This window comes from Sphaerodactylus townsendi, linkage group LG08, assembly GCF_021028975.2.
Source record: "Sphaerodactylus townsendi isolate TG3544 linkage group LG08, MPM_Stown_v2.3, whole genome shotgun sequence".
Taxonomy (NCBI): Eukaryota; Metazoa; Chordata; class Lepidosauria; order Squamata; family Sphaerodactylidae; genus Sphaerodactylus; species Sphaerodactylus townsendi.
Window position 1 is genome coordinate 108660144 of NC_059432.1, and position 137662 is coordinate 108797805.

Here is a 137662-nt window from a genome sequence, read left to right on the forward strand (position 1 = left end):
GGGAGCCAGTGCCCAGCCATTCCCCAAATTAAAAGCTGGCTCTCATTACACAGAGGCCATTGAAAGTACCCAAAAACTACCCCATCTGGGGAGAGGCAATGATGTTATAACATGATGATGTTATAACATGATGTTCTATATCATGATGTTAATAACATGACGTCATGATGTTCATGATAATGCCGACCCCTCCCTTGCAGCCTCGGTAAGTGACGCGCTGGTGAACTAAGAACTAAGAAGAGCGCGCTGAACTGAGGGGAGAGGTGGCGGCGGCGGCAACTGATAGATGTGTAGGGTTGTTTTCTCACCACCATGGTCATCATTGGAAGATGATCACCCCCCCCCCCGCCGGTTGGAGAAATGGTATGATCCTGAGTTAAGTCGGAGGAGGAGTCTGTGGCAGAGACTTTGTATAACAATTAACCATTGGATAAGAACTGTGGAATTGGGAAAACAACGGATTATAGCCTTGGACAGTGTACAAAAACATTTGCAGACTGTGCCTGAATTACATCAACAGACCTTTGGCTATTGGTTGAGACGGCAGTGGCGATATAGGAAGACGAAAGGAAGAAAAGCTGGCCGCCAATTAGATTTTCATGGCAGTGAGAGAGCCATGGCAATCTCTATCAACATTAGAAATTGGTGCTGCTGTGGCTATTGACTGTTGGTTCTCTAGGTGGCAGCAGAGGATCAGAGATTTTGTAGAACTAGAGTGTAGTCTTCCTATTGACAACCCTGCAAGTGTTTGTATAGTGGATAAATTAAAGGAGCTAGTGTAGTATTAGTTAGGTTAGCCAGGGCTTATAGAATAAATTAAATAAATTAGTTTGCTTAGCTGTGGGGGCTTAGGTATAGTTAGCAATAGTTTTTGTAGGAGTAGATTTTAAGCTAAATTAACTGTTGGACTAGACCATTGTATTGTATTAGTCAGCTAGGTTTACAATATCCCGGGGGGATATTGTATTGTTCCAGGTAGGAATACCCCCTTCTGGTAGTACCCACATGGAGGCCCTGGATGGGGCAGGGATCCCAGTGATACAAGGGCGTGGGAGGTATGGCGGTAGGCCTAGACCACATGCGAGACGTAGGACGAGATATGGTGAAGCTCACTCTCTGTCTGATCTACGGCCTATCCCAAGAGATGCTGGTTGTGGGGTAAGGGCTATCTACTCTGCTCCTAGGCTGCTGTTGATGAACGCAAGGTCGATTAATAACAAATATGCTACCCTCCGGGAGTATCTCAGAGGGCAAGCTGCCGACCTTGTGTGTGTCACGGAAACCTGGGTGAGGGAGGGTGAGATGGTCGCTCTCAATAACCTTGCCCCAGATGGTTCCGTGGCAGTCCAGCAGCCTCGGACACAGGGCCGGGGGGGTGGCGTGGCAATGCTCGTCCGAGATTCCATTCCTTTCAGGACGTCCCCTGTCCCAGTGATTGCTGGCATAGAGTGTTTAGGCCTCCATTGGGACCACCTAGAGAGGCTGGCTGTTCTGCTTGTGTACCGGTCGCCTAGCGCACCGGCAGACAGCCTATCACGGCTCTTGGAGGTCGTTTCTGAGTGGGCGCTGGAGCACCCGCGCTTGATTGTGTTGGGTGACTTCAACGTCCATGTGGATTCAGCCTCCTCCTTGGTAGCCGTTGATCTAGTGTCATCCATGGCGACGCTAGGTCTCTCTCTTGTAAACACCGGTGTTCCTACCCATCATGGAGGCCACACTCTGGACCTAATCTTTGTGGCAGGTGTGCATGTGGCCTTATCCTCTGTAGAAAGAGTGCCGTGGTCTGACCACTATGTCCTGAAGGCTCGGACTAAAGCTCCCATGCCCCCCCCGTCTAGGTGACGGGCACATTTTAGCCCGCCCGCGGAGACTAATGGAACCAGAACGATTCCAGGATGCTCTATGGGAGACCCTTCCCACTGGTGATACGCTAGATGAGCTGGTAGAGAGCTGAGATGCCAGGCTCTCTGAAGCCATTGAATGTATCGCCCCAAGGCGCCCTCTCTGCACCCGCACCAACCCGGCTCCTTGGTATACCGAGGAGCTGAGGGAGATGAAACGGGAACTGAGACGGCTTGAGCAGGTGTGGTGGCGGGCATTTGACGAGGGGTCAAGACACTCATATCGATCGTTTATGAGGTCCTACGAGAGTGCTGTGAAGGAGACAAAGCGGGCATTTTTTGCGTCCGCTATTGAAAAGGCTAGTTCGCGCCCGGCTCAACTGTTCCGAGTTATCCGGACATTGACGACCTCTTCGATAGGTCCCAAAGATAATAAATTGGCATTAGGCTGTGAGGCATTTGCGGACTACTTCACGCACAAAGTCTTGTCCCTCCGCCAATCCCTGCCAGCCACAGTTGATACAGTATGTGAACTAGAGACCCCTGGGCCGTCTTTGGGTCCTTTCTTGGACCACTTCAGCTTACTCGACCCAACGAATGTGGACAGGACCCTGGATGCTGTACGATCTACCACTTGTCCTTTTGACCCGTGCCCTTCCTGGTTGGTGAAAGCCAGCAGGGAGGAGCTTCGAAGCCACCTGTTGGATAAAGTCAACAGCTCCCTTGAGCAAGGAGTTTTCCCTGGTCGGCTTAAAGAGGCAGTGGTCTGCCCGCTCCTAAAAAGACCGTCTTTGGATCCAAGGGATCTGGCCAATTACTGCCCAGTTTCAAATTTACCATTCTTGGGTAAGGTAATTGAGCGAGCGGTGGCGGATCAGCTCCAAGGGTTCCTGGATGATGCAAATGTACAGGATCCCTTTCAGTCCGGCTTCCGCGCTGGTCATGGAACCGAGACGGTGTTGGTTGCCGTTGTGGACGATCTCCAGCTGCACTTGGATAGAGGTGGGTCGGCGCTGCTGGTGTTGTTAGATCTCACCGCAGCGTTGGACGTAGTAGATCATGACCTTCTGGTCCACCGCCTCACTGGTATTGGGATTCGGGGTTCAGCCTTGAATTGGCTGTCCTCATTTCTCCAAGACCGGGGACAGCAGGTAGCATCGGGGGGGGGTGTGAGATCTCTGGACGATGCCCCATCATGTGTGGGGTGCCACAAGGAGCGATACTCTCTCCGATGCTCTTTAACATCTATATGCACCCCCTGGCAAGTTTAGTCCAGAGTTTTGGGCTGCGGTGTCACCAATATGCTGATGACACCCAGCTCTTGTTCACAATGGAGGGCCACCCGACCTCGGCTCCTGATGCTTTCCAGCGTTGTTTAGATGCCGTGGCTCGTTGGTTGAGTGCGAGTCGGCTGAAGTTGAACCCTACAAAGACGGAGGTCATGTGGCTAGGTTGAGGGGAGTGCCCGGCGGCCTTTAGTCTGCCTACGCTGCACGGCGAGGCATTAACATTAGCCTCGTCCGCCAAAAACCTCGGGGTGATACTGGACCCATCACTATCGTTGGTTGCCCAGGTCACCCAGTCGGCTAAGGCAGTGTTCTACCATCTGCGGCAGGCTAGACAACTGGCCCCCTACCTCTCCCGCTCAGATCTGGCCACAGTGATCCATGCCACGGTCACCTCTAGGTTGGACTACTGTAACTCACTCTACGCGGGCTTACCTTTAGCCATGATCCGGAAATTGAAGCTCGTACAAAATGCGGCAGCCAGGTTGCTGGCGGGAACATCTATTAGGGACCGGATTACTCCGGTCCTGTACCAACTACACTGGCTGCCGATCGAGTACCGGGTCATGTTTAAAGTTCTGGTTTTGACCTTTAAAGCTATTCACGGCCTTGGACCAGCATACCTACGGGACCGTCTCTCCCTATATCGCCCTGCTAGGCCCCTCCGCTCCTCGGAGGTGGACCTCCTGGTGATCCCTGGCCCCAAAGTGATCCGGCTGGCCTCTACAAGGGCCAGGGCTTTTACAGCCCTGGCCCCTACCTGGTGGAACAGGCTCCCAAGTGAGATCAGGGCCCCGCAGGACATACAGAGTTTCCGCAGGGCCTGTAAAACGGACCTGTTCCGACAGGCATTTGGCCAGCCGGAATAACATCTCACTTCTGTGGAAAAATCTGGCCTCCTGTGGGGGGGGCAGGAAGGGGGAAGGGGAAATAATTTTAATCGCCATTGGGACTTTGAATTTTATAATTTGTATATGGTTTTAACTGGGATTGGGGTGAAATGGTTTTTAACTGTTATTTGAATGATGGACACCGCCCTGAGCCCTTCGGGGAAGGGCGGTATAGAAATTTAATAAAATAAAAATAAATAAATAAATAATGCTGTTATAATGCCATGATGTTATAACATCAGATCATGATATTCTAACATCAGGTCATGATGTTATAACATCACGTCATGGTGTTATAACATCACGTCATGGTGTTATAAAATCAAATGATGGTGTTATAACATCATATTTTTCTCTCTTTCTCACAATACTAGAACCAGGAGGCATACATTGAAAATGCTGGGGGGAAGAATTAGGACTAATAAAAGGAAACACTTCTTCACGCAACGTGTGATTGGTGTTTGGAATATGCTGCCACAGGAGGTGGTGATGGCCACTAACCTGGATAGCTTTAAAAAGGGCCTGGACAGATTTATGGAGGAGAAGTCGATTTATGGCTACCAATCTTAATCCTCTTTGATCTGAGGTTGCAAATGCCTTAACAGACCAGGTGCTCAGGAGCAACAGCTGCAGAAGGCCATTGCTTTCACATCCTGCATGTGAGCTCCCAAAGGCACCTGGTGGGCCACTGCAAGTAGCAGAGAGCTGGACTAGATGGACTCTGGTCTGATCCAGCTAGCTTGTTCTTATGTTCTTAAGAGAAATGAAAAATGGTGGGCCTGGCTTCGATGGGGAAGTGGAGCAAAGACTCCGGGCTTGAGAAATGGGCTGGAAATGGCAGGGAATGTAAAAGGTTTCAAGAAGAAGAGTTTGGATTTACATCCCCCCTTTCTCTCCTGCAGGAGACTCAAAGGGGCTTGCAATCTCCTTGCCCTTCCCCCTCACAACAAACATCCTGTGAGGTAGGTGGGGCTGAGAGAGCTCCGAGAAGCTGTGACTAGCCCAAGGTCACCCAGCTGGCATGTGTGGGAGTGCACAGGCTAATCTGAATTCCCCAGATAAGCCTCCACAGCTCAGGCGGCAGAGCTGGGAATCAAACCCGGTTCCTCCAGATTAGATACACGACCTCTTAACCTCCTACTGCAAGAGAAGCCAGTTTGGAAACATTGTAAAAAGTGTTTCAGATAAGCAGATGGCTATAAAAACCCATAAAAGACACCAATGGCAATAAAAACCGATAAAAACCGTTAAAAGGTGTGTGTGCCGAAAGGGCCACTGCTCTCTTAGACACTGCCTGGACATTTCATAGATATCTCAGTGCGTGAGGAAGGAATCAAAGTAAAAAGAGCATACTGTATAGAACACCAATGTAATGCATATTTCATAAGCAGGTGGTACTCTGAGCTTCTGGAAAATACGTGAAACCAGAAGGGGGATTTACAGGTCCCGGTTGGTTAACTCAGAATGTTGCTACTGGCAGTGATTCTGCACAGTGAATTGCATAACCGTATCAGAATTAAACATACTAATAATTACTACTTGCCTGGCATCGTTTCAAAACTAGCTGGCAATGTGTCAAAAGACCTTCTTGGTATTTACCTTTAAGAGTGGAGTATATAAAATGGTATCACTAGAAGCTGAAACAAGTGACAACCATCTGGAAGGAAAGAGAAGTCACCAGAGGAGGAACATTCAGCCCATCCATGGCCATTTCCGCACGGGCATTTAATGGCGGCCTGGAGACGGCAAAAACGCCATCTCCAGGCCACCGTGTGGACAGTTCCAACCCTGCCTCTTCCGCATTCGTGCGGAAACGGCCCAAGCGAAAGATGCCAACAAAAAGAACAAGAAGCAAGAAAAATGTTGGAAATGTTGGTTGCCTTCCTCTTGTCTCTGGGGCCAGCCAAGGAGAGAAATTCTTGATACCCACATATCTAGGACAGTCAAGTATAATGTTAGCAAGAGTCCCCTCTTGATTTTTGACGTGTGGACAAATCCGATCCTGGAGAAGGATAGATAAATAGCAACCCTTCGTAATGGCAGATGGGAAAGCATTGCATCTGACCCTTGTGATAATTCATCTCTGTTGGGGCTCAGTTAATAGTTCGAGATATTTGGCTATGTGCCCCTGTTCAGGTAGTATTCCAAAAGAAAGGGGAGAGCATGATTTATTTGCTTGACCCAATAAGAGATGGTATTTCTGCTCTACAAGTCTGCTTTTTAAGGTTCAGAATATCTCGCTAGGTGACAACATACAGAGATCTTCAAAAAATAAACCTAGAGAGCAAATTTTTGATGCAAATAGGTCTGGGAGTTCATAAAAGTACGCTCATCCCAGCTGAAACATAATTTGATCCAATACTAGAATGTATTTAACTATGCTCTACTTTTAAGTAGGTTCTGGCCAGTTTCTAAGCAGAGTACAGTGTATGGTACAGAGTGCAGTAACCCAAGAATTTTGTAGAGGAAGCCAGATTGTATTGGTGATTTACAGTTCTTCGTTGGCTAACTCAGAATGTTCATACTGGGAGTTATTCTGCACAGTGAATTGCATAACCATATCAGAATTAAACATACCAATAATTACTACTTGCCTGGCATAGTTTCAAAACTAGCTGGCAATGTGTCTTGGTATTTACCTTTAAGAGTGGAGTATATAAAATGAAATCACTAGAAGCTGAAACAAATGACAACCATCTGGAAGGAAAGAGAAGTCACCAGAGGAAGAACATTCAGCCCATCCAAGTGAAAGATACCAACAAAGGGAACAAGAAGCAAGAAAAATGTTGGAAGTGTTGGTTGCCTTCCTGGTGTGTCTGCTGATTCTTCGCTTTCTGAAACAACCCGGGTCAAACAGGTCATACCCTCCTGGGCCTCTTCGACTACCCATCATTGGAAGTTTGTGGCGATTAGGGATCAAGCTTCGTAAAGATACATCTATTAAGGTATGTCATTCCCAATAATTAAGCCATGTAGTGAATAAAGTGAGAATTATTTTCAATCATTTTCTTTGTAGGTTTACACTGTTTCTTGACATTCTTTGGCAGCCATCGATGTAACCTCAAATAGGATGTCTGCACCTGCACAGAATTCACTTAAGGAATTTTTTGAGCTCTCAAGAGGATTTATACAAATTTCCTCTATGTAGTTGCTTCATGAAAGGCACTTGCAAGGATGGATGGTCGCTCGTCTTGACCATTCACCTGAACACTAAAAGATCATTACTGATTCCACTGAAGCACCCTGTTTTCTGCTTTGGTTCTTTTTTTTTCCTGCTGACAAGTCACAGCTGAATTATGGCAACCCGATAGGGTTTTCAAGGCTAGAGATGTTCAGAGGTGGTTTGCCACTTTCTGCCTCTGCATCACGCCCCTTGTTATCCTGATAGTTGGAGGAAGAGTGTTCCACTAGACAGGGGCCGGGGAGTGAGGGGTGGCATGGAAGGGAGAGAAGGCAGGTGGAGGGGGCCCTGCAACTGGACATGGCCCATCGACCCTAGTGAAGGGAGGGGGAGTTGAGGGAAGGGGGCAGGGTGCCATGCAAGGGAAGGGGAGGGAGGGAGGGGAGGGGAGGGAGGGAGGGGTGGCATGCAAGGGAGGGGAGGAAGGGGGAGGGGACACTGCATCTGGACATGGCCCACTCACGCTAGGGTTTTGAAGGCAAGAGATTAGGCTTGAGCAATACCGAAAATATTTGGTAAAATTCAGATTTGGGTTTATTCGGGGGTAAAATTGTCTATGTATCCAAATAAGCCAAATCTTATATTCAGCCTACATGAATATTTTCAGGATTCCCGAATAATTTGGGTCCCTCTGATTTTTTAAAATTTTCTGTTGTTGGCCGGTAGGGGGTGCATTTTTAAAGCTAGCTGCACCAAAATTGCAGGGTATCTTCCAGAGACTTCCCTGATGATACTGCCTATGCTTTGTGAAGTTTGGTTTAGGGGGACCAAAGTTATGAAACCCCGAAAAGGTGTGCTCTATCTCCCATTGTTTTCAATGGGAGCTAACAGGAGATGGGGGCTACACTTTGGATAGTCCATAACTTTGGACCCCTGAAACAAATGTCACCAGACCTGGGTAGTATCATCAGGAAAGTCCCTGAAAGATACCTTGATATTTTGGTGCTGCTAGCTTTACGAATGCGTTTCTGACAGGCACCCCAATATAGTTCGGCCGATTGTCTGCTCTGAACTGCCCTGGCTCCTTTGCAGCCAATGGGGAACTTCTGGATGTGTTAGCAGGGTGCACATTTTTCAAGTAGAGGCACCAAACTTTCCGGGTATCTTCAGGATACTCTCCTGATGAACAATTTGCACCCCACAGACACCCCCGGAACTCCTCATTGGCTGCAATGGAGCCATGTCAGGGCAGAGAATCTGCCAGGCTCCTCCTCAACACGTTCTATGGGGGGGGGGGAGCAATTGTTTTCCCCCATCATAGACTTCAATGGGGCTTGCTGTGATGCCCAACTGGATCTTTGCTGGATATTTTATTGGGGGCTCTGGGGAGGGTCTTGCTCTGGGGAGGGGCACCTATTTCCCGCAGGGCTGCTGATTTGTCTCCTGAAAGGAACCAGCCAACTTTGCTGAAGTTTGGATGGGAAGGGCAAATGCTGTGGGCATCAGGCTCACTTTCCATTGGATGCCCACAGCATTTGCCCCTCCCATGCAAACTTCAGCAAAGTTGGCTGGTTCCTTTCAGGAGACGCAGCAGCAGACCTGCAAGAAATAAGTGCCTTTACCTAGAGCAGTGATGGCGAACCTACAGCACGGGTGCCAGAGGTGGCACTCAGAGTCCTTTCTGTGGGCACGAGCAAACAGAGTGCCCCCCCCACATCTAGGCTGGCCTGGGCTGCTGGGCTCAATTATTAGCATTAAACCTAAGACCTAGTTTTGGGGAGGCAGTGTAGGTAACCCTGTTAAGCGCTGTTAAACCCCACTGATTTTCATGCAAAGAACTAAAGCGCAATCCTGTACCTGGGAGTAAGCTCGGTTGCTGAAAATTGGGCTTGCTTCTGAGTAAACCCTCCTAGGGTCGTGATTCACCCGTTGCACAGTTGCTTCAAAGCAAAGCCACTGACTACCACCAAGCTTACTCCCGAGTAATGCATGCCTCGGAGCCAAACTAAAACCTCAGTATTCAGGTTAAATTGCCGTGTTGGCACTTTGCGATAAATAAGTGGGTTTGGGGTTGCAATTTGGGCACTCGGTCTCGAAAAGGTTCGCCATCACTGACCTAGAGCAAGACCCCCCCTAGAGCCCCTTCCATTGAAATCTCTACCGCAGAGCCAGCTGGGGATATCAGCAAGCCTCACCCCATTCCACATCTTCCACTGCTTCAAATGAAGGGGGGGGGGGGAAGTGATATTTTCCCACCAGAAGAACCTACGTGGCATGCTCTGCCTTCCATACTTTCAGCAACACTGTAGGCACATATCAGAAAAATAGATTTTTCCTTTTTCCTTTTTCCAGCCTGGGCCCGGATGGCAGCAGCCATAATCTGCTGAGCGTGGGGCCACGTTGGCTCTCTGACCTAGTCTATTAGCATTTGGCCTTGTGGAATGCATAGTGTCATCAGAAGACCCCTTTTGTTCTAAATCATGCCCAGGAATTCAGGCATCTCAATGATAAAGAGAAAAACTTCCGTCTCTGCCTGGAAACAAACCCTCCCTGGCACCAGGATTCTGAGATTCTCCAGAGAAGTGGGACTCTTTAGTTTGGAGAGGAGACGTCTGAGGGGGGATATGATTGAAGTCTATAAAATTATGCATGGAGTAGAAAATGTTGACAGAGAGACATTTTTCTCTCTTTCCCACAATACTAGAACCAGGGGGCATCCATTGAAAATGCTGGGGGGAAGAATTAGGACTAATAAAAGGAAACACTTCTTCACGCAATGAGTGATTGGTGTTTGGAATATGCTGCCACAGGAGGTGGTGATAGCCACTAACCTGGATAGCTTTAAAAAGGGTTTGGACAGATTTATGGAGGAGAAGTCGATCTATGGCTACCAATCTTGATCCTCCTTGATCTCAGATTGCAGATGCCTTAGCAGACCAGGTGCTCAGGAGCAGCAGCAGCAGCAGAAGGCCATTGCTTTCACCTCCTGCATGTGAGCTCCCAAAGGCACCTGGTGGGCCACTGCGAGTAGCAGAGTGCTGGACTAGATGGACTCTGGTCTGATCCAGCAGGCTAGTTCTTATGTTCTTATGTTCTTAATAGTTAGCTCCTTTTGTTTAGTTTAAGTCAGGGCCATAAAAGGCACATTTAGATAAGAGAATAGAAACATCCGAGGAACAGGATGTCAAGAGTGTGAAATATGCTAAACCAGGTCAAACTACGGATCTAAATCTCTGCATGTTTTGGGAACATGAAGAACATCTCCTGGCATATTGGCATATTTGGCTCAATCCGCACATGCAGAATAATGCACTTTCAAACTGCTTTCCGTGCTCTTTGAAGCTGTGCGGAATAGCAAAATCCACTTGCAAACAGTTGTGAAAGTGGTTTGAAAACGCATTATTTTGCGTGTGTGGAAGGGGCCACACACACACACACACACACACACACAAACCCAGGAAGCCTCTCTGAGAGCAGCCGGGTGGGACAGCCAGAACTGGTCACATGGTTGCTTACAGGGTGCTGCCAACATATTACATAAATAAATAATGCTTTAGTTTATCGATTTTTCAAGGACTTGACTTGGACACCTGACAGGGTTTACAGGTAAAGGGAGCCTATGAAGCAATACTGGGAATGCCCCAAGGAAAGGAGGTAGAAACAATGTGGAGAAAAACAGGAATCTGAGAGGAAGGATCTAGGCAGAGAAGAGAGTGTCATATGGCCAGGAGATGAAGAGGGAAAGACAAGGGGACACCTTACAGTCAAACAAACTAGCTGAATAATATATTTTTTTGCTTTTCTCGTTCAATGCAAATGACAGCTTGCAAAACAATATGGAAATGTTTACATGCTATGGCTGGGACCTATTCCTGTAGTTGTCCTGTCGGGATATGAAGCAGTGAAAGAAGCGCTGATAAACCGTTCAGAAGACTTTGCTGATCGACCAGTGACCCCTTTCCTGAAAATCATAGGAAAGGAAATGGGTAAGCTGTTTAGAAGAGTAAAAACGTGGGAAAGCAAAAGATTGTCCTCATCCTTCGTGCAGGAACAAGACACAAGAGAGAGCAGAGGAAGCTTCTGAGTGTTGCAGCCACTTTTAGATCTCTCTGTATGATGGAAATCAGAAACTGGAATTGTCCAGTATTTGTCATTCAGCACTAGCACATAACTGGCTGTTACTTGTTTACATAAACTTCACAATCAACACGGAGGACATGAGGTGACTGTAATCTACAGGGAATGTTAAATGAATCTGTCAGATCACTTTGTTGCAGTGTCAGATTCTGAGGATTCAGCACCATTCATGTCCCCCCTTTTCCCCTGGTGGGCTTTGAGAAGGCCTCAGTTACCACGAGGAGGGTTCACACCCTGTTCCCTATCACCATTCCTCCCATTCTGGGGATACTTCTGGGGATGCACCTAGCTCATCCTCCGCACCCCTTCTAGGCCCTGCCTTCTGAAGGACTCCCTAGGACAGTGGTGGCGAACCTTTGGCACTCCAGATGTTACGGACTACAATTCCCATCAGCCCCTGCCAGCATGGTGGGGGGGGGGGGGGGTGGGGGGGGGGGGGGGTGGGGGGGGGGGGGGGTGGGGGGGGGGGGGGGTGGGGGGGGGGGGGGGTGGGGGGGGGGGGGGGTGGGGGGGGGGGGGGGTGGGGGGGGGGGGGGGTGGGGGGGGGGGGGGGTGGGGGGGGGGGGGGGTGGGGGGGGGGGGGGGTGGGGGGGGGGGGGGGTGGGGGGGGGGGGGGGTGGGGGGGGGGGGGGGTGGGGGGGGGGGGGGGTGGGGGGGGGGGGGGGTGGGGGGGGGGGGGGGTGGGGGGGGGGGGGGGTGGGGGGGGGGGGGGGTGGGGGGGGGGGGGGGTGGGGGGGGGGGGGGGTGGGGGGGGGGGGGGGTGGGGGGGGGGGGGGGTGGGGGGGGGGGGGGGTGGGGGGGGGGGGGGGTGGGGGGGGGGGGGGGTGGGGGGGGGGGGGGGTGGGGGGGGGGGGGGGTGGGGGGGGGGGGGGGTGGGGGGGGGGGGGGGTGGGGGGGGGGGGGGGTGGGGGGGGGGGGGGGTGGGGGGGGGGGGGGGTGGGGGGGGGGGGGGGTGGGGGGGGGGGGGGGTGGGGGGGGGGGGGGGTGGGGGGGGGGGGGGGTGGGGGGGGGGGGGGGTGGGGGGGGGGGGGGGTGGGGGGGGGGGGGGGTGGGGGGGGGGGGGGGTGGGGGGGGGGGGGGGTGGGGGGGGGGGGGGGTGGGGGGGGGGGGGGGTGGGGGGGGGGGGGGGTGGGGGGGGGGGGGGGTGGGGGGGGGGGGGGGTGGGGGGGGGGGGGGGTGGGGGGGGGGGGGGGTGGGGGGGGGGGGGGGTGGGGGGGGGGGGGGGTGGGGGGGGGGGGGGGTGGGGGGGGGGGGGGGTGGGGGGGGGGGGGGGTGGGGGGGGGGGGGGGTGGGGGGGGGGGGGGGTGGGGGGGGGGGGGGGTGGGGGGGGGGGGGGGTGGGGGGGGGGGGGGGTGGGGGGGGGGGGGGGTGGGGGGGGGGGGGGGTGGGGGGGGGGGGGGGTGGGGGGGGGGGGGGGTGGGGGGGGGGGGGGGTGGGGGGGGGGGGGGGTGGGGGGGGGGGGGGGTGGGGGGGGGGGGGGGTGGGGGGGGGGGGGGGTGGGGGGGGGGGGGGGTGGGGGGGGGGGGGGGTGGGGGGGGGGGGGGGTGGGGGGGGGGGGGGGTGGGGGGGGGGGGGGGTGGGGGGGGGGGGGGGTGGGGGGGGGGGGGGGTGGGGGGGGGGGGGGGTGGGGGGGGGGGGGGGTGGGGGGGGGGGGGGGTGGGGGGGGGGGGGGGTGGGGGGGGGGGGGGGTGGGGGGGGGGGGGGGTGGGGGGGGGGGGGGGTGGGGGGGGGGGGGGGTGGGGGGGGGGGGGGGTGGGGGGGGGGGGGGGTGGGGGGGGGGGGGGGTGGGGGGGGGGGGGGGTGGGGGGGGGGGGGGGTGGGGGGGGGGGGGGGTGGGGGGGGGGGGGGGTGGGGGGGGGGGGGGGTGGGGGGGGGGGGGGGTGGGGGGGGGGGGGGGTGGGGGGGGGGGGGGGTGGGGGGGGGGGGGGGTGGGGGGGGGGGGGGGTGGGGGGGGGGGGGGGTGGGGGGGGGGGGGGGTGGGGGGGGGGGGGGGTGGGGGGGGGGGGGGGTGGGGGGGGGGGGGGGTGGGGGGGGGGGGGGGTGGGGGGGGGGGGGGGTGGGGGGGGGGGGGGGTGGGGGGGGGGGGGGGTGGGGGGGGGGGGGGGTGGGGGGGGGGGGGGGTGGGGGGGGGGGGGGGTGGGGGGGGGGGGGGGTGGGGGGGGGGGGGGGTGGGGGGGGGGGGGGGTGGGGGGGGGGGGGGGTGGGGGGGGGGGGGGGTGGGGGGGGGGGGGGGTGGGGGGGGGGGGGGGTGGGGGGGGGGGGGGGTGGGGGGGGGGGGGGGTGGGGGGGGGGGGGGGTGGGGGGGGGGGGGGGTGGGGGGGGGGGGGGGTGGGGGGGGGGGGGGGTGGGGGGGGGGGGGGGTGGGGGGGGGGGGGGGTGGGGGGGGGGGGGGGTGGGGGGGGGGGGGGGTGGGGGGGGGGGGGGGTGGGGGGGGGGGGGGGTGGGGGGGGGGGGGGGTGGGGGGGGGGGGGGGTGGGGGGGGGGGGGGGTGGGGGGGGGGGGGGGTGGGGGGGGGGGGGGGTGGGGGGGGGGGGGGGTGGGGGGGGGGGGGGGTGGGGGGGGGGGGGGGTGGGGGGGGGGGGGGGTGGGGGGGGGGGGGGGTGGGGGGGGGGGGGGGTGGGGGGGGGGGGGGGTGGGGGGGGGGGGGGGTGGGGGGGGGGGGGGGTGGGGGGGGGGGGGGGTGGGGGGGGGGGGGGGTGGGGGGGGGGGGGGGTGGGGGGGGGGGGGGGTGGGGGGGGGGGGGGGTGGGGGGGGGGGGGGGTGGGGGGGGGGGGGGGTGGGGGGGGGGGGGGGTGGGGGGGGGGGGGGGTGGGGGGGGGGGGGGGTGGGGGGGGGGGGGGGTGGGGGGGGGGGGGGGTGGGGGGGGGGGGGGGTGGGGGGGGGGGGGGGTGGGGGGGGGGGGGGGTGGGGGGGGGGGGGGGTGGGGGGGGGGGGGGGTGGGGGGGGGGGGGGGTGGGGGGGGGGGGGGGTGGGGGGGGGGGGGGGTGGGGGGGGGGGGGGGTGGGGGGGGGGGGGGGTGGGGGGGGGGGGGGGTGGGGGGGGGGGGGGGTGGGGGGGGGGGGGGGTGGGGGGGGGGGGGGGTGGGGGGGGGGGGGGGTGGGGGGGGGGGGGGGTGGGGGGGGGGGGGGGTGGGGGGGGGGGGGGGTGGGGGGGGGGGGGGGTGGGGGGGGGGGGGGGTGGGGGGGGGGGGGGGTGGGGGGGGGGGGGGGTGGGGGGGGGGGGGGGTGGGGGGGGGGGGGGGTGGGGGGGGGGGGGGGTGGGGGGGGGGGGGGGTGGGGGGGGGGGGGGGTGGGGGGGGGGGGGGGTGGGGGGGGGGGGGGGTGGGGGGGGGGGGGGGTGGGGGGGGGGGGGGGTGGGGGGGGGGGGGGGTGGGGGGGGGGGGGGGTGGGGGGGGGGGGGGGTGGGGGGGGGGGGGGGTGGGGGGGGGGGGGGGTGGGGGGGGGGGGGGGTGGGGGGGGGGGGGGGTGGGGGGGGGGGGGGGTGGGGGGGGGGGGGGGTGGGGGGGGGGGGGGGTGGGGGGGGGGGGGGGTGGGGGGGGGGGGGGGTGGGGGGGGGGGGGGGTGGGGGGGGGGGGGGGTGGGGGGGGGGGGGGGTGGGGGGGGGGGGGGGTGGGGGGGGGGGGGGGTGGGGGGGGGGGGGGGTGGGGGGGGGGGGGGGTGGGGGGGGGGGGGGGTGGGGGGGGGGGGGGGTGGGGGGGGGGGGGGGTGGGGGGGGGGGGGGGTGGGGGGGGGGGGGGGTGGGGGGGGGGGGGGGTGGGGGGGGGGGGGGGTGGGGGGGGGGGGGGGTGGGGGGGGGGGGGGGTGGGGGGGGGGGGGGGTGGGGGGGGGGGGGGGTGGGGGGGGGGGGGGGTGGGGGGGGGGGGGGGTGGGGGGGGGGGGGGGTGGGGGGGGGGGGGGGTGGGGGGGGGGGGGGGTGGGGGGGGGGGGGGGTGGGGGGGGGGGGGGGTGGGGGGGGGGGGGGGTGGGGGGGGGGGGGGGTGGGGGGGGGGGGGGGTGGGGGGGGGGGGGGGTGGGGGGGGGGGGGGGTGGGGGGGGGGGGGGGTGGGGGGGGGGGGGGGTGGGGGGGGGGGGGGGTGGGGGGGGGGGGGGGTGGGGGGGGGGGGGGGTGGGGGGGGGGGGGGGTGGGGGGGGGGGGGGGTGGGGGGGGGGGGGGGTGGGGGGGGGGGGGGGTGGGGGGGGGGGGGGGTGGGGGGGGGGGGGGGTGGGGGGGGGGGGGGGTGGGGGGGGGGGGGGGTGGGGGGGGGGGGGGGTGGGGGGGGGGGGGGGTGGGGGGGGGGGGGGGTGGGGGGGGGGGGGGGTGGGGGGGGGGGGGGGTGGGGGGGGGGGGGGGTGGGGGGGGGGGGGGGTGGGGGGGGGGGGGGGTGGGGGGGGGGGGGGGTGGGGGGGGGGGGGGGTGGGGGGGGGGGGGGGTGGGGGGGGGGGGGGGTGGGGGGGGGGGGGGGTGGGGGGGGGGGGGGGTGGGGGGGGGGGGGGGTGGGGGGGGGGGGGGGTGGGGGGGGGGGGGGGTGGGGGGGGGGGGGGGTGGGGGGGGGGGGGGGTGGGGGGGGGGGGGGGTGGGGGGGGGGGGGGGTGGGGGGGGGGGGGGGTGGGGGGGGGGGGGGGTGGGGGGGGGGGGGGGTGGGGGGGGGGGGGGGTGGGGGGGGGGGGGGGTGGGGGGGGGGGGGGGTGGGGGGGGGGGGGGGTGGGGGGGGGGGGGGGTGGGGGGGGGGGGGGGTGGGGGGGGGGGGGGGTGGGGGGGGGGGGGGGTGGGGGGGGGGGGGGGTGGGGGGGGGGGGGGGTGGGGGGGGGGGGGGGTGGGGGGGGGGGGGGGTGGGGGGGGGGGGGGGTGGGGGGGGGGGGGGGTGGGGGGGGGGGGGGGTGGGGGGGGGGGGGGGTGGGGGGGGGGGGGGGTGGGGGGGGGGGGGGGTGGGGGGGGGGGGGGGTGGGGGGGGGGGGGGGTGGGGGGGGGGGGGGGTGGGGGGGGGGGGGGGTGGGGGGGGGGGGGGGTGGGGGGGGGGGGGGGTGGGGGGGGGGGGGGGTGGGGGGGGGGGGGGGTGGGGGGGGGGGGGGGTGGGGGGGGGGGGGGGTGGGGGGGGGGGGGGGTGGGGGGGGGGGGGGGTGGGGGGGGGGGGGGGTGGGGGGGGGGGGGGGTGGGGGGGGGGGGGGGTGGGGGGGGGGGGGGGTGGGGGGGGGGGGGGGTGGGGGGGGGGGGGGGTGGGGGGGGGGGGGGGTGGGGGGGGGGGGGGGTGGGGGGGGGGGGGGGTGGGGGGGGGGGGGGGTGGGGGGGGGGGGGGGTGGGGGGGGGGGGGGGTGGGGGGGGGGGGGGGTGGGGGGGGGGGGGGGTGGGGGGGGGGGGGGGTGGGGGGGGGGGGGGGTGGGGGGGGGGGGGGGTGGGGGGGGGGGGGGGTGGGGGGGGGGGGGGGTGGGGGGGGGGGGGGGTGGGGGGGGGGGGGGGTGGGGGGGGGGGGGGGTGGGGGGGGGGGGGGGTGGGGGGGGGGGGGGGTGGGGGGGGGGGGGGGTGGGGGGGGGGGGGGGTGGGGGGGGGGGGGGGTGGGGGGGGGGGGGGGTGGGGGGGGGGGGGGGTGGGGGGGGGGGGGGGTGGGGGGGGGGGGGGGTGGGGGGGGGGGGGGGTGGGGGGGGGGGGGGGTGGGGGGGGGGGGGGGTGGGGGGGGGGGGGGGTGGGGGGGGGGGGGGGTGGGGGGGGGGGGGGGTGGGGGGGGGGGGGGGTGGGGGGGGGGGGGGGTGGGGGGGGGGGGGGGTGGGGGGGGGGGGGGGTGGGGGGGGGGGGGGGTGGGGGGGGGGGGGGGTGGGGGGGGGGGGGGGTGGGGGGGGGGGGGGGTGGGGGGGGGGGGGGGTGGGGGGGGGGGGGGGTGGGGGGGGGGGGGGGTGGGGGGGGGGGGGGGTGGGGGGGGGGGGGGGTGGGGGGGGGGGGGGGTGGGGGGGGGGGGGGGTGGGGGGGGGGGGGGGTGGGGGGGGGGGGGGGTGGGGGGGGGGGGGGGTGGGGGGGGGGGGGGGTGGGGGGGGGGGGGGGTGGGGGGGGGGGGGGGTGGGGGGGGGGGGGGGTGGGGGGGGGGGGGGGTGGGGGGGGGGGGGGGTGGGGGGGGGGGGGGGTGGGGGGGGGGGGGGGTGGGGGGGGGGGGGGGTGGGGGGGGGGGGGGGTGGGGGGGGGGGGGGGTGGGGGGGGGGGGGGGTGGGGGGGGGGGGGGGTGGGGGGGGGGGGGGGTGGGGGGGGGGGGGGGTGGGGGGGGGGGGGGGTGGGGGGGGGGGGGGGTGGGGGGGGGGGGGGGTGGGGGGGGGGGGGGGTGGGGGGGGGGGGGGGTGGGGGGGGGGGGGGGTGGGGGGGGGGGGGGGTGGGGGGGGGGGGGGGTGGGGGGGGGGGGGGGTGGGGGGGGGGGGGGGTGGGGGGGGGGGGGGGTGGGGGGGGGGGGGGGTGGGGGGGGGGGGGGGTGGGGGGGGGGGGGGGTGGGGGGGGGGGGGGGTGGGGGGGGGGGGGGGTGGGGGGGGGGGGGGGTGGGGGGGGGGGGGGGTGGGGGGGGGGGGGGGTGGGGGGGGGGGGGGGTGGGGGGGGGGGGGGGTGGGGGGGGGGGGGGGTGGGGGGGGGGGGGGGTGGGGGGGGGGGGGGGTGGGGGGGGGGGGGGGTGGGGGGGGGGGGGGGTGGGGGGGGGGGGGGGTGGGGGGGGGGGGGGGTGGGGGGGGGGGGGGGTGGGGGGGGGGGGGGGTGGGGGGGGGGGGGGGTGGGGGGGGGGGGGGGTGGGGGGGGGGGGGGGTGGGGGGGGGGGGGGGTGGGGGGGGGGGGGGGTGGGGGGGGGGGGGGGTGGGGGGGGGGGGGGGTGGGGGGGGGGGGGGGTGGGGGGGGGGGGGGGTGGGGGGGGGGGGGGGTGGGGGGGGGGGGGGGTGGGGGGGGGGGGGGGTGGGGGGGGGGGGGGGTGGGGGGGGGGGGGGGTGGGGGGGGGGGGGGGTGGGGGGGGGGGGGGGTGGGGGGGGGGGGGGGTGGGGGGGGGGGGGGGTGGGGGGGGGGGGGGGTGGGGGGGGGGGGGGGTGGGGGGGGGGGGGGGTGGGGGGGGGGGGGGGTGGGGGGGGGGGGGGGTGGGGGGGGGGGGGGGTGGGGGGGGGGGGGGGTGGGGGGGGGGGGGGGTGGGGGGGGGGGGGGGTGGGGGGGGGGGGGGGTGGGGGGGGGGGGGGGTGGGGGGGGGGGGGGGTGGGGGGGGGGGGGGGTGGGGGGGGGGGGGGGTGGGGGGGGGGGGGGGTGGGGGGGGGGGGGGGTGGGGGGGGGGGGGGGTGGGGGGGGGGGGGGGTGGGGGGGGGGGGGGGTGGGGGGGGGGGGGGGTGGGGGGGGGGGGGGGTGGGGGGGGGGGGGGGTGGGGGGGGGGGGGGGTGGGGGGGGGGGGGGGTGGGGGGGGGGGGGGGTGGGGGGGGGGGGGGGTGGGGGGGGGGGGGGGTGGGGGGGGGGGGGGGTGGGGGGGGGGGGGGGTGGGGGGGGGGGGGGGTGGGGGGGGGGGGGGGTGGGGGGGGGGGGGGGTGGGGGGGGGGGGGGGTGGGGGGGGGGGGGGGTGGGGGGGGGGGGGGGTGGGGGGGGGGGGGGGTGGGGGGGGGGGGGGGTGGGGGGGGGGGGGGGTGGGGGGGGGGGGGGGTGGGGGGGGGGGGGGGTGGGGGGGGGGGGGGGTGGGGGGGGGGGGGGGTGGGGGGGGGGGGGGGTGGGGGGGGGGGGGGGTGGGGGGGGGGGGGGGTGGGGGGGGGGGGGGGTGGGGGGGGGGGGGGGTGGGGGGGGGGGGGGGTGGGGGGGGGGGGGGGTGGGGGGGGGGGGGGGTGGGGGGGGGGGGGGGTGGGGGGGGGGGGGGGTGGGGGGGGGGGGGGGTGGGGGGGGGGGGGGGTGGGGGGGGGGGGGGGTGGGGGGGGGGGGGGGTGGGGGGGGGGGGGGGTGGGGGGGGGGGGGGGTGGGGGGGGGGGGGGGTGGGGGGGGGGGGGGGTGGGGGGGGGGGGGGGTGGGGGGGGGGGGGGGTGGGGGGGGGGGGGGGTGGGGGGGGGGGGGGGTGGGGGGGGGGGGGGGTGGGGGGGGGGGGGGGTGGGGGGGGGGGGGGGTGGGGGGGGGGGGGGGTGGGGGGGGGGGGGGGTGGGGGGGGGGGGGGGTGGGGGGGGGGGGGGGTGGGGGGGGGGGGGGGTGGGGGGGGGGGGGGGTGGGGGGGGGGGGGGGTGGGGGGGGGGGGGGGTGGGGGGGGGGGGGGGTGGGGGGGGGGGGGGGTGGGGGGGGGGGGGGGTGGGGGGGGGGGGGGGTGGGGGGGGGGGGGGGTGGGGGGGGGGGGGGGTGGGGGGGGGGGGGGGTGGGGGGGGGGGGGGGTGGGGGGGGGGGGGGGTGGGGGGGGGGGGGGGTGGGGGGGGGGGGGGGTGGGGGGGGGGGGGGGTGGGGGGGGGGGGGGGTGGGGGGGGGGGGGGGTGGGGGGGGGGGGGGGTGGGGGGGGGGGGGGGTGGGGGGGGGGGGGGGTGGGGGGGGGGGGGGGTGGGGGGGGGGGGGGGTGGGGGGGGGGGGGGGTGGGGGGGGGGGGGGGTGGGGGGGGGGGGGGGTGGGGGGGGGGGGGGGTGGGGGGGGGGGGGGGTGGGGGGGGGGGGGGGTGGGGGGGGGGGGGGGTGGGGGGGGGGGGGGGTGGGGGGGGGGGGGGGTGGGGGGGGGGGGGGGTGGGGGGGGGGGGGGGTGGGGGGGGGGGGGGGTGGGGGGGGGGGGGGGTGGGGGGGGGGGGGGGTGGGGGGGGGGGGGGGTGGGGGGGGGGGGGGGTGGGGGGGGGGGGGGGTGGGGGGGGGGGGGGGTGGGGGGGGGGGGGGGTGGGGGGGGGGGGGGGTGGGGGGGGGGGGGGGTGGGGGGGGGGGGGGGTGGGGGGGGGGGGGGGTGGGGGGGGGGGGGGGTGGGGGGGGGGGGGGGTGGGGGGGGGGGGGGGTGGGGGGGGGGGGGGGTGGGGGGGGGGGGGGGTGGGGGGGGGGGGGGGTGGGGGGGGGGGGGGGTGGGGGGGGGGGGGGGTGGGGGGGGGGGGGGGTGGGGGGGGGGGGGGGTGGGGGGGGGGGGGGGTGGGGGGGGGGGGGGGTGGGGGGGGGGGGGGGTGGGGGGGGGGGGGGGTGGGGGGGGGGGGGGGTGGGGGGGGGGGGGGGTGGGGGGGGGGGGGGGTGGGGGGGGGGGGGGGTGGGGGGGGGGGGGGGTGGGGGGGGGGGGGGGTGGGGGGGGGGGGGGGTGGGGGGGGGGGGGGGTGGGGGGGGGGGGGGGTGGGGGGGGGGGGGGGTGGGGGGGGGGGGGGGTGGGGGGGGGGGGGGGTGGGGGGGGGGGGGGGTGGGGGGGGGGGGGGGTGGGGGGGGGGGGGGGTGGGGGGGGGGGGGGGTGGGGGGGGGGGGGGGTGGGGGGGGGGGGGGGTGGGGGGGGGGGGGGGTGGGGGGGGGGGGGGGTGGGGGGGGGGGGGGGTGGGGGGGGGGGGGGGTGGGGGGGGGGGGGGGTGGGGGGGGGGGGGGGTGGGGGGGGGGGGGGGTGGGGGGGGGGGGGGGTGGGGGGGGGGGGGGGTGGGGGGGGGGGGGGGTGGGGGGGGGGGGGGGTGGGGGGGGGGGGGGGTGGGGGGGGGGGGGGGTGGGGGGGGGGGGGGGTGGGGGGGGGGGGGGGTGGGGGGGGGGGGGGGTGGGGGGGGGGGGGGGTGGGGGGGGGGGGGGGTGGGGGGGGGGGGGGGTGGGGGGGGGGGGGGGTGGGGGGGGGGGGGGGTGGGGGGGGGGGGGGGTGGGGGGGGGGGGGGGTGGGGGGGGGGGGGGGTGGGGGGGGGGGGGGGTGGGGGGGGGGGGGGGTGGGGGGGGGGGGGGGTGGGGGGGGGGGGGGGTGGGGGGGGGGGGGGGTGGGGGGGGGGGGGGGTGGGGGGGGGGGGGGGTGGGGGGGGGGGGGGGTGGGGGGGGGGGGGGGTGGGGGGGGGGGGGGGTGGGGGGGGGGGGGGGTGGGGGGGGGGGGGGGTGGGGGGGGGGGGGGGTGGGGGGGGGGGGGGGTGGGGGGGGGGGGGGGTGGGGGGGGGGGGGGGTGGGGGGGGGGGGGGGTGGGGGGGGGGGGGGGTGGGGGGGGGGGGGGGTGGGGGGGGGGGGGGGTGGGGGGGGGGGGGGGTGGGGGGGGGGGGGGGTGGGGGGGGGGGGGGGTGGGGGGGGGGGGGGGTGGGGGGGGGGGGGGGTGGGGGGGGGGGGGGGTGGGGGGGGGGGGGGGTGGGGGGGGGGGGGGGTGGGGGGGGGGGGGGGTGGGGGGGGGGGGGGGTGGGGGGGGGGGGGGGTGGGGGGGGGGGGGGGTGGGGGGGGGGGGGGGTGGGGGGGGGGGGGGGTGGGGGGGGGGGGGGGTGGGGGGGGGGGGGGGTGGGGGGGGGGGGGGGTGGGGGGGGGGGGGGGTGGGGGGGGGGGGGGGTGGGGGGGGGGGGGGGTGGGGGGGGGGGGGGGTGGGGGGGGGGGGGGGTGGGGGGGGGGGGGGGTGGGGGGGGGGGGGGGTGGGGGGGGGGGGGGGTGGGGGGGGGGGGGGGTGGGGGGGGGGGGGGGTGGGGGGGGGGGGGGGTGGGGGGGGGGGGGGGTGGGGGGGGGGGGGGGTGGGGGGGGGGGGGGGTGGGGGGGGGGGGGGGTGGGGGGGGGGGGGGGTGGGGGGGGGGGGGGGTGGGGGGGGGGGGGGGTGGGGGGGGGGGGGGGTGGGGGGGGGGGGGGGTGGGGGGGGGGGGGGGTGGGGGGGGGGGGGGGTGGGGGGGGGGGGGGGTGGGGGGGGGGGGGGGTGGGGGGGGGGGGGGGTGGGGGGGGGGGGGGGTGGGGGGGGGGGGGGGTGGGGGGGGGGGGGGGTGGGGGGGGGGGGGGGTGGGGGGGGGGGGGGGTGGGGGGGGGGGGGGGTGGGGGGGGGGGGGGGTGGGGGGGGGGGGGGGTGGGGGGGGGGGGGGGTGGGGGGGGGGGGGGGTGGGGGGGGGGGGGGGTGGGGGGGGGGGGGGGTGGGGGGGGGGGGGGGTGGGGGGGGGGGGGGGTGGGGGGGGGGGGGGGTGGGGGGGGGGGGGGGTGGGGGGGGGGGGGGGTGGGGGGGGGGGGGGGTGGGGGGGGGGGGGGGTGGGGGGGGGGGGGGGTGGGGGGGGGGGGGGGTGGGGGGGGGGGGGGGTGGGGGGGGGGGGGGGTGGGGGGGGGGGGGGGTGGGGGGGGGGGGGGGTGGGGGGGGGGGGGGGTGGGGGGGGGGGGGGGTGGGGGGGGGGGGGGGTGGGGGGGGGGGGGGGTGGGGGGGGGGGGGGGTGGGGGGGGGGGGGGGTGGGGGGGGGGGGGGGTGGGGGGGGGGGGGGGTGGGGGGGGGGGGGGGTGGGGGGGGGGGGGGGTGGGGGGGGGGGGGGGTGGGGGGGGGGGGGGGTGGGGGGGGGGGGGGGTGGGGGGGGGGGGGGGTGGGGGGGGGGGGGGGTGGGGGGGGGGGGGGGTGGGGGGGGGGGGGGGTGGGGGGGGGGGGGGGTGGGGGGGGGGGGGGGTGGGGGGGGGGGGGGGTGGGGGGGGGGGGGGGTGGGGGGGGGGGGGGGTGGGGGGGGGGGGGGGTGGGGGGGGGGGGGGGTGGGGGGGGGGGGGGGTGGGGGGGGGGGGGGGTGGGGGGGGGGGGGGGTGGGGGGGGGGGGGGGTGGGGGGGGGGGGGGGTGGGGGGGGGGGGGGGTGGGGGGGGGGGGGGGTGGGGGGGGGGGGGGGTGGGGGGGGGGGGGGGTGGGGGGGGGGGGGGGTGGGGGGGGGGGGGGGTGGGGGGGGGGGGGGGTGGGGGGGGGGGGGGGTGGGGGGGGGGGGGGGTGGGGGGGGGGGGGGGTGGGGGGGGGGGGGGGTGGGGGGGGGGGGGGGTGGGGGGGGGGGGGGGTGGGGGGGGGGGGGGGTGGGGGGGGGGGGGGGTGGGGGGGGGGGGGGGTGGGGGGGGGGGGGGGTGGGGGGGGGGGGGGGTGGGGGGGGGGGGGGGTGGGGGGGGGGGGGGGTGGGGGGGGGGGGGGGTGGGGGGGGGGGGGGGTGGGGGGGGGGGGGGGTGGGGGGGGGGGGGGGTGGGGGGGGGGGGGGGTGGGGGGGGGGGGGGGTGGGGGGGGGGGGGGGTGGGGGGGGGGGGGGGTGGGGGGGGGGGGGGGTGGGGGGGGGGGGGGGTGGGGGGGGGGGGGGGTGGGGGGGGGGGGGGGTGGGGGGGGGGGGGGGTGGGGGGGGGGGGGGGTGGGGGGGGGGGGGGGTGGGGGGGGGGGGGGGTGGGGGGGGGGGGGGGTGGGGGGGGGGGGGGGTGGGGGGGGGGGGGGGTGGGGGGGGGGGGGGGTGGGGGGGGGGGGGGGTGGGGGGGGGGGGGGGTGGGGGGGGGGGGGGGTGGGGGGGGGGGGGGGTGGGGGGGGGGGGGGGTGGGGGGGGGGGGGGGTGGGGGGGGGGGGGGGTGGGGGGGGGGGGGGGTGGGGGGGGGGGGGGGTGGGGGGGGGGGGGGGTGGGGGGGGGGGGGGGTGGGGGGGGGGGGGGGTGGGGGGGGGGGGGGGTGGGGGGGGGGGGGGGTGGGGGGGGGGGGGGGTGGGGGGGGGGGGGGGTGGGGGGGGGGGGGGGTGGGGGGGGGGGGGGGTGGGGGGGGGGGGGGGTGGGGGGGGGGGGGGGTGGGGGGGGGGGGGGGTGGGGGGGGGGGGGGGTGGGGGGGGGGGGGGGTGGGGGGGGGGGGGGGTGGGGGGGGGGGGGGGTGGGGGGGGGGGGGGGTGGGGGGGGGGGGGGGTGGGGGGGGGGGGGGGTGGGGGGGGGGGGGGGTGGGGGGGGGGGGGGGTGGGGGGGGGGGGGGGTGGGGGGGGGGGGGGGTGGGGGGGGGGGGGGGTGGGGGGGGGGGGGGGTGGGGGGGGGGGGGGGTGGGGGGGGGGGGGGGTGGGGGGGGGGGGGGGTGGGGGGGGGGGGGGGTGGGGGGGGGGGGGGGTGGGGGGGGGGGGGGGTGGGGGGGGGGGGGGGTGGGGGGGGGGGGGGGTGGGGGGGGGGGGGGGTGGGGGGGGGGGGGGGTGGGGGGGGGGGGGGGTGGGGGGGGGGGGGGGTGGGGGGGGGGGGGGGTGGGGGGGGGGGGGGGTGGGGGGGGGGGGGGGTGGGGGGGGGGGGGGGTGGGGGGGGGGGGGGGTGGGGGGGGGGGGGGGTGGGGGGGGGGGGGGGTGGGGGGGGGGGGGGGTGGGGGGGGGGGGGGGTGGGGGGGGGGGGGGGTGGGGGGGGGGGGGGGTGGGGGGGGGGGGGGGTGGGGGGGGGGGGGGGTGGGGGGGGGGGGGGGTGGGGGGGGGGGGGGGTGGGGGGGGGGGGGGGTGGGGGGGGGGGGGGGTGGGGGGGGGGGGGGGTGGGGGGGGGGGGGGGTGGGGGGGGGGGGGGGTGGGGGGGGGGGGGGGTGGGGGGGGGGGGGGGTGGGGGGGGGGGGGGGTGGGGGGGGGGGGGGGTGGGGGGGGGGGGGGGTGGGGGGGGGGGGGGGTGGGGGGGGGGGGGGGTGGGGGGGGGGGGGGGTGGGGGGGGGGGGGGGTGGGGGGGGGGGGGGGTGGGGGGGGGGGGGGGTGGGGGGGGGGGGGGGTGGGGGGGGGGGGGGGTGGGGGGGGGGGGGGGTGGGGGGGGGGGGGGGTGGGGGGGGGGGGGGGTGGGGGGGGGGGGGGGTGGGGGGGGGGGGGGGTGGGGGGGGGGGGGGGTGGGGGGGGGGGGGGGTGGGGGGGGGGGGGGGTGGGGGGGGGGGGGGGTGGGGGGGGGGGGGGGTGGGGGGGGGGGGGGGTGGGGGGGGGGGGGGGTGGGGGGGGGGGGGGGTGGGGGGGGGGGGGGGTGGGGGGGGGGGGGGGTGGGGGGGGGGGGGGGTGGGGGGGGGGGGGGGTGGGGGGGGGGGGGGGTGGGGGGGGGGGGGGGTGGGGGGGGGGGGGGGTGGGGGGGGGGGGGGGTGGGGGGGGGGGGGGGTGGGGGGGGGGGGGGGTGGGGGGGGGGGGGGGTGGGGGGGGGGGGGGGTGGGGGGGGGGGGGGGTGGGGGGGGGGGGGGGTGGGGGGGGGGGGGGGTGGGGGGGGGGGGGGGTGGGGGGGGGGGGGGGTGGGGGGGGGGGGGGGTGGGGGGGGGGGGGGGTGGGGGGGGGGGGGGGTGGGGGGGGGGGGGGGTGGGGGGGGGGGGGGGTGGGGGGGGGGGGGGGTGGGGGGGGGGGGGGGTGGGGGGGGGGGGGGGTGGGGGGGGGGGGGGGTGGGGGGGGGGGGGGGTGGGGGGGGGGGGGGGTGGGGGGGGGGGGGGGTGGGGGGGGGGGGGGGTGGGGGGGGGGGGGGGTGGGGGGGGGGGGGGGTGGGGGGGGGGGGGGGTGGGGGGGGGGGGGGGTGGGGGGGGGGGGGGGTGGGGGGGGGGGGGGGTGGGGGGGGGGGGGGGTGGGGGGGGGGGGGGGTGGGGGGGGGGGGGGGTGGGGGGGGGGGGGGGTGGGGGGGGGGGGGGGTGGGGGGGGGGGGGGGTGGGGGGGGGGGGGGGTGGGGGGGGGGGGGGGTGGGGGGGGGGGGGGGTGGGGGGGGGGGGGGGTGGGGGGGGGGGGGGGTGGGGGGGGGGGGGGGTGGGGGGGGGGGGGGGTGGGGGGGGGGGGGGGTGGGGGGGGGGGGGGGTGGGGGGGGGGGGGGGTGGGGGGGGGGGGGGGTGGGGGGGGGGGGGGGTGGGGGGGGGGGGGGGTGGGGGGGGGGGGGGGTGGGGGGGGGGGGGGGTGGGGGGGGGGGGGGGTGGGGGGGGGGGGGGGTGGGGGGGGGGGGGGGTGGGGGGGGGGGGGGGTGGGGGGGGGGGGGGGTGGGGGGGGGGGGGGGTGGGGGGGGGGGGGGGTGGGGGGGGGGGGGGGTGGGGGGGGGGGGGGGTGGGGGGGGGGGGGGGTGGGGGGGGGGGGGGGTGGGGGGGGGGGGGGGTGGGGGGGGGGGGGGGTGGGGGGGGGGGGGGGTGGGGGGGGGGGGGGGTGGGGGGGGGGGGGGGTGGGGGGGGGGGGGGGTGGGGGGGGGGGGGGGTGGGGGGGGGGGGGGGTGGGGGGGGGGGGGGGTGGGGGGGGGGGGGGGTGGGGGGGGGGGGGGGTGGGGGGGGGGGGGGGTGGGGGGGGGGGGGGGTGGGGGGGGGGGGGGGTGGGGGGGGGGGGGGGTGGGGGGGGGGGGGGGTGGGGGGGGGGGGGGGTGGGGGGGGGGGGGGGTGGGGGGGGGGGGGGGTGGGGGGGGGGGGGGGTGGGGGGGGGGGGGGGTGGGGGGGGGGGGGGGTGGGGGGGGGGGGGGGTGGGGGGGGGGGGGGGTGGGGGGGGGGGGGGGTGGGGGGGGGGGGGGGTGGGGGGGGGGGGGGGTGGGGGGGGGGGGGGGTGGGGGGGGGGGGGGGTGGGGGGGGGGGGGGGTGGGGGGGGGGGGGGGTGGGGGGGGGGGGGGGTGGGGGGGGGGGGGGGTGGGGGGGGGGGGGGGTGGGGGGGGGGGGGGGTGGGGGGGGGGGGGGGTGGGGGGGGGGGGGGGTGGGGGGGGGGGGGGGTGGGGGGGGGGGGGGGTGGGGGGGGGGGGGGGTGGGGGGGGGGGGGGGTGGGGGGGGGGGGGGGTGGGGGGGGGGGGGGGTGGGGGGGGGGGGGGGTGGGGGGGGGGGGGGGTGGGGGGGGGGGGGGGTGGGGGGGGGGGGGGGTGGGGGGGGGGGGGGGTGGGGGGGGGGGGGGGTGGGGGGGGGGGGGGGTGGGGGGGGGGGGGGGTGGGGGGGGGGGGGGGTGGGGGGGGGGGGGGGTGGGGGGGGGGGGGGGTGGGGGGGGGGGGGGGTGGGGGGGGGGGGGGGTGGGGGGGGGGGGGGGTGGGGGGGGGGGGGGGTGGGGGGGGGGGGGGGTGGGGGGGGGGGGGGGTGGGGGGGGGGGGGGGTGGGGGGGGGGGGGGGTGGGGGGGGGGGGGGGTGGGGGGGGGGGGGGGTGGGGGGGGGGGGGGGTGGGGGGGGGGGGGGGTGGGGGGGGGGGGGGGTGGGGGGGGGGGGGGGTGGGGGGGGGGGGGGGTGGGGGGGGGGGGGGGTGGGGGGGGGGGGGGGTGGGGGGGGGGGGGGGTGGGGGGGGGGGGGGGTGGGGGGGGGGGGGGGTGGGGGGGGGGGGGGGTGGGGGGGGGGGGGGGTGGGGGGGGGGGGGGGTGGGGGGGGGGGGGGGTGGGGGGGGGGGGGGGTGGGGGGGGGGGGGGGTGGGGGGGGGGGGGGGTGGGGGGGGGGGGGGGTGGGGGGGGGGGGGGGTGGGGGGGGGGGGGGGTGGGGGGGGGGGGGGGTGGGGGGGGGGGGGGGTGGGGGGGGGGGGGGGTGGGGGGGGGGGGGGGTGGGGGGGGGGGGGGGTGGGGGGGGGGGGGGGTGGGGGGGGGGGGGGGTGGGGGGGGGGGGGGGTGGGGGGGGGGGGGGGTGGGGGGGGGGGGGGGTGGGGGGGGGGGGGGGTGGGGGGGGGGGGGGGTGGGGGGGGGGGGGGGTGGGGGGGGGGGGGGGTGGGGGGGGGGGGGGGTGGGGGGGGGGGGGGGTGGGGGGGGGGGGGGGTGGGGGGGGGGGGGGGTGGGGGGGGGGGGGGGTGGGGGGGGGGGGGGGTGGGGGGGGGGGGGGGTGGGGGGGGGGGGGGGTGGGGGGGGGGGGGGGTGGGGGGGGGGGGGGGTGGGGGGGGGGGGGGGTGGGGGGGGGGGGGGGTGGGGGGGGGGGGGGGTGGGGGGGGGGGGGGGTGGGGGGGGGGGGGGGTGGGGGGGGGGGGGGGTGGGGGGGGGGGGGGGTGGGGGGGGGGGGGGGTGGGGGGGGGGGGGGGTGGGGGGGGGGGGGGGTGGGGGGGGGGGGGGGTGGGGGGGGGGGGGGGTGGGGGGGGGGGGGGGTGGGGGGGGGGGGGGGTGGGGGGGGGGGGGGGTGGGGGGGGGGGGGGGTGGGGGGGGGGGGGGGTGGGGGGGGGGGGGGGTGGGGGGGGGGGGGGGTGGGGGGGGGGGGGGGTGGGGGGGGGGGGGGGTGGGGGGGGGGGGGGGTGGGGGGGGGGGGGGGTGGGGGGGGGGGGGGGTGGGGGGGGGGGGGGGTGGGGGGGGGGGGGGGTGGGGGGGGGGGGGGGTGGGGGGGGGGGGGGGTGGGGGGGGGGGGGGGTGGGGGGGGGGGGGGGTGGGGGGGGGGGGGGGTGGGGGGGGGGGGGGGTGGGGGGGGGGGGGGGTGGGGGGGGGGGGGGGTGGGGGGGGGGGGGGGTGGGGGGGGGGGGGGGTGGGGGGGGGGGGGGGTGGGGGGGGGGGGGGGTGGGGGGGGGGGGGGGTGGGGGGGGGGGGGGGTGGGGGGGGGGGGGGGTGGGGGGGGGGGGGGGTGGGGGGGGGGGGGGGTGGGGGGGGGGGGGGGTGGGGGGGGGGGGGGGTGGGGGGGGGGGGGGGTGGGGGGGGGGGGGGGTGGGGGGGGGGGGGGGTGGGGGGGGGGGGGGGTGGGGGGGGGGGGGGGTGGGGGGGGGGGGGGGTGGGGGGGGGGGGGGGTGGGGGGGGGGGGGGGTGGGGGGGGGGGGGGGTGGGGGGGGGGGGGGGTGGGGGGGGGGGGGGGTGGGGGGGGGGGGGGGTGGGGGGGGGGGGGGGTGGGGGGGGGGGGGGGTGGGGGGGGGGGGGGGTGGGGGGGGGGGGGGGTGGGGGGGGGGGGGGGTGGGGGGGGGGGGGGGTGGGGGGGGGGGGGGGTGGGGGGGGGGGGGGGTGGGGGGGGGGGGGGGTGGGGGGGGGGGGGGGTGGGGGGGGGGGGGGGTGGGGGGGGGGGGGGGTGGGGGGGGGGGGGGGTGGGGGGGGGGGGGGGTGGGGGGGGGGGGGGGTGGGGGGGGGGGGGGGTGGGGGGGGGGGGGGGTGGGGGGGGGGGGGGGTGGGGGGGGGGGGGGGTGGGGGGGGGGGGGGGTGGGGGGGGGGGGGGGTGGGGGGGGGGGGGGGTGGGGGGGGGGGGGGGTGGGGGGGGGGGGGGGTGGGGGGGGGGGGGGGTGGGGGGGGGGGGGGGTGGGGGGGGGGGGGGGTGGGGGGGGGGGGGGGTGGGGGGGGGGGGGGGTGGGGGGGGGGGGGGGTGGGGGGGGGGGGGGGTGGGGGGGGGGGGGGGTGGGGGGGGGGGGGGGTGGGGGGGGGGGGGGGTGGGGGGGGGGGGGGGTGGGGGGGGGGGGGGGTGGGGGGGGGGGGGGGTGGGGGGGGGGGGGGGTGGGGGGGGGGGGGGGTGGGGGGGGGGGGGGGTGGGGGGGGGGGGGGGTGGGGGGGGGGGGGGGTGGGGGGGGGGGGGGGTGGGGGGGGGGGGGGGTGGGGGGGGGGGGGGGTGGGGGGGGGGGGGGGTGGGGGGGGGGGGGGGTGGGGGGGGGGGGGGGTGGGGGGGGGGGGGGGTGGGGGGGGGGGGGGGTGGGGGGGGGGGGGGGTGGGGGGGGGGGGGGGTGGGGGGGGGGGGGGGTGGGGGGGGGGGGGGGTGGGGGGGGGGGGGGGTGGGGGGGGGGGGGGGTGGGGGGGGGGGGGGGTGGGGGGGGGGGGGGGTGGGGGGGGGGGGGGGTGGGGGGGGGGGGGGGTGGGGGGGGGGGGGGGTGGGGGGGGGGGGGGGTGGGGGGGGGGGGGGGTGGGGGGGGGGGGGGGTGGGGGGGGGGGGGGGTGGGGGGGGGGGGGGGTGGGGGGGGGGGGGGGTGGGGGGGGGGGGGGGTGGGGGGGGGGGGGGGTGGGGGGGGGGGGGGGTGGGGGGGGGGGGGGGTGGGGGGGGGGGGGGGTGGGGGGGGGGGGGGGTGGGGGGGGGGGGGGGTGGGGGGGGGGGGGGGTGGGGGGGGGGGGGGGTGGGGGGGGGGGGGGGTGGGGGGGGGGGGGGGTGGGGGGGGGGGGGGGTGGGGGGGGGGGGGGGTGGGGGGGGGGGGGGGTGGGGGGGGGGGGGGGTGGGGGGGGGGGGGGGTGGGGGGGGGGGGGGGTGGGGGGGGGGGGGGGTGGGGGGGGGGGGGGGTGGGGGGGGGGGGGGGTGGGGGGGGGGGGGGGTGGGGGGGGGGGGGGGTGGGGGGGGGGGGGGGTGGGGGGGGGGGGGGGTGGGGGGGGGGGGGGGTGGGGGGGGGGGGGGGTGGGGGGGGGGGGGGGTGGGGGGGGGGGGGGGTGGGGGGGGGGGGGGGTGGGGGGGGGGGGGGGTGGGGGGGGGGGGGGGTGGGGGGGGGGGGGGGTGGGGGGGGGGGGGGGTGGGGGGGGGGGGGGGTGGGGGGGGGGGGGGGTGGGGGGGGGGGGGGGTGGGGGGGGGGGGGGGTGGGGGGGGGGGGGGGTGGGGGGGGGGGGGGGTGGGGGGGGGGGGGGGTGGGGGGGGGGGGGGGTGGGGGGGGGGGGGGGTGGGGGGGGGGGGGGGTGGGGGGGGGGGGGGGTGGGGGGGGGGGGGGGTGGGGGGGGGGGGGGGTGGGGGGGGGGGGGGGTGGGGGGGGGGGGGGGTGGGGGGGGGGGGGGGTGGGGGGGGGGGGGGGTGGGGGGGGGGGGGGGTGGGGGGGGGGGGGGGTGGGGGGGGGGGGGGGTGGGGGGGGGGGGGGGTGGGGGGGGGGGGGGGTGGGGGGGGGGGGGGGTGGGGGGGGGGGGGGGTGGGGGGGGGGGGGGGTGGGGGGGGGGGGGGGTGGGGGGGGGGGGGGGTGGGGGGGGGGGGGGGTGGGGGGGGGGGGGGGTGGGGGGGGGGGGGGGTGGGGGGGGGGGGGGGTGGGGGGGGGGGGGGGTGGGGGGGGGGGGGGGTGGGGGGGGGGGGGGGTGGGGGGGGGGGGGGGTGGGGGGGGGGGGGGGTGGGGGGGGGGGGGGGTGGGGGGGGGGGGGGGTGGGGGGGGGGGGGGGTGGGGGGGGGGGGGGGTGGGGGGGGGGGGGGGTGGGGGGGGGGGGGGGTGGGGGGGGGGGGGGGTGGGGGGGGGGGGGGGTGGGGGGGGGGGGGGGTGGGGGGGGGGGGGGGTGGGGGGGGGGGGGGGTGGGGGGGGGGGGGGGTGGGGGGGGGGGGGGGTGGGGGGGGGGGGGGGTGGGGGGGGGGGGGGGTGGGGGGGGGGGGGGGTGGGGGGGGGGGGGGGTGGGGGGGGGGGGGGGTGGGGGGGGGGGGGGGTGGGGGGGGGGGGGGGTGGGGGGGGGGGGGGGTGGGGGGGGGGGGGGGTGGGGGGGGGGGGGGGTGGGGGGGGGGGGGGGTGGGGGGGGGGGGGGGTGGGGGGGGGGGGGGGTGGGGGGGGGGGGGGGTGGGGGGGGGGGGGGGTGGGGGGGGGGGGGGGTGGGGGGGGGGGGGGGTGGGGGGGGGGGGGGGTGGGGGGGGGGGGGGGTGGGGGGGGGGGGGGGTGGGGGGGGGGGGGGGTGGGGGGGGGGGGGGGTGGGGGGGGGGGGGGGTGGGGGGGGGGGGGGGTGGGGGGGGGGGGGGGTGGGGGGGGGGGGGGGTGGGGGGGGGGGGGGGTGGGGGGGGGGGGGGGTGGGGGGGGGGGGGGGTGGGGGGGGGGGGGGGTGGGGGGGGGGGGGGGTGGGGGGGGGGGGGGGTGGGGGGGGGGGGGGGTGGGGGGGGGGGGGGGTGGGGGGGGGGGGGGGTGGGGGGGGGGGGGGGTGGGGGGGGGGGGGGGTGGGGGGGGGGGGGGGTGGGGGGGGGGGGGGGTGGGGGGGGGGGGGGGTGGGGGGGGGGGGGGGTGGGGGGGGGGGGGGGTGGGGGGGGGGGGGGGTGGGGGGGGGGGGGGGTGGGGGGGGGGGGGGGTGGGGGGGGGGGGGGGTGGGGGGGGGGGGGGGTGGGGGGGGGGGGGGGTGGGGGGGGGGGGGGGTGGGGGGGGGGGGGGGTGGGGGGGGGGGGGGGTGGGGGGGGGGGGGGGTGGGGGGGGGGGGGGGTGGGGGGGGGGGGGGGTGGGGGGGGGGGGGGGTGGGGGGGGGGGGGGGTGGGGGGGGGGGGGGGTGGGGGGGGGGGGGGGTGGGGGGGGGGGGGGGTGGGGGGGGGGGGGGGTGGGGGGGGGGGGGGGTGGGGGGGGGGGGGGGTGGGGGGGGGGGGGGGTGGGGGGGGGGGGGGGTGGGGGGGGGGGGGGGTGGGGGGGGGGGGGGGTGGGGGGGGGGGGGGGTGGGGGGGGGGGGGGGTGGGGGGGGGGGGGGGTGGGGGGGGGGGGGGGTGGGGGGGGGGGGGGGTGGGGGGGGGGGGGGGTGGGGGGGGGGGGGGGTGGGGGGGGGGGGGGGTGGGGGGGGGGGGGGGTGGGGGGGGGGGGGGGTGGGGGGGGGGGGGGGTGGGGGGGGGGGGGGGTGGGGGGGGGGGGGGGTGGGGGGGGGGGGGGGTGGGGGGGGGGGGGGGTGGGGGGGGGGGGGGGTGGGGGGGGGGGGGGGTGGGGGGGGGGGGGGGTGGGGGGGGGGGGGGGTGGGGGGGGGGGGGGGTGGGGGGGGGGGGGGGTGGGGGGGGGGGGGGGTGGGGGGGGGGGGGGGTGGGGGGGGGGGGGGGTGGGGGGGGGGGGGGGTGGGGGGGGGGGGGGGTGGGGGGGGGGGGGGGTGGGGGGGGGGGGGGGTGGGGGGGGGGGGGGGTGGGGGGGGGGGGGGGTGGGGGGGGGGGGGGGTGGGGGGGGGGGGGGGTGGGGGGGGGGGGGGGTGGGGGGGGGGGGGGGTGGGGGGGGGGGGGGGTGGGGGGGGGGGGGGGTGGGGGGGGGGGGGGGTGGGGGGGGGGGGGGGTGGGGGGGGGGGGGGGTGGGGGGGGGGGGGGGTGGGGGGGGGGGGGGGTGGGGGGGGGGGGGGGTGGGGGGGGGGGGGGGTGGGGGGGGGGGGGGGTGGGGGGGGGGGGGGGTGGGGGGGGGGGGGGGTGGGGGGGGGGGGGGGTGGGGGGGGGGGGGGGTGGGGGGGGGGGGGGGTGGGGGGGGGGGGGGGTGGGGGGGGGGGGGGGTGGGGGGGGGGGGGGGTGGGGGGGGGGGGGGGTGGGGGGGGGGGGGGGTGGGGGGGGGGGGGGGTGGGGGGGGGGGGGGGTGGGGGGGGGGGGGGGTGGGGGGGGGGGGGGGTGGGGGGGGGGGGGGGTGGGGGGGGGGGGGGGTGGGGGGGGGGGGGGGTGGGGGGGGGGGGGGGTGGGGGGGGGGGGGGGTGGGGGGGGGGGGGGGTGGGGGGGGGGGGGGGTGGGGGGGGGGGGGGGTGGGGGGGGGGGGGGGTGGGGGGGGGGGGGGGTGGGGGGGGGGGGGGGTGGGGGGGGGGGGGGGTGGGGGGGGGGGGGGGTGGGGGGGGGGGGGGGTGGGGGGGGGGGGGGGTGGGGGGGGGGGGGGGTGGGGGGGGGGGGGGGTGGGGGGGGGGGGGGGTGGGGGGGGGGGGGGGTGGGGGGGGGGGGGGGTGGGGGGGGGGGGGGGTGGGGGGGGGGGGGGGTGGGGGGGGGGGGGGGTGGGGGGGGGGGGGGGTGGGGGGGGGGGGGGGTGGGGGGGGGGGGGGGTGGGGGGGGGGGGGGGTGGGGGGGGGGGGGGGTGGGGGGGGGGGGGGGTGGGGGGGGGGGGGGGTGGGGGGGGGGGGGGGTGGGGGGGGGGGGGGGTGGGGGGGGGGGGGGGTGGGGGGGGGGGGGGGTGGGGGGGGGGGGGGGTGGGGGGGGGGGGGGGTGGGGGGGGGGGGGGGTGGGGGGGGGGGGGGGTGGGGGGGGGGGGGGGTGGGGGGGGGGGGGGGTGGGGGGGGGGGGGGGTGGGGGGGGGGGGGGGTGGGGGGGGGGGGGGGTGGGGGGGGGGGGGGGTGGGGGGGGGGGGGGGTGGGGGGGGGGGGGGGTGGGGGGGGGGGGGGGTGGGGGGGGGGGGGGGTGGGGGGGGGGGGGGGTGGGGGGGGGGGGGGGTGGGGGGGGGGGGGGGTGGGGGGGGGGGGGGGTGGGGGGGGGGGGGGGTGGGGGGGGGGGGGGGTGGGGGGGGGGGGGGGTGGGGGGGGGGGGGGGTGGGGGGGGGGGGGGGTGGGGGGGGGGGGGGGTGGGGGGGGGGGGGGGTGGGGGGGGGGGGGGGTGGGGGGGGGGGGGGGTGGGGGGGGGGGGGGGTGGGGGGGGGGGGGGGTGGGGGGGGGGGGGGGTGGGGGGGGGGGGGGGTGGGGGGGGGGGGGGGTGGGGGGGGGGGGGGGTGGGGGGGGGGGGGGGTGGGGGGGGGGGGGGGTGGGGGGGGGGGGGGGTGGGGGGGGGGGGGGGTGGGGGGGGGGGGGGGTGGGGGGGGGGGGGGGTGGGGGGGGGGGGGGGTGGGGGGGGGGGGGGGTGGGGGGGGGGGGGGGTGGGGGGGGGGGGGGGTGGGGGGGGGGGGGGGTGGGGGGGGGGGGGGGTGGGGGGGGGGGGGGGTGGGGGGGGGGGGGGGTGGGGGGGGGGGGGGGTGGGGGGGGGGGGGGGTGGGGGGGGGGGGGGGTGGGGGGGGGGGGGGGTGGGGGGGGGGGGGGGTGGGGGGGGGGGGGGGTGGGGGGGGGGGGGGGTGGGGGGGGGGGGGGGTGGGGGGGGGGGGGGGTGGGGGGGGGGGGGGGTGGGGGGGGGGGGGGGTGGGGGGGGGGGGGGGTGGGGGGGGGGGGGGGTGGGGGGGGGGGGGGGTGGGGGGGGGGGGGGGTGGGGGGGGGGGGGGGTGGGGGGGGGGGGGGGTGGGGGGGGGGGGGGGTGGGGGGGGGGGGGGGTGGGGGGGGGGGGGGGTGGGGGGGGGGGGGGGTGGGGGGGGGGGGGGGTGGGGGGGGGGGGGGGTGGGGGGGGGGGGGGGTGGGGGGGGGGGGGGGTGGGGGGGGGGGGGGGTGGGGGGGGGGGGGGGTGGGGGGGGGGGGGGGTGGGGGGGGGGGGGGGTGGGGGGGGGGGGGGGTGGGGGGGGGGGGGGGTGGGGGGGGGGGGGGGTGGGGGGGGGGGGGGGTGGGGGGGGGGGGGGGTGGGGGGGGGGGGGGGTGGGGGGGGGGGGGGGTGGGGGGGGGGGGGGGTGGGGGGGGGGGGGGGTGGGGGGGGGGGGGGGTGGGGGGGGGGGGGGGTGGGGGGGGGGGGGGGTGGGGGGGGGGGGGGGTGGGGGGGGGGGGGGGTGGGGGGGGGGGGGGGTGGGGGGGGGGGGGGGTGGGGGGGGGGGGGGGTGGGGGGGGGGGGGGGTGGGGGGGGGGGGGGGTGGGGGGGGGGGGGGGTGGGGGGGGGGGGGGGTGGGGGGGGGGGGGGGTGGGGGGGGGGGGGGGTGGGGGGGGGGGGGGGTGGGGGGGGGGGGGGGTGGGGGGGGGGGGGGGTGGGGGGGGGGGGGGGTGGGGGGGGGGGGGGGTGGGGGGGGGGGGGGGTGGGGGGGGGGGGGGGTGGGGGGGGGGGGGGGTGGGGGGGGGGGGGGGTGGGGGGGGGGGGGGGTGGGGGGGGGGGGGGGTGGGGGGGGGGGGGGGTGGGGGGGGGGGGGGGTGGGGGGGGGGGGGGGTGGGGGGGGGGGGGGGTGGGGGGGGGGGGGGGTGGGGGGGGGGGGGGGTGGGGGGGGGGGGGGGTGGGGGGGGGGGGGGGTGGGGGGGGGGGGGGGTGGGGGGGGGGGGGGGTGGGGGGGGGGGGGGGTGGGGGGGGGGGGGGGTGGGGGGGGGGGGGGGTGGGGGGGGGGGGGGGTGGGGGGGGGGGGGGGTGGGGGGGGGGGGGGGTGGGGGGGGGGGGGGGTGGGGGGGGGGGGGGGTGGGGGGGGGGGGGGGTGGGGGGGGGGGGGGGTGGGGGGGGGGGGGGGTGGGGGGGGGGGGGGGTGGGGGGGGGGGGGGGTGGGGGGGGGGGGGGGTGGGGGGGGGGGGGGGTGGGGGGGGGGGGGGGTGGGGGGGGGGGGGGGTGGGGGGGGGGGGGGGTGGGGGGGGGGGGGGGTGGGGGGGGGGGGGGGTGGGGGGGGGGGGGGGTGGGGGGGGGGGGGGGTGGGGGGGGGGGGGGGTGGGGGGGGGGGGGGGTGGGGGGGGGGGGGGGTGGGGGGGGGGGGGGGTGGGGGGGGGGGGGGGTGGGGGGGGGGGGGGGTGGGGGGGGGGGGGGGTGGGGGGGGGGGGGGGTGGGGGGGGGGGGGGGTGGGGGGGGGGGGGGGTGGGGGGGGGGGGGGGTGGGGGGGGGGGGGGGTGGGGGGGGGGGGGGGTGGGGGGGGGGGGGGGTGGGGGGGGGGGGGGGTGGGGGGGGGGGGGGGTGGGGGGGGGGGGGGGTGGGGGGGGGGGGGGGTGGGGGGGGGGGGGGGTGGGGGGGGGGGGGGGTGGGGGGGGGGGGGGGTGGGGGGGGGGGGGGGTGGGGGGGGGGGGGGGTGGGGGGGGGGGGGGGTGGGGGGGGGGGGGGGTGGGGGGGGGGGGGGGTGGGGGGGGGGGGGGGTGGGGGGGGGGGGGGGTGGGGGGGGGGGGGGGTGGGGGGGGGGGGGGGTGGGGGGGGGGGGGGGTGGGGGGGGGGGGGGGTGGGGGGGGGGGGGGGTGGGGGGGGGGGGGGGTGGGGGGGGGGGGGGGTGGGGGGGGGGGGGGGTGGGGGGGGGGGGGGGTGGGGGGGGGGGGGGGTGGGGGGGGGGGGGGGTGGGGGGGGGGGGGGGTGGGGGGGGGGGGGGGTGGGGGGGGGGGGGGGTGGGGGGGGGGGGGGGTGGGGGGGGGGGGGGGTGGGGGGGGGGGGGGGTGGGGGGGGGGGGGGGTGGGGGGGGGGGGGGGTGGGGGGGGGGGGGGGTGGGGGGGGGGGGGGGTGGGGGGGGGGGGGGGTGGGGGGGGGGGGGGGTGGGGGGGGGGGGGGGTGGGGGGGGGGGGGGGTGGGGGGGGGGGGGGGTGGGGGGGGGGGGGGGTGGGGGGGGGGGGGGGTGGGGGGGGGGGGGGGTGGGGGGGGGGGGGGGTGGGGGGGGGGGGGGGTGGGGGGGGGGGGGGGTGGGGGGGGGGGGGGGTGGGGGGGGGGGGGGGTGGGGGGGGGGGGGGGTGGGGGGGGGGGGGGGTGGGGGGGGGGGGGGGTGGGGGGGGGGGGGGGTGGGGGGGGGGGGGGGTGGGGGGGGGGGGGGGTGGGGGGGGGGGGGGGTGGGGGGGGGGGGGGGTGGGGGGGGGGGGGGGTGGGGGGGGGGGGGGGTGGGGGGGGGGGGGGGTGGGGGGGGGGGGGGGTGGGGGGGGGGGGGGGTGGGGGGGGGGGGGGGTGGGGGGGGGGGGGGGTGGGGGGGGGGGGGGGTGGGGGGGGGGGGGGGTGGGGGGGGGGGGGGGTGGGGGGGGGGGGGGGTGGGGGGGGGGGGGGGTGGGGGGGGGGGGGGGTGGGGGGGGGGGGGGGTGGGGGGGGGGGGGGGTGGGGGGGGGGGGGGGTGGGGGGGGGGGGGGGTGGGGGGGGGGGGGGGTGGGGGGGGGGGGGGGTGGGGGGGGGGGGGGGTGGGGGGGGGGGGGGGTGGGGGGGGGGGGGGGTGGGGGGGGGGGGGGGTGGGGGGGGGGGGGGGTGGGGGGGGGGGGGGGTGGGGGGGGGGGGGGGTGGGGGGGGGGGGGGGTGGGGGGGGGGGGGGGTGGGGGGGGGGGGGGGTGGGGGGGGGGGGGGGTGGGGGGGGGGGGGGGTGGGGGGGGGGGGGGGTGGGGGGGGGGGGGGGTGGGGGGGGGGGGGGGTGGGGGGGGGGGGGGGTGGGGGGGGGGGGGGGTGGGGGGGGGGGGGGGTGGGGGGGGGGGGGGGTGGGGGGGGGGGGGGGTGGGGGGGGGGGGGGGTGGGGGGGGGGGGGGGTGGGGGGGGGGGGGGGTGGGGGGGGGGGGGGGTGGGGGGGGGGGGGGGTGGGGGGGGGGGGGGGTGGGGGGGGGGGGGGGTGGGGGGGGGGGGGGGTGGGGGGGGGGGGGGGTGGGGGGGGGGGGGGGTGGGGGGGGGGGGGGGTGGGGGGGGGGGGGGGTGGGGGGGGGGGGGGGTGGGGGGGGGGGGGGGTGGGGGGGGGGGGGGGTGGGGGGGGGGGGGGGTGGGGGGGGGGGGGGGTGGGGGGGGGGGGGGGTGGGGGGGGGGGGGGGTGGGGGGGGGGGGGGGTGGGGGGGGGGGGGGGTGGGGGGGGGGGGGGGTGGGGGGGGGGGGGGGTGGGGGGGGGGGGGGGTGGGGGGGGGGGGGGGTGGGGGGGGGGGGGGGTGGGGGGGGGGGGGGGTGGGGGGGGGGGGGGGTGGGGGGGGGGGGGGGTGGGGGGGGGGGGGGGTGGGGGGGGGGGGGGGTGGGGGGGGGGGGGGGTGGGGGGGGGGGGGGGTGGGGGGGGGGGGGGGTGGGGGGGGGGGGGGGTGGGGGGGGGGGGGGGTGGGGGGGGGGGGGGGTGGGGGGGGGGGGGGGTGGGGGGGGGGGGGGGTGGGGGGGGGGGGGGGTGGGGGGGGGGGGGGGTGGGGGGGGGGGGGGGTGGGGGGGGGGGGGGGTGGGGGGGGGGGGGGGTGGGGGGGGGGGGGGGTGGGGGGGGGGGGGGGTGGGGGGGGGGGGGGGTGGGGGGGGGGGGGGGTGGGGGGGGGGGGGGGTGGGGGGGGGGGGGGGTGGGGGGGGGGGGGGGTGGGGGGGGGGGGGGGTGGGGGGGGGGGGGGGTGGGGGGGGGGGGGGGTGGGGGGGGGGGGGGGTGGGGGGGGGGGGGGGTGGGGGGGGGGGGGGGTGGGGGGGGGGGGGGGTGGGGGGGGGGGGGGGTGGGGGGGGGGGGGGGTGGGGGGGGGGGGGGGTGGGGGGGGGGGGGGGTGGGGGGGGGGGGGGGTGGGGGGGGGGGGGGGTGGGGGGGGGGGGGGGTGGGGGGGGGGGGGGGTGGGGGGGGGGGGGGGTGGGGGGGGGGGGGGGTGGGGGGGGGGGGGGGTGGGGGGGGGGGGGGGTGGGGGGGGGGGGGGGTGGGGGGGGGGGGGGGTGGGGGGGGGGGGGGGTGGGGGGGGGGGGGGGTGGGGGGGGGGGGGGGTGGGGGGGGGGGGGGGTGGGGGGGGGGGGGGGTGGGGGGGGGGGGGGGTGGGGGGGGGGGGGGGTGGGGGGGGGGGGGGGTGGGGGGGGGGGGGGGTGGGGGGGGGGGGGGGTGGGGGGGGGGGGGGGTGGGGGGGGGGGGGGGTGGGGGGGGGGGGGGGTGGGGGGGGGGGGGGGTGGGGGGGGGGGGGGGTGGGGGGGGGGGGGGGTGGGGGGGGGGGGGGGTGGGGGGGGGGGGGGGTGGGGGGGGGGGGGGGTGGGGGGGGGGGGGGGTGGGGGGGGGGGGGGGTGGGGGGGGGGGGGGGTGGGGGGGGGGGGGGGTGGGGGGGGGGGGGGGTGGGGGGGGGGGGGGGTGGGGGGGGGGGGGGGTGGGGGGGGGGGGGGGTGGGGGGGGGGGGGGGTGGGGGGGGGGGGGGGTGGGGGGGGGGGGGGGTGGGGGGGGGGGGGGGTGGGGGGGGGGGGGGGTGGGGGGGGGGGGGGGTGGGGGGGGGGGGGGGTGGGGGGGGGGGGGGGTGGGGGGGGGGGGGGGTGGGGGGGGGGGGGGGTGGGGGGGGGGGGGGGTGGGGGGGGGGGGGGGTGGGGGGGGGGGGGGGTGGGGGGGGGGGGGGGTGGGGGGGGGGGGGGGTGGGGGGGGGGGGGGGTGGGGGGGGGGGGGGGTGGGGGGGGGGGGGGGTGGGGGGGGGGGGGGGTGGGGGGGGGGGGGGGTGGGGGGGGGGGGGGGTGGGGGGGGGGGGGGGTGGGGGGGGGGGGGGGTGGGGGGGGGGGGGGGTGGGGGGGGGGGGGGGTGGGGGGGGGGGGGGGTGGGGGGGGGGGGGGGTGGGGGGGGGGGGGGGTGGGGGGGGGGGGGGGTGGGGGGGGGGGGGGGTGGGGGGGGGGGGGGGTGGGGGGGGGGGGGGGTGGGGGGGGGGGGGGGTGGGGGGGGGGGGGGGTGGGGGGGGGGGGGGGTGGGGGGGGGGGGGGGTGGGGGGGGGGGGGGGTGGGGGGGGGGGGGGGTGGGGGGGGGGGGGGGTGGGGGGGGGGGGGGGTGGGGGGGGGGGGGGGTGGGGGGGGGGGGGGGTGGGGGGGGGGGGGGGTGGGGGGGGGGGGGGGTGGGGGGGGGGGGGGGTGGGGGGGGGGGGGGGTGGGGGGGGGGGGGGGTGGGGGGGGGGGGGGGTGGGGGGGGGGGGGGGTGGGGGGGGGGGGGGGTGGGGGGGGGGGGGGGTGGGGGGGGGGGGGGGTGGGGGGGGGGGGGGGTGGGGGGGGGGGGGGGTGGGGGGGGGGGGGGGTGGGGGGGGGGGGGGGTGGGGGGGGGGGGGGGTGGGGGGGGGGGGGGGTGGGGGGGGGGGGGGGTGGGGGGGGGGGGGGGTGGGGGGGGGGGGGGGTGGGGGGGGGGGGGGGTGGGGGGGGGGGGGGGTGGGGGGGGGGGGGGGTGGGGGGGGGGGGGGGTGGGGGGGGGGGGGGGTGGGGGGGGGGGGGGGTGGGGGGGGGGGGGGGTGGGGGGGGGGGGGGGTGGGGGGGGGGGGGGGTGGGGGGGGGGGGGGGTGGGGGGGGGGGGGGGTGGGGGGGGGGGGGGGTGGGGGGGGGGGGGGGTGGGGGGGGGGGGGGGTGGGGGGGGGGGGGGGTGGGGGGGGGGGGGGGTGGGGGGGGGGGGGGGTGGGGGGGGGGGGGGGTGGGGGGGGGGGGGGGTGGGGGGGGGGGGGGGTGGGGGGGGGGGGGGGTGGGGGGGGGGGGGGGTGGGGGGGGGGGGGGGTGGGGGGGGGGGGGGGTGGGGGGGGGGGGGGGTGGGGGGGGGGGGGGGTGGGGGGGGGGGGGGGTGGGGGGGGGGGGGGGTGGGGGGGGGGGGGGGTGGGGGGGGGGGGGGGTGGGGGGGGGGGGGGGTGGGGGGGGGGGGGGGTGGGGGGGGGGGGGGGTGGGGGGGGGGGGGGGTGGGGGGGGGGGGGGGTGGGGGGGGGGGGGGGTGGGGGGGGGGGGGGGTGGGGGGGGGGGGGGGTGGGGGGGGGGGGGGGTGGGGGGGGGGGGGGGTGGGGGGGGGGGGGGGTGGGGGGGGGGGGGGGTGGGGGGGGGGGGGGGTGGGGGGGGGGGGGGGTGGGGGGGGGGGGGGGTGGGGGGGGGGGGGGGTGGGGGGGGGGGGGGGTGGGGGGGGGGGGGGGTGGGGGGGGGGGGGGGTGGGGGGGGGGGGGGGTGGGGGGGGGGGGGGGTGGGGGGGGGGGGGGGTGGGGGGGGGGGGGGGTGGGGGGGGGGGGGGGTGGGGGGGGGGGGGGGTGGGGGGGGGGGGGGGTGGGGGGGGGGGGGGGTGGGGGGGGGGGGGGGTGGGGGGGGGGGGGGGTGGGGGGGGGGGGGGGTGGGGGGGGGGGGGGGTGGGGGGGGGGGGGGGTGGGGGGGGGGGGGGGTGGGGGGGGGGGGGGGTGGGGGGGGGGGGGGGTGGGGGGGGGGGGGGGTGGGGGGGGGGGGGGGTGGGGGGGGGGGGGGGTGGGGGGGGGGGGGGGTGGGGGGGGGGGGGGGTGGGGGGGGGGGGGGGTGGGGGGGGGGGGGGGTGGGGGGGGGGGGGGGTGGGGGGGGGGGGGGGTGGGGGGGGGGGGGGGTGGGGGGGGGGGGGGGTGGGGGGGGGGGGGGGTGGGGGGGGGGGGGGGTGGGGGGGGGGGGGGGTGGGGGGGGGGGGGGGTGGGGGGGGGGGGGGGTGGGGGGGGGGGGGGGGGGGGGGGGGGGGGGGTGGGGATGGGGGGGGGGGTGGGGGGTGGGGGGGGGCGCGAGGGCGGGCGGGGGGTGGGGGGGGGGGGGGTGGGGGGGGGGGGGGGGGGCGGGCCGGGTGGGTGGGGGGGGGGGGGGGGGGGGGGGGGGGGGGGGGGGGGGGGGGGGGTGTGAGTGGACCCATGATTACACAAAGCAATAATTCAACAGATTTTTTTGCTTGCAGTTCCTCTCACATGTGTGTAAATTTCCTCATGAGTAAACCTGTGATTCCATGAAGTGGTGGGTGATTCGGCACAGCAAATGTATAGTGGATTGCATTCGTTATATAAAGGAACCCGTTTTCCTTTTCTCCGTTCACATGCATGTTATGCAGGCAGTGATTGGAGGCCACAAAAACAATCTGGGTTGCTTTTGTGCACGGAGACAATTCTCTCTCTTTTAAAAAATTTCCTGCAATACAGCAATGCCGATTGCCCACGGCTGTGCCGATTGCCCCAAATACGATAAACTGTACCTGAGTAGCTGCGCATGTGCAACACAGAAAATTTTTTAAAAAGAAAAAGGGGTCTTTCAGAAATAACAGGGCAATGGCAGGTGGATTCTCCCAGTCTGTGGATGGGGTAGTGGAAGGGAGGGATATAATGCACCTCTTGCCTGGCTGTTCATGCAGGAATGGCTCCAACGTGGGATTTTTAAAAAAGGATCACTAGTTTAGTGATTTTTTTTAAAATCCTGGGTTATGGGAAATAAAACGAGGCAGACTCATTTTGAAGGAGGGACCTGAGCAAAGCCCCCCCCCTCAGTTTTGTATTGCATCCTACACCCACTATATTTGCCCTGTTCAGAATCCACCAATGATTCAACAGATTGACATGGCATTAAATCAGTTCACCTGCCAAAAAGGAGAAACATTTGGAGGAGGTGGGTGTGGACAAACATTGTGGTTAAGGGAGGTGGCAAAATTATTCTGGAGATATTCTAAGTGATTTGCATGGCACGGCTTTTGTTGCAAACTGATGTACAGCGAGTGGTGACAACATGCGGATATGAACATCTGCAGCGAGCAAATGGATGGAAAAGGTTGGGGGAGGCTTCTTAATTTCCATGATTTACGCTGGAATCGCGAATACCCATAGTTGGATCCTTGCAAACACCCAGCAGAAATAGTTACCCAAATGACCTCACATGCAGATAGTTTGATTATAGGAGCATCTCCCTTTGACGTGTCACTGTCAGGTTCGGTTGACCTCCCGTCAATAACCTGACCCGTGGATGCAGAAAACGGTTTATTGTACAGGAGCACTGCAAACAGATACGAGCCAGCTTTTGCTGGAACTGAGTCTCCATACAGGATTTCCCAGCAGTGCAGACTGCAGTCTTCAAGATCAATCCCAAGGTAAGGCCAAGTGGTAGCAAGGCCAGAGGGTGAAAAAACCCATGCATACATAAAGCAAAAGAAGTGAAACAAGTTTCCAACAACTCCTGGTCTTCTCCCAAAATCTCATGACAAGAATAATGTGCTAACAGGTCATCAGGTATTTACGGTCAAGAAGCCATACACATGTGTAGCCAGAGCAATTATTAATGGGACCACTCTGCCAGGTGTATACCTGAGTCCAAGATTTGAATTAACAAAAGGATGTTCATAGTCTAAGAATTAAACTAGCATTAAACTATTGTTGAAGGCTTTCACGGCCAGATTCAATGTTGTTCCTAACATTTTGCCTGCCTCTGTGGCTGGCATCTTCTGAGGCGTATCACAGAGAGAATTCTCAAGATGCCAGCTACAGATGCAGGCATAACATTAGGAACAGGATCTACCCGAACACGACCACACAGCCTGGAAAACCCACCACAACCAGTTGAATCTGGCTGTGAAAGCCTTCGACAATACATTGAACACCTTTACGGGGAGGCAATGTTCCAACAGACCCACTAGACACAGTGTGTAGCAGTCTTCTCTCTGTGATACACCTCTGAAGATGCCAGCCACAGATGCAGGTGAAATGATAGGAACAAGATCTACCAGACCACGGCCACACAGCCCGGAAAACCCACCACAACCAAACTAGCATTGGTTTAAAACTAATAATTTATTAAGAAAAAGAAAAATAGCCAAAGAAATTAGCAAACTGAATACAGAGTTGGAACAACACGCACAGTGGATCATTGCAATAATTGGTTTTTTTATTAATACATCATAGTTTTATGAGTGCAAAATTGTCCGTTTTTAAAAGAAAAAAGTAAGTTATGAAACAGCATATTCTAGGCTAATACATAGGCTTTGCTACTCATCTTGTATAATTTTTCCTTCCTTTCTCCTCCACCTCCCTCCCCATCCAAAACTATTCCCCCCCGACTTCCCCTCTACATTTCTTCCGTAATTTCCCTTGAAACAATGCTTAAAGACAGAAAACAACAAACTAAAGAAAGAAAACAGCAAAACTACCTCAGCCCTCCCCAGAATCCCAAATATCTATTAACAGTTCCTTAGGTTGGTAAAGCAATGCACTCTCCACAAGTACAGATAAACGTTCTGATGTTCTCAAGTGAAGGTTGTTCTACAGCAAGTGTGCCTAGGCAAAGCAGTGCAAATAAAGAAGGGAAAGTACGCATACAGGACACAGACAGACTTTTCCCCTCAGATGCCAGATCTCCTGTTCCCACCTGTTCCCACAGGACAAGGCCAGGCAATCTGGCCTTGACAATCACATGTAAGAATCCACTTGAATACTTACAGGTTATAACAAATAAATGAACGGATTGCAATCAAGTCCCTGTCCAAAAACGGAAGCAAGAAAACAGGTTTCCCGGGTATTATGCTCAGCGAAGCCTCACTTTTGGCCGCGTTTCTGCCCAGATGTGTCAGATCGTGCTAGAACTTTGCCAATCAGCTTTTGAGCTTTTAAGTGTGATTTCTGTCATTTCATTCAGGTGAGACAGCAATTCACTTTACTGACTGAGGAAGTGTGAGCTACCCTCAAAATAGGGGAGAATTACTGGAAAATTGAGCAGGTTTAGGCAAAAGGAATGAAGAAGAAATTAACACTAGCAAATGATCCACTCCAATCTGTATGGTTCATGAACTGCTGCGGGGAACAGCACAGATCTTATATGGGTGGGGCATTAATGATCCCCCGATTATAGGATCCGTGTCAAGCTCTTTCACTCCTTCTGGAAGCTGGAAACTGAAAGCCCTCATCAAGCTGATGAAGAAGATGAAGAGCTCGATCCTTGCCATCTGCTCTCCTGGACAGATGCGGGCTCCTGCAACAGAATAAGGAAAGTAATGTATTTCCATGTATTGTCTTAAATGTATCACCTAGGTCAGTGATGGCGAGCCTTTTCAAGACCGAGTGCCCAAATTGCCACCCAAAACCCACTTATTTATCGCAAAGTGCCAACACGACAATTTAACCTGAATACTGAGGTTTGAGTTTAGAAAAAACAATTGGTTCCGAGGCACAATGTTACTTGGGAGCAAGCTTGGTGAAGCAACCGTGCAACGCTTCGAATGGATGAATCACAACCCTAGTGGGGTTTACTCAGAAGCAAGCCCCATTGCCAACAACTGAGCTTACTCCTAGGTAAAGGATCATGCCCAGGTCAGCCTAGGAGTGTGTGTGTGGGGGGGTGATTTTCCACCCCCCACATGACAAACTCTGTGTATGCGTGCCCACAGAAAGGGCTCTGAGTGACACCTCTGGCACCCATGCCATAGGTTCGCCACCACTGACCTAGGTGAATATCTACCTTGGACTTTGGTGAGACAGCGTCAGTTGACGGGCCAAGATTTCCCTCCACGTCCAACAGAAGCTCATCAGCAACTTGTGTTCCTCTACACTACATTTGACGGCCAAATTGCATCCTTCCTATTTTTCTGACCACTCAGCCAGAGAAAAGCAAAGGAGCACAAGAGTGGAGTTTCACTTCACTCAGAGACCAAAGGATAGTCTCTGAGAGAAGTCACACCAAGTGCACCATCTGGCTGCAAAGGCGGAGCAAGGGGGAACTGCTCCCGGGGTGCGTGTTCATCCTGTGCCCCCAGAACGCCCACGGCCACCCATGCCACACCACACCCCAGAATGTCCCTGCCACCCCCCTCTATGCTGGCCATGCCCCTGCAAAGCAAGCGCCTGGGGCATCACTCCCCCATATCCCCAGAATGCTACATCACTAAGAACATAAGAACAAGCCAGCTGGATCAGACCAGAGTCCATCTAGTCCAGCTCTCTGCTACTCCCAGTGGCCCACCAGGTGCTTTTGGGAGCTCACATGCAGGATGTGAAAGCAATGGCCTTCTGCTGCTGCTGCTCCCGAGCACCTGGACTGTTAAGGCATTTGCAGTCTCAGATCAAGGAGGATCAAGATTGGGAGCCAGAAATCGACTTCTCCTCCATAAATCTATCCAAGCCCCTTTTAAAGCTATCCAGGTTAGTGGCCATCACCACCTCCTGTGGCAGCGTATTCCAAACACCAATCACACGTTGCGTGAAGAAGTGTTTCCTTTTATTGGTCCTAATTCTTCCCCCCAGCATTTTCAATGTATGCCCCCTGGTTCTAGTATTGTCAAGTAATTAATCAAGACCTTTAAGTATTCAATCATTGTGCATGTAACAACTGGGCCACAAGGAAGGGGACTATGGTGGAAAGTATCATCTCTTCTCTCTACCCTGTCGGGATTTTCAAGACAAGAGATCTTCAGGATATATAGATTATAGAATGGTGGGATGGAAATAGCTTCATATAAACAAATAAATAGCATCAGGCCAATGGACAAGGGAGACAGGCTCGGAACTAGGCTGCTACCCAACAGCACAGCCTACTCATGTGACCTCAAAGGAATTAAGACCCAACTTTTTCCAAAGCTGTAACGTCTGCAATGTGTACTGCCATGGAAGGCGGCTTAATGGGAGGAGTCATGGCTCCAGGAGCAGCAGTGGCGTAGGAGGTTAAGAGCTCGTGTATCTAATCTGGAGGAACCGGGTTTGATTCCCAGCTCTGCCACCTGAGCTGTGGAGGCTTATCTGGGGAATTCAGATTAGCCTGTGCACTCCCACACACGCCAGCTGGGTGACCTTGGGCTAGTCACGGCTTCTCGGAGCTCTCTCAGCCCCACCTACCTCACAGGGTGTTTGTTGTGAGGGGGGAAGGGCAAGGAGATTGTCAGCCCCTTTGAGTCTCCTGCAGGAGAGAAAGGGGGGATATAAATCTAAACTCCTCTTCTTCTTCTTCTTCCATGGGAAATGGCATGCTTTATATGCAGAGAGGCCCACATTCTGTTCCTGCTTTCATTACTTAAGGTTCTTAGGTAATAGGGCTGGGCTTCCGCCTCAGATCTTACATCATTAGGCAGAGCTCTGAGCAGTCAGACTGGGCACTGCAGTTTGGGTTTCCAACTGCAATTTGGGAAGATGCCTGGAAAAGTGGGGTTCAGCCTGGGCAGGGGAGGAAACTCAGTGTGGTGTAGTGCCATAGACTCCACCCTCCAAATCATCCATTTCCCTCAGGGGAATTGATCTCTGTCCTCTGAAGTAGAGTTGTCATTCTGGGAGCTCCCCGGACCACACCTGGAGAATGGCAACCTTAACGGGTCCAATGTCGTCATATCCTCGTGCAATACATGAGCTCTGCAATATTGTGCAAAATTATGCCCCCATTGTATCCAAGCTACATTTGATAGGTTTCACCTTTTAATTGTTTCCTTTGCACGATCATACTAAAAAAATTGAATACTGGGCCCGAGGGCTTGGTTATTCACTGATTCCCAAGTGCATTCTGTATCAGGAGCAGCAATTCCTGATTTTAGTCCTTCTGAAAACCCTAGAAACAATTATCAATCACGTTTTGCATTTACCTGCACCAAATGGAAGAAAGGCTTCTTTTTCCACAAAACTTCCGTCTTTGTCCAAAAAATGATTTGGGTTGAATGCCTCAGGTGTCTCCCATTGCTTAGGATCAAGAAGAACTGAGTGTATATTTGCAAAAATAATGGTGTCCTGCAAGAGTGAAATTGTTTAAGATGCATAGAGTCAAAGATATCGATCTTTTTCAGTCACTGTCTCAATACTAATATTTACTGTTTCCCAGATGTCCAATCAGTGGCTGATACGTGGCGGGAGACTCAGACATAATGTCATTTCTAAATTGAACCTGGAACTGGTCATAGCAAACCAGGGCCCTTTCTGCAAAGCCAAAATAAAACATTTCAAAGAGGGAAATGAAACATTTCCTCTGAGGGGTTTTGAACAGTTTTTAGCCGGTAACATTTTGCAAACATCATATATCAGCCTCAAAATGTTTTATTTGAATTCTCTAGTTGAACAATCTTTTTTTCCCAGAAGTGCTTTAAAAACATTGCTTCCTTGCCTGTGTAGAAAAACAGGAAACATTTTATTTCTCACACCCAAATTTGCAGCTCCATGCCCCCCCTTGAACTCTGCTACTTTCTTTTCTCTGGCAATCCACCATTTTGTTCTGCTTCAGAGATTCTCTGGCTATCCACCATTTTCTGAAGTTTCCTAGGGACATTTTCTCATTTGGGATTGTAGCAGCCTGCCATTGTGGCGCAATAATAAATTCACTATTGCCTGCCTATTATGCAAACAAGTTTTTCTAATTTTTTGTATGTTGTGGATTCATTGTTACGCAGATTTGATGTGAGAATTGGCAAGGCTTCCGAGATCGAGTCTTTGTAGCATGGAAGCCACGATGAATGACCTCAAACATTTTATTTTTTACAGGCTATGTGCAAAAGTCCCCAAAACTATTCTTTTCAAAACGTTTCCAAAATAATTTGCAAATGTTTTAAATACTTTGTGTGGGTATGGTCAAGGTTTCAGTGAAACCTTTATCGTTTTACACAGATTTTGATTAATCCTAGAGCAGTGTGAAATTACTTCTAGGTTCATCCCCAAATGAAGTTAAAGCAATGTGCCCCTTATTTTTTATACCTCTGGCCTAATGAATGGCAGCAGGGAATGGGGGTCTCCCAACGTGAGGTTTCCTGACCTGACAACCCTACCATTCACCTCAAAGATCCAGAGGGGCCCCGGACATTTCCATCTTTTGATGTCCAAACCCATAGAAGATGAAAAATGAAAAAGAAATCAGATACAAACAATAGAGTGATACTTTATGTGAATAATTTTGAGATCTCATTAGAGCTTTTGGCTCTGGCCAAACGTTCCTTCTAGAAGAAGGTCCAAATGTCCCTTCTTGTCCTTGACTTTTCCCCATATATACATGCTTCAACCTCCCGGAATACAGGAGCCGTATTTTCTCAATGAGAAAAGATTTATAAGCAAGATGTTTCTATAAGCATGACGTGATCAACTCACTATAACGAAAAAGGTGTTTGAAAATGAAAATGAGATTTGTATTGGGAGAACAGAACTGAAAAGAAACTGGAGCAATTTTATGTTTTACTGGACAACTGATTGACCATAGGACACTAAAGACATATCCCACCCGGGTTTCCTTCTTGAGTCTGGGCCTTTCCCCACTTACCTTAAGCCCCGCGCTACTCTCCTCAAGTAGCGTGGGGTCCCCCGGCACTCCCCACGATAGGGGCGGCGACAACGCAGCCGCCCTGACGCTGCCGCTGTCATGCCCCCTCAGTGCGTGGCATCCCTGGGGCTCTTGTAAACGGCGCCTTTTGATGACCCCGCGCAGAGCGCGGGGTCGTGGGAACCCCTGGGCACGCGCCAGAAATGACGCGCGCTGAGAGAAGCGCGTGGCTTAAGGGGGGGTGTGGTGAGTGGGGAAACGCCCTCTGATAGGCAACTTTGGCTCTGTTGGGAAACCAGACGGTTTCAGTGTGAAGAGAGCTTTGTACATGCTGTCACTGCTTTATTATTACAGCATTTATACAAGAAAAGCTTTTAAAGAAATATATGCTAAATACAGGAATGCTTTGGGTAGTCATCTAGTTATTGGATAATTTTTGGAATAAAATTCAAATAAACCAGCACAGATAAAACAGCACAGATGGAGCTAGCTAAATCAGGGGTTTACAATAATCCCTGCATTATTTGTTACCGTTTCTGGAAAAAGGGTCAACTTTGTGATATGGCCGATATATACTACCCTTAGGATCCTGGACTGCAACTACAAAGACTTCCTGTACCTTTGGAATGAGAAAACCAAGCATGTTTACATCCTTTGTACATCGTCTGGGGGTTGCAATAAAAAAGACATAATGGGAACGCTGGATCTCATGAATTACAGCATAGGTGTAGTTGAGTTTCTTCCGATCTTGGTAGGTGAATGATTGAGAGGAACCCAAAACATCTTCAATCTCTTTGTGGACTTTCTCTGAGGAAAACAGAAAAAACCCCCACCAATATTCTGGACACTGCATTTGACTCTACTGTTAATGAGCCGGTGAAACTATTTCATGTTATATGTTCAAGAAACTGGAATATATATTCCAGGGTAGGCTTGGGTCAACACCCGAAAACACTAAGAGAGACTTACTGGATTCAAAAACAACACATATTAAATATGAAAAGAAACAACAAACAAAGAAACTACAATGTATTGTCGAAGGCTTTCACGGCCGGAATCACTTGGGTGCTGTGTGGTTTCCGGGCTGTATGGCTGTGTTCTAGCAGCATTCTCTCCTGACGTTTCGCCTGCATCTGTGGCTGGCATCTTCAGAGGATCTTTTGAGTTTGAGTTTGCTGATTTTTTCAATGGAGTTGAGTCCTTAATGTAATGTGTAGTAAGTCCAATATGGATTTGTAGTTGTGTGGCCATTGTGTGCACTCACAATAGGTCTGAGTGGATTGGAGTCCTTGTGGATTTTTGGGAGTCCATATAGTCTAGGAGGGTGAGCTTCAGATTTGCAGAGACATTGGCGAATGATTGGGTCAATTGAGGAGTTTTTAATCATGGTGTTGGTTTTCCTGGTGATTTTGTTGGTTGGGTCCTGTTTTAACTTTTTGTATGTTGTGGGGTCCAAAAGTTGTCTGATTTTTTCTTTGTATTGGTCTGTTTCCATGATAACCGTGGCATTACCTTTATCTGCTGGTAGAATGATGATTTCTGAATCAGAATTGAGATCTTTGATGGCTTTTCTTTCTTTCCTTGTTATGTTACTGGAGGGAAGTTTTGCCTTTCTCAGAATCCTTGCTGTTTCCCCTCTTACTTCCTCCGCTTCTTTCTCAGGGAGATGATAAACGCTGATTCCACATTAGCAATGATGTTTTCTACTGGAATTCTGGTAGTGGTAACAGCAAAGTTGCCTCCTTTTGTTAAGATGGATACTTCAGCCTCAGAGAGTTGCCTCTCAGTCAGATTGATGATTGATGATGACGATCCTCTGAAGATGCCAGCCACAGATGCAGGCGAAACGTCAGGAGAGAATGCTGCTAGAACACGGCCATACAGCCCGGAAACCACACAGCACCCAAAAGAAACTACACTCTTTGTTACCAAAATTGGTCCTTATGAAACGTAGGCACACAGAGAGCATCTTCTACATCAGTGGTTCCCAAACTTATTTGGCCTACCGCCCCCTTTCCAAAAAAAAATTACTGCGCGCCCTGGAAATTTTTTTTTTAATTTTAATAGCAATTAAACAGAAAGATATATGTATTAATGTTTCTACTTGTGGCCATCACCGCCCCCCTGGATCGCTGCAGCACCCACCAGGGGGCGGTGGCGCCCACTTTGGGAATCACTGTTCTACATGTTTAAAAACAGAATGTGATCTGTGAAGCAAAGGACTCATTTGAGTCTGTTGTAAATACAGTTTAAAAAATTAAAGACAGCGGAAAAGTGAAAGGAGGGAAGGGAGACAAATACTTCAACAAGAAGTAACTATTTTTAAGCTACCTTCAACAGAAAGAAAAGAACTATAATGGTGCCTGCCTGATAGCTTCCCATCCCTGGCTTTTGCCAATACTATTGAGGAGAGGGTAACTATCTCTTCCCTCCTCCCTTTCCCTGCTGTTGCTGAGGTGGTCCCACCTAGCTCCTAATGCCAGTCAGGAGCCCATGTATTGTCCCAGGTCCTGGGCCCCCGGGCCTTGGTGCTTCTCATCGGGAGAAGAAGGGGTGGGTCAGAAACCCCTCCCTTCCCACTCATCCTGGAGGCCTTCTCAGGAAAACTCAACATTGCCACCATGTTGGCCGCCACTCCCTGGCTGAGCAGTCCAGAAGAAGATTGGGCAACTGAGGAGGCAGGTGCTAAATGTTCTAAATGTTCTAAAGTGCTAAATGTTCTTTTCCTTCATGTATTTCAATAATCGTTGTCAGTGATGTAGGTATAGATTTTTTATGGGGGGGGGTTCGGGGGCAAGGCCATGCCCCCATTCGCCCCTGTGGGCATGGCCACACCTCCCCAAGCCCCATCCCAGCCTCAGTGCTTATGAAATCAGCTCTGTGAGGCCAGAGATGGCAGACTCCACTGCTTGCCCCATCCCGCCCCCCCCACCAGCTGGGCTCCCAGCTAGTAGCCAGCAGTCTCTTCTCCCTTGCCTCCAGGCAGAGGGGTAGGTAGGGAAAATGGAGCCTGGTGCAAAATCTGAGGTTTGTGCCCCCCGCCAGGGGCAGCTGCTGTGATGCTGAAATCCATCCCCAAACAGCATCACTTTCAATGGTGTTTAAATTAGGGAGCCCAGATTCTCCTTTTAAATCCATCTTAAAGGGAAAATCTGGGGTCCCCAGTTAAAACAACATTGAAAGTGATGCTATTTTGGGGTGGATTATCCCCCACCCTGAAACAGCATCACTTTCAATGTTTAATCTGGGGACCTCAGATTCTCCCTTTAAATCCATGCCGAAGGAGTTGGATTCAAAAGGAGAATCTGGGGAAATTTGGGGGGTACCTGCTGTCAGGGGTCAATTGTTAAGCTAGAAGTACCAAACTTTCAAGGTATCTTTAGGAGACTCTCCTGATGATACCACCCAGGTTTGGTGAAGTTTGATTCAGGGGGTCGAAAGTTATGAACCTTCAAAGGTGTAGCCCCCATCTTCTATTAGTTCCCATTGGAAACAATGAGGGATGGGGCACCCACTTTGAAAGTCCATAACTGTGGACCCCCTGACCCAACCTTCACCAAACCTGGGTGGTGTCATCAGGAGAGTATTTTCTCTCAATTTTCTCTCAATTTTCTCTCAATTGGCGCTATGCCACAGTTTGAATCCCACCACCATGGGAACCTGTTACTAAAATTTTTGGATCCCACCACTGGTGCCTTCCCCGATTGCCACTCTACCACCACCCTGATTTGGATCTGGCTGTCCGTCTTTCTAAAATTACAATGGTTAGCTCCTCTATTTTACCCTTTCCCCATGAAATGTACTTATCATCTTGGGATTTTTTTTAGTGTCATATGATTCTCACAGCACTATCCTCTGCAGGCTTACTCAAAAGTAAGTGCTACTTTATTCATTGGTACTTCCTCCTAGTTAAGAATGATGAAGATTGTACTGTTAGTTAGCTACTCCAGGAAAACTTAAAAGTAATGATATAAGCTGTTTAGTAAACATAAATCTACCCTGTGGATATAAGAGTAGCCTTTCCTAATCGCAATGCGGAAGTCTCTTTTTACCTTGGATGTCTGGGTGATTTGCCATGAGGAGCAATGCCCATCGCAATGTCGAGGTTGCAGTTTCCGATCCTCCGATGAAGAGGTCAAGAATAGAGTGAATCAGATTGTCTTCGTTGTAAGTAGAGTTGGGGTCATTCTTGCTCTGTCGTTGACAGTAAAAAAGTGAGATATCGTTTTCAAAAAAATCTGTAAGCATTTTGACTCAAAAGCCGTGGAGATGAGGAAATGTAGTAGTGAGGAAACATCTAATCAGTTGCAACCATACCAAAAGTCACATTCTACTAGAAACCTCCAAGTGCCATGAGTCTGAAATTTTTTTTCATTCAAAGTCAATCACCCCAGCAAAAGGGACTTAGTAGTGAAGCTATTAATTGCAATAAATATATATTCTTAAGAAATAAAATTTTAAAAATCCATCCATTGATGAACAAAATATTCACCATCTATGGTGCATTCCTTTTATAGACCATCACTGAGTGGGTAACAATCTCTTAGAAAATACTAGTTTGCAATTTCCATTTAATAGTGACTTGGTTAGGTTATTGATTAAAGAATATGTCTTCATATTCTTCACTGGACGTTTTCAGTGGCCCTGTTATGTATTATTTGGCTCTCGTAAACCTGTTTTTTCTTTTAACAACCTGCAAGGTTTTAAGAATGTTTTTGAGATAAATCATACACACATGTTCTGAATCTGAAAAAGCAAAGTACATCTGACCAAACTGTCAGAAAGGAAAGAAATAGTAGTAATAGGAGATTTCAATTATCCCGATATTTATTGAAAGTCAAACTCTTCCAGGAGCAGCAGTGGCGTAGGAGGTTAAGAGCTCGTGTATCTAATCTGGAGGAACCGGGTTTGATTCCCAGCTCTGCTGCCTGAGCTGTGGAGGCTTATCTGGGGAATTCAGATTAGCCTGTACACTCCCACACATGCCAGCTGGGTGACCTTGGGCTAGTCACAGCTTCTTGGAGCTCTCTCAGCCCCACCCACCTCACAGGGTGTTTGTTGTGAGGGGGGAAGGGCAAGGAGATTGTCAGCCCCTTTGAGTCTCCTGCAGGAGAGAAAGGGGGAATATAAATCCAAGCTCTTCTTCTTCTTCCATGACAATCAGGTCCAACAAATTTCTCACTTGCCTTGCAGATAATTTCATGATCCAGAAGGTGGAAGAAGCAACAAGGGGAATGGCTATTTTAGATCTGCTCTTAACCAATAATGATGACCTGATCAGTGGAGTGGAAGTGGTAGGATCCTTAGGTGGGAGTGATCATGTTCTCCTGGAGTTTGGGGAAAGGGGGATGCTAAGCATAGTCATACACATATTCTGGATTTTAAGAAAGCAGATTTCAGTAAGCTTAGGAATTACTGGGTGTGATCCCATGGTCAAAAATACTAAAAGAGATGGGAGTGCATGATGGCTGGAAGTTTCTTAAAAGTGGAATCTTGATGGCACAATTTCAAACAGTTCCAATGAGGAAAAATGGGAGGTGTCTAAGGAAACCAGGATGCCTGTGTAAAGAACTTTCACTTAGTAATATCTTTATTCCATGTTATTCTAAAGTAATTACAAAAATTGGAACTTTCATCCAAGCTAAGTTTTGAAAAGGTCATGTACAAGAAATGGAAAAGGGGGGTAATCACCAAAAAGAGGAATTCAAATAAATAACCAGGATGCCTAGAGAGAAAGTCAGAAAAGCTAAAGCTCACAATGAGCTGAGGCTTTCCAGAGAGATTAAAACCAAATCCAAATCCAAATCCAAAACCTTTATTAGGCATAAAACCGGTGTGTGTCATGAATTCCAAATACAGTAAAAAGATCATTATTGCACAACTTGCAGTACACAGAGCAAAAATGTAGCAACAGCTTCAGAGATTTCAGCATTAGAGTTATTTAGAAGCTGAGCCATTTTTACCTTATCAGAAAGGAGCATAAATCCTGTTGGTAGTACAGTTCTCAAATCAGTTCTGATGTTGTTACATTTTGAACAGTGAAGCAGAATATGAGAAAGTGAATCAGTTGTATCAGGACGGAATCGACAGCAACGCTCATTTTGTGGATTAAAACCAACAAAAAAAGGGCTTTTTTGGTTATGTCCATAGCAAAAGGAAGAAAAAAAGATAGGATAGAGTCACTGCATGGAGAATATGGCAAAATACAAACAAGGGATGGAGAAAAGGCAGAACTGCTCCACACCTTCTTTGCCTCAGTCTTTTCCCAAAAAGGAAACAGTGCTCATCCAGGGGAAAATTAAACAGAAGTAGGAGAAATGCAGCACAGAATAAATAAAGAGTTAGTGCAGGAACACTCTCTACTACTTTAAACAAATTCAAACCTCTAAGCCCTGATGAGCTACATCCCAGGGTATTAAAAGAACTGGCAAGAAGTAATCTCAGAACCACTTGCTATAATCTTTGAGAACTCCCGGAGAACAGGAGAAGTCCCAGTGGACTGGAAGAGGGCTAATGTTCTCCCCATCTTCAAAAAGGGGGAAGAAGGAGGACCCTAATAATTACTGTTCAGTCAGCCTGACATCAATACCAGGGAAGATTCTGGAGCAGATCATTAAACAGACAGTCTGCAACCACTTAGAAGGGAATACTGTGATCACAGAAAGTCAGCATGGCTTTTCTGAAAAACAAGTCATGCCAGACTAATCTTATCTCTTTTTTTTGATAGAAGGACAAGCTTGGTAGATGAAGGGAATGCTGTGGACAAAGCATGCCTTGATTTTAGTATGGCTTTTGACAAGGTGCCCCATAATATTATTTCAAGAAAGCTAGTGAAATGTGATTAGACAATGTTACTATTAGATGGATTTCTAATTGGTTGACTGATCGAACACAAAGAGTGCTCATCAATGGCTCATCTTCATCAAGGAGAGGAGTGACTAGTGGAGTGCCACAGGGTTCTGTCCTGGGCCCAGCACTAGTCAATGTTTTTATCAATGACTTGGATGATGGAATAAAAGGCATGCTAATCAAATTTTCAGGTGACACCAAAATAGGAGGGGAAGCTAATACTCCAGAGGACAGAGTCAGAATTCAAAATATCAGCCATGTTGTTGAGCCGCCTCGAGCCCTTTGGGGAAGAGGCGGCCTAGAAATTTAAAATATAAATAAAATAAATAAATAAAATGACTTGGACAGATTAGAAAGTCTGGCCAAAACAAACAAAATTAATTTCAACAGAGATAAATATAAGATACTACACTTAGGCAGAAAAAATGAAATGCATAGATATAGGATGGATGACACCTGGGTTGACAATGCTGCAGGGAAGCCTTAGTAGACCACAAACTGAGCATGAGTCAGCAGTGTGATGCAGCTGCCAAGAAAGCCAATGTGATTCTGGGCTGTATCAATAGGAGTACAGTGTCTAGATAGAGGGATGTAATTGTATAGTGTCTAGATAGAGGGATGTAATTGTACCTCTCTATTCTGCATTGGTTAGACCTCACCTGAAATATTATGTGCAGTTCTGGGCACTGCAGTTCAGGAAGGATATTGACAAGCTGGAATGGGAGCAGCAGAAGGCCATTGCTTTCACATCCTGCATGTTAGCTCCCCAAGGCATCTGGTGGGCCACTGCGAGTAGCAGAGTGCTGGACTAGATGGACTCTGCTCTGATCCAGTAGGCTGTTTCTTATGTTCTTATGAAAAGAAATTCCACCTAAATATCAGGGAAAACTTCCTGATTGTAGAGCTATTCAACAGTGGAATGCACTACCTCAGAGTGTGATGGAGTCTCCTTCTATGGAGGTTTTTAAAGAGAGGCTCAATGGCCATCTGTTAAGGGTGGTTTGATTATGTGTTCCTGCATTGCAGGGGGTTGGAGTTGATGGCCCTTTGGGTCTCCTCCATCTCTATGATTCTATGATTCTATAATACAAAAGAGTACAAAATGGAAGTAAGACATATAATATAAACCACTTATCCACAGATAGCAAACAATTTGCAATCATTTATAAAATGTTGTTCACAATATCATTAATGGTCAATAATATCACAGAACAGTATAATTTTGTACACAATACAAATAGTATTATTTGCATCATATATTGAATTTTGATCCACTGTTACATGTCTGTAAAGTGCACTGTTCTGCACTTTGTACTTTACCTCTTTGGTTGGAAGGGTTCCCCCCGTACTTCGGGAAGAGGAAGAAAAATAGTTGGTATGCTATTTTGAGACTCTTTAGAGGAGAGGATGGTGGGGTATAAACAGTGGTAGGATCCAAAAATTTTAGTAACAGGTTCCCATGGTGGTGCGATTCAAACAGTGGCGTAGCGCCAATGGGGCTGGGCGTGGCACGACGGGGGCGTGGCACGACGGGGGCGTGGCTGGGAATTCCGGGGTTAGGGCATTCCTGGGTGGGGCTGTGGCAAGGACGCAGCCACTGCGCCGGTCCTTAGGTGGGAAACGAATACACGCAGGCGCAGGCTGCCACGCACGCCGGTGCACCTCCTGCTAGACTGCTTCAAGTTCTGCGCGCTACTGCTGAGAGGAGGGGCATAACTAAGGCAAAAATCACGTGGCAAAATCACCAATTAGTAACCCCCTCTCAGCACACACAAATAATTAGTAACCTGTGAGAACCTGCTGGATCCCACCTCTGGGTGTAAATCCAAACTCATTTACTTTTTCTTTGTTCTAGATTGCTTTGAAATCTTAAGGCAATGCTTGGAAAATGATACCTCATCAGATGAATCAGTTTCATTTCCTCCAATCCTACAAAACACCTGTGTGATACAAATGGGCTAAAATATCTGTGGAGATCTCCATTCCATCTTTTAAACCCAGCACTAATGCATCAAAATAGGTATGCAGGTTTCCAAGAACACAGTTTGCATTTACTGTCATTGTTTTCCTTTTTGAGTGTACCTGTATTCATGTAGAAGGTGGATACTTACTTTCTGCATCTGTAATAGATAGAAATCAATGAAATCCTGTGGCTCATAGACAGCGTGATGTTTTTTATGCTTTTCTATCTCCTGTCTTGCAAATGAAAACATAGCCTCTGCTCGTGATAACGCCTTCTTTGGAGGCCCTGGAAGATGTGTCAGGAGCCATGGGAAAAATTCAAAGAGCTAAGGAAGAATAAAAGCAAACTTCCATCAGTACTCTGTCTGTAACAGGGTCATGATGCAGAGGCAGAATATGGCAAACCACCTCTGAATGTCTCTTCTCTTGAAAACTCTACAGGGTCAACAGAAGTCAGCTGTAACTAAATGGCAAAAAAGGTTATAATGGCATGCTTCAGTAAAGAATGATGGTGAATTGACTTCTGAGATCCAAATTATGTATAGGAAGAAAAAAATATACCAAAACCCTTTGGGACAGGCTGATAAGAGCAGTTAAGAACAAGAACCAATCTTTATTCTGGAAGCTAGTTTCTGACCTGTCTACGGCCCTCTCCTCAGGAATCCCAACAAACAGATGGGTTTCCTTTTTCCAGTCCTTAAATGACTGGTCAGACCATGCACCAAGGACGTAGGTAAGGGGGGGGGTTCTTGGGTTCAACCCCCCCCATTGCATGTCCGAAGCTCCGCCCCCGTTTGTGGTTTTTTGCATTTTAAAAGGGTTTTTTCGGTTTTTGGCCTACAGGGGGTGCAGTTTTTAGGCTAGCAGCACAAGAATTTCAGGCTATCGTCAGGTGACACTCCTGATGATACCAACCAAGTTTGGTGAAGTTTTGTTCAGGAGGTCCAAAGTTATGGACCCCCAAAAGGGGTGCCCCATCCCCCATTGTTTCCAATGGGAGCTAACAGTAGATGGGGGTACCCTTTTGAGGGTCCATATCTTTGGACCTCTTGAATAAAACTTCAGTAAACCTAGGTAGTATCATCAGGATAGTCTGCTGCTGATACCACCCAGGTTTGGTGAAGGTTGGTTCAGGGGGTCCAAAGTTACAGACTCCCAAAGGGGGTACCTCCATCCCCCATTGTTTCCAATGGGAGCTAATAGGAGATGGGGGCTACGCCTTTGAGGGTCCATAACTTTGGATCCCCTGAACCAAACTTCACCAAACCTGGGTGGTATCATCAGGAGAGTCTCCTAAAGATAAAACTTTTCAATCCATTTTAGGCAGACTGCTAAGTTTATGTTCCTTACTGGCTCAGCATGGCTCAATGTGAACAAAATAAGTATACACAAGTTCTATCAGCTAGACCAGTGTTTCCCAACCTTTTCGAGGTCAGGGTACCCTTGACCTCACTCTTCATATCTCATGGTACCCCTGCTGCCACCCTCCACCTTCCCCTCCCATTGCCCCTGCTTGCCACACCCCCACTTCCCCCTCCGAGGGTGAAGGGTAGCACAGGGGGGGTGGCGGCTGCTGACCTTGTGGCAGGCCCTGCCCCATGGGCCAGCTCCCTGTCCTTGCTGGCGCCGGTGGGAGACACCACAAAAATGAGGGGGGGCGGTAATGTTGCCGCGGTGCCCCTGGGACATGCTCACGGCACCCCAAGGTACCATGGAACCCTGGATGAGAATGGCTGACCTAGACAATCTGAAAGACTGACTTAACAAAAGAACTTTCGGCCAGCAGAGGCACAGTGTAAAAAATGTTGCCTAAATTCAACCCCCTGAATAAAAGACATCCATACTTATGTCTATTTCTCTGCTGTTCATCATCTTCACATCCTGACGGAACTAATACAAACAATAAAATTTGAATCAATCAATGAATACGTGACATTACTCCGTGTTCCTAATCAAATGTTTTTCATCGTAAAGCTGAAAGGAAAGGCCATCTAGGAATACTGGTCTGATTAATAGGAAAGCAAAATAAAATGACTTACAGCATGATAGACACGGCTAAAAAATGAAAAGCGGTACTCAATGTCTTCCACCAACTTGAGGAATTGTTTATCTTCAACAGGAAACCGGTGTCCAAAAGCCAAAGCACAGATCACATTGGAGACTGAATTTCTGATGGAAATTGTTGGGTCAAATGGATGCCCTACAAATAAAGTTAGTTGCAAAATATTTTCCATTTGGCAATACTCAAGAGTGGATTTCACCGGCAACTTTGATGAGCATAGGAGGGTTAAAGCTGATACTAGTCAACATTTATATGTGCTCAGGGCAGGGCTATTCAACCCTATCAAAGGTCTGGCGCGATTTATCTATGGCTCATTCCGCACATGCAGAATAATGCACTTTCAAACTGCTTTCAGTGCTCTTTGAAGCTGTGCGGAATAGCAAAATCCACTTGCAAGTGGTTTGAAAATGCATTATTTTGTGTGTGCACAAGGGGCCTCTGTATATAGAGGAGTTAGTTTGTAACTATCCGGTTGCAGAAATCATTCTGGCAGGAAATTTTCATGCTAGCGTAGGCTCTAATTTAAGCGCTTTTTAATGTAATGACGGCCTGGATGATGAGGTCGTCTGACTTTTATTATCCCCATCCCAACGTGAATCTAAAGATTCAGTTTTAAATTATGCTGGTATTTTGCTAATTGAGTTTGCAACCTAGTTTAATAAGTTTTTGGCTAAATGGATTGTGACATTTTCAAAATGCTAGCGATTACACATTTGTATCTGCATGCGGCAGAAGTGTAATGGACTATGTTTTGATTTCCCCTTACCCAGTGGCGTTTCTGCCTAGGGACAGGGGGTACCCTATGTCCCCGGGCTGGGTGGGGGGGGGGGGGGGTGGGGGGCGTGGGGGGGGTGGGGGGGGGTGGGGGGGGGGGGGGGGGGGGGGGGGGGGGGGTGGGGGTGGGGGGGGGGGGGGGTGGGGGGGGGGGGGGGTGGGTGGGGGGGGGGGAGTGGGGGGGGGGGGGGGTGTTTGGGGGTGTGGGGGGTGGGGGGGGGGGGGGGTGGGGGGGAGGGCGGGGTGGGGGGGGGGGGGGGGGGGGGGGGGGGGGGGTGGGGGGGGGGGGGGGTGGGGGGGGGGGGGGGTGGGGGGGGGGGGGGGTGGGGGGGGGGGGGGGTGGGGGGGGGGGGGGGTGGGGGGGGGGGGGGGTGGGGGGGGGGGGGGGTGGGGGGGGGGGGGGGTGGGGGGGGGGGGGGGTGGGGGGGGGGGGGGGTGGGGGGGGGGGGGGGTGGGGGGGGGGGGGGGTGGGGGGGGGGGGGGGTGGGGGGGGGGGGGGGTGGGGGGGGGGGGGGGTGGGGGGGGGGGGGGGTGGGGGGGGGGGGGGGTGGGGGGGGGGGGGGGTGGGGGGGGGGGGGGGTGGGGGGGGGGGGGGGTGGGGGGGGGGGGGGGTGGGGGGGGGGGGGGGTGGGGGGGGGGGGGGGTGGGGGGGGGGGGGGGTGGGGGGGGGGGGGGGTGGGGGGGGGGGGGGGTGGGGGGGGGGGGGGGTGGGGGGGGGGGGGGGTGGGGGGGGGGGGGGGTGGGGGGGGGGGGGGGTGGGGGGGGGGGGGGGTGGGGGGGGGGGGGGGTGGGGGGGGGGGGGGGTGGGGGGGGGGGGGGGTGGGGGGGGGGGGGGGTGGGGGGGGGGGGGGGTGGGGGGGGGGGGGGGTGGGGGGGGGGGGGGGTGGGGGGGGGGGGGGGTGGGGGGGGGGGGGGGTGGGGGGGGGGGGGGGTGGGGGGGGGGGGGGGTGGGGGGGGGGGGGGGTGGGGGGGGGGGGGGGTGGGGGGGGGGGGGGGTGGGGGGGGGGGGGGGTGGGGGGGGGGGGGGGTGGGGGGGGGGGGGGGTGGGGGGGGGGGGGGGTGGGGGGGGGGGGGGGTGGGGGGGGGGGGGGGTGGGGGGGGGGGGGGGTGGGGGGGGGGGGGGGTGGGGGGGGGGGGGGGTGGGGGGGGGGGGGGGTGGGGGGGGGGGGGGGTGGGGGGGGGGGGGGGTGGGGGGGGGGGGGGGTGGGGGGGGGGGGGGGTGGGGGGGGGGGGGGGTGGGGGGGGGGGGGGGTGGGGGGGGGGGGGGGTGGGGGGGGGGGGGGGTGGGGGGGGGGGGGGGTGGGGGGGGGGGGGGGTGGGGGGGGGGGGGGGTGGGGGGGGGGGGGGGTGGGGGGGGGGGGGGGTGGGGGGGGGGGGGGGTGGGGGGGGGGGGGGGTGGGGGGGGGGGGGGGTGGGGGGGGGGGGGGGTGGGGGGGGGGGGGGGTGGGGGGGGGGGGGGGTGGGGGGGGGGGGGGGTGGGGGGGGGGGGGGGTGGGGGGGGGGGGGGGTGGGGGGGGGGGGGGGTGGGGGGGGGGGGGGGTGGGGGGGGGGGGGGGTGGGGGGGGGGGGGGGTGGGGGGGGGGGGGGGTGGGGGGGGGGGGGGGTGGGGGGGGGGGGGGGTGGGGGGGGGGGGGGGTGGGGGGGGGGGGGGGTGGGGGGGGGGGGGGGTGGGGGGGGGGGGGGGTGGGGGGGGGGGGGGGTGGGGGGGGGGGGGGGTGGGGGGGGGGGGGGGTGGGGGGGGGGGGGGGTGGGGGGGGGGGGGGGTGGGGGGGGGGGGGGGTGGGGGGGGGGGGGGGTGGGGGGGGGGGGGGGTGGGGGGGGGGGGGGGTGGGGGGGGGGGGGGGTGGGGGGGGGGGGGGGTGGGGGGGGGGGGGGGTGGGGGGGGGGGGGGGTGGGGGGGGGGGGGGGTGGGGGGGGGGGGGGGTGGGGGGGGGGGGGGGTGGGGGGGGGGGGGGGTGGGGGGGGGGGGGGGTGGGGGGGGGGGGGGGTGGGGGGGGGGGGGGGTGGGGGGGGGGGGGGGTGGGGGGGGGGGGGGGTGGGGGGGGGGGGGGGTGGGGGGGGGGGGGGGTGGGGGGGGGGGGGGGTGGGGGGGGGGGGGGGTGGGGGGGGGGGGGGGTGGGGGGGGGGGGGGGTGGGGGGGGGGGGGGGTGGGGGGGGGGGGGGGTGGGGGGGGGGGGGGGTGGGGGGGGGGGGGGGTGGGGGGGGGGGGGGGTGGGGGGGGGGGGGGGTGGGGGGGGGGGGGGGTGGGGGGGGGGGGGGGTGGGGGGGGGGGGGGGTGGGGGGGGGGGGGGGTGGGGGGGGGGGGGGGTGGGGGGGGGGGGGGGTGGGGGGGGGGGGGGGTGGGGGGGGGGGGGGGTGGGGGGGGGGGGGGGTGGGGGGGGGGGGGGGTGGGGGGGGGGGGGGGTGGGGGGGGGGGGGGGTGGGGGGGGGGGGGGGTGGGGGGGGGGGGGGGTGGGGGGGGGGGGGGGTGGGGGGGGGGGGGGGTGGGGGGGGGGGGGGGTGGGGGGGGGGGGGGGTGGGGGGGGGGGGGGGTGGGGGGGGGGGGGGGTGGGGGGGGGGGGGGGTGGGGGGGGGGGGGGGTGGGGGGGGGGGGGGGTGGGGGGGGGGGGGGGTGGGGGGGGGGGGGGGTGGGGGGGGGGGGGGGTGGGGGGGGGGGGGGGTGGGGGGGGGGGGGGGTGGGGGGGGGGGGGGGTGGGGGGGGGGGGGGGTGGGGGGGGGGGGGGGTGGGGGGGGGGGGGGGTGGGGGGGGGGGGGGGTGGGGGGGGGGGGGGGTGGGGGGGGGGGGGGGTGGGGGGGGGGGGGGGTGGGGGGGGGGGGGGGTGGGGGGGGGGGGGGGTGGGGGGGGGGGGGGGTGGGGGGGGGGGGGGGTGGGGGGGGGGGGGGGTGGGGGGGGGGGGGGGTGGGGGGGGGGGGGGGTGGGGGGGGGGGGGGGTGGGGGGGGGGGGGGGTGGGGGGGGGGGGGGGTGGGGGGGGGGGGGGGTGGGGGGGGGGGGGGGTGGGGGGGGGGGGGGGTGGGGGGGGGGGGGGGTGGGGGGGGGGGGGGGTGGGGGGGGGGGGGGGTGGGGGGGGGGGGGGGTGGGGGGGGGGGGGGGTGGGGGGGGGGGGGGGTGGGGGGGGGGGGGGGTGGGGGGGGGGGGGGGTGGGGGGGGGGGGGGGTGGGGGGGGGGGGGGGTGGGGGGGGGGGGGGGTGGGGGGGGGGGGGGGTGGGGGGGGGGGGGGGTGGGGGGGGGGGGGGGTGGGGGGGGGGGGGGGTGGGGGGGGGGGGGGGTGGGGGGGGGGGGGGGTGGGGGGGGGGGGGGGTGGGGGGGGGGGGGGGTGGGGGGGGGGGGGGGTGGGGGGGGGGGGGGGTGGGGGGGGGGGGGGGTGGGGGGGGGGGGGGGTGGGGGGGGGGGGGGGTGGGGGGGGGGGGGGGTGGGGGGGGGGGGGGGTGGGGGGGGGGGGGGGTGGGGGGGGGGGGGGGTGGGGGGGGGGGGGGGTGGGGGGGGGGGGGGGTGGGGGGGGGGGGGGGTGGGGGGGGGGGGGGGTGGGGGGGGGGGGGGGTGGGGGGGGGGGGGGGTGGGGGGGGGGGGGGGTGGGGGGGGGGGGGGGTGGGGGGGGGGGGGGGTGGGGGGGGGGGGGGGTGGGGGGGGGGGGGGGTGGGGGGGGGGGGGGGTGGGGGGGGGGGGGGGTGGGGGGGGGGGGGGGTGGGGGGGGGGGGGGGTGGGGGGGGGGGGGGGTGGGGGGGGGGGGGGGTGGGGGGGGGGGGGGGTGGGGGGGGGGGGGGGTGGGGGGGGGGGGGGGTGGGGGGGGGGGGGGGTGGGGGGGGGGGGGGGTGGGGGGGGGGGGGGGTGGGGGGGGGGGGGGGTGGGGGGGGGGGGGGGTGGGGGGGGGGGGGGGTGGGGGGGGGGGGGGGTGGGGGGGGGGGGGGGTGGGGGGGGGGGGGGGTGGGGGGGGGGGGGGGTGGGGGGGGGGGGGGGTGGGGGGGGGGGGGGGTGGGGGGGGGGGGGGGTGGGGGGGGGGGGGGGTGGGGGGGGGGGGGGGTGGGGGGGGGGGGGGGTGGGGGGGGGGGGGGGTGGGGGGGGGGGGGGGTGGGGGGGGGGGGGGGTGGGGGGGGGGGGGGGTGGGGGGGGGGGGGGGTGGGGGGGGGGGGGGGTGGGGGGGGGGGGGGGTGGGGGGGGGGGGGGGTGGGGGGGGGGGGGGGTGGGGGGGGGGGGGGGTGGGGGGGGGGGGGGGTGGGGGGGGGGGGGGGTGGGGGGGGGGGGGGGTGGGGGGGGGGGGGGGTGGGGGGGGGGGGGGGTGGGGGGGGGGGGGGGTGGGGGGGGGGGGGGGTGGGGGGGGGGGGGGGTGGGGGGGGGGGGGGGTGGGGGGGGGGGGGGGTGGGGGGGGGGGGGGGTGGGGGGGGGGGGGGGTGGGGGGGGGGGGGGGTGGGGGGGGGGGGGGGTGGGGGGGGGGGGGGGTGGGGGGGGGGGGGGGTGGGGGGGGGGGGGGGTGGGGGGGGGGGGGGGTGGGGGGGGGGGGGGGTGGGGGGGGGGGGGGGTGGGGGGGGGGGGGGGTGGGGGGGGGGGGGGGTGGGGGGGGGGGGGGGTGGGGGGGGGGGGGGGTGGGGGGGGGGGGGGGTGGGGGGGGGGGGGGGTGGGGGGGGGGGGGGGTGGGGGGGGGGGGGGGTGGGGGGGGGGGGGGGTGGGGGGGGGGGGGGGTGGGGGGGGGGGGGGGTGGGGGGGGGGGGGGGTGGGGGGGGGGGGGGGTGGGGGGGGGGGGGGGTGGGGGGGGGGGGGGGTGGGGGGGGGGGGGGGTGGGGGGGGGGGGGGGTGGGGGGGGGGGGGGGTGGGGGGGGGGGGGGGTGGGGGGGGGGGGGGGTGGGGGGGGGGGGGGGTGGGGGGGGGGGGGGGTGGGGGGGGGGGGGGGTGGGGGGGGGGGGGGGTGGGGGGGGGGGGGGGTGGGGGGGGGGGGGGGTGGGGGGGGGGGGGGGTGGGGGGGGGGGGGGGTGGGGGGGGGGGGGGGTGGGGGGGGGGGGGGGTGGGGGGGGGGGGGGGTGGGGGGGGGGGGGGGTGGGGGGGGGGGGGGGTGGGGGGGGGGGGGGGTGGGGGGGGGGGGGGGTGGGGGGGGGGGGGGGTGGGGGGGGGGGGGGGTGGGGGGGGGGGGGGGTGGGGGGGGGGGGGGGTGGGGGGGGGGGGGGGTGGGGGGGGGGGGGGGTGGGGGGGGGGGGGGGTGGGGGGGGGGGGGGGTGGGGGGGGGGGGGGGTGGGGGGGGGGGGGGGTGGGGGGGGGGGGGGGTGGGGGGGGGGGGGGGTGGGGGGGGGGGGGGGTGGGGGGGGGGGGGGGTGGGGGGGGGGGGGGGTGGGGGGGGGGGGGGGTGGGGGGGGGGGGGGGTGGGGGGGGGGGGGGGTGGGGGGGGGGGGGGGTGGGGGGGGGGGGGGGTGGGGGGGGGGGGGGGTGGGGGGGGGGGGGGGTGGGGGGGGGGGGGGGTGGGGGGGGGGGGGGGTGGGGGGGGGGGGGGGTGGGGGGGGGGGGGGGTGGGGGGGGGGGGGGGTGGGGGGGGGGGGGGGTGGGGGGGGGGGGGGGTGGGGGGGGGGGGGGGTGGGGGGGGGGGGGGGTGGGGGGGGGGGGGGGTGGGGGGGGGGGGGGGTGGGGGGGGGGGGGGGTGGGGGGGGGGGGGGGTGGGGGGGGGGGGGGGTGGGGGGGGGGGGGGGTGGGGGGGGGGGGGGGTGGGGGGGGGGGGGGGTGGGGGGGGGGGGGGGTGGGGGGGGGGGGGGGTGGGGGGGGGGGGGGGTGGGGGGGGGGGGGGGTGGGGGGGGGGGGGGGTGGGGGGGGGGGGGGGTGGGGGGGGGGGGGGGTGGGGGGGGGGGGGGGTGGGGGGGGGGGGGGGTGGGGGGGGGGGGGGGTGGGGGGGGGGGGGGGTGGGGGGGGGGGGGGGTGGGGGGGGGGGGGGGTGGGGGGGGGGGGGGGTGGGGGGGGGGGGGGGTGGGGGGGGGGGGGGGTGGGGGGGGGGGGGGGTGGGGGGGGGGGGGGGTGGGGGGGGGGGGGGGTGGGGGGGGGGGGGGGTGGGGGGGGGGGGGGGTGGGGGGGGGGGGGGGTGGGGGGGGGGGGGGGTGGGGGGGGGGGGGGGTGGGGGGGGGGGGGGGTGGGGGGGGGGGGGGGTGGGGGGGGGGGGGGGTGGGGGGGGGGGGGGGTGGGGGGGGGGGGGGGTGGGGGGGGGGGGGGGTGGGGGGGGGGGGGGGTGGGGGGGGGGGGGGGTGGGGGGGGGGGGGGGTGGGGGGGGGGGGGGGTGGGGGGGGGGGGGGGTGGGGGGGGGGGGGGGTGGGGGGGGGGGGGGGTGGGGGGGGGGGGGGGTGGGGGGGGGGGGGGGTGGGGGGGGGGGGGGGTGGGGGGGGGGGGGGGTGGGGGGGGGGGGGGGTGGGGGGGGGGGGGGGTGGGGGGGGGGGGGGGTGGGGGGGGGGGGGGGTGGGGGGGGGGGGGGGTGGGGGGGGGGGGGGGTGGGGGGGGGGGGGGGTGGGGGGGGGGGGGGGTGGGGGGGGGGGGGGGTGGGGGGGGGGGGGGGTGGGGGGGGGGGGGGGTGGGGGGGGGGGGGGGTGGGGGGGGGGGGGGGTGGGGGGGGGGGGGGGTGGGGGGGGGGGGGGGTGGGGGGGGGGGGGGGTGGGGGGGGGGGGGGGTGGGGGGGGGGGGGGGTGGGGGGGGGGGGGGGTGGGGGGGGGGGGGGGTGGGGGGGGGGGGGGGTGGGGGGGGGGGGGGGTGGGGGGGGGGGGGGGTGGGGGGGGGGGGGGGTGGGGGGGGGGGGGGGTGGGGGGGGGGGGGGGTGGGGGGGGGGGGGGGTGGGGGGGGGGGGGGGTGGGGGGGGGGGGGGGTGGGGGGGGGGGGGGGTGGGGGGGGGGGGGGGTGGGGGGGGGGGGGGGTGGGGGGGGGGGGGGGTGGGGGGGGGGGGGGGTGGGGGGGGGGGGGGGTGGGGGGGGGGGGGGGTGGGGGGGGGGGGGGGTGGGGGGGGGGGGGGGTGGGGGGGGGGGGGGGTGGGGGGGGGGGGGGGTGGGGGGGGGGGGGGGTGGGGGGGGGGGGGGGTGGGGGGGGGGGGGGGTGGGGGGGGGGGGGGGTGGGGGGGGGGGGGGGTGGGGGGGGGGGGGGGTGGGGGGGGGGGGGGGTGGGGGGGGGGGGGGGTGGGGGGGGGGGGGGGTGGGGGGGGGGGGGGGTGGGGGGGGGGGGGGGTGGGGGGGGGGGGGGGTGGGGGGGGGGGGGGGTGGGGGGGGGGGGGGGTGGGGGGGGGGGGGGGTGGGGGGGGGGGGGGGTGGGGGGGGGGGGGGGTGGGGGGGGGGGGGGGTGGGGGGGGGGGGGGGTGGGGGGGGGGGGGGGTGGGGGGGGGGGGGGGTGGGGGGGGGGGGGGGTGGGGGGGGGGGGGGGTGGGGGGGGGGGGGGGTGGGGGGGGGGGGGGGTGGGGGGGGGGGGGGGTGGGGGGGGGGGGGGGTGGGGGGGGGGGGGGGTGGGGGGGGGGGGGGGTGGGGGGGGGGGGGGGTGGGGGGGGGGGGGGGTGGGGGGGGGGGGGGGTGGGGGGGGGGGGGGGTGGGGGGGGGGGGGGGTGGGGGGGGGGGGGGGTGGGGGGGGGGGGGGGTGGGGGGGGGGGGGGGTGGGGGGGGGGGGGGGTGGGGGGGGGGGGGGGTGGGGGGGGGGGGGGGTGGGGGGGGGGGGGGGTGGGGGGGGGGGGGGGTGGGGGGGGGGGGGGGTGGGGGGGGGGGGGGGTGGGGGGGGGGGGGGGTGGGGGGGGGGGGGGGTGGGGGGGGGGGGGGGTGGGGGGGGGGGGGGGTGGGGGGGGGGGGGGGTGGGGGGGGGGGGGGGTGGGGGGGGGGGGGGGTGGGGGGGGGGGGGGGTGGGGGGGGGGGGGGGTGGGGGGGGGGGGGGGTGGGGGGGGGGGGGGGTGGGGGGGGGGGGGGGTGGGGGGGGGGGGGGGTGGGGGGGGGGGGGGGTGGGGGGGGGGGGGGGTGGGGGGGGGGGGGGGTGGGGGGGGGGGGGGGTGGGGGGGGGGGGGGGTGGGGGGGGGGGGGGGTGGGGGGGGGGGGGGGTGGGGGGGGGGGGGGGTGGGGGGGGGGGGGGGTGGGGGGGGGGGGGGGTGGGGGGGGGGGGGGGTGGGGGGGGGGGGGGGTGGGGGGGGGGGGGGGTGGGGGGGGGGGGGGGTGGGGGGGGGGGGGGGTGGGGGGGGGGGGGGGTGGGGGGGGGGGGGGGTGGGGGGGGGGGGGGGTGGGGGGGGGGGGGGGTGGGGGGGGGGGGGGGTGGGGGGGGGGGGGGGTGGGGGGGGGGGGGGGTGGGGGGGGGGGGGGGTGGGGGGGGGGGGGGGTGGGGGGGGGGGGGGGTGGGGGGGGGGGGGGGTGGGGGGGGGGGGGGGTGGGGGGGGGGGGGGGTGGGGGGGGGGGGGGGTGGGGGGGGGGGGGGGTGGGGGGGGGGGGGGGTGGGGGGGGGGGGGGGTGGGGGGGGGGGGGGGTGGGGGGGGGGGGGGGTGGGGGGGGGGGGGGGTGGGGGGGGGGGGGGGTGGGGGGGGGGGGGGGTGGGGGGGGGGGGGGGTGGGGGGGGGGGGGGGTGGGGGGGGGGGGGGGTGGGGGGGGGGGGGGGTGGGGGGGGGGGGGGGTGGGGGGGGGGGGGGGTGGGGGGGGGGGGGGGTGGGGGGGGGGGGGGGTGGGGGGGGGGGGGGGTGGGGGGGGGGGGGGGTGGGGGGGGGGGGGGGTGGGGGGGGGGGGGGGTGGGGGGGGGGGGGGGTGGGGGGGGGGGGGGGTGGGGGGGGGGGGGGGTGGGGGGGGGGGGGGGTGGGGGGGGGGGGGGGTGGGGGGGGGGGGGGGTGGGGGGGGGGGGGGGTGGGGGGGGGGGGGGGTGGGGGGGGGGGGGGGTGGGGGGGGGGGGGGGTGGGGGGGGGGGGGGGTGGGGGGGGGGGGGGGTGGGGGGGGGGGGGGGTGGGGGGGGGGGGGGGTGGGGGGGGGGGGGGGTGGGGGGGGGGGGGGGTGGGGGGGGGGGGGGGTGGGGGGGGGGGGGGGTGGGGGGGGGGGGGGGTGGGGGGGGGGGGGGGTGGGGGGGGGGGGGGGTGGGGGGGGGGGGGGGTGGGGGGGGGGGGGGGTGGGGGGGGGGGGGGGTGGGGGGGGGGGGGGGTGGGGGGGGGGGGGGGTGGGGGGGGGGGGGGGTGGGGGGGGGGGGGGGTGGGGGGGGGGGGGGGTGGGGGGGGGGGGGGGTGGGGGGGGGGGGGGGTGGGGGGGGGGGGGGGTGGGGGGGGGGGGGGGTGGGGGGGGGGGGGGGTGGGGGGGGGGGGGGGTGGGGGGGGGGGGGGGTGGGGGGGGGGGGGGGTGGGGGGGGGGGGGGGTGGGGGGGGGGGGGGGTGGGGGGGGGGGGGGGTGGGGGGGGGGGGGGGTGGGGGGGGGGGGGGGTGGGGGGGGGGGGGGGTGGGGGGGGGGGGGGGTGGGGGGGGGGGGGGGTGGGGGGGGGGGGGGGTGGGGGGGGGGGGGGGTGGGGGGGGGGGGGGGTGGGGGGGGGGGGGGGTGGGGGGGGGGGGGGGTGGGGGGGGGGGGGGGTGGGGGGGGGGGGGGGTGGGGGGGGGGGGGGGTGGGGGGGGGGGGGGGTGGGGGGGGGGGGGGGTGGGGGGGGGGGGGGGTGGGGGGGGGGGGGGGTGGGGGGGGGGGGGGGTGGGGGGGGGGGGGGGTGGGGGGGGGGGGGGGTGGGGGGGGGGGGGGGTGGGGGGGGGGGGGGGTGGGGGGGGGGGGGGGTGGGGGGGGGGGGGGGTGGGGGGGGGGGGGGGTGGGGGGGGGGGGGGGTGGGGGGGGGGGGGGGTGGGGGGGGGGGGGGGTGGGGGGGGGGGGGGGTGGGGGGGGGGGGGGGTGGGGGGGGGGGGGGGTGGGGGGGGGGGGGGGTGGGGGGGGGGGGGGGTGGGGGGGGGGGGGGGTGGGGGGGGGGGGGGGTGGGGGGGGGGGGGGGTGGGGGGGGGGGGGGGTGGGGGGGGGGGGGGGTGGGGGGGGGGGGGGGTGGGGGGGGGGGGGGGTGGGGGGGGGGGGGGGTGGGGGGGGGGGGGGGTGGGGGGGGGGGGGGGTGGGGGGGGGGGGGGGTGGGGGGGGGGGGGGGTGGGGGGGGGGGGGGGTGGGGGGGGGGGGGGGTGGGGGGGGGGGGGGGTGGGGGGGGGGGGGGGTGGGGGGGGGGGGGGGTGGGGGGGGGGGGGGGTGGGGGGGGGGGGGGGTGGGGGGGGGGGGGGGTGGGGGGGGGGGGGGGTGGGGGGGGGGGGGGGTGGGGGGGGGGGGGGGTGGGGGGGGGGGGGGGTGGGGGGGGGGGGGGGTGGGGGGGGGGGGGGGTGGGGGGGGGGGGGGGTGGGGGGGGGGGGGGGTGGGGGGGGGGGGGGGTGGGGGGGGGGGGGGGTGGGGGGGGGGGGGGGTGGGGGGGGGGGGGGGTGGGGGGGGGGGGGGGTGGGGGGGGGGGGGGGTGGGGGGGGGGGGGGGTGGGGGGGGGGGGGGGTGGGGGGGGGGGGGGGTGGGGGGGGGGGGGGGTGGGGGGGGGGGGGGGTGGGGGGGGGGGGGGGTGGGGGGGGGGGGGGGTGGGGGGGGGGGGGGGTGGGGGGGGGGGGGGGTGGGGGGGGGGGGGGGTGGGGGGGGGGGGGGGTGGGGGGGGGGGGGGGTGGGGGGGGGGGGGGGTGGGGGGGGGGGGGGGTGGGGGGGGGGGGGGGTGGGGGGGGGGGGGGGTGGGGGGGGGGGGGGGTGGGGGGGGGGGGGGGTGGGGGGGGGGGGGGGTGGGGGGGGGGGGGGGTGGGGGGGGGGGGGGGTGGGGGGGGGGGGGGGTGGGGGGGGGGGGGGGTGGGGGGGGGGGGGGGTGGGGGGGGGGGGGGGTGGGGGGGGGGGGGGGTGGGGGGGGGGGGGGGTGGGGGGGGGGGGGGGTGGGGGGGGGGGGGGGTGGGGGGGGGGGGGGGTGGGGGGGGGGGGGGGTGGGGGGGGGGGGGGGTGGGGGGGGGGGGGGGTGGGGGGGGGGGGGGGTGGGGGGGGGGGGGGGTGGGGGGGGGGGGGGGTGGGGGGGGGGGGGGGTGGGGGGGGGGGGGGGTGGGGGGGGGGGGGGGTGGGGGGGGGGGGGGGTGGGGGGGGGGGGGGGTGGGGGGGGGGGGGGGTGGGGGGGGGGGGGGGTGGGGGGGGGGGGGGGTGGGGGGGGGGGGGGGTGGGGGGGGGGGGGGGTGGGGGGGGGGGGGGGTGGGGGGGGGGGGGGGTGGGGGGGGGGGGGGGTGGGGGGGGGGGGGGGTGGGGGGGGGGGGGGGTGGGGGGGGGGGGGGGTGGGGGGGGGGGGGGGTGGGGGGGGGGGGGGGTGGGGGGGGGGGGGGGTGGGGGGGGGGGGGGGTGGGGGGGGGGGGGGGTGGGGGGGGGGGGGGGTGGGGGGGGGGGGGGGTGGGGGGGGGGGGGGGTGGGGGGGGGGGGGGGTGGGGGGGGGGGGGGGTGGGGGGGGGGGGGGGTGGGGGGGGGGGGGGGTGGGGGGGGGGGGGGGTGGGGGGGGGGGGGGGTGGGGGGGGGGGGGGGTGGGGGGGGGGGGGGGTGGGGGGGGGGGGGGGTGGGGGGGGGGGGGGGTGGGGGGGGGGGGGGGTGGGGGGGGGGGGGGGTGGGGGGGGGGGGGGGTGGGGGGGGGGGGGGGTGGGGGGGGGGGGGGGTGGGGGGGGGGGGGGGTGGGGGGGGGGGGGGGTGGGGGGGGGGGGGGGTGGGGGGGGGGGGGGGTGGGGGGGGGGGGGGGTGGGGGGGGGGGGGGGTGGGGGGGGGGGGGGGTGGGGGGGGGGGGGGGTGGGGGGGGGGGGGGGTGGGGGGGGGGGGGGGTGGGGGGGGGGGGGGGTGGGGGGGGGGGGGGGTGGGGGGGGGGGGGGGTGGGGGGGGGGGGGGGTGGGGGGGGGGGGGGGTGGGGGGGGGGGGGGGTGGGGGGGGGGGGGGGTGGGGGGGGGGGGGGGTGGGGGGGGGGGGGGGTGGGGGGGGGGGGGGGTGGGGGGGGGGGGGGGTGGGGGGGGGGGGGGGTGGGGGGGGGGGGGGGTGGGGGGGGGGGGGGGTGGGGGGGGGGGGGGGTGGGGGGGGGGGGGGGTGGGGGGGGGGGGGGGTGGGGGGGGGGGGGGGTGGGGGGGGGGGGGGGTGGGGGGGGGGGGGGGTGGGGGGGGGGGGGGGTGGGGGGGGGGGGGGGTGGGGGGGGGGGGGGGTGGGGGGGGGGGGGGGTGGGGGGGGGGGGGGGTGGGGGGGGGGGGGGGTGGGGGGGGGGGGGGGTGGGGGGGGGGGGGGGTGGGGGGGGGGGGGGGTGGGGGGGGGGGGGGGTGGGGGGGGGGGGGGGTGGGGGGGGGGGGGGGTGGGGGGGGGGGGGGGTGGGGGGGGGGGGGGGTGGGGGGGGGGGGGGGTGGGGGGGGGGGGGGGTGGGGGGGGGGGGGGGTGGGGGGGGGGGGGGGTGGGGGGGGGGGGGGGTGGGGGGGGGGGGGGGTGGGGGGGGGGGGGGGTGGGGGGGGGGGGGGGTGGGGGGGGGGGGGGGTGGGGGGGGGGGGGGGTGGGGGGGGGGGGGGGTGGGGGGGGGGGGGGGTGGGGGGGGGGGGGGGTGGGGGGGGGGGGGGGTGGGGGGGGGGGGGGGTGGGGGGGGGGGGGGGTGGGGGGGGGGGGGGGTGGGGGGGGGGGGGGGTGGGGGGGGGGGGGGGTGGGGGGGGGGGGGGGTGGGGGGGGGGGGGGGTGGGGGGGGGGGGGGGTGGGGGGGGGGGGGGGTGGGGGGGGGGGGGGGTGGGGGGGGGGGGGGGTGGGGGGGGGGGGGGGTGGGGGGGGGGGGGGGTGGGGGGGGGGGGGGGTGGGGGGGGGGGGGGGTGGGGGGGGGGGGGGGTGGGGGGGGGGGGGGGTGGGGGGGGGGGGGGGTGGGGGGGGGGGGGGGTGGGGGGGGGGGGGGGTGGGGGGGGGGGGGGGTGGGGGGGGGGGGGGGTGGGGGGGGGGGGGGGTGGGGGGGGGGGGGGGTGGGGGGGGGGGGGGGTGGGGGGGGGGGGGGGTGGGGGGGGGGGGGGGTGGGGGGGGGGGGGGGTGGGGGGGGGGGGGGGTGGGGGGGGGGGGGGGTGGGGGGGGGGGGGGGTGGGGGGGGGGGGGGGTGGGGGGGGGGGGGGGTGGGGGGGGGGGGGGGTGGGGGGGGGGGGGGGTGGGGGGGGGGGGGGGTGGGGGGGGGGGGGGGTGGGGGGGGGGGGGGGTGGGGGGGGGGGGGGGTGGGGGGGGGGGGGGGTGGGGGGGGGGGGGGGTGGGGGGGGGGGGGGGTGGGGGGGGGGGGGGGTGGGGGGGGGGGGGGGTGGGGGGGGGGGGGGGTGGGGGGGGGGGGGGGTGGGGGGGGGGGGGGGTGGGGGGGGGGGGGGGTGGGGGGGGGGGGGGGTGGGGGGGGGGGGGGGTGGGGGGGGGGGGGGGTGGGGGGGGGGGGGGGTGGGGGGGGGGGGGGGTGGGGGGGGGGGGGGGTGGGGGGGGGGGGGGGTGGGGGGGGGGGGGGGTGGGGGGGGGGGGGGGTGGGGGGGGGGGGGGGTGGGGGGGGGGGGGGGTGGGGGGGGGGGGGGGTGGGGGGGGGGGGGGGTGGGGGGGGGGGGGGGTGGGGGGGGGGGGGGGTGGGGGGGGGGGGGGGTGGGGGGGGGGGGGGGTGGGGGGGGGGGGGGGTGGGGGGGGGGGGGGGTGGGGGGGGGGGGGGGTGGGGGGGGGGGGGGGTGGGGGGGGGGGGGGGTGGGGGGGGGGGGGGGTGGGGGGGGGGGGGGGTGGGGGGGGGGGGGGGTGGGGGGGGGGGGGGGTGGGGGGGGGGGGGGGTGGGGGGGGGGGGGGGTGGGGGGGGGGGGGGGTGGGGGGGGGGGGGGGTGGGGGGGGGGGGGGGTGGGGGGGGGGGGGGGTGGGGGGGGGGGGGGGTGGGGGGGGGGGGGGGTGGGGGGGGGGGGGGGTGGGGGGGGGGGGGGGTGGGGGGGGGGGGGGGTGGGGGGGGGGGGGGGTGGGGGGGGGGGGGGGTGGGGGGGGGGGGGGGTGGGGGGGGGGGGGGGTGGGGGGGGGGGGGGGTGGGGGGGGGGGGGGGTGGGGGGGGGGGGGGGTGGGGGGGGGGGGGGGTGGGGGGGGGGGGGGGTGGGGGGGGGGGGGGGTGGGGGGGGGGGGGGGTGGGGGGGGGGGGGGGTGGGGGGGGGGGGGGGTGGGGGGGGGGGGGGGTGGGGGGGGGGGGGGGTGGGGGGGGGGGGGGGTGGGGGGGGGGGGGGGTGGGGGGGGGGGGGGGTGGGGGGGGGGGGGGGTGGGGGGGGGGGGGGGTGGGGGGGGGGGGGGGTGGGGGGGGGGGGGGGTGGGGGGGGGGGGGGGTGGGGGGGGGGGGGGGTGGGGGGGGGGGGGGGTGGGGGGGGGGGGGGGTGGGGGGGGGGGGGGGTGGGGGGGGGGGGGGGTGGGGGGGGGGGGGGGTGGGGGGGGGGGGGGGTGGGGGGGGGGGGGGGTGGGGGGGGGGGGGGGTGGGGGGGGGGGGGGGTGGGGGGGGGGGGGGGTGGGGGGGGGGGGGGGTGGGGGGGGGGGGGGGTGGGGGGGGGGGGGGGTGGGGGGGGGGGGGGGTGGGGGGGGGGGGGGGTGGGGGGGGGGGGGGGTGGGGGGGGGGGGGGGTGGGGGGGGGGGGGGGTGGGGGGGGGGGGGGGTGGGGGGGGGGGGGGGTGGGGGGGGGGGGGGGTGGGGGGGGGGGGGGGTGGGGGGGGGGGGGGGTGGGGGGGGGGGGGGGTGGGGGGGGGGGGGGGTGGGGGGGGGGGGGGGTGGGGGGGGGGGGGGGTGGGGGGGGGGGGGGGTGGGGGGGGGGGGGGGTGGGGGGGGGGGGGGGTGGGGGGGGGGGGGGGTGGGGGGGGGGGGGGGTGGGGGGGGGGGGGGGTGGGGGGGGGGGGGGGTGGGGGGGGGGGGGGGTGGGGGGGGGGGGGGGTGGGGGGGGGGGGGGGTGGGGGGGGGGGGGGGTGGGGGGGGGGGGGGGTGGGGGGGGGGGGGGGTGGGGGGGGGGGGGGGTGGGGGGGGGGGGGGGTGGGGGGGGGGGGGGGTGGGGGGGGGGGGGGGTGGGGGGGGGGGGGGGTGGGGGGGGGGGGGGGTGGGGGGGGGGGGGGGTGGGGGGGGGGGGGGGTGGGGGGGGGGGGGGGTGGGGGGGGGGGGGGGTGGGGGGGGGGGGGGGTGGGGGGGGGGGGGGGTGGGGGGGGGGGGGGGTGGGGGGGGGGGGGGGTGGGGGGGGGGGGGGGTGGGGGGGGGGGGGGGTGGGGGGGGGGGGGGGTGGGGGGGGGGGGGGGTGGGGGGGGGGGGGGGTGGGGGGGGGGGGGGGTGGGGGGGGGGGGGGGTGGGGGGGGGGGGGGGTGGGGGGGGGGGGGGGTGGGGGGGGGGGGGGGTGGGGGGGGGGGGGGGTGGGGGGGGGGGGGGGTGGGGGGGGGGGGGGGTGGGGGGGGGGGGGGGTGGGGGGGGGGGGGGGTGGGGGGGGGGGGGGGTGGGGGGGGGGGGGGGTGGGGGGGGGGGGGGGTGGGGGGGGGGGGGGGTGGGGGGGGGGGGGGGTGGGGGGGGGGGGGGGTGGGGGGGGGGGGGGGTGGGGGGGGGGGGGGGTGGGGGGGGGGGGGGGTGGGGGGGGGGGGGGGTGGGGGGGGGGGGGGGTGGGGGGGGGGGGGGGTGGGGGGGGGGGGGGGTGGGGGGGGGGGGGGGTGGGGGGGGGGGGGGGTGGGGGGGGGGGGGGGTGGGGGGGGGGGGGGGTGGGGGGGGGGGGGGGTGGGGGGGGGGGGGGGTGGGGGGGGGGGGGGGTGGGGGGGGGGGGGGGTGGGGGGGGGGGGGGGTGGGGGGGGGGGGGGGTGGGGGGGGGGGGGGGTGGGGGGGGGGGGGGGTGGGGGGGGGGGGGGGTGGGGGGGGGGGGGGGTGGGGGGGGGGGGGGGTGGGGGGGGGGGGGGGTGGGGGGGGGGGGGGGTGGGGGGGGGGGGGGGTGGGGGGGGGGGGGGGTGGGGGGGGGGGGGGGTGGGGGGGGGGGGGGGTGGGGGGGGGGGGGGGTGGGGGGGGGGGGGGGTGGGGGGGGGGGGGGGTGGGGGGGGGGGGGGGTGGGGGGGGGGGGGGGTGGGGGGGGGGGGGGGTGGGGGGGGGGGGGGGTGGGGGGGGGGGGGGGTGGGGGGGGGGGGGGGTGGGGGGGGGGGGGGGTGGGGGGGGGGGGGGGTGGGGGGGGGGGGGGGTGGGGGGGGGGGGGGGTGGGGGGGGGGGGGGGTGGGGGGGGGGGGGGGTGGGGGGGGGGGGGGGTGGGGGGGGGGGGGGGTGGGGGGGGGGGGGGGTGGGGGGGGGGGGGGGTGGGGGGGGGGGGGGGTGGGGGGGGGGGGGGGTGGGGGGGGGGGGGGGTGGGGGGGGGGGGGGGTGGGGGGGGGGGGGGGTGGGGGGGGGGGGGGGTGGGGGGGGGGGGGGGTGGGGGGGGGGGGGGGTGGGGGGGGGGGGGGGTGGGGGGGGGGGGGGGTGGGGGGGGGGGGGGGTGGGGGGGGGGGGGGGTGGGGGGGGGGGGGGGTGGGGGGGGGGGGGGGTGGGGGGGGGGGGGGGTGGGGGGGGGGGGGGGTGGGGGGGGGGGGGGGTGGGGGGGGGGGGGGGTGGGGGGGGGGGGGGGTGGGGGGGGGGGGGGGTGGGGGGGGGGGGGGGTGGGGGGGGGGGGGGGTGGGGGGGGGGGGGGGTGGGGGGGGGGGGGGGTGGGGGGGGGGGGGGGTGGGGGGGGGGGGGGGTGGGGGGGGGGGGGGGTGGGGGGGGGGGGGGGTGGGGGGGGGGGGGGGTGGGGGGGGGGGGGGGTGGGGGGGGGGGGGGGTGGGGGGGGGGGGGGGTGGGGGGGGGGGGGGGTGGGGGGGGGGGGGGGTGGGGGGGGGGGGGGGTGGGGGGGGGGGGGGGTGGGGGGGGGGGGGGGTGGGGGGGGGGGGGGGTGGGGGGGGGGGGGGGTGGGGGGGGGGGGGGGTGGGGGGGGGGGGGGGTGGGGGGGGGGGGGGGTGGGGGGGGGGGGGGGTGGGGGGGGGGGGGGGTGGGGGGGGGGGGGGGTGGGGGGGGGGGGGGGTGGGGGGGGGGGGGGGTGGGGGGGGGGGGGGGTGGGGGGGGGGGGGGGTGGGGGGGGGGGGGGGTGGGGGGGGGGGGGGGTGGGGGGGGGGGGGGGTGGGGGGGGGGGGGGGTGGGGGGGGGGGGGGGTGGGGGGGGGGGGGGGTGGGGGGGGGGGGGGGTGGGGGGGGGGGGGGGTGGGGGGGGGGGGGGGTGGGGGGGGGGGGGGGTGGGGGGGGGGGGGGGTGGGGGGGGGGGGGGGTGGGGGGGGGGGGGGGTGGGGGGGGGGGGGGGTGGGGGGGGGGGGGGGTGGGGGGGGGGGGGGGTGGGGGGGGGGGGGGGTGGGGGGGGGGGGGGGTGGGGGGGGGGGGGGGTGGGGGGGGGGGGGGGTGGGGGGGGGGGGGGGTGGGGGGGGGGGGGGGTGGGGGGGGGGGGGGGTGGGGGGGGGGGGGGGTGGGGGGGGGGGGGGGTGGGGGGGGGGGGGGGTGGGGGGGGGGGGGGGTGGGGGGGGGGGGGGGTGGGGGGGGGGGGGGGTGGGGGGGGGGGGGGGTGGGGGGGGGGGGGGGTGGGGGGGGGGGGGGGTGGGGGGGGGGGGGGGTGGGGGGGGGGGGGGGTGGGGGGGGGGGGGGGTGGGGGGGGGGGGGGGTGGGGGGGGGGGGGGGTGGGGGGGGGGGGGGGTGGGGGGGGGGGGGGGTGGGGGGGGGGGGGGGTGGGGGGGGGGGGGGGTGGGGGGGGGGGGGGGTGGGGGGGGGGGGGGGTGGGGGGGGGGGGGGGTGGGGGGGGGGGGGGGTGGGGGGGGGGGGGGGTGGGGGGGGGGGGGGGTGGGGGGGGGGGGGGGTGGGGGGGGGGGGGGGTGGGGGGGGGGGGGGGTGGGGGGGGGGGGGGGTGGGGGGGGGGGGGGGTGGGGGGGGGGGGGGGTGGGGGGGGGGGGGGGTGGGGGGGGGGGGGGGTGGGGGGGGGGGGGGGTGGGGGGGGGGGGGGGTGGGGGGGGGGGGGGGTGGGGGGGGGGGGGGGTGGGGGGGGGGGGGGGTGGGGGGGGGGGGGGGTGGGGGGGGGGGGGGGTGGGGGGGGGGGGGGGTGGGGGGGGGGGGGGGTGGGGGGGGGGGGGGGTGGGGGGGGGGGGGGGTGGGGGGGGGGGGGGGTGGGGGGGGGGGGGGGTGGGGGGGGGGGGGGGTGGGGGGGGGGGGGGGTGGGGGGGGGGGGGGGTGGGGGGGGGGGGGGGTGGGGGGGGGGGGGGGTGGGGGGGGGGGGGGGTGGGGGGGGGGGGGGGTGGGGGGGGGGGGGGGTGGGGGGGGGGGGGGGTGGGGGGGGGGGGGGGTGGGGGGGGGGGGGGGTGGGGGGGGGGGGGGGTGGGGGGGGGGGGGGGTGGGGGGGGGGGGGGGTGGGGGGGGGGGGGGGTGGGGGGGGGGGGGGGTGGGGGGGGGGGGGGGTGGGGGGGGGGGGGGGTGGGGGGGGGGGGGGGTGGGGGGGGGGGGGGGTGGGGGGGGGGGGGGGTGGGGGGGGGGGGGGGTGGGGGGGGGGGGGGGTGGGGGGGGGGGGGGGTGGGGGGGGGGGGGGGTGGGGGGGGGGGGGGGTGGGGGGGGGGGGGGGTGGGGGGGGGGGGGGGTGGGGGGGGGGGGGGGTGGGGGGGGGGGGGGGTGGGGGGGGGGGGGGGTGGGGGGGGGGGGGGGTGGGGGGGGGGGGGGGTGGGGGGGGGGGGGGGTGGGGGGGGGGGGGGGTGGGGGGGGGGGGGGGTGGGGGGGGGGGGGGGTGGGGGGGGGGGGGGGTGGGGGGGGGGGGGGGTGGGGGGGGGGGGGGGTGGGGGGGGGGGGGGGTGGGGGGGGGGGGGGGTGGGGGGGGGGGGGGGTGGGGGGGGGGGGGGGTGGGGGGGGGGGGGGGTGGGGGGGGGGGGGGGTGGGGGGGGGGGGGGGTGGGGGGGGGGGGGGGTGGGGGGGGGGGGGGGTGGGGGGGGGGGGGGGTGGGGGGGGGGGGGGGTGGGGGGGGGGGGGGGTGGGGGGGGGGGGGGGTGGGGGGGGGGGGGGGTGGGGGGGGGGGGGGGTGGGGGGGGGGGGGGGTGGGGGGGGGGGGGGGTGGGGGGGGGGGGGGGTGGGGGGGGGGGGGGGTGGGGGGGGGGGGGGGTGGGGGGGGGGGGGGGTGGGGGGGGGGGGGGGTGGGGGGGGGGGGGGGTGGGGGGGGGGGGGGGTGGGGGGGGGGGGGGGTGGGGGGGGGGGGGGGTGGGGGGGGGGGGGGGTGGGGGGGGGGGGGGGTGGGGGGGGGGGGGGGTGGGGGGGGGGGGGGGTGGGGGGGGGGGGGGGTGGGGGGGGGGGGGGGTGGGGGGGGGGGGGGGTGGGGGGGGGGGGGGGTGGGGGGGGGGGGGGGTGGGGGGGGGGGGGGGTGGGGGGGGGGGGGGGTGGGGGGGGGGGGGGGTGGGGGGGGGGGGGGGTGGGGGGGGGGGGGGGTGGGGGGGGGGGGGGGTGGGGGGGGGGGGGGGTGGGGGGGGGGGGGGGTGGGGGGGGGGGGGGGTGGGGGGGGGGGGGGGTGGGGGGGGGGGGGGGTGGGGGGGGGGGGGGGTGGGGGGGGGGGGGGGTGGGGGGGGGGGGGGGTGGGGGGGGGGGGGGGTGGGGGGGGGGGGGGGTGGGGGGGGGGGGGGGTGGGGGGGGGGGGGGGTGGGGGGGGGGGGGGGTGGGGGGGGGGGGGGGTGGGGGGGGGGGGGGGTGGGGGGGGGGGGGGGTGGGGGGGGGGGGGGGTGGGGGGGGGGGGGGGTGGGGGGGGGGGGGGGTGGGGGGGGGGGGGGGTGGGGGGGGGGGGGGGTGGGGGGGGGGGGGGGTGGGGGGGGGGGGGGGTGGGGGGGGGGGGGGGTGGGGGGGGGGGGGGGTGGGGGGGGGGGGGGGTGGGGGGGGGGGGGGGTGGGGGGGGGGGGGGGTGGGGGGGGGGGGGGGTGGGGGGGGGGGGGGGTGGGGGGGGGGGGGGGTGGGGGGGGGGGGGGGTGGGGGGGGGGGGGGGTGGGGGGGGGGGGGGGTGGGGGGGGGGGGGGGTGGGGGGGGGGGGGGGTGGGGGGGGGGGGGGGTGGGGGGGGGGGGGGGTGGGGGGGGGGGGGGGTGGGGGGGGGGGGGGGTGGGGGGGGGGGGGGGTGGGGGGGGGGGGGGGTGGGGGGGGGGGGGGGTGGGGGGGGGGGGGGGTGGGGGGGGGGGGGGGTGGGGGGGGGGGGGGGTGGGGGGGGGGGGGGGTGGGGGGGGGGGGGGGTGGGGGGGGGGGGGGGTGGGGGGGGGGGGGGGTGGGGGGGGGGGGGGGTGGGGGGGGGGGGGGGTGGGGGGGGGGGGGGGTGGGGGGGGGGGGGGGTGGGGGGGGGGGGGGGTGGGGGGGGGGGGGGGTGGGGGGGGGGGGGGGTGGGGGGGGGGGGGGGTGGGGGGGGGGGGGGGTGGGGGGGGGGGGGGGTGGGGGGGGGGGGGGGTGGGGGGGGGGGGGGGTGGGGGGGGGGGGGGGTGGGGGGGGGGGGGGGTGGGGGGGGGGGGGGGTGGGGGGGGGGGGGGGTGGGGGGGGGGGGGGGTGGGGGGGGGGGGGGGTGGGGGGGGGGGGGGGTGGGGGGGGGGGGGGGTGGGGGGGGGGGGGGGTGGGGGGGGGGGGGGGTGGGGGGGGGGGGGGGTGGGGGGGGGGGGGGGTGGGGGGGGGGGGGGGTGGGGGGGGGGGGGGGTGGGGGGGGGGGGGGGTGGGGGGGGGGGGGGGTGGGGGGGGGGGGGGGTGGGGGGGGGGGGGGGTGGGGGGGGGGGGGGGTGGGGGGGGGGGGGGGTGGGGGGGGGGGGGGGTGGGGGGGGGGGGGGGTGGGGGGGGGGGGGGGTGGGGGGGGGGGGGGGTGGGGGGGGGGGGGGGTGGGGGGGGGGGGGGGTGGGGGGGGGGGGGGGTGGGGGGGGGGGGGGGTGGGGGGGGGGGGGGGTGGGGGGGGGGGGGGGTGGGGGGGGGGGGGGGTGGGGGGGGGGGGGGGTGGGGGGGGGGGGGGGTGGGGGGGGGGGGGGGTGGGGGGGGGGGGGGGTGGGGGGGGGGGGGGGTGGGGGGGGGGGGGGGTGGGGGGGGGGGGGGGTGGGGGGGGGGGGGGGTGGGGGGGGGGGGGGGTGGGGGGGGGGGGGGGTGGGGGGGGGGGGGGGTGGGGGGGGGGGGGGGTGGGGGGGGGGGGGGGTGGGGGGGGGGGGGGGTGGGGGGGGGGGGGGGTGGGGGGGGGGGGGGGTGGGGGGGGGGGGGGGTGGGGGGGGGGGGGGGTGGGGGGGGGGGGGGGTGGGGGGGGGGGGGGGTGGGGGGGGGGGGGGGTGGGGGGGGGGGGGGGTGGGGGGGGGGGGGGGTGGGGGGGGGGGGGGGTGGGGGGGGGGGGGGGTGGGGGGGGGGGGGGGTGGGGGGGGGGGGGGGTGGGGGGGGGGGGGGGTGGGGGGGGGGGGGGGTGGGGGGGGGGGGGGGTGGGGGGGGGGGGGGGTGGGGGGGGGGGGGGGTGGGGGGGGGGGGGGGTGGGGGGGGGGGGGGGTGGGGGGGGGGGGGGGTGGGGGGGGGGGGGGGTGGGGGGGGGGGGGGGTGGGGGGGGGGGGGGGTGGGGGGGGGGGGGGGTGGGGGGGGGGGGGGGTGGGGGGGGGGGGGGGTGGGGGGGGGGGGGGGTGGGGGGGGGGGGGGGTGGGGGGGGGGGGGGGTGGGGGGGGGGGGGGGTGGGGGGGGGGGGGGGTGGGGGGGGGGGGGGGTGGGGGGGGGGGGGGGTGGGGGGGGGGGGGGGTGGGGGGGGGGGGGGGTGGGGGGGGGGGGGGGTGGGGGGGGGGGGGGGTGGGGGGGGGGGGGGGTGGGGGGGGGGGGGGGTGGGGGGGGGGGGGGGTGGGGGGGGGGGGGGGTGGGGGGGGGGGGGGGTGGGGGGGGGGGGGGGTGGGGGGGGGGGGGGGTGGGGGGGGGGGGGGGTGGGGGGGGGGGGGGGTGGGGGGGGGGGGGGGTGGGGGGGGGGGGGGGTGGGGGGGGGGGGGGGTGGGGGGGGGGGGGGGTGGGGGGGGGGGGGGGTGGGGGGGGGGGGGGGTGGGGGGGGGGGGGGGTGGGGGGGGGGGGGGGTGGGGGGGGGGGGGGGTGGGGGGGGGGGGGGGTGGGGGGGGGGGGGGGTGGGGGGGGGGGGGGGTGGGGGGGGGGGGGGGTGGGGGGGGGGGGGGGTGGGGGGGGGGGGGGGTGGGGGGGGGGGGGGGTGGGGGGGGGGGGGGGTGGGGGGGGGGGGGGGTGGGGGGGGGGGGGGGTGGGGGGGGGGGGGGGTGGGGGGGGGGGGGGGTGGGGGGGGGGGGGGGTGGGGGGGGGGGGGGGTGGGGGGGGGGGGGGGTGGGGGGGGGGGGGGGTGGGGGGGGGGGGGGGTGGGGGGGGGGGGGGGTGGGGGGGGGGGGGGGTGGGGGGGGGGGGGGGTGGGGGGGGGGGGGGGTGGGGGGGGGGGGGGGTGGGGGGGGGGGGGGGTGGGGGGGGGGGGGGGTGGGGGGGGGGGGGGGTGGGGGGGGGGGGGGGTGGGGGGGGGGGGGGGTGGGGGGGGGGGGGGGTGGGGGGGGGGGGGGGTGGGGGGGGGGGGGGGTGGGGGGGGGGGGGGGTGGGGGGGGGGGGGGGTGGGGGGGGGGGGGGGTGGGGGGGGGGGGGGGTGGGGGGGGGGGGGGGTGGGGGGGGGGGGGGGTGGGGGGGGGGGGGGGTGGGGGGGGGGGGGGGTGGGGGGGGGGGGGGGTGGGGGGGGGGGGGGGTGGGGGGGGGGGGGGGTGGGGGGGGGGGGGGGTGGGGGGGGGGGGGGGTGGGGGGGGGGGGGGGTGGGGGGGGGGGGGGGTGGGGGGGGGGGGGGGTGGGGGGGGGGGGGGGTGGGGGGGGGGGGGGGTGGGGGGGGGGGGGGGTGGGGGGGGGGGGGGGTGGGGGGGGGGGGGGGTGGGGGGGGGGGGGGGTGGGGGGGGGGGGGGGTGGGGGGGGGGGGGGGTGGGGGGGGGGGGGGGTGGGGGGGGGGGGGGGTGGGGGGGGGGGGGGGTGGGGGGGGGGGGGGGTGGGGGGGGGGGGGGGTGGGGGGGGGGGGGGGTGGGGGGGGGGGGGGGTGGGGGGGGGGGGGGGTGGGGGGGGGGGGGGGTGGGGGGGGGGGGGGGTGGGGGGGGGGGGGGGTGGGGGGGGGGGGGGGTGGGGGGGGGGGGGGGTGGGGGGGGGGGGGGGTGGGGGGGGGGGGGGGTGGGGGGGGGGGGGGGTGGGGGGGGGGGGGGGTGGGGGGGGGGGGGGGTGGGGGGGGGGGGGGGTGGGGGGGGGGGGGGGTGGGGGGGGGGGGGGGTGGGGGGGGGGGGGGGTGGGGGGGGGGGGGGGTGGGGGGGGGGGGGGGTGGGGGGGGGGGGGGGTGGGGGGGGGGGGGGGTGGGGGGGGGGGGGGGTGGGGGGGGGGGGGGGTGGGGGGGGGGGGGGGTGGGGGGGGGGGGGGGTGGGGGGGGGGGGGGGTGGGGGGGGGGGGGGGTGGGGGGGGGGGGGGGTGGGGGGGGGGGGGGGTGGGGGGGGGGGGGGGTGGGGGGGGGGGGGGGTGGGGGGGGGGGGGGGTGGGGGGGGGGGGGGGTGGGGGGGGGGGGGGGTGGGGGGGGGGGGGGGTGGGGGGGGGGGGGGGTGGGGGGGGGGGGGGGTGGGGGGGGGGGGGGGTGGGGGGGGGGGGGGGTGGGGGGGGGGGGGGGTGGGGGGGGGGGGGGGTGGGGGGGGGGGGGGGTGGGGGGGGGGGGGGGTGGGGGGGGGGGGGGGTGGGGGGGGGGGGGGGTGGGGGGGGGGGGGGGTGGGGGGGGGGGGGGGTGGGGGGGGGGGGGGGTGGGGGGGGGGGGGGGTGGGGGGGGGGGGGGGTGGGGGGGGGGGGGGGTGGGGGGGGGGGGGGGTGGGGGGGGGGGGGGGTGGGGGGGGGGGGGGGTGGGGGGGGGGGGGGGTGGGGGGGGGGGGGGGTGGGGGGGGGGGGGGGTGGGGGGGGGGGGGGGTGGGGGGGGGGGGGGGTGGGGGGGGGGGGGGGTGGGGGGGGGGGGGGGTGGGGGGGGGGGGGGGTGGGGGGGGGGGGGGGTGGGGGGGGGGGGGGGTGGGGGGGGGGGGGGGTGGGGGGGGGGGGGGGTGGGGGGGGGGGGGGGTGGGGGGGGGGGGGGGTGGGGGGGGGGGGGGGTGGGGGGGGGGGGGGGTGGGGGGGGGGGGGGGTGGGGGGGGGGGGGGGTGGGGGGGGGGGGGGGTGGGGGGGGGGGGGGGTGGGGGGGGGGGGGGGTGGGGGGGGGGGGGGGTGGGGGGGGGGGGGGGTGGGGGGGGGGGGGGGTGGGGGGGGGGGGGGGTGGGGGGGGGGGGGGGTGGGGGGGGGGGGGGGTGGGGGGGGGGGGGGGTGGGGGGGGGGGGGGGTGGGGGGGGGGGGGGGTGGGGGGGGGGGGGGGTGGGGGGGGGGGGGGGTGGGGGGGGGGGGGGGTGGGGGGGGGGGGGGGTGGGGGGGGGGGGGGGTGGGGGGGGGGGGGGGTGGGGGGGGGGGGGGGTGGGGGGGGGGGGGGGTGGGGGGGGGGGGGGGTGGGGGGGGGGGGGGGTGGGGGGGGGGGGGGGTGGGGGGGGGGGGGGGTGGGGGGGGGGGGGGGTGGGGGGGGGGGGGGGTGGGGGGGGGGGGGGGTGGGGGGGGGGGGGGGTGGGGGGGGGGGGGGGTGGGGGGGGGGGGGGGTGGGGGGGGGGGGGGGTGGGGGGGGGGGGGGGTGGGGGGGGGGGGGGGTGGGGGGGGGGGGGGGTGGGGGGGGGGGGGGGTGGGGGGGGGGGGGGGTGGGGGGGGGGGGGGGTGGGGGGGGGGGGGGGTGGGGGGGGGGGGGGGTGGGGGGGGGGGGGGGTGGGGGGGGGGGGGGGTGGGGGGGGGGGGGGGTGGGGGGGGGGGGGGGTGGGGGGGGGGGGGGGTGGGGGGGGGGGGGGGTGGGGGGGGGGGGGGGTGGGGGGGGGGGGGGGTGGGGGGGGGGGGGGGTGGGGGGGGGGGGGGGTGGGGGGGGGGGGGGGTGGGGGGGGGGGGGGGTGGGGGGGGGGGGGGGTGGGGGGGGGGGGGGGTGGGGGGGGGGGGGGGTGGGGGGGGGGGGGGGTGGGGGGGGGGGGGGGTGGGGGGGGGGGGGGGTGGGGGGGGGGGGGGGTGGGGGGGGGGGGGGGTGGGGGGGGGGGGGGGTGGGGGGGGGGGGGGGTGGGGGGGGGGGGGGGTGGGGGGGGGGGGGGGTGGGGGGGGGGGGGGGTGGGGGGGGGGGGGGGTGGGGGGGGGGGGGGGTGGGGGGGGGGGGGGGTGGGGGGGGGGGGGGGTGGGGGGGGGGGGGGGTGGGGGGGGGGGGGGGTGGGGGGGGGGGGGGGTGGGGGGGGGGGGGGGTGGGGGGGGGGGGGGGTGGGGGGGGGGGGGGGTGGGGGGGGGGGGGGGTGGGGGGGGGGGGGGGTGGGGGGGGGGGGGGGTGGGGGGGGGGGGGGGTGGGGGGGGGGGGGGGTGGGGGGGGGGGGGGGTGGGGGGGGGGGGGGGTGGGGGGGGGGGGGGGTGGGGGGGGGGGGGGGTGGGGGGGGGGGGGGGTGGGGGGGGGGGGGGGTGGGGGGGGGGGGGGGTGGGGGGGGGGGGGGGTGGGGGGGGGGGGGGGTGGGGGGGGGGGGGGGTGGGGGGGGGGGGGGGTGGGGGGGGGGGGGGGTGGGGGGGGGGGGGGGTGGGGGGGGGGGGGGGTGGGGGGGGGGGGGGGTGGGGGGGGGGGGGGGTGGGGGGGGGGGGGGGTGGGGGGGGGGGGGGGTGGGGGGGGGGGGGGGTGGGGGGGGGGGGGGGTGGGGGGGGGGGGGGGTGGGGGGGGGGGGGGGTGGGGGGGGGGGGGGGTGGGGGGGGGGGGGGGTGGGGGGGGGGGGGGGTGGGGGGGGGGGGGGGTGGGGGGGGGGGGGGGTGGGGGGGGGGGGGGGTGGGGGGGGGGGGGGGTGGGGGGGGGGGGGGGTGGGGGGGGGGGGGGGTGGGGGGGGGGGGGGGTGGGGGGGGGGGGGGGTGGGGGGGGGGGGGGGTGGGGGGGGGGGGGGGTGGGGGGGGGGGGGGGTGGGGGGGGGGGGGGGTGGGGGGGGGGGGGGGTGGGGGGGGGGGGGGGTGGGGGGGGGGGGGGGTGGGGGGGGGGGGGGGTGGGGGGGGGGGGGGGTGGGGGGGGGGGGGGGTGGGGGGGGGGGGGGGTGGGGGGGGGGGGGGGTGGGGGGGGGGGGGGGTGGGGGGGGGGGGGGGTGGGGGGGGGGGGGGGTGGGGGGGGGGGGGGGTGGGGGGGGGGGGGGGTGGGGGGGGGGGGGGGTGGGGGGGGGGGGGGGTGGGGGGGGGGGGGGGTGGGGGGGGGGGGGGGTGGGGGGGGGGGGGGGTGGGGGGGGGGGGGGGTGGGGGGGGGGGGGGGTGGGGGGGGGGGGGGGTGGGGGGGGGGGGGGGTGGGGGGGGGGGGGGGTGGGGGGGGGGGGGGGTGGGGGGGGGGGGGGGTGGGGGGGGGGGGGGGTGGGGGGGGGGGGGGGTGGGGGGGGGGGGGGGTGGGGGGGGGGGGGGGTGGGGGGGGGGGGGGGTGGGGGGGGGGGGGGGTGGGGGGGGGGGGGGGTGGGGGGGGGGGGGGGTGGGGGGGGGGGGGGGTGGGGGGGGGGGGGGGTGGGGGGGGGGGGGGGTGGGGGGGGGGGGGGGTGGGGGGGGGGGGGGGTGGGGGGGGGGGGGGGTGGGGGGGGGGGGGGGTGGGGGGGGGGGGGGGTGGGGGGGGGGGGGGGTGGGGGGGGGGGGGGGTGGGGGGGGGGGGGGGTGGGGGGGGGGGGGGGTGGGGGGGGGGGGGGGTGGGGGGGGGGGGGGGTGGGGGGGGGGGGGGGTGGGGGGGGGGGGGGGTGGGGGGGGGGGGGGGTGGGGGGGGGGGGGGGTGGGGGGGGGGGGGGGTGGGGGGGGGGGGGGGTGGGGGGGGGGGGGGGTGGGGGGGGGGGGGGGTGGGGGGGGGGGGGGGTGGGGGGGGGGGGGGGTGGGGGGGGGGGGGGGTGGGGGGGGGGGGGGGTGGGGGGGGGGGGGGGTGGGGGGGGGGGGGGGTGGGGGGGGGGGGGGGTGGGGGGGGGGGGGGGTGGGGGGGGGGGGGGGTGGGGGGGGGGGGGGGTGGGGGGGGGGGGGGGTGGGGGGGGGGGGGGGTGGGGGGGGGGGGGGGTGGGGGGGGGGGGGGGTGGGGGGGGGGGGGGGTGGGGGGGGGGGGGGGTGGGGGGGGGGGGGGGTGGGGGGGGGGGGGGGTGGGGGGGGGGGGGGGTGGGGGGGGGGGGGGGTGGGGGGGGGGGGGGGTGGGGGGGGGGGGGGGTGGGGGGGGGGGGGGGTGGGGGGGGGGGGGGGTGGGGGGGGGGGGGGGTGGGGGGGGGGGGGGGTGGGGGGGGGGGGGGGTGGGGGGGGGGGGGGGTGGGGGGGGGGGGGGGTGGGGGGGGGGGGGGGTGGGGGGGGGGGGGGGTGGGGGGGGGGGGGGGTGGGGGGGGGGGGGGGTGGGGGGGGGGGGGGGTGGGGGGGGGGGGGGGTGGGGGGGGGGGGGGGTGGGGGGGGGGGGGGGTGGGGGGGGGGGGGGGTGGGGGGGGGGGGGGGTGGGGGGGGGGGGGGGTGGGGGGGGGGGGGGGTGGGGGGGGGGGGGGGTGGGGGGGGGGGGGGGTGGGGGGGGGGGGGGGTGGGGGGGGGGGGGGGTGGGGGGGGGGGGGGGTGGGGGGGGGGGGGGGTGGGGGGGGGGGGGGGTGGGGGGGGGGGGGGGTGGGGGGGGGGGGGGGTGGGGGGGGGGGGGGGTGGGGGGGGGGGGGGGTGGGGGGGGGGGGGGGTGGGGGGGGGGGGGGGTGGGGGGGGGGGGGGGTGGGGGGGGGGGGGGGTGGGGGGGGGGGGGGGTGGGGGGGGGGGGGGGTGGGGGGGGGGGGGGGTGGGGGGGGGGGGGGGTGGGGGGGGGGGGGGGTGGGGGGGGGGGGGGGTGGGGGGGGGGGGGGGTGGGGGGGGGGGGGGGTGGGGGGGGGGGGGGGTGGGGGGGGGGGGGGGTGGGGGGGGGGGGGGGTGGGGGGGGGGGGGGGTGGGGGGGGGGGGGGGTGGGGGGGGGGGGGGGTGGGGGGGGGGGGGGGTGGGGGGGGGGGGGGGTGGGGGGGGGGGGGGGTGGGGGGGGGGGGGGGTGGGGGGGGGGGGGGGTGGGGGGGGGGGGGGGTGGGGGGGGGGGGGGGTGGGGGGGGGGGGGGGTGGGGGGGGGGGGGGGTGGGGGGGGGGGGGGGTGGGGGGGGGGGGGGGTGGGGGGGGGGGGGGGTGGGGGGGGGGGGGGGTGGGGGGGGGGGGGGGTGGGGGGGGGGGGGGGTGGGGGGGGGGGGGGGTGGGGGGGGGGGGGGGTGGGGGGGGGGGGGGGTGGGGGGGGGGGGGGGTGGGGGGGGGGGGGGGTGGGGGGGGGGGGGGGTGGGGGGGGGGGGGGGTGGGGGGGGGGGGGGGTGGGGGGGGGGGGGGGTGGGGGGGGGGGGGGGTGGGGGGGGGGGGGGGTGGGGGGGGGGGGGGGTGGGGGGGGGGGGGGGTGGGGGGGGGGGGGGGTGGGGGGGGGGGGGGGTGGGGGGGGGGGGGGGTGGGGGGGGGGGGGGGTGGGGGGGGGGGGGGGTGGGGGGGGGGGGGGGTGGGGGGGGGGGGGGGTGGGGGGGGGGGGGGGTGGGGGGGGGGGGGGGTGGGGGGGGGGGGGGGTGGGGGGGGGGGGGGGTGGGGGGGGGGGGGGGTGGGGGGGGGGGGGGGTGGGGGGGGGGGGGGGTGGGGGGGGGGGGGGGTGGGGGGGGGGGGGGGTGGGGGGGGGGGGGGGTGGGGGGGGGGGGGGGTGGGGGGGGGGGGGGGTGGGGGGGGGGGGGGGTGGGGGGGGGGGGGGGTGGGGGGGGGGGGGGGTGGGGGGGGGGGGGGGTGGGGGGGGGGGGGGGTGGGGGGGGGGGGGGGTGGGGGGGGGGGGGGGTGGGGGGGGGGGGGGGTGGGGGGGGGGGGGGGTGGGGGGGGGGGGGGGTGGGGGGGGGGGGGGGTGGGGGGGGGGGGGGGTGGGGGGGGGGGGGGGTGGGGGGGGGGGGGGGTGGGGGGGGGGGGGGGTGGGGGGGGGGGGGGGTGGGGGGGGGGGGGGGTGGGGGGGGGGGGGGGTGGGGGGGGGGGGGGGTGGGGGGGGGGGGGGGTGGGGGGGGGGGGGGGTGGGGGGGGGGGGGGGTGGGGGGGGGGGGGGGTGGGGGGGGGGGGGGGTGGGGGGGGGGGGGGGTGGGGGGGGGGGGGGGTGGGGGGGGGGGGGGGTGGGGGGGGGGGGGGGTGGGGGGGGGGGGGGGTGGGGGGGGGGGGGGGTGGGGGGGGGGGGGGGTGGGGGGGGGGGGGGGTGGGGGGGGGGGGGGGTGGGGGGGGGGGGGGGTGGGGGGGGGGGGGGGTGGGGGGGGGGGGGGGTGGGGGGGGGGGGGGGTGGGGGGGGGGGGGGGTGGGGGGGGGGGGGGGTGGGGGGGGGGGGGGGTGGGGGGGGGGGGGGGTGGGGGGGGGGGGGGGTGGGGGGGGGGGGGGGTGGGGGGGGGGGGGGGTGGGGGGGGGGGGGGGTGGGGGGGGGGGGGGGTGGGGGGGGGGGGGGGTGGGGGGGGGGGGGGGTGGGGGGGGGGGGGGGTGGGGGGGGGGGGGGGTGGGGGGGGGGGGGGGTGGGGGGGGGGGGGGGTGGGGGGGGGGGGGGGTGGGGGGGGGGGGGGGTGGGGGGGGGGGGGGGTGGGGGGGGGGGGGGGTGGGGGGGGGGGGGGGTGGGGGGGGGGGGGGGTGGGGGGGGGGGGGGGTGGGGGGGGGGGGGGGTGGGGGGGGGGGGGGGTGGGGGGGGGGGGGGGTGGGGGGGGGGGGGGGTGGGGGGGGGGGGGGGTGGGGGGGGGGGGGGGTGGGGGGGGGGGGGGGTGGGGGGGGGGGGGGGGAGGGGGGGGGGGGGGGGGGGGGTGTGGGGGGGGTGGGGGGGGGGGGGGGTGGGGTGGGGGGGGGGGGGGGTGGAGGGGGGTGGGGGGGGGGGGGTTGTGTGGGGGGGGGGGGGGGAGGGGGGTTTTTGGGGGGGGGGGTGGGAAAGGGGGGGGTTGGGGGGGGGGGGGGGTGGGGGGGGTGGGGGGGGGGGGGGGGGGGGGGTGGGGGTTTGGGGGTGGGTGTGGGGGGGGGGGGGGGGGGGGGGGGGGGGGGGGGGGGGGGTGGGGGGTGGGGGGCGGGGGCATCCTCCGGAATCCTTGAAAGTCCTGCTTTTAGGGTTAGGGCTAGGTAGCATTTCACTACAGATGCAGGTGAAACATTAGGAACAAGATCTACCAGACCACGGCCACACAGCCCTGGAAACCCACCACAACCAATAAAGCAGGCAGTTTTAGACCAGTCTAAATTAACCTTTTATGTGGTGGCAGAGCAGTTCCTCGGTTCCTGGAAGGCTCTTCCGCCCTAGACCCTTTTCAGTCTAGCTTCATTCAGTAGACCACCTTTTTTAACAGATGGACAGAAGGCAGACATACTTGTTAATATTGTTAAGTATGCCAGTAACCTTTGATACGGTTACCCAATCCATTCATCCTTCAGCTGGAATCTGGGCTGATATTAAGGGAGTAGTTCTTTGGTGGTTTTGAGCTTGCTTTGAAACCCCTACAGTCAGCTATGACTAGATAGCACAAAAAATGTGCAATTCCACAATTTTTAAAGAGGTAGCTTTCTAGCATACTGCTTGTCCTGTTCCCCCTGCAGGCTCCCCGAGGAGGGCCTGGTGTCCTTCCCTTCATCCCTTACCTGGGTGTTGGAAACCCAGGCCTCACTCCCGTTACCTGGTGAGTGGTTAACACTGGCCCGCCACTTAAGCCACAGCTTGGCTTTTGGGGGTGCCTCTCCCTGGCCCCTCTTCCCTCTTCACCATTCTTCCACGGGGTGTCCTTCCCTCAGTCTCCCCCGTCCCTCCCCCCCGGTGCAGAATTTTTGGACCACTCTGACAACCACTATGTCAGACTACACAGAGTAGCCTTTGAAATCTACAAGCAAATGGACAATTTCAACAGAAAGGAAGAAACCATGAAAATGAACAAAGTTTGGCTACCAATACTTAAAAACACTAGAATCAAGACAATGGTTAGCGAACCCCATCCAGACACAGGGTGTCTCCTGGTGGAAAGCAATCAAAGGGATTAAAATGCCAGGCAACTACTATGCAGATGTCCTCACTAATTGATTATGCAACTTCACTATTACTTACATATGCTAAAATGAGTGGATTCCACTCAACACATGCAAATCACACTTGCTAATTGTACCCTTTACAGTGGCGTAGGAGGTTAAGAGCTCGTGTATCTAATCTGGAGGAGCCGGGTTTGATTCCCAGCTCTGCTGCCTGAGCTGTGGAGGCTTATCTGGGGAATTCAGATTAGCCTGTACACTCCCACACACACCAGCTGGGTGACCTTGGGCTAGTCACAGCTTCTCGGAGCCCTCTCAGCCCCACCTACCTCACAGGGTGTTTGTTGTGAGGCGGGAAGGGCAAGGAGATTGTAAGCCCCTTTGAGTCTCCTGCAGGAGAGAAAGGGGGGATATAAATCCAAACTCTTCTTCTTCTAACAGGGGCAGAATGCCCACAGAGACATGTAGGGTCATATGTCCCTGGGTGCATACCATCCTGTCACATGGGGCAAAATCGCCTCCCACACCCCTCCTCCCACGCGCTGACTCGCCCCGCACAGGATGACACTACATCACTCCAGTGATTTCGGCGGTGAAAACCTTTGACAATACATCAGCTTTGTTTTCCAGGTTGAAAAAAACAGTAATTTCTTTGGGTATCAATTTCTCACTGATTCTTCATGGCCTTAGGTATTGTATTCTCAAACGGCCACACCTGGAAGCAACAGAGGAAGTTTGCGATGGTTACCATGCGGAAGCTGGGACTAGGGAAGAAAGGCACAGAGCACCAAATAGAAGAGGAGGCCCATCAGCTTCTTCAGGCTTTTGCTAATGCAAAGGGTATGTGATATGGAGAAATTGGGCTGGACTGTGGTTTCAGGAGTCTTCCAACACTCGGCAGCCCAGCCCCGTTCCCCCCAATGTTTCCCCACTAGACTTTGAGGTGCCAGCAAGCGACAGATCGGATTGCCTGGCATCCCTTTCCCCACATTTTCAATAACAACAATAATAACCGTAGATGCATTTTCCCATTTGGGGAGTTAGAAACACTGTTAATGACATTTGCATGGCTTCCAAACACAAGTAGTTTTTTGTGCGGTTCTTGTGGTTCTTCTTGTGGTTCTTGCGGTTCTTATTGATATTTCATTTTCACTTCCCTTTATATTTAATCATGAAGTAAGCAGAGAGGGATTGGCAACCCCCACCCCCGCCCCCCCGGCTGTAATCCTTACAAAAGCAGGCAGAAAAACGATGGCTGTAGCAGGATGGCTTTCTATTTCTTTTTTCTGGTGCTGCTGCCCATCAAAGAGTTAGACACCTTAGTTACCTGCCGTAGGTTACAATATAAAGAAAGACGTTCTGTGTTTTCTCCCTTTTTTCCAGTATGTGAGAGTGAAGAGGGTTGTTTTTCTAAGAAACTCAAAATAGAAAGAGTGCACCTCTTCTGTCCCTCTGACATCTTGGGAGACTGTGACTGGCTCAAGGCGCCGTTCATTTGAACAGACGTCTGACCCATTTCACATCAGACATTCTAACCATCATATAACACTGCAAATAAGGGAGTGATAGCCCAGCAAGGGCTGAAACCAATTCACCGCAGCCCTATAGAACTTCAATCTTTTCCTTCAGTCTTTTCCTTCGTGAGCTCTTCAGATTTTGGCTTGAAGGAAGGTGCTCCAACTGCTTATTCATGCTGTTGGCCTCTTCTGTCCTTTTTCCAGCCCTTCAATATGTTTGGGATACAGTGATGAAACTGTACTCAGTGATACACAAGAGCATTGACTGCAACTGTTCAATACCTGAGGCACTGAGCAAATTTTCAAATTGGGACTGAACCCCTGAGTACAGCGGTGGGATCCAAAAATTTTAATAACAGATTCCCATGGTGGTGGGATTCAAACAGTGGCGCCGCCACATACACACACCTCCAGCCCCTATTGGGCAGGGAGGTTGCTTTAGTAACCCCTTCTCAGCACTCAGAAAAAATTAGTAACCACTTCTAAAGAAGTGGTGAGAACTGGTTGGATCCCACCTCTGCCCGAGTATCAACTATGTGTTTGCAGTTGAATAATGCCCCTGAAATCATGACAAAAATATATAGTGTTTCATTTCATTTTGGCAATTTATTTATTTACCTATTGAACTAATTCTCCCCCCCCCCCCAATACGAGGTCTCAGGCTTACAAAATTAAAAGCAATAATAAAAGCATCGTATCAAACAATCCTAAAAAACCCATAAAACTACCCACCCAGATAATTTCCCTCACCCCAGACTGGCTGCGTCCAGAGGGGTCATTGAAAGGGTCAAAGGCTGAAAGCCAAAGTGAACAGAAATGTCTTCAGTGGTGGGATTCAAATAACTGAACAACCGGTTCTGGTGGTGGGATTCAAATAATTTAACAACTGGTTGTTTACACGCATTATTTTAACAAATGGTTTTGCTGAAGTGGTGCAAACCTGCTGAATCCCACCACTGGTCTTCACCAGATGCAGAAACCCATAAAGGGTTGATACCTGGAAAATTTCCATGGGAAGGCTGATCCATAGATGGGGGCAGCCACAAAGAAGGCCCTTCCATATTTTCTCACGGCAGGGGAACAGCCCCCCTCACATTCTATTCAGTTCTCAAACAGGTTCATATGGGCCCAACATTCCAGAAATGTCATGGTTGCTGGACAATTAACTTCCATATTATTGGGACCGGGCTCCAGAAACCAGACCTACTGCTACTATTTTCAAAGGCGTGAAATATGGAGTCCAGACTCTGGATGCCCGTTCTAACACCCACCGAAAACATGTGAGTAGGCCTCTTGCTAGACTCTGGATTCCATGTCTACTGGCCACTCAAAACCATGACAGTAAGGAGGCTGAAATAGCCTCCACTCTCGAGGCCAGTGTCTGCTGGACTCCCCACAACTGTTTAACCCACGAAAATGGTTGAAAAGGACTCCCCAAAATGAATCAGTTTTCCCCACAATGTTGCGGATGACTGATAATTATGCCTTTTGCGCAACTGCCATAGCGGAAAATTCGCTCGTGGCCGGGGTGGTGCATAATACTGGCCCTTTCCCCACTTACCTTTTTCCGAGGGTTGCTGCCCGCAATTCCCAGCACGCGGCATCCCTGGCATGCGCCCGGGCGTCCTGACTCCCCCGCTCTCTGCGCAGGGTCATCAAAAGGCCCCCTTTGAAAGAGCACCAGGGATGCCTGGAGTGCTGAGAGAGCGTGACAACAGCAGCGTCGTAGGGAGTGCAGGGGGACCCTAAGCTACTCTCCTCAAAATGCGCGGGAAGCCTGGAAATGTAAGATGGTAAAGGCCGCACTGAGTGCACCCAGGCGCACGGTCCCAGTTTAAACTTATAATTTAAAAGTGGTTGTGGAAACAGACACCATCTGGAAATAATCTGTGAGAAAATATAGTTGAAGGGATGTGGCAGCAGACTTGATGATTTTTGTCCCGATATTTCATTGGAAACATAGATTGGAATTCAGTAACACCTTAGAGACCAACCAGATTATCAGTATGAGCCTTCAAGGGCGAAATCGCCGCTAATGGTATGTTTTGTCCTAAAGAAGTTACTGGACTCAAATTAGCTCTTCTCTACAGACCAACATGGCTACTTTCTGAAACTCTCTTCACTGGAAGGATGGCTCAAGAGTGCAAAAATCTATTTGTTGTGCAAAAATAATTATTTTCAAAGAAGCAAAGACCTTGGGTCTCTGGATGTCTTTTCAGAACGACTTCTATTAAAACTGCTCTGCTCGGGTATTTGTATATGTTGTACATTTTGGAAAATAACCTTGGAATGTTTTAATGTTTTTTTAATAGATATACCACTGTTAAGATGTTAAAGATGTCACTTTCTCCACCCTAACTCCACTGTGAAACCCACTCTGGGTATTGCCAGATGCAAAACGTTTTGCAATTGACTTTATTTGCAGGGCATCCATTAGACCCATCAATCCAAATCAGAAATTCAGTCACCAACGTGATCTGCACTGTGGCTTTTGGATGCCGGTTCTCTCCTGAAGATGAGCAATTCCTTGAGTTGGTGGAAGCCATTGAAGACATCTTTGGCTTTATTGGCAGCTTCAGTCATGGTGTAAGTCATTTTTTTTCTTGCCTATTAGGTCGGAAAAGTATCTCCTATATTTCCGTTTCTTTCGGTTTTAAGATAATCACTTGACTAGGAACACAGAGGAACTGTTTTAAACTGTTTAATTCTTACTTGTTGTGAGCAACTGCTGCTTAAGTTTTTAACGAGTTTACTAAGTTTAAGTTTTATGTTGTTTTGAGTTGCTGTTTGGAAAACAGCCATTTTGTGAGCCGCCTCGAGCCCTCCGGGGAAGAGGCGGCCTATAAGTTTAATAAATAAATAGGTCGATAGATCGATAGATCGATAGATCAATAAATAATAATTGATTGATTAAAACTTTACTATTTGAGTTAGTTCTGTTAGGATGAGAAAATATTCAATTTGACGAACAGCAGAAAAATTGGATTTCAGCAATATTTCTTTACACTGCACCTCTGCTGGCGGAATGTTATTTTGTTAAGTGAGTCTTTCAGAGTGATTAGCTGATAAAGCCTGTGTAAATCTATGTCCCATTCTGTTCACATAGACCAGATTTTGGGGTGGGGCATGGGAAATGTGGAGAGATCTCAGTTGGAGTATAACGTCATAGAGCCCCGTTTCAAAAGCAACTGATGTCCATAGGTCTGGAAATAAATTGCAATGCTTGGAGATCTCCAGACCTCATCTTGAATTTGTCAACCCTGGTGTGTATTTGGCCATTTCTACATGACCAGCTGAGCAGGGGTTCATAGTTCATGCCGATGCACCCCCCAGGCCATTCGCATGAATGGCCCCACTGGCTCTGCAGCCTTTGCACAGGCTGTGCCGCTCCCGAATACCTCATATCTCCTGTCACCTTCTGTCGCTGTACGGAGGTCAGAGGACATGGCCCCATGGCCAGAGGAACACCTCTGAGGTCAGAGGCCAGGAGGCATGTCCTTTGGCCTCCACGGAGTGACAAAAGTTGGCAGGAGGTCTGAGGAGTCTGGAAGCGGCGTGGGAAATACGCTGTCTTCCACCCAGTGCCGTTTGCGTGGCACCAGATGAAAGCCGGTGTTTTCCAAAAACCTTGCTTGGGAAGTGAGGTTTAAAAACAGCATTTGGGGGGAGGCAGAGCAACACTGCATCGATTTTGCAGCAGCGCCTGTGCAAAGGTCCCCCCCCCACAAAACCATGTTTTACAGCCTATGTTTGTGCCAACTTTTCTATCCTTGGGGATAGGGCGGTATAAAATCTAAACAATAAACAAACAAACAAACAAACAAACAAACAAAGAAATGTTTTAGAATCTAAAACTGCTGTTTTCCACGCACAAATACCTATGTGCTCTCCACAGTTGGGGAGATACTTTTTCGTAAGTGCTGATGGGTGTTTTGACAAAGCATTTTTTTAACATGGGCAGTCTAATCCAAAGGGGTGTGTGGTAGAGTGGTGGCCAGGGGTGGCGCTACAGCAGCCCATCTGCACTGACTCCAGTAAGGTTTCAGGCAGCACGGAAATGGGGATTTTTTAAAAAAACAACCAGCTGAAAAATCTCATTGGGAACATCTATTTACACCATACTTTTTTGTGGAGCAACTTGGCTGATGGTATATGGGGCATTCCTGGACGGAGATAGCAGTGCAGAGATAAACGCAGTCCGATTTGAATTGTATGAAACTATTTTTTATGGGACTATTTTGATGCATTTATTTATTTATTTATTTATAATTGGTTTTTATATACCGCCCCTCCCCCGAAGGGCTCTGGGCGGTGAACCACCCAATAAAACAATAGTTACAATAAAAAACCCCCATTAAAACAACAATCAATAATATTATATTGGCATCCAATCATAAAAACAGAACTTCATAGATCCACCCTGGAAAATAAAACAGAGAAGCGGAGAACCCAGAATGTAAAGAAAAGGAGGGGGAAAGGGGAGGGGGCATCAGCGGCCGGCCCCTCCAAACGCCTCCAAATGCCCGGTGACATTGTGTCACCTGCATATTGAAAATACCTCGAGCCCATGAGCCATTGAAAATTCTACGAAGCCAGACTAATACCAGAATTTTGTTGTATGTGACACAAATGTTGATGTGTTATTGGTGTTCAAGGGACATGGTATGTATCACAGCCCAAATGTAGACATTGTTCACGTTGGCCCCATGGAAAACAGAGCCCCATTTAATGGTAAAAACACCATTCCAGTGGCGCTGTTTGCACGACCATCGCCTCTGCATTGAGACAGCGCTCTGCTTTTTCCCTGAAACCAGTGGGGAAATGCTGTTTTCCAGCCTTGCTTAATGAGTGAAGCTTTTGGGAAACAGTGTTTCCCAGTTGGCGCCATGCAAACGGCACCAGGTTGGGGGTGCCGCTTTTAGGCGTTTCAGTTTTGTTTGTGAACTTCCCTTCCCTTCCCGTGCGGAGCTCTGCAGAGACAAGGGGACACGCCTCCTGCCCTCTGACCCCTGAGGCATTGCCATGGCCATGGAAACGTGTCCCCTGGTCCCTGTGAAGCAAACAAAATGGAGGCGCCTTCGTGCGATGGCACCCTCCATGGGCCGTGGCAGCTTTGGAGCTTGAAAATGGTCCTGGAATTCCACCGGTATCGCTTCACAGGCCTGTGCAGAAGGGGCCATTGTTGAAGCAGTTAATTAAGTAATTCAGTCCTTTGATGAGTTGCCATTCTTGAGCAAATTGTTGTACTTTTGTATTCTGAGGAAAGCCTGCTCTGCACAGAGCACAAGTCACATTGGTCAAGAGGCTGCAGTGAGAACTGAAAAGGAGGGAAATTTTTCCATTTTCAGAGTGCCACTGATGGTATTCCTCTATTCTGAATCGAGGCCTTTTGGCCTGATACACTCCTGACCTGGTAATTTATCTGACTGCACAGGGCTATTGTGTGCAGCAAAGCCTGTCTAATCTCCATGTTTGCAGGAACAAACTTACTCAGCTCCTATTTAAACTAATATATTTCAATGTATTGTCGAAGGCTTTCACATGCCAGGCTACTCTATTCAGATGGCCTCACCTTTTGACCTCACAGTTTATATACTCCACTTGCTTTCCATTCCTACCATCAGATCCTCTGAAAATGCCAGCCACAAATGCAGGCGAAACGTCAGGAGAGAATGCTGCTAGAACACGGCCATACAGCCTGGAAACCACACAGCACCCTAATATATTTCATTTTTTGTAGGAATTCCTTTTCTGGATAGGATGGAGTAAATATAGTTTCCTAATCTATTCTAATTAACTAGGATGGAGGGAGATACATGATCCTGACCTCATAGTTGCAAGCTGGAGAAGAGTCATGCAATTGAATGGAGGTATGAGAAGGAGATGGGAAAGAACTTTCCCTGAGAGTATCAGTCTACACATCAATGTGATAGAGTCAGAACAGTCTGAAGTCTGAAAAGAAAAGATAAAAACACCTCCACAAACACCTGCACAAATATGGTGACTTCCAGCTACCTCACTAAGAATCCAAGAATAAATCTAACTCAGTGCTTATAATTAATATCTACATTTTTTCACTTTTAGTCCTTTTTATTAAGTTATCTTAATCCAACATGCTGTTTTTATTTAAGTCTCGGATCCTGCCGTTGTTTCTCTGTTTGTATATGCTTTCAATAAGTAGTCCACAAAGGATTTCCAGTCTTTCATAAAATTGGTTCTGGTGGGTTTTCTGGGCAGAAAACCACTTTGGTCTTCATGAATACCCGTATATACTTGTGTATAAGTCGACCCAAATATAAGTTGAGGCACCTAATTTTTCCACCACAAAAAACTGGGAAAACTTATTGACTTGCATATAAGTCTAGTGTGGGAAATGCAGCAGCTACTGGTAAATTTCAAAAATAAAAATAGATACGGTCGGGTGCTATGTGGGGGTCTCTGCCACTGACCCCCCCCACTCATCTCACCAATCCCAAGGTCTCTGCCACCGACCTCTCCATCCTGCAGCTTGTCCAGCTCACCCAGGTTGACCGGCTGTCACCCGCCAAGAGCCAGGGGCTGGTCGCCACCAAGAAGAAGGCAGAGGCAGAGAAAGCAGCTAAAAGAGAGAAGGCAGAGAAGAAGGCAGAGGAGAGCGAAGCAGAGAAGGAGGCTGAGAAAGTGGCTGAAAGCGGGGAGGCAGAGAAGGCAGAGAAGAGTGAAGCAGAGAAGGAGGCTAGGAAAGCAGCTGAAAGGGGGAAAGCAGAGAAGGCAGGAGATAGTGAAGACAGAAGAGGGGGAACACCACACAAGAATTAAGTGGGACCGTGACTCACGTATAAGTCGAGCGGGAGCTTTTTCAGCACAAAAAAATGTGCTGAAAGACTTATATACGAGTATATAAGGTAAATGTTCTTAGTATTCCCTTAATCTACTTGCTAAAATGGCTGCAAATGTTTTATAGTCATTGTTTAGGAGTGATATTGGTCTGTAGTTTGTAACATCCGTTGTGTCCTGGTCATCTTTTGGGATTAACATAATATTTGCCTCCCTCCAGGATTCTGGAAGTTGCCCAGATAGTAAAATCTCAGTCATAGTAGTTAGGGATGGTTCCATTATTACATCTGCAAAAGCTTTACAGTAGATAACTGGCAATCCTTCTGGTCCTGGAGATTTGTTTAATTTCACTTGTTTTATTTATTTATTATTTATTTATTATTTATATTTATATACCGCCCTCCCCGAAGGCTCAGGGCGGTGTCCATCAATACTAAAACAATTAAAACATCAAATACATATTTTACAATAAAATAATATATAAAATACTAAAACTACAGATGGCTTCAGCCCCTCCTTCCCCCTTTATGTACCCATGGGAGGCCAGATGTTCTTATGGCGGGGTTGACATCATCCCGGCTGGCCAAACACCTGGCGGAACAGGTCCATTTTACAGGCCCTGCGGAAACTCTGCAAGTCCCGCAGGGCCCTGATCTCACCTGGAAGCCTGTTCCACCAGGTAGGAGCCAGAGAAGTAAAAGCCCTGGCCCTTGTAGAGGCCAGCCAGATTGCCTTGGGGCCAGGGATCACCAGTAGGTCCGCCTCCGACTAGCGGAGGGGCCTAGAAGGGTGGTATAGGGAGAGATGGTCCCTCAGATAAGCAGGGCCAAGGCCGCGAATGGCTTTGAAGATCAATACCAAAACTTTAAACATGACCCGGTACTCGATTGGCAGCCAGTGCAGTTGGTATAGAACCGGCGTAATCTGGTCCCTAGCTGTTGCCCCAGAGAGGAGCCTGGCTGCTGCATTTTGTACGAGTTTCAATTTCCGGATCATGGCTAAAGGTAAGCCCACGTAGAGCGAGTTACAGTAGTCTAATCTAGAGGTGACCGTGGCATGGATCACCGTGGCCAGATCGGAACGGGAGAGATATGGGGCCAGTTGTCGTGCCTGCCGGAGATGGTAAAAAACTGCCTGGGCCGTCTGGGTGACCTGAAGCACCAATGATAAGGATGGATCCAGAGTCACCCCCAGGCTCTTGGCGAACGAAGTTAGTTTTAATGTCTCGCCAAGAAGCGTAGGCAGGCCAAAGGCCACCGGACACTCACGGCCCAGCCACAGGACCTCCGTCTTAGTGGGATTCAACTTCAGCTGACTTGCACTCAACCAACCAGCCACAGCGTCAAAACAACGCTGGAGAGCATCAGGGGCCGAGGTCAGGCTGCCCTCCATTGTGAACAAGAGCTGGGTCTCATCAGCATACTGATGACACTGTAGCCCAAAACTCTGAACCAGACTCGCCAGGGGGTGCATGTAGATATTAAAAAGCATCGGGGAGAGTATCGCTCCTTGTGGTACCCCACATATAATGGGGCGACGCTCGGAGATCTCACCCCCCGATGCCACCTGCTGTCCCCGATCCCAGAGGAACGAGATCAGCCAATTTAAGGCTGAATCCCAAACGCCGATACCAGCAAGGCGGTGGACCAAAAGGTCATGATCTACCATATCGAACGCTGCGGTGAGATCTAACAACACCAACAGCGCCAAACTGCCTCTATCGAAGTGTAGTCGGAGATCGTCCACAACGGTAACCAGCACCGTCTCAGTCCCATGACCAGCGTGGAAGCCAGACTGGAAGGGATCCAATACGTTTGTGGCTCTTACTAGATCTATTGCTGAAATTGGGTTATTCAATATTTCTTTTTGTTCTTTTGCTAATATTGGCAATTTTTACCTCACTAAATATTGTTCAATTTAGCCCACTCTGTACTGTCCAAAAACAGCACCCCATGGAAAAGGAAAAACACCGTTTCAGGGGCGCTGTTCGCATGGCTGCCGCCTCTCCATTGAGGCAATGCTGTGTTTCCCCTCCGAAACTGGCGGGGAAACGCTGTTCTCCTGCCTCGCTTAATGGGCTTAATGGGCGAGCCTTTTGGAGAACAGCGTCTCCCTGCCAGCACCATGCAAATGGCACTGGGTTGGAGGCACAGCTTTTAGGTGCCTCCATTTTGTTTGTGAGCTTACCCTCCCTTCTTCTGTGGAGCTTTGCAGGAATGAGGGGACATGCCTCCTGTCCTCTGACCCCCAAAGCATTGCAATGGCCATGGGGGTGTGTTCCCTGGTCCCTGCAGAGCTCGGCAGGGGAAGGGAAGTTTTCAAACAAAGCGGAGTCGTCACCATGTGAAGGTTCCTCCACAGGCCATGACAGCTCCAGGGCTGCCCAAATGAAGCATGTGAACAATCTAGGGGCTCCACCTGTATATTTTATGCCAGTGGGCCACTGCTTCACAGGCCCGTGCGGAAAGACCCTTTCTTTTTCCTTTGATATGTTGCTTTCAAGTAGTTTAAATAATATTTCTCAAATGCCTTTTCAATTATTTGTTTATCATTGGTTAAACCACCTTTTCCATTGTAGCTTGGTAATACAACTGTTCTCCCTCATCTTCCTGGGATTTGCAGCTGACATTTTCCCTGGTTCGTTGGCCCATTCAAAAGGTTTCGGTTTTGCAAAACTCAAATTTCTTTCCGTTTCCTTTGTAGTGAGCATTGATTGTTATTTGGATATTTGGAAAGTCTTTTTTTCTTTTATCAAGACAAAATATTCTGTATTTTCTGTTGTGTCACCTTCTTGTTTAAATTGTTCTGCTGTGTTTAAAAAGCCTTCATAAAAAACTTCGCTGGCAGCCCAAACCACATTTAGATCTGTTCCCGTATTCAAATTGATTTCACAAAATTCCTGTAGCTATAGTGAAAGGATGGCAGGGAGGAAAATAAAGCTTAGGAGTCAGTTCATCATCATTCTTTCCTGAATCACGCCATTATAACCTCTTTTTTTGCCATTAAGTCACAGCTGACTTCTGGTGACCCCGTAGGGTTTTCAAGACATTCAGAGGTGGTTTGCCATATTCTGCCTTTGCATTATGACCCTGTTACCCACAGAGTACTGATAGAAGTTTCCTTTTATTCTTCCTTAGCTCTTTGAAGTTTTCCCATGGCTCATGAAACATCTTCCAGGGCCTCAAAAGAAGGCCTTATCATGTGTAGAGGCTGTGCTTTCATTTGCAAGACAGGAGGTAGAAAAGCATAAGGAGCATCACGCTGACTACGAGCCCCAGGATTTCATTGATTTGTATCTATTACAGATGCAGAAAGTAAGTACCCACCTTCTACGTGAATACAGGTACACTCAATAAAAAGATAAACAATGACAGCAAATGCGAACTGTGTTCTTAGTATCAGTTGAGAAATTTTAGCCCATTTGTATCAAAGAGGTGTTTTGTAGTATTAGAGGAAATGAAACTGATTCATCTGAAGAGGCATCATTTTCCAAGCATTGCCTTAAGATTTCTAAGCAATCTAAAACAAAGAAGAAGAAGTAAATGAGTTTGGATTTATACCCCACCTTCCTGTCCTCTAAAGAGTCTCAAAACAGTTTACAAACTATTTTTCTTCCTCTTCCCAAAGTAGGGGAAAACCCTTCCAACCAAAAAGGCAAAGTGAAAAGTGCAGAACAGTGCACTTTACAGAGATGTAGCAGTGCATCAAAAATATCATGCAAATAGTATTATTTGTATTGTGTACAAAATTATAATGTACCAGTACTTTATGTTATTGACAATTAATCATACTGTGAACAACATTTTATAAATGATTGTAACCTAACCAAGGGCCCTTCTGCACATGCAGAATAATGCCCTTTCAATCCACTTTCAGTTCACTTTGCAGCTGTGCAGAATAGCAAAATCCACTTGCAAACAGTAATGAAAGTGGATTGAAAGTGGATTATCCTGCATTTGTGGAAGGGCCCTAAGTCACTATTTAATAGAAATTGCAATCTAGTCTTTCGTAGGCTCATTCCGCACACGCAGAATAATGCACTTTCAAGCTGCTTTCAGGGCTCTTTGAAGCTGTGCGGAATGGCAAAAACAGTTGTGAAAGCAGCTTGAAAGTGCATTATTTTGCGTGTGCGGAAGGGGCCTAAGAGATTTTCTTAGAACCACTCAGTGATTCTACTGCACTAAAAATGCCTGAAAAGAATTGCTGTCTAACTGGGCCTGGATCACTGACAATTCATATGTACATTGTCTATGTTAGTCTTTATATATGAAATTGTCTTAAAGAGACCTCTGACAAAGACACATTAGGTCTTGCATAGTGAAGAAATGGAATGCACCACAGATGGTGAATACTTTCTTTTTTTCTTTTTTTTTATAATTTTATTGGATAAGAAAGATTGACAATTTGAATTTCAGTTATTGCAGGATTAACAGAAATTGTTACATATAAGTTTTTGCATAAAGTTATTACATGAAAAAATCTATCCATTTAAAAACTCATTCTAACTTATGCACTACAATTTTTAAAATAATATACTTCCAGCTAGGATACATATAATCTAATACATTTAATTCAGTTCAATTTTGATCTATCTATTTATATACTATTATATATTATCTATTTATATATCTAGTATATATACTTGTTGCTGTTTTATACAGAAAGAGATTTGTATATTAAATTCTAACTAGATGATCTGAGATGGTGAATATTTTCTTCATTGATGGATAGATATTTTATTTTTTAAAGATTTTATTTCATAACAATATATTTGATTTGGATTATTAGCTTTGCTACTCAGTCTTTTTGCTGGGGTGATTTACTTTGGCTAACAGGGTTTTCCCAGACCCATGGGTAAGACTCATGGTACTTGGAGGCTTTTAGTAGAATGGGACTTTAGGTATGGTTGCAACTGATTAGATGTTTCCTCAGTACATTTTGTAGAGCCTTATCACCACTGCGTCGCAGTCAAAATGCTTAAAATTTGTTGAAAATAACTTACTTTTTAACTGTCCACAACAGAGCAAGAATGACCCCAACTCTACTTACAATGAAGACAACCTGTTGCAGTGCATTTTTCAGTTCTTCATCGGAGGATTGGAAACTACATCCCTGACTTTGCGATGGGGGTTGCTCCTCATGGCAAATCTTCCAGACATCCAAGGTAAAAAGAGACTTCCGCATTGCCTTTATGAAAGGCTACTCTTGTATCCACAGGATATAAGATTTATGGTTGATAAATAGCTTATATAACTACTTTTAAGTTCTCCTTGAATAGCTGACTTACAGTACAATCTTATTCATTCTTAACTAGGAGGAAGTACCAATGAATTCAGTAGTTCTTACTTTTGAATAAGCCTGCAGAGGATCACATGACACTTAAAAAAAATCCCAAGATGCTAAGTAAATTTCATAGGAAAAGGGTAAAATAGATGAGTTTACTATTGTAATTTTAGAAAGACGGGCAGCCAAATCCAAAGCAGGGTGGGGGTAGAGTGGCAATCGGGAATGGCACCACTGTGATGCCTCCAAAGATGTATCCAGTGGCATGGGTGCCAGGGGAACAGGAGACACTCCTTTCTCTTCTGGAAAAGCCCATAAGTGAACAAGACTCATGCCACCCTTTTTGGTGGCGTAATTGCAGCCAGATGTGCAGAGGCTACTTGTAAATAACCACAGGACATGGCTTGGATTAAATTGGACCCAAGCCCTTTATTATATACATATGCATAAGAAGCTGTGCGAGCAAGAGGAGTGCATCGTTACAGCCCCGGCAACAACCCCAATCCCTATTGGGGAGGACAGAGAGGCCGGGCCACGGGGTGTGTGCCTCTCCTTCATGGCCCCCAAACTACTAGGATGTTGGGCTCCTGCAGAGGTTTCCGCGGCTTGCTTCCTGAGCCCGCCCCACCCGAAGCCTGTTATGCAGGCCCCCATGTGTGTGGAGGTCCAAAAGCTTGCCCCCCCAATGATACGCTCCTCTGCCCAAACTGCCACAGAGCTGACTCTTCAGCTCCCACCACAGCTTTGCAGAAACCAGACAGTCCAGCCAAGTGTGCCACACAGCCCCACTGCCCAGTGGTGCGATTCAAATAATTTAACAACCGGTTCTGGTGGTGGGATTCAAATAACTTAACAACTGTTTGTTTACAAGCACCATTTTGTAATATGAAAAAGTTTCATGGGCTCATTAACTTAGTAGAGGCAAATGCTATGTCCAGAATACAATTTATTTTTACTATTTTTCTCAGAGAAAGTCCACAAAGAGATTGAAGATGTTTTGGGTTCCTCTCAATCATTCACCTACCAAGATCGGAAGAAACTCAACTACACCAATGCTGTAATTCATGAGATCCAGCGTTCACAATATGTCTTTTTTATTGGGGCCCCCAGACGATGCACAAAAGATGTAGACATGCTTGGTTTTCTCATTCCAAAGGTATGGAAAAGTCCTTATAGTTACACTGGAGGATCCTAAGAGTTGTATGTATAAGACATGTCACACAGTTGACCCTTTTTCCAGAAATGATATCAAATAATACAGGGATTATTGTAGCCCCCTGATTTAACTAGCTCCATCTGTGCTGGTTTATTTGTGGCAGTATGTCCTGATTTTATTCAAGAAAATTATCCAATAACTAGATGACTACCCAAAGCATTTCTGTATTCAGCATATATTTCTTTAAAACCTTTTCTTGTATATATGCTGTAATAATGAAACAGTGATAGCAGTGATACATATTATTATTATTATAATTATTTATTTGATTTAATAGACCGCCCTACCCCCGAAGGGCTCAGGGTGTATTGTCGAAGGCTTTCACGTCCGGAATCACTTGGGTGTTGTGTGGTTTCCGAGCTGTATGGCCGTGTTCTCTCCAGCCACAGATGCAAGCGAAACGTCAGGAGAGAATGCTGCTAGAACACGGCCATACAGCCTGGAAACCGCACAGCACCCAGGCTCAGGGTGGTTCACACACTAATCAAATATAATACAATACAATTAAAAATTGAATAATCCCAATTAAAACAATACATATGATAAAACAGTAGCAGTAGCATCAGTAACCTGTCCATAGCTAAACAAGTAAAACAGATGATGTCTGGTACTAAACCCTGGGAGGGGACTGGCAGATGTTCAAATAAACCGATGGCGCATAGGGCAACAAAGAGGGTGGAGTCAGCGGCCAGCCTCCCTAAAAGCCCAGCAGAACAGCTCGGTTTTACAGACCCTGCGGAATTCCCCAATGACCCACAGGAATTCCCCAATGACAGCTGGTGGAAGAGCGTTCCACCAGGCAGGGGCCAGGGCTGTGAAGGCCCTGGCCCAGGTACAGGCTAGCCGCATCATAGAGAGACAAGGGACAACCAGTAAATTAGCCTCTGGAGAGCAAAGAGGCCGACTTGGGACATAAGGGGTAAGGCAGTCTCACAGGTATGGGGGCCCCAGCCATATAGGGCCTTAAAGGTCAACACCACCACCTTGAAGACAATCCGGAACTCCACTGGGAGCCAGTGCAGACGGCACAACACGAGGGTAATGTGATCTCTAACTGAGCCATGCAGCTAAGGACAAGAACGGACATTTGACCAGAGCCTAACACTCTAATGAAATCTCAAAATTATTCACAAAAAGTATCCCTCTTTTTTTGTTGAAGGCTTTCATGGCCAGATTTAACTGGCTGTTGTGAGTTTTCCAGGCTGTGTGGCTGTGGTCTGGTAGATCTTGTTCCTAATGTTTTGCCTGCATCTGTGGCTGGCATCTTCAGAGGTGTATCACAGAGAGAAGTTTTTACACACTGTGTCCACTATCACTCTTTTGTTTGTATCATTTCTTTTTTCAATTTTCATCTTCTATGGTTTCAGACATCAAAAGCTAGGAATATCCAGGGCTCTTCTGGACCACTGAGGTCTCTGGTAAGGTTGTCAGGTGAGTGGTAGGGTGGTCAGGAAACCTCACATTGGGAGACCCCAACCCCTGATGCCATTCATTAGGCCAGAGGGGTTCACAATAGGGGCACATTGCTTTAGGACAGTGGTGGCGAACCTTTGGCACTCCAGATGTTATGGACTACAATTCCCACCAGCCCCTACCAGCATGGCCAATTGGCCATGCTGGCAGGGGCTGATGGGAATTGTAGTCCATAACATCTGGAGTGCCAAAGGTTTGCCACCACGGCTTTAGGATCATTCTGGGGATGAAGTAATTTCACACTACTCTAGAATTAAAAAAAAACTGTGTACAAAATCTACAGTTTCCATTGTAGACTGGACAAAATCTACAGTTTCCACTGAAACCTTGACCATTTCTACTCGAAATATTTTAAACGTTTCCAATTCCATGAGTTTTGTCCAGATAGCCAGTAAAAAATAAAATGTTTCAGGTTAAATGGTGCCTTTTTGAAAAAAATAATAATGCATGTACTCAATCTCCGAAGCCTTGCTAATTCTCACATCAAATCTATGTCGCATTGAATCCACAGCATACAAAAGTTCTAAAAAGAAAAACAGCATGTTTGTGTAATAGGCAGGCAATAATGAATTTATGATTGTATCACGATGGTGGGCTGCTGCAATGCCTGAAGTGAAAATGTCCCTGGGAACTTCAGAAAATGGTGGACAGACAGAAACTCTCTGAAGCAGAAAAAAATGGCGGATGGTCAGAGAAACGAAAATAGCAGAGATTAAGGCGAGGCATGGAGCTGCAAATTCTGGTGGGAGAAATCAAATGTTTCCTGTTTCTCTACACAGGCAAGAAGGCACCATAGATGACACCAAAATAGGAGGGGTTGCTAATACCCCAGAGGACAGGGTCAGAATTCATAGTGACTGGACAGATTAGAGAGCTGGGTAAAAACAAACAAAATGAATTTCAACAGGGATAAATGTAAGATGCTACATTTAGGCAGAAAAAATGAAAGGCACAGATATAGTATGGGTGACATCTCGCTTGACAACACTATATATGTGAAAGGGATCTGGAAATCTTAGTAGACCACAAACTGAACATGAGTCAGCAGTTGTGATGCGCCGGCCAAAAAAGCCAATTCAATTCTGGGCTTCATCAATAGGAATATAGTGTCTAGATCGAGGTATGTAATTGTACCTATTCTGCATTACCTGGAATATTGTGTGCAGTTCTGGGCATTGGATTCAGGAAGGATATTGACAAGCTGGAATGGGTCTAGAGGAGGGCAACCAAAATGGTAAAATGTCTGGAATTCATGCCCTACAAGGAGAGACTTAGGGTGTATTAGGGCTCAGCCTGGTCTGAATGGGAACCGCTTGATACAGAGCCTGACAGCCCCCTCACCCATTTCCATCTCCAGAGCCCCAGGAGCAACACAGGAGGAGACTACACCAAAGGAGATGCAGCAGTAGGTTAGCAGCTATGGAGTGAGCTAGAGTAGATCGAGAGTCTTTTCAGGAGCCAGAGACTAGCGAATCCGAGCTGCAAGATGTTATTGCACAAGGGAGTAGGAGGCTGGCTATAAAAGGGAGGTTGCAGCTGAGCTAGTGTGTGTGGCAGCAACATTGTGGTATTGCTTACAGGTACTGTTTCTTGTCTGGATTCCTTGCTCTGTGCACATCAAACATCTGAACCTGCTAGGACCTGTGTGTGGACTATCCTTGGTTTCTGAGGGCCTGTCTATGATGGGGAGCTGGGTACATTTAGCTTGGTGAAGAGAAGGTTAGGAAGTGACATGATAGCCATTTCTAGATATTTGAAGGGATGTCATGTTGGTCACGGAGCAAGCTTGTTTTCTGCTGCTCCAGAGACTAGGACCCGGAATCATGGGTTCAAGGTGAAGGAAAAGAGATTCCACCTAAACATCAGGAAAAACTTCCTGACCGTAAGGGTTGTTCGACAGTGGAATGCACTACCTCGGAGTGTGGTGGAGTCTCCTTCTTTGGAGGTTTTTAAAGAGAGACTGGATGGCCATCAGTCAGAAGTACTTTGATTATGTGTTCTTGGATTGCAGGGGGCTGGGCTTAATGGCCTTTGGGGTCTCTTCAAACTTTATAATTTTATGAAATGTTTTTAAAATATTTTAGGAAAAAAGATTGCTAACCTAGAGGATTCAAATATAACGTTTTGAGGCTGAAAAAAAAGGTTTGCAAAATGTTTTCAGCTAAAAACTGCAAAACTCTGCAGACAAAACATATTTCCTTCCTTAAAATGTTTTATTTTGGTTTCGTGGAAAGGGCCCTCAAGTGTCATGACCAGTTCCAGACTCAATTCAGAAATGACATCCTGTCTCAGTCTAATGCCAGGTATCAGCCATTGATTGGCCACCTGTAAGGTTGTGTGTTAGTAAACAGATCAGCAAATATATACAGTCAATATACTGAAGATGGAGGTTAGTTACTAAAGAAGGGATCAGAGAGTAGGATATAGTATAGAGAAAGGAAGAAGCTTGAGTATAATTTAATAGATTATAAATCGTTTCATAAAGATTATTCATGAAGATATATTGTGATTATTTAACTGGATAGAAAGGTAATAAACACACAGATAATGAGAGCATTATGACATGCTCTCATTATATGTGTGTTTATTACCTTTCTACCCAGTTAAATAATCACAATATATCTTTATGAATAATCTTTATGAACGGTTTATGAAGTATCTATTGAAATTATACTCAAACCAACCGCTTATACCTCATTGCCTTGTATCCCTATATATACAGTCCTTCTTTTTTAGGTTTGGCTGGCCTCAAATCTTTCGGTATAGGTTGTGTGTTAGTTCCAGCTGGCCACCTGACCTTGGGGAAGATTCCTCTGACGACTGGGCTGTGTGCCCAGAACAGTTGTTATTGTTTTACTAACCTTGCTTTCTGTCTGTGTGAAAATGGGGTCTTGATGTGGGAATGGGAAATTGTTTACCTTTGCTTTGGGCGGGGGTTTTGCTCGTAAAAGAAGCTGCATCTCTGGGGGAAAGTCAGAATCTGCATTGTCTGTAGTGTGATCATGATAGCCAACTAATTAAAGAGCTGTTACAGTTACTTTTAGTCTGGACCTTGCTGATTCCTCACACCACCCTAGGAAACAGTACATATTTGTATTGAGACAGTGCCTGAAAAAGATCAAGCTTCCTAACAGATAGGAAACAGCAGGTGAAGCTAGGAAAAATTACACCAGACACCTGTAAAATGAGCACAGGGGCCCCCCAAGGCTGTGTACTTTCACCACTTCTCTTCTCTCTGTATACCAATGACTGCATCTAAAACGATCCATCTGTTAAAATACTGAAATTTGCAGATGATACAACAGTGATTGGTCTCATTCGAGACAACGATGAAACCGCATACAGACGGGAGGTTGAACAACTAGCCTCGTGGTGCCACTGGAACAATCTAGAACTGAACACACTTAAAACCATAGAAATGGTGGTAGATTTCAGGAGAAACCCTCCCATCCTACCTCCTCTCACAATTCTAGACAACACAGTATCAACAGTAGAGACCTTTAAATTCTAGGCTCCATCATATCTCATGACCTAAAATGGTCACCTAACATCAAAAATGTCATCAAAAAAGCACAACAAAGAATGTTCTTTCTGCGCCAACTCAGGAAGCTCAAACTGCCCAAGGAGCTGCTGATACAGTTCTACAGAGGAATCATTGAGTCTGTCATCTGCACCTCTATAACTGTGTGGTTTGGTTCTGCAACCCAACAAGATCGACACAGACTTCAGAGAATAATCAGAACTGCAGAAAACAATTGCTGCTAACCTGCCTTCCATTGAGGACCTGTATACTGCACGGGTCAAAAAAGGGCTGTGAAAATATTTAATGACCCCTCGCGATCCTGATAAACTGCTTCAACTCTTACCCTCTAAACGCCGCTACAGGAGCACTGCACACCAAGACAACTAGACATAAGAACAGTTTTTTCCCAAATGCCATCACTCTGTTAAACAAATAATTCTCGATAATGTTAAACTATTTATTATATATACTTATTATGTAATTACTGCACTACTTTTCATCATTCCTATTACCCATCTCCTCCCACTTTATGACTGTATGACTATAGCCTGTGCTTTTCGATATTTTATTTTATTTTATTTTATGATTTTACATTTTATGTTTTCATTACTACTGATTGTTTCCTGATTGCTTACTAGACCTATATGACAATCATTAAGTGCTGTACCTTATGATTCTTGACAAATGTATTTTTCTTTTATGTACACTGAGAGCATATGCACCGGAGACAAATTCCTTGTGTGTCCAATCACACTTGGCCAATAAAGATTCTATTCTATTCTATTCAATATCTTTGACTCTATGCATCCTAAACCAACAATTTTACTGTTCCAGCATGCAGTGATTGTTCCAGATCTACACTCAGTTCTTCTTGATCCTAAACAATGGGAGACACCTGAGGCATTCAACCCAAATCATTTTTTGGACAAGGACGGAAGTTTTGTGGAAAAAGAAGCCTTTCTTCCATTTGGTGCAGGTAAATGCAGAACGCGGTTGATCGTTGTTTCTAGGGTTTTTAGAAGGACTAACCTGAGGAACTGCTGCTCTTTATACAGAATATTCTTTGGAATCAATAAATTACAAAATCCTTCGGCCAAATATGCCATCCTTTAGTATGACTGTGCAAAGCAAACAACTGAAAGGTGAAAACTAGGCTTGGGGATTTGAATGCACCAAATCCTGGATTTGGCCTAAATCTGGGCACATTGGGGCATATTCAGGCCAAAATCAGCCCAAATGTGTTCTGCCAGAATATGAACAAATCTGAATGGAAGGCAACCAAGCTCTCCTCTTTTTTTGGTATTTTTGGTGTTTTTTCACACTTGTGCCTGTAGGGGGTGCATTTTTAAAGACCCTCAAAGGGGTAGCTCCATCTCCTGTTAGATCTCATTGGAAACAACGGGGGGATGGGGGTACCCCCTTTGGACTCCCTGAATCAAACCTCACCAAACTCAGTTGGCATCATTAGGACAGTCTCCAGATGATACCCTGAAATGTTGGTGCCCCCTGCAGGAACAAACAATATACCCCCAGCAGGAACAAATGCGAAAATACAAAAAAAAAATCAGACTGACCCAAAAATATCCAAATATGTTATTTGTCTTTTTTGGACATTCAGATAATTTTATGCCCAAATAAGTCCGAATCCAGTTTTAACCAAATTTCTAGGTTATTGACCAATCCTAGTGAAGTCTATTAAACATAGCTTCGATGTAATGAGGACATAGTTTTGCACAATGTTGTCGAGTTCTCATATTGTACAAGGACATGGGGACATTGGACCTGTTAAGGTTGCTCCCAGAATTACAACTTCTTTTCAGAGGGCAGAGATCAATTCCCCTGGAGAAAACAGATGATTTGGAGGATGGAGTCTATGGCGTTACACCACACTGAGTCCCCACCCACCCAGTCTTCACCCCAATTTTCCAGGCGTTTCCCAACCCTACTTGGAATGCCCACTCGGACTGCTGATGTTCTGCATAGTGATACAAGTCTGAGGGAGAAGTCCAACCCTGTTACCTGAGTTCCTTAAATAATGACGGAAGGAATAGAATGTTGACCTTTCTGCATATAAAGCATGCGAATTCCCTTGGAGCCATGACTCCTCCCATTAAGCCTCCTTCCATGGCAGTACGCATTGCAGATGTTACAGCTTCGGAAAAAAATAGGTACTTGAATTCCTTTGAGAGTAGATGAGTAGGCTGTGCTGTTGGGAAGCAACCTTGTCTGTTTGCTGGAAGCTATTCCTTTGTTTATATGAAAATATTTCCATCCCACCATTCTATAATCTATATCCTAGACAGCTTACATAATTCACAATGAAAGTACAATAAACTATTTAACAAAGGCTCATTCCGCACATGCAGAATAATGCACTTTCAAACTTCTTTCAGTGCTCTTTAAAGCTGAGCGGAATAGCAAAATCCACTTGCAAACAGTTGTGAACGTGGTTTGAAAATGCATTATTTTGTGTGTGCGGAAGGGGCCAAAGTAAAAATTTTAAGCAGCATATTAACAACAAAACAACCATCCTTTGGACTCTGAGTTAAGTGAGGCTCTCCCCTTGTGCTTCTTCACTTTCCTTTTGCTGGGGGCTGGGAAAAAGGAAGGATGCAGTTTGGCAGTCAAATGTGGTGTCCAGGAACAGAAGTTGCTCAGGACCTGCTGTTGGAGGTAGAGGGAAATCTTGGACCGTCATCTGATGCTATCTCACCAAAGTCCATGTTAGATGTGATACATTTTAGACAATACATGGAAATACATTATTCACTTCCCTTATTTCCATTTCAGGAGCTCGTATCTGTCCGGGAGAGCAGCTGGTGAGGATGGAGCTCTTCATCTTCTTCACTAGCTTGATAAGGGCTTTTACTTTGCAGCTTCCAGAAGGAGTGAAAGAGCTGAATACAGAACCTTTGGTTGGGCTATCATTAGTTCCCCGCCCTTATAAGATCTGTGCTGTTCCCCGGAGCAGTTCATGAGCTGTACAGATTGGAGTGGATTATTTCCTAGTGTTAATTTATCCTTCATTCCTTTTGCCTAAGCCTGCTTAATTCATTATTTCCAGTAATTCTGGAACAGTAATTCTCTCCTGTTTTGAGGGAAGCTCCCACTTCCTCTGTCATTGAAGTGAATTGCTGTCTCTCCTGAATGAATTACAGAGATCACACTTAAAAGCTGATTGACAAAGTTCTAGCATGATCTGATACATCTGGACCGAAACGCAGCCCAAAGTGATGTTTCACTGGGAAACCTGTTTTCTTGCTTCCATTTTTGGACCGGGACTTGATTGGAATCCATACATTTATCTGTTGTAATCTGTAAAGTATTCAAGTGGAGTCTTACATGTGATTGTCAAGACCAGATTGTCTGGTTTTCTCATGAGGTTCCAGGTGGGAACAGGAGATCTGGCATCTGTGGGAAAAGCCTGTCTGTGTCCTGTATGCCTACGTTCACTGCTTTATCTGCACTGCTTTGCCTAGGCACACTTGCTATGTAAAAACATTCACTTGAGAACATCATAACATCATCTGTGTTTGTGAAGAGTGAACTGCTTTACCAACCTCAGCATCCATTAAGTTCATAAAAGGGGGGTTCATAAAAGGGGGAATAGAATAGCTGAAGCCATCTTTAGTCTAACATTAGCCATCTTTAGTCTAACATTTTATGTATTTTAATTAATTTATATATATGATGTTTTAACTTTTTATTTTGTTGGAAACCGCCCTGAGCCTTCGGGGAGGGCGGTATACAAATACAATAAATAAATAAATAAATAAGTGGGATTTTGGGGAGGGGCTGAAGTAGTTTTGTTGTGGGGAGTTGCACTCTTCAAATTGGACAAAGTTCCTGTCAATAGTGTACCTCTTCTGATTTTCTGTCAATAAAATGGATTTAATTGCCAACTGAATCTTCTTTCTTAGGAAATCTAGAGAACATGGCAGTGGTGTTGTTTCTTGCTTTACTGTTTCTCTGTTTTTTGTCTATTCCTCTGCAGTATGTTACTGTACACATTTACTACACATTGTGTTAATACATGTGTCTAAGTAGTTGATTAGTTTTTTTCCTTGCTTTTTTGATCCTCTGAGGAATTCAAACATTTTTCCTTTCAGTGAGAATGTAGATTCCAGATACGATTAGAATCATGCAAGAAGCATGGAGCTACTTTATACCTTGAGGTGAAATTCTTGGTCTGGCGCAAGACAAACTAGAGCGAAAGCATTTGCCAAGAATGCTTTTTATTATTCAAGAACAAAAGTTGGAGGATCGATGATGATCAGATACCGTCATTGTTCTGACCATAAACAATGCTGACTAGCGATCCAGTGGTGTTATTTCCATGATCCGCCAGGCAGCTTCCGGTAAACCAAAGTATTTGGATTCCAAGGGGAGTATGGTTGCAAAGCTGAAACGTAAAAGATTTGATGGAAGGGCACCTCCAGGAGTGGAGCCTGTAGCTTAATTTGACTCAACACAGGAAACCTCACCTGGCCTGGACATAGAAATGATTGACAGATTGATAGCTCTTTCTGGATTCTCTGGGTGGTAGTGCATGGCCGTTCTTAGTTGGCTTGTTCAATACTCTAGAAATTTGGTAAAATTCAGATTGAGATTTATTTGGGCATAAAATTATCTGTATGCCTGAATAGGATAAATAACATATTTGGATGCTAATACTAATTAGTATACAATTAGTATACTAATGTAGTTACATGCACCTTCAGAAGAGGAAATTTCTCAAAGATGAGGGAGATAGTGCGCAGGAAGCTGAAAGGGAAAATCAAGAGAGTCAAAACTGTCCAAGATGCCCAGAGGTTATTTAAAAACATAGCAATAAAAGCTCAGCTGGAATGTGTTCCATAGGTTAGCAAAGGAAGCACCCAGTCCAAAAGAAAGCCTCCTCCCTACCGCAGCCCAGTGGCAAAAAGGTGATGCATGGATTTGGACAAAGGCAGGCTGGTTCCCTCTCCCTCCCTTCCTTGGGAGAGTGGGGTCAAGACTGGGAGCAGGCAGGCACTTAGTCTCTCCGTTCCTGCTATCAGGGTAGGGTGGGGTCAGAGTTCTTTCCAGGACCTTGTCCCTTCCAGTCTGCCCTTGAGCAACATTCCCTAAGAACTGACAATCTAAGATCTGACAACCAAGAACTGACAACAAGCAGAAGCAGTAAATGACAAGCAAAGGTTGTATGATGAACTATTAGTACTGCCTGGTTTCTGCACAAGGAGACCTGGGAGGTCTCTGTGTACCAGCTACCTGTTTTTTCAGGGAGATCATAACCCTCCCCTGCTCTATCCCTCCCCATCCTCAGTGGCAATTAGCGACAAGCAAGGAGTAGGGTCTGATCTTTGCTTTTGAAACCCCACTCAGAGAATGGCAGGGCTGTTCACTGATCCACATTATCTTGACCAGCATCAAGAATACCGAAAGAAAGCCACATGAACCAGCAATGAGGCCCTTTGCAAGCTGCATGGTCAGAGTGCACAGTATAGTTGAGCTTTCCCAGTCAATGCCTAGCAATGACAGTTCTGGTAGGTTGCAGTGATGCAGAAACCAGGCTAGAATGAGGGAGTTGGCAACCCTACAGCACAGTCAGTGTGGTGTAGTGATTAAGAGTAGGTGGACTCTAATCTGGAGATCCAGGTTTGATTCCATACTTTCACACCTTCAGTAGTGGGCTATTGCAATGTGAGCTTGGTTGAACTGCCCTTGAAAGTGATCTGGAGGGATCACGTGGTACAGAATGTACTTGCACGTATATGAACTAGTGTTCAAAAGTCTGTTCATACTACAATGCCTTCATAGTACAGTGCTGGCCTTTTTGCTTCTAGGTCAGTTTCCAGGTGCTGTTTTTTTTACCATTAAAGCCCTGCATAGTCTGTAACGTCTCTCCTGGCATGAGCTTGTGTACTAGTTTAACAGCCCAATTCAAGGGATGGGGCCAGACCCACCTCTGAAGCCGGTGCAGCCCTGTGTTGGTTGAGTAGCCGATCCCACTGGCATTAGAGGCAAATGCACCAGTGGAGGGGTAACTTACCCAAGTGGGTGTTGCGCAGTTCTTCAGAACCCGACCTGGAAGCCACCATCCATCCCTAGACCTGCTTTCACAGAAAGCTGAACTGGTGTGGCTGGGAGAATTTCAGGGGGTGGAGCCACCTTCTGTCAGCTTCCACTGCCTGCCATGCCCCGTGTCCATAGACTCAACTGAAGACTCGAGATTAATCATGATATTCTTTGCTGAAGTTTTACAGCAAGGTGTTGGCACCAGGAATCTATAGACAGAGCTGAAAAGGTGTAGCAAGCTCATGGATTGACATACTTTCAGGAGCGCCCCCCCTTTCCCCCAAGCCAGGTGCAAGTCCCGGTATTCCTTTGGAATTTCAGCCAGCTCTTCTTTAGCCAGCGCTGATTACAGGGTCTTTCTACATTTCTCTTTAATTGGCTCTGTTGTTCCCGCTCATGCAACATGATCCGAAGGGAAGAGAACTTCAGGAGCCCAGACTCTGGGTGATCTCAGGATCATGTTTAGACAGCCATGTCTTCCCCAGTATCATTGGATACTTCCCAACGGCCACTATTATAAATTGGAGCCACTCCAAGTGTGATCCACACCCCACCAGCACAGGCCCAGCCTTATATAGGGCTGGAGGGGCCTCCCATATTTTGCATAACCATCTGTTCAAACTGGATGGGACGCTTAAGGTGGTGAACCTTGAGTCCCAGACCCTCAGCTGTCAGGGATGGACCTAGAGGGAGCAGCAGTGGCATAGGAGGTTAAGAGCTCATGTAATCTGGAGGAACCGGGTTTGATTCCCCGCTCTGGCACCTGAGCTCTGGAGGCTTATCTGGGGAATTCAGATTAGCCTGTACACTCCGACCCATGCCAGCTGGGTGACCTTGGGCTAGTCATAGCTCTTCTGAGCTCTCTCAGCCCCACCTACCTCACAGGGTGTTTGTTGTGAGGGGGGAAGGGCAAGGAGATTGTCAGCCCCTTTGAGTCTCCTGCAGGAGAGAAAGGGGGGATATAAATCCAAACTCTTCTTCTTCTTTTTCTAGATGATTGAGAGGCATTCCTAACTGAAAGTAATTGCTACATGATATATGTAACCAGCTTGCTCTATGTTACCATTGCTGTACGATTCTTTCCTTGAACTTATTTTATGGCTTCACACATGAAGTAGATAACTAGGCTTGCCCTGACACTTTGAATGTCACAGGAAAAATGGGAGGTCTCCGTTGTACTGTGAGGGCAGGAGGGCAGGTATCTGTATCTGCCAGCGTGGTGTTGTGGTTAAGAGCAGGTGGGTTCTAATCTGGAGAACTGGGTTTGTTTCCCCACTCCTCCACCGGAGTGGAAGAGGCTTATCTGGTGGAGCAGATGTGTTTCCTCACTCCTACATTCCTGCCGGGTGACCTTGGGCTAGTGGCAGTTCTTCAAAATTCTCTCAGCCCCACCTACCTCACAAGCAGTCTGTTGTGGGGAGAGGAAGGGCAAGGAGCTTGTAAGTCATCTTGAGTCTCTTTACAGGAGAGAAAGGTAGGGTATAAATCCAAACTCTTCTTCTATTTCTATCTATTGCTGACCTTGGAGCACCTAGGCACCAGAACACTTCTTTCTCAAATTCTTGGGGAAATGGGAGGGGGCTATTTTACTGAATTACATAAATAATTCCCTCGATAATGTCAAACTATTTATTATATATTTATTATATAATTACTGCACTACTTTTTTCATCATTCCTATTACCCATCTCCTCCCAATTATGACTGTATGACTATAGCCTGTGCTGACATTTCATTTCATTTCATTTTATGATTTTACATTTTATGTTTTTATTACTACTGATTGTTTCCTGATTGCTTACTAGACCTATATGACAATCATTAAGTGCTGTACCTTATGATTCTTGACAAATGTATTTTTCTTTTATGTACACTGAGAGCATATGCACCGGAGACAAATTCCTTGTGTGTCCAATCACACTTGGCCAATAAAGATTCTATTCTATTCTATTCTATTCTATTCTATTCTATTCTATTCTATTCTATTCTATTCTATTCTATTCTAAAAGGGTTAGTAGAAGCCAGGTCTGACAGAACTGGAAATTACATGCTGATGCTTCATTGCCTATCAATAAACTCTATTGATCAACAAGACAGAGTCTATTTTATTGCTTCAAGGTTCGAGACCTGACATCAGCCACCATTGCGTATACAAGGCAGCGGCTAAAACCAGAGTCTATTAACCCACATACAGTCATCTTAGGTGGAATCCCCACTTGAAATTTGCACGCAGATCCAAACCTGTTCGTTGTGAAACCGTGTCCTCTTCATCGGAGTTTCTCCCTCCCCGCCGCAGCGAGCACACAGCAGACACACCCGGCTGCAGAACTCTTAGCAATCCCCACTACCAGGCGAGCTTGCTTTGCCGGTCTCCCCTGATTGGCTGGCGTGCCTTGATGGGGCGGGACCTTTTCCCACTGCGGAAACGTACATTGTAGGGGCATGATAAAAAAAACCAGCGTGTAAATTTCAACGTTTAACTGTACAAACAGTTAATCATTACCTGTGTAAACCATTACTGATTCAAAGTTACACGTGTGACTGTTACGTTTGCGTCCCCTTCTGCTGGCTGATCGCAAAAGCGGAAATGAAACCAAGGAAAGGCTGTGCGGGCATCGCAGCGCTGATTGGTTGCCTGAATTCTGTGTCACACTCCAGGGCGGGAAACAAGTCAGAGTTTCAACCCTGCTCCCTCCCCTCGGATCATCTCTGAACCGTGTTAATGGGGCCTATGCCACTTGCAACCAGGTCCTGCCAGAATGCGGATTAATGGGGAGAATGAGCGCCAGAAACAGAATCTGCCATGCAAGCAATGGGGAGGTCGTCCCTCAAACCTGGTTAGTTTGTGTTCTGAAACCTGGCTAAGACGGTAGTGGGGATTCCACCTTAGTCTCTTTATCCACATTTTGCAGTATCAAGGGGATCTCTGGACTGCCCTCAATCAACCTTCAGTCTTTCCAGCTAACTGTAATCCAGGCCATCAGATCAATCAGGATCTTCTTGGATCAACACCCATTGGACCAACACCCACTGGACCAACCCATTGGACCCATTGGACAAACACTTGGACCAACACCTTAGGCTCTAAGCCATCTTTAAAGATATGGATCAAGGTTACCTCCGGAGAAGTGCGGACTCTGCTAGCTAGCTGGTGAATCTCAGTTGCATGCTTGTTTACAGAGCAGGATCTCTGCTGCAGGTACTGGAGGCAAACATGAGCTTTATCCTCTTGGAAGGGGTCCTCAAACCATAGAGCCAACATGAACCTTTCAAAGACTATCAGCTCTGGCACTTGTATCTGAAATACTCCCATGAACCAGGCAGCTGCTTCTCCCTCCAACAGAGGCTCTGCATAATACACCTGGCTCTCATCCATCTGAAACGTGTTGCCCATCGCTCTCATGTAAGCCCCCACATGGATCAGGAAATACAGTATCTTCTCAGCCTTATGATCAAAGATAGACTTTAACTCTCATGCCTGGAGTCACTGTGCAGGACCCTTGGGCTGTGGAACCCATGAGGGTGGTGAAGGTTGGACCAGTGGTGCCAGTACTTGGACATCTGGCAGAGGCTCAGGAGTCACTGGGGGTCCCTGCAAATCGGCTACCTGCTGCACCAGGAAGTGGATCTCCCTCTGCATCTCTTCCAGTTGCCGATGCAGGGCCTTGTTCTCCATCTCCAGACAGCACCGCTTTCTCTCTTTTCCACAGCTGGCATACACATAGTTTCAGCTCTCGAGGCCTGGCACAATAGTTCTTCCAGGGGAGAATGGAAAATGGAGAGAAGGAGAGAAGAGAGAGAGTGCTTTGGTTCTCAAGAGGCTGCGTAGCTGGTTTTTGGTGAAGGGCAGGGAAAGCCCAGGCTGAATGTGAAACCTGAGCCAAGGTCCTAGGGAAACATCATCACAAGGGCAATACTTAAATCACATGAAGGATTTGTTTGTAGGTTTCTGTGGAGAAAGCACCCAGATATGGGACAGTAACGTATTATTTAATTAACAGAATCAGGTGGGAGTTATTTATTTTTATTATTTAATTATTTAATGTGTGTATTATTTAATTAACAGAATCAGGAGGGAGTTTCCAGGTGGAATACCTCAGAGCCTGCTCTGGGAAGCCCAGTGTGCCTCTTTTTAGTGAAAGTAGTTGGATATTTAAGTATCTGTCAGGTTCTGTGAAGGAAAGATTTTTCCTCTGAAGGAAGTTTAGTAGAAGGAAATTTTGTTAAAACTGAATCAGAGAACTGTCTGGAAACTATAATAGAATATCTGAAACAACTAGAGCAGTGGTAGCGAACCTCTGCCCTCTCTGCGGGCACATGAGCACAGAGCTCGTCATGTGGGGAGGAATCACCACTGGGCACGACATACGCGCACCACAGTGAGCAGGGAGGACTCGGCTGGCAGGCCTGGTGCCTGTGCTCCAAGTGGTTGCTGCCCAAGGGGTGGGGGCAGAAGCAGAGGAGGCGGAGATGCCTCCCCCTTCCCCCGCCAGACCCCCAGTGTGATAATAGTGTAATCATTTCAGGGAGATTATTAGCATTAAACCTAAGACCTAGTTTTGGGGAAGCAGTGTAGGTAACCCTGTTAAGCACTGTTAAACACCCCTGTTTTTCATGGGAAGAACAAAAGTGTGATCCTTTACCTGGGAGTAAGCTCGGTTGCTAGCAATGGGACTTGCTTCTTAGTAAACTCTCCTAGGGTCGTGATTCACCTATTCAAAGCATCGCACGGTTGCTACACCAAGCTTAATCCCAAGTAACACGTGCCTTGGAGCCAACCGTTTTTTCTAAACTAAAACCTCCGTATTCAGGTTAAATTGCCGTTTTGGCACTTTGCTATAAATAAGTGGGTTTTGGGTTGCAATTTGGGCACTCAGTCTCGAAAAGGTTCACCATCACTGAACTAGAGTGTTTAGTAAAATATTCCTGCCAGAGGAAAAAAAAGTTTAAATATTTCTGTAACTTATTTTCTTGCATTACATAAACATTTCATCTTTGCTTGCCCATTAATAAGCCTCTAGGTTCAATCCAGCCTGGTTAGAGCAGCCAGCTTTAGAAGGCAAAGTAAAAAATCCCCTCACAGAGCTATCAGTATACCCAAGAGGAAGCAGTTAGAGTTAGGCTGACAGGAACTCCTGAGGAGCCTTAGGTATGTGCCCGGTTGGTCTGCACTAGCAACAGAAGTCAAGGCAAGTCTGGCTAGCTAACCATAGCCTATAGTTTGAAAGAACCAGACTTGCTTAAATACCTTGTGTGGAAACAGTCTCAATGATCAGATTGAGCTTAGGATGCGGGTGGAAGGAAAGGGGAGATGAAGCTTTCTCCATTTCAAATTAAAATTAAAATTTTAATGATTAAAATTCTTTAATCTATTAAATCTATTAAAAATTCTTTTGAACTGTCAGGTATACATACTATTCCCCAATAGCTGTGCAAGAGGTTGTTTGGGATTCACAGAAGGGGACAGAAGGGAATATCGGTGCAGTGAAGAATCTTCTCTAGAAAGGTCACTGACAATCCGCTCTTGAATGAATTAACCTACTTGTTCTCAGCCAACCACTCCCTGATTTGAAGGTGATAGTCGTATCTTAGCTAATTGTTTTCAACACTGTGCAAACATCAACAGGGTAAGTCTGTAATTCTGAAAGAACACATTAACATGCTGTATGTGAGCTCCCAAAGGCATCTGGTGGGCCACTGTGTGTAGCAGAGTGTTGGACTAGATCAGGCCTGGGCATTATATGGCCCGCGGGCCACATACGGCCCGCCAGATGACCCTGACTGGCCCCCCTGCCGTGCTGGGGAGCGAGGCATCTTTGAAAGCCCCGCAGAAGCCGGTTGCCTTGGCTGCCGGCTTCTGCGGGGCTTTCAAAAGCACCTCGCCCCCCTGCCTTGCTGGGGAGCAAGGCACCTTTGAAAGCCCCGCAGAAGCCGGTTGCCTTGGCTGCCGGCTTCTGCGGGGCTTTCAAAAGCGCCTCGCCCCCCCTGCCTTTTGGCCCGGCCCTCCACAATATTTTCTGTTTCTTATGCGGCCCCATGGAAAAAATAATTGCCCACCCCTGGACTAGATGAACTCTGGTCTGATCCAGCAGGCTCTTTCTTATGTTCTTATGTTCTTAACACATCCATCTCTGAGTGTGATGCATTAATTTCATTTTGCTATGTTTTTTCCCCAGAATTCACCAATCTAACCAAATGGTGACCATATCAACTTAGTTTGTATCCCTAATGTCTATGTTGCTATATTTATGATATTATCTTTATGATGTTATGATCTTATGTTTATTGATGTTGTGTTTATTGATGTGTTTATTGATGATTGTTATTTATGTTATTATGTTGTTGTGTACCACCCTGAGTCTTTCAAAGGAGGGCGGTATATAAATTAAATATATCAGACCAGACCAGACCATTGCAGCAGCAACCCTTTATAGGTATAGACAACAGTACAACAATAATAAAAAACTGATTAAAAAACAAATACAGGAAATAAATGTTAAGTGGAAGGGAAACTACTGGCATTTAGTAATTTCCAGGAGAAAGTCTGCCACTATCATACAGAGAGAAGGATCAGGATTGTCCAGCAAGTAGTGTAATCTAAATAAATCGGGGAGATCAGGTAAATGTAAAGGAGTAAGATTCACATACTTGGATCTGATTTTCTTGAATCTGAAACAATGTAGTAATTGGTGGGCCAGAGATTCAACTGAGCCATCATTACATGGGCACAATCTTTTAGCCTTTTCTTGCTTGTTAAATCTGCCATGTAACAAGGCAGAAGGCATAACATTAAACCTGGTGAGCATTATGGCTCTCCTTTGAGCAGGGTTTATTAAGCAGTACAGGTAGTGTGCCAAGTGGCCCTGTTCAAATGGTAGAGAAAAATACAGGGGGAGCACGTTTTTTTGGCTGCAGTGATTAGGGTAGAGATCTCTCTATCCAATAGTTGACCTCTTAATTTTCTATAAGCTTCTGAGTAGGACAAAGGGCAAAGTGAATCCACTGACAGTCCAATAGAGGCCATTTTTTCTTCGGTTATGGAAAACCAGGGGTTGGAATGGGTGTCAGAGAGCAGATGGTGGACCAGGGAATTACAGTCCGAGAGAAAATGAATTCACAACCAGAATCAAAAAGCCCTTAACCAAGCGGCTGATTCCAAGGAGTTTTGATCTAAGGGCATGCAATTTGGGAGTCCAGTTATCTTATGAAAAAATTTGGATTGAGGGGAATTCAAGGAGTGGTTAATAGCTTGAATCCAAATTGGGACTCCGTAAAGCAATCTCGAGGCAACTTTGGCATTGAAAAATTTGAGGGCAAGAGGGATAAAGGAATGGCCACAGCTGTAGAAGAAACATAGTAATGCTGAAATACTGTTGGATGTGGCTAGGAAGGCAGCCTTCCTATGGGTTGCCCATGAAAGGTTATAGTAGAATGAAAGGTTGAGGTACTTATAGCACTTAACCTGTTCAATTAGGGTACTATTCATTGCCCATGTGAGCTTCCTAACGTGCCTAGAGAAGACCCAAACCTTGTTTTTTTCATAATTAATTGTCAGCCTGTTGGATTCACAGTAGTCCACACAGCACTTCATTAAGTGTCTGAGGCCAACTCTGGATCGAGAGAGAAGGACAGCGTCATCTGCATAGAGCAAAATTGATACATGGGATGTACCCAGTTTTGGGGCATGGCTGTTCACTGCTGAGAGAGCAGAGGGGAGGTCACTTTAAAAAGATTGAAAAGAGTGGGGGCCAGGACGCAGCCCTGTTTGACCCCTTTGGAAATTGAAATACTGTCTTACGAAAGCCTATTTGTTCAGCCCCCATACCATTGGTGTCTGATCACTGGCAGAGACCTGAAATAAAGGCAGGAATTGAAACCCATGGGCAAGAGAAGCCTGCCACCCTTAATTCAAACCTTCCTTCTCTGGGGCACCCCACTGCAAAGGTGGCAAAGCCAGCAGGGCAAAAGGATGATCCCAAAAAACCTGAAAGTCTGATCAGGAGGCAAAATAAAATTAAAGACTTGGAAACCTCATCAAGAAACAAGATTCAGACATTAAACAGCTCAACAAGAGCAATCAGGAGCTTGGAGAAAAGTTAGAAACTTGTCTTAAAGATAGAACCAAAATCCAGAGTGAACTTGGTAAAATTAAGACAGAGCTAAAAACCCACAACGGAAAAACTGCCCAAATTAAAGCCAAACTGCAAAGTGCAGAAATTAAAAGAAGGCTTCTAAAACAGAGCAACAGGACAAATGATGAAGCCCGTGAAGCTGGGCCACTCCCTAGTCCCCCTCCTTCTCAAGGAAATAAGAAAATACTTAGTGCCTCAGTTTCCTCAATGCAAAGACCAAAAGATGCCATAGTCTTTTATTTATTTATTTATTTATTTATTTGTTCCACTTTTATACCGCCCTCCCCCGAGGGGCTCAGGGCGGTTCACAACATAATACATACAAGTGGATAAATAGAATAAAATGCTAAAATTCATATCAGTTAAAATGCAGCGCTCCAAGTTCATAAATATTTAAAACAGATGGCGTTTAAACAGGCAGCAATTGGCAGATGCCCCTGCTATGGCTTGCTTCAGGGATTTAACAAAGCAGGAACAGGGTAGCTGTTCCAAGCAACTAAAATGTAGCTGTGCCTTCAGTTGCCAAAGGGCAAAGAATGTCAGACAAACCTCTTGTACCAGGAAAAAGTATTTTTACTGTTGTAACTGAAAGAAAGAAGGAAAATTGGGACACATGTTGGAACCTTTAAAAATCTGAAATCTCAGACTTGAGCCAAAAAGTTTCAGAAGCAATACATCTTGGGAAATGTAAGTCAGGCTCTCTGTTTCCAAACTGCTTTAGAAGAATAAACAGAGCCAACACTGAACCACACCTACAGTTAATAAAAGACTAGAAGGTTCACACATCTGATTAACCACCTGATCTTGCATAGATAAAGGTGGTAAAAGTGATTAACTTTTTTTCTCAACAGTAGCAAGAAGATAAATGCTCCAGTTTACAAACCTTACCTGTTTGGAAACAAGGGGGAATCTAATTCAAACATTTTTTCCCTTTTATTTAGATGTCTAAAGGAAATAAAAATACTCCAGTTTGCCAGCCCCACCTCTTCGGGAATAAGGGGGGGAACCTAACTCAATTTCTTTCCTTTTATTTAGGTGTGTGTGTCAAATAAAACATGATATATGTTATATGTGTATTATATCTTTGCTGCACAATAGACAGCTCTCAAAAGGTGGAGAAGTTCTTATGAAAGGTGGAGAAGTTATTGTGATATTTTGCATTCCATTGCTTTTTAAAAAAATATTTTTTCTTACATATATCCTACATGGTTTACTTGGGACAATGATGAATAAATTAAATTAGATTCTGTACTGAAAGTACTTTGGCCCTATGAGACTGCAGCTCATATTACTAATTCCCAGAAATACAGATTGGGGGGGGGGGGATGGATTTGGAATATTAGAATGAAACACAGCAAAAGAATAATACTGTGATTTTATTTAATTTGATGGTGTGCTTTGATTTATGGGATGGCCTCCCATAGTCTAGAACACTTGGAAATAGGAATTCAAAAGAGTTTGCTTGAAAAGATGAATGGCGCTAATAATGGAAAAATCAAAAATGTGAGTCAAAAATGCAAACCACTCCAGCAAATGGCAATCATGCCATTCCATCCTGTGTTGTAAATGTTCTCTGTGTTCTGTCTTTGTTGTTCCATGACAAAGCCCCTAAGGTTTCCTCCCTCATGGTGTAGGCGCAGAAGGCATAAGGAGGATATACTCTGTGAAAAAGCAAAGGTTTTCTTCTTGCCCCCCATTACTTTCTTTCTGTAAAGGGGAGTTGGCAACCATAATGTAGCTGACCAAAGTAAAGATGCAGGCTTGAGAATCTATTCTTTTCTTGTTACTAGGCAAGCTTGATAGCCCAACAGAATGCCCCTTGTTCAGAGTTATACAGAATGTGCAAACTCAACTATTTTAAGGTCTCACTGTTCCCGACTAGATACCTTGAATTTGCCCTTCTTCTAGGAGACAGAAGAAAGAAACATGAAAATGTTTAGGCTCTTTGTCTAGGAAGAAGGGCAACAAAAGGCAATAGAGATAAGAAAGAAACAGGCCCTAGTTCATCTTGCATCAAAAAATCAGGTGCCGACACCTTCCAATAAGGGTCTTAAACAACCCCAAATGTTTTGGGAAAAGGGAAAATCTCCACCTTTCTGTATGACTGATTGTTGATGTGGGCATTTTGGGGTGTATTCTTTTCTGCCATTTTGAATGTAACCTGCTATAATGCTATAAAAGTAAGAACACACTGCCATTTTGACTAGGCTCCTCTGATACTATTTTTGCCCCAGTTGGCTGAATAAAATTCAAACTGATTTTATTCTGGATCGGCTTGAGCTTTCTAGAGCTTCTCTTTATTGGTTAACCCGTGTTAACAATGGAGAGATTTTTCATTTGCTTTTGTACTATGTTTTTGCATTCACTTATTTCGTTTTAATAGGTTGGTGTGGGTGCAGCGAAACACCTCTACTGTTCATTTTCCTTTCCTTCTACCTAAATGTTTGAATCACATGTTTCTGTTTAGTTAAATTCACTGAATATTTAGTGTTTCTCTGTGATTATTACTGGTTCACAATGACTTGCTTTTACCTCAGCCCTAAGCTTGCTAAGTTCAAGGTGTCTCCTAAGGCATCAGAGAAGAGATCCAAAGCTTGTCAGATCTCCCCAGCAGCCCCTCTCCCCCACGATCATGCTCCCAGCTCAGGCTGAGCCGATCGCTCCTAATGATGTCCGTTTTATTTCTGGTACAGGCTGCACGTTCCTACATTTCCATAAAACCTCTGGAGGGTTCCATTTCAGCCTTCACCCGGGACACCGGAAGCTTGCTTTGCTCCCACCTGTCCTTCATAAAGCCACTACTTCGGCTAGCATTCCATTCAACCAGTTCACTCCGCTATCCTGGAATCAGGGTGGGGGGGTCAATGCAGGGTGGGCAGAAGGGATTGGACCCATGTTTCCTCTGGTCTAGCAATGGAGTGGGGGGGCAGATAGAGAACACTGAGATCCAGAGGTGTTCCTCCCATTGGGCAAAGTGGGCAGTTAGTAAGTAACAAGCCTTTATTGGCATAAAATAAACATACAAAACAAGCATACAAAACCTGCCCACCATTGCTCACAGTCATAGACACTGGTACTAAAATATATACATGGTCCTTCTGTAACTATAGGACATTCTTTCAGCTAAGTTGACTCACTTAAACGTCATTGGATACTGACAGAAGCTAGAAAAATTACTGCTGGCTATATGTGGTCATAATACATAGACATTGATTGGTATTCATCTAGACTTACGTCTATTATCATTAGCAGAAATTTTGCTACATTCTCGCACACTGTGGGATCCATGTTGTTCAAAAGCATAGGTATCTTAAGAGCATCGGTTAGATTGTTATACAGAAATGGGATAAGTGCAGATTGCGACATTCTGATTTTTGAAAGTGGGCAGTTACTTGTGGGGGGCTTAAAACTGCAGGTTTGTTTGTGGGATTATTTGCGTTTTCAGTGTTTTTTTGTTTTTGGCCTGCAGAGGGTGCATTTTTTAGGCTAGCACAGGGGTCTGCAACCTGCGGCTCTCCAGATGTTCATGAACTACAATTCCCATCAGCCCCCACCAGCATGTCCAATTGGCAATGCTGACAGGGGCTGATGGGAATTGTAGTTCATGAACATCTGGAGAGCCGCAGGTTGCAGACCCCTGGGCTAGCAGCACCATAATTTCAGGGATGTTTTGGGAGACTCTCCTGATAATATCATCCAGGTTTGGTGAGGTTTGGTTTAAAGAGTCCAAAGTTATGGGCTCCCAAAGGGAGTGCCCCCATTCCCCATTGTTTCCAATGGGAGCTAATAGGAGATGGGGGCTACACTTTTGAGGGTCCATAACTTTGGACCCCCTGAACCAAACTTCACCAAACCTTGGTGGGATCATCAGTAGGGTCTCATGAAGATACTCTGAAATTTTGGTGCTGCTATCTTAATAATTGCACCCCTGACAGCAGGCACCCTCTAAATTTCCCCAGATCTTCCTTTTAAATCCACCCCCTTCCTGCCAATGCTTGTTTTCTTTCTTTCTTTTATTCTCTCAATGCCTAATAAGGGTTGTTGTTGTTATTATTAAATCCACCCCCTTCGGCATAGATTTAAAGGGAGAATCTGAGGTCCCCAGTTTAAACATTGAAAGTGATGCTGTTTCAGGGTGGGGGGATAATTTACCCCAAAACAGCATCACTTTCAATGTTGTTTAAACTGGGGACCCCAGAGTCCCCCTTTAAGGTGGATTTAAAAGGAGAATCTGGGCTCCCTAGTTTAAACACCATTGAAAATCATGCTGTTTGGGGGTGGATTCCAGCATCACTTGTTTAAACTAGGGAGCCCAGATTCTCCTTTTAAATCCACCTTAATGGGAGAATCTGGGGTCCCTGGTTTAAATAACATTGAAAGTGATGCTGTTTCCCCCAATTGGGGGGACTGGATACAACATCACAAAATGTTTTCATAGCAGTAATAAAACCTTTTGAAAGCATTTTGAAAATGTTTTCAAAAAATATTTCTGCTGTGTTCAGATTTGTGAGTTGGGGCATGTTCTATAATGTGATGGTGACTTTGAAAAAACCTGGTGGAAAAAATCTTTGTTTGGTCATGGTGGGGGAGGGTGGTCGCCCATGGGTGGGGGCATCAAACTCAGGTTTTTCCCAGGGCTCCAGTTTCCCTAGGTTTGCCACTGCTGAGATCAACTTTTGTAACACAGTGTCTATGAGTATTGTATTTCATCTATGGAACCACATGTATTATTGCAAACCTTTTTCTCCATGAAGTTATGTATTTATCCTTTTATGAAACTGAAACTTGTGGTATGAATGAGTTTACCCCATAATACATATACATCTACATGGTATCTTTGATCCTTTTGAATTACTGTACTATGTAATTGATGAAATAGTGCCTATAGCTTAATATATTCCTTGTTTAATATGATTGTTTTAGCCCACATGTGTTAAACTTACGGCCCGGGGGCCACATCCAGCCCTTCATATAATTCTATCAGGCCCGTGTAACACACGCTTAAAATCCCATTGTCTGGCCTCAGCCCCAGAAGCCACTTTGGTGGGTGTGCTCAGGAGCCTGCTATGAGCAGCTTAGCATTTGAAAAGTAGGGGGACCGTATTTGCATGCAAAATTTGCAACCCTTTGCAAGCAACACCCACTCCTCCCCAAATGTGCAGACCCAAAACGGGGAGGAAAGTTATCTCCTCGCAAGAAAGCTGACCCCTTGTAGTCGTGACCGCGAGGTCAGCGCAAGGACGAGACGAGACGCGGTGATAACATCTGGTGGAGAGTGCCAGCAGCGGGAGTGCGGGTGTCTGTGTTCCTAGCGACTCTGCCGCGTGCTGGTTCCTGGCACCTTTTATTATGATTCTAACGGGGGCGTGTAGATGGGCGGAACGGGGGGAATTCCGGGAGAGCGGGAGAGCGGGAGACTGAGAGATCATCATGTGATGCATGATCTCATCTGGCTGCTACGTGCGGAGAGGAGCATCAGCGTCTGGGCCTAATCCTCACCTGGGGGCAAGACCATTGTCCCTTTGTCCAGGACACCCGGTGGTTGTGAGCCAGGTAGTTCATGACCCGTGACTCATCGGGGGATGAGGGGTGGGGGAGCGGTGCGACCAGAAGGCTGTAGGAGCGCCGGTGTGCCAGCGCTCTACTTACGGTGCTGCTGGGTCAGCAGTGCATCCCTACATCTCCACCTTTTTTACATTTAGAAGGGAGGCCGAAATGTTAGGGGGCGATTTAAAGGGACGCTCGTCTCCTCCGCCGTTTGGCCAAGCTGGCCGAGCTGTTTGTGCAACATTAGAACTTGGTTGCGATGTAAGGGAAAGTCGAGGGGTTTCTTACACATGTTACAAGCAATATTAGATATACATTGAATGAAACAAGATCCGACGATGAGGGACACAATCAAGCCAATGCAGAGCTGTACAATAGCACTTAACCATCCCCCCGGTAGCCAGCTCCAGAGGGCTGACCACCAGTGGGGTAAAACGTCATACTTCAGATTATACTTCAGACTTGCAGTTCACGCACTTTCATATGAATCAAATGGGAATTATCAGAAAGATTAAAACAACACATATCATGTACATTCTCACAACCTTGGTGATGCAATAACAACAAATAATCAATAGCGGCACGATTATCTAAAGTCGCTTGACGAAGTTCCTGCTGCTCGGAGGCCAGAGCATCCAGAGCAGTGGAGGTGGAGTTGATGGACTTCGCGAGGGCACAGGCCAGCCGGCCAATGGTCTTAGCGTTGTAAGAAGCGAGTCCGGGGACTCCCACTAGGGAAGTCGCGAGGGAGACGAACTCCGCTTCGGAGAGGGCAACCGCGTCTCTCCGACAAGAGGGGTCGAGGGGCAGAGTGGAGCGGCGGCGACGGCGTCCGGGCTCCCGGGGTGGAGCCTGAGGCAGGACGATGGTGAGGCGGCTAAGGCAACAGAGAGTCCCGGCAGAAAGCCGAGCAGGGATGTAGTTGAAAGTTCTCTCCCCGCAAGTCCAGAACCAACCCTTGGGGAGCAAGATATTTCCATACACGGGGGGAATGTCCTCCGTGCGCGTGCAGTTCCAATTGGCCGAGCCGGTGAATGGGCCCGGGTCGGTCTCTCGTCTTGCCGCGCCGGCAATGCGGGCGCAAGTATTGGACTTGTGATTGGCGACAGTCTTGGTGACAAGGGAGAGGGCGCCGGCCGGGAGGGTTTGGACGACGGGTCCCCAGTCAGCGCTCATAGAGTACTTGATGGATGAAGCATTCATAAAGGGGCTTAGACCAGACTCCGCTAGGAAGTCTCCAGGGGCTTTGCAAACGGGGAGCAGGCAGGAGCTTAGCAGGCTCCCGACTCCTAGGTACTGGCCCAGGCAGAAGGACGAAACGTTGGCAGCAGCAGCAAACTGCTTCCAGATGTTGGTTTGGTCAAAGCTCATCAGGGGGTGGCCGATTGCCACTGGCAGGAGGCAGCAGAGCAGGCAAAGGATGGTGGCCGCCGAGTTGGCAGTGATGATTGCAAAGAGGGCGGCACAGAGGTTCTCGGGCATCTTGGGGTGGCCTTGCTGGCGCAGCAGCTCTTGAGCTTGGCTGGCGGTCGCTTTGACATTCCCCCAGGTCATCCGGGTCTTTGGACCGTCTGGGCGTCGGTGGCGGCGTTCCCGTTGAGGCCGCTGGGCGGGATCCTCCAGAGAGACTCGTTCCATCTCCGGGATGGGGTTGGTTTCCTCCTGGCGCCATTCCATGGGCTGGCCTGTCATGGCGAGTCGGGATCCACCGGAGATCTGTAGGAAGAAGGACTGAAACACACCCCCTTCCCCAGGTTATAGGAGGGGGCCGGGTCCTGCCAGGCTTGGAGAGCCGATGGCGGGAGGTCAGAATCAAGTTTTGTTGGATTAGTGTTTGATATAAGACGACTATATACGAAGGCTTATCTTGCAGCCTGCGTAAGGGTTGCTTTTAATGCAGCCTACTGGGGGCCGCCCACTCCTCTTTCTTTAAATTGTTTGACAGGAAGGGCAGAGGGTAGGCGATCCTGATGGAAGCTGGCTTCAGAGCGTCATCAGGGTGCGTCAAAGCGAGGGTCCAAGCCTCGAGGGAGGAGGGGGCAAGCGGACCCTGGGGGAATTGTGGGTATGCATGCTAATTTGCAACATAAAAGAGGGCTTGGATGCGCTTTTGGGTGATGGATGCATCCAGGGGACAAAGCAATTAGGCGATTAGGGGTGAATTTCACACACAAAGGGGGAGGGGGTATTTCTTTGCAGGGAAAATATACTTACCGTGACCTCGGTGGTTAACGCCGAGAGGCTGGAAATGGTGCTGAATTTGTAATCGAATTATCTTGGGGAATTGCCGCCCGCTGAAACCGCTCCTCAAGGGGCGGCTTCGGCCAAGCGCCTGGCCTTGCACACTGTGTTCATACAGCCGCCAGGTGCTGGGCAACCACAACCCACACAGGTTATGTTTGAATTTGGTGCGGCAGCATCCCCTTGACTAGAGGCCTGCCCTGGCCGCCGAAACCATTCCTTAAGGGGCGGTTTCGGCTAAGCGCCCTGGCGATGGTAGCCACAAGCCAAACAGGTTTGTTAGGGGCATAGTGGCGGCAGCCTCCTTTTTAAACTGGGGCCTGTCCTGGCAGTGCTGCGGTACCAGGACGGGCCCAGATTTTAATCCAGGGAGGGCCAGTCAGCCAATTGGCCCTCCCGCCTTTGCTGGTTGAAAAAATAGAGGGAAGAGAAAAGGAAAAAAGGGGGGGAATAGTTTCCTTGCAGAAGTTCGAAAATGAGTTCAGAAGGCACAATTAGGATCAATAATCTGTGTGATGGGTTTATCCATCCCAGACTAGGGTCGTTTTGACCTGGCTCATGAGATCCCTTCCCCAGAGATTGACATGGATGTCCAGAATGATGGGGCGGACTGGTGAGCTGCCGCTCGAGCTCCCTGGAGCATTATGGACCGTGAGCTGGGCGGATGCTCCGTCCTCACGGTTTGTTTTCTCCCCCACCCCAGATGTGCGGACAGGTCTCCGGGTTGGCCACTGGTCAGGCCACTTTCGGCTGCTCTGATGACGGTCACATCAGCACCGGTGTCCACCAGGCTCCTTTGAACAGACACCCCTCCACGGTGAGCTCCAGATATGGGCGTGGAGCTTCCGATGGAGTGTCTCCACCGCAAGTGATGGTAGTACTGGCTGCGCCCTGATGGCTGCCGGGGCTCGTGGCCTTTATTGGCGTTGGATGGCCGGGCAGCATGGGGCAGGGAAGGATCAGCTGTCGCGCAGCTGGTTCCGGCTTCGGGCAACTCCTGCGCGGATGTTCGTCCAGACTTGGAGATGGATGGGTCCCTGGTGCGTGGAGTCAATTACTCTGCACTGCATGAACAATCCCCTCGTTCAGCAGCGGAGGCCTTTGGCAGCACCAGCCCAATGGTCCCGGTAGGGGATGGGGTCGCCATACTGGGTTGGGGCGACTCCAGGACCCTCGTGGGGGAACTTGAAGGGAGATGGGCTGGGTGCAGTGAGCGAGATGCTACGAGAGGGGGGGGTGGTTTGGGTGTGGGTCTTGGGGTGTTTGGGCCTGCTCTAGTACTCTCCTCCTTGGTCTTGGGCTGGGGAGATGCCCGGCTGAGAGTTTCCCGCTGGGCAGTGCAGCTTCTCCCAGTGGAAAGCCTTTCTGGCACCGGGGGCATCAGGTTTTTGGCGGCCTTGGGGGCCTTCGGTCTCTTGGGAGTGACCCTCCTCCATCGGGATTGTAGGGCCCCCCGCCGGGCTGCCTACACTCCCTCCGGAAGTGTCCTGACCTGCCGCAGCAATTGAAACAATCATCCTGGGGCTGTCCCTGGCGGTGGAGAGAGAGTGCTGCGGCGAGGAGGCTACAGCAATTGGTGGGCGGAGGATCCGGCGTCCTGGCAAGCCTTAAGCATGTCGGCCAGTTCAGGATCCTTTGCCTAGGCCCGTGATCGCTCTGGCGGCACTCAGCAGGAGACATTCTCCTTGGCGGTAGGCGCATGAGGAGCTCGCTTTTGGGCCTCTTCGCTATCTACCTGCCTCTTGAGAGCCTCCTGGAGCCTGTTCACAAATTCCAGCGTAGGAGCTCTTGGGGGTTTTTGCCGGATGGCGGAGAAACTTTAAGGGTTGGCTGGCCGGCATTGGGAACCTTTGATAAACGCCTTGTAAGAAGGCGCATTCAGAAGTGCCGACCGTAAGTGGGTGGCCTTCCCTCTGGCAGGACAATCTGATCGTTGGGGTTGGCGAAGGCATCGGCCGCAAAGTTGTGGCGACGGTGTAGAGCTGCCGCGCTGAGGCGGCTCCCCTAGCCAAGCATTGTTACTGGCGGAACTCGCCCTTCCAAGATCACATATATATTGCAGGCCTCAAAAGCTACGCGAAAGGTGGTCTCCAGTCATCCGGAACCATTAAGGTGATTCCTTGCGACTGCCTCTAGCATACCTGCCTCTTCACATAGGGGCTGGTGACTCCTACCGCTCTCGCATCGCTTTGGCGGAGCTTCGGTGAGGATGTTATAACCTAAAGAGGCGATTACTCGACAACTCTCGGGGCTGAATAATGCCACCCTCCCCTCGGTATCCGTGAAGTTGAACGGGGCATAGAGCGCAGGATATCGGCATCGTCTCTCCGTCAGGGTTTCCTTTTTCGCGCAGAGTCGTGGCTAATACGCTCTGGCGAGGGTTTTCGAAACCCGCGCCCATTACGTGGCGCTGACGGAGGTAAAGCTATGGCTTCAGAAAATGTCGAAGGCGTGAGCAGGGGAGGGGGCGGACTGAGCCGCGGGAGAAATTTGAAGGAGGCAGGGAGCAAGGGGGGGCAGAAGGAGGACAGGTGTCCAATTTAGAGGATAGAGAAAATCTCGGGGTGAAACTGAAGTTGAAAGAGATCGAAAGTGAGGGCGGCCTACAGCAAGGGAGCCATATGGGTTCTGCAGGCTGATGGCGACATAGCATTGTCTCCACGGGCCAGTAGCAGTGACACCGGCGCTAGCGAGGGCTCTGTCCAGCGAGAAAGAAGTGCGCCCGATGTTTTCCTCTAATCCTTAAGATTCAATGTTCCCCCCTCCGGGTCACCATGGACATTGAGCTTCAATCTCCTCATTAACCAATTTGCGCAGCTCCCCTCTCTTTATGGAAGGACCTCTGCCGCGTTTCACTAATGGGCTTTTAGTTCGGTTAACGTGCTTTGCTTCATAAGCCCTGCTTTGCAAGCTCCCATACTTAATCGGGTGTTCCATCGGACGAGAGAGTGTCAACCTGGGACTCGGGTCTCCTGGATGCGCCGATCCGAAGCCGGACGGAGCTAATACCTGCTGGCCCTTTCCCAGGCTGACGGTAAGCAGGGTGGAGGTTCGGAAGGGATTCCCGGGTTTCCCGGCACCAGCTTGTAGTCGTGGACCGCTGTAGGTCAGCGCAAGAACGAGACGCAGACGCGGTGATAACATCTAGGTGGAAAGTGCCAGCAGCGGGAGCTGGTAGTCTGTGTTCCTAGCGACTCTGCCGCATGCTGGTTCCTGGCACCTTTTATTATAGTGATTCTAACGGGGGCGTGTAGGATGGGCGAACGGGGGGAAGTCGGGGAGAGCGGGAGAGCGGGAGACTGAGAGATCATCATGTGATGCATGATCTCATCTGGCTGCTACGTGCGGAGAGGAGCATCAGCGTCTGGGCCTAATCCTCACCTGGGGGCAAGACCATTGTCCCTTTGTCCGGGACACCCGGTGGTTGTGAGCCAGGAAGTTCATGACCCGTGACTCATCGGGGGATGAGGGGTGGGGGAGCGGTGCGACCAGAAGGCTGTAGGAGTGCCGGTGTGCCAGCGCTCTACTTACGGTGCTGCTGGGTCAGCAGCTCATCCCTACAACCCCTTGCAAACCCCCCCCCCCCCCAGTCCTGGCTTCTTTGAATATAATCCCTGCAAAAAGGGTGGCCTGTCTGCCCATGAGTTATAGCTCTCCAAGCCAAACAAAGGGTGAGTCCTCCTCTTTTCCCCCACCCAAACTGGCAAACTCCCCGCCTCCGAGCCCGTCGGCATCTCTTTGCGGGCAGAAGTTGGTGTGTCTTTTTTTGCCCCACTCCGCCCCAGTTTCCTGGTGCTTTGCATGAATTTTTTTGCAAGAACCGCCCCATCTCTTGGTCATGCGTAGTGTAAGGCAGCCGAGCGGGAGGGGCAGATGGGAGGTCCAGATTCAGCTTTGCACCAGGGGAGTCTGACTTCTGCTCATACCTGCAGGGTTGGCTGCCGTGTAGGGTGAATAGAAGCTGCTGCAAAATGAGGAAGGAAGCCTCCCGGCTGACCTTGCAAGGCTAACGCAAGGTGGGAAAACGGGTTGCCAGCTCCCGACTGGGCATCCCTGGAGATATGAGGTGGAGCATGGGGAGGAACTTTAGCAGCCACTATCTGGTGTAGCCCCCCCTCCTTGGGGGAAGGTATCTGTCTTCCCTGGAGATCAATTGTAATTCTGGGAGATCTCCCGGCCT

General features: G+C 66.5%; 1 protein-coding gene across 1 annotated transcript; it reads left to right on the forward strand.

The window, feature by feature from the left end:
- The first annotated feature begins 6800 nt into the window (after positions 1 to 6800).
- Positions 6801 to 114884, forward strand: LOC125437764 (cytochrome P450 2J5-like). Its single transcript, XM_048505711.1, has 9 exons — positions 6801 to 6962; positions 10962 to 11124; positions 92368 to 92517; positions 95620 to 95780; positions 103148 to 103324; positions 105033 to 105174; positions 106262 to 106449; positions 112340 to 112481; positions 114296 to 114884. The coding sequence occupies exons 1-9, from the start codon at positions 6801 to 6803 to the stop codon at positions 114481 to 114483; spliced, it is 1473 nt and encodes a 490-aa protein (XP_048361668.1). The 3' UTR covers positions 114484 to 114884.
- The last annotated feature ends 22778 nt before the right edge of the window (positions 114885 to 137662 follow it).

Bases quoted from the DNA above. Each gene is read 5' to 3' on its own strand.
- LOC125437764 (XM_048505711.1), top strand. From the start codon at position 6,801: ATGTTGGAAGTGTTGGTTGCCTTCCTGGTGTGTCTGCTGATTCTTCGC. The intron at 95,781-103,147 runs GTAAGTCATTTT...ATTCTTCCTTAG, and splicing joins TTGGCAGCTTCAGTCATGGT to CTCTTTGAAGTTTTCCCATG. The intron at 103,325-105,032 runs GTAAGTACCCAC...TGTCCACAACAG, and splicing joins ATCTATTACAGATGCAGAAA to AGCAAGAATGACCCCAACTC.